The sequence below is a fragment of the Coregonus clupeaformis genome, chromosome 21 (genome assembly GCF_020615455.1).
Source record: "Coregonus clupeaformis isolate EN_2021a chromosome 21, ASM2061545v1, whole genome shotgun sequence".
In the NCBI taxonomy this organism is placed as follows: domain Eukaryota; kingdom Metazoa; phylum Chordata; class Actinopteri; order Salmoniformes; family Salmonidae; genus Coregonus; species Coregonus clupeaformis.
The window spans coordinates 25,030,402-25,174,580 of record NC_059212.1 but is presented as its reverse complement, the minus strand read 5'-3'; the positions used below and the strand labels follow the sequence as shown (position 1 = coordinate 25,174,580).

Below are 144,179 nucleotides of genomic sequence, written 5' to 3'. Positions count from 1 at the left end.
ATTTTTAGATAAAACTATACTAAATAATTTATTAAAACACACTGTTTTGCAATGAAGGTCTACAGCAGCCTCAACAGCACTCTGTAGGGTAGCACCATGGTGTAGCCAGAGGACAGCTAGCTTCCGACCTCCTCTGAGTACATTGACTTCAATACAAAACCTAGGAGGCTCATGGTTCTCACCCCCTTCCATAGACTTACACAGTAATTATGACAACTTCAAGAGGACGTACTCCAACCTATCAGAGCTCTTGCAGCATGAACTGACATGTTGTCCACCCAATCAGAGGTTCAGAGAATGAATCTAGTACTGAAAACATAAGCTACAGCTAGCTAGCACTGCAGTGCATAAAATGTGGTGACTAGTTGACTCAATGAGAGAGAAAGACAATAGTTGAACAATTTTGAATAAATTAATTTCTTCCAAAATGAAGGATAGAGAGAGATTGTTTTTCACTTTCAGTTTCACTTACTTAGCTAATTTAGCCTACACAAACACCCTGCTCAAACAGAGGGATGCTATGTTAACTAGCTGACTATGACTATCCAACACAACACTGGAACTCTTCCAAGTCAAGGTAAGCTTTTGGTTTTACTAATTTATTGCCACCGGGGCCGGTGTAAGTGCTAAACTGCTTACTGACTGTACACTGTAACTACAGTGAGGGAAAAAAAGTATTTGATCCCCTGCTGATTTTTTACATTTGCCCACTGACAAAGAAATGATCAGTCATATCCCTCCACAGATTTTCTATGGGATTAAGGTCTGGAGACTGGCTAGGCCACTCCAGGACCTTAATGTGCTTCTTCTTGAGCCACTCCTTTGTTGCCTTGGCCGTGTGTTTTGGGTCATTGTCATGCTGGAATACCCATCCACAAACCATTTTCAATGCCCTGGCTGAGGGAAGGAGGTTCTCACCCAATATTTGACGGTACATGGCCCCGTCCATCGTCCCTTTGATGCAGTGAAGTTGTCCTGTCCCCTTAGCAGAAAAACACCCCCAAAGCATAATGTTTCCACCTCCATGTTTGACGGTGGGGATGGTGTTCTTGGGGTCATAGGCAGCATTCCTCCTCCTCAAACACGGCGAGTTGAGTTGATGCCAAAGAGCTCCATTTTGGTCTCATCTGACCACAACACTTTCACCCAGTTCTCCTCTGAATCATTCAGATGTTCATTGGCAAAATTCAGACGGGCATGTATATGTGCTTTCTTGAGCAGGGGGACCTTGCGGGCGCTGCAGGATTTCAGTCCTTCACGTCATAGTGTGTTACCAATTGTTTTCTTGGTGACTATGGTCCCAGCTGCCTTGAGATCATTGACAAGATCCTCCTGTGTAGTTCTGGGCTGATTCCTCACCGTTCTCATGATCATTGCAACTCCACGAGGTGAGATCTTGCACCTGCTGATTTTGTACGTTTGCCCACTGACAAAGACATGATCAGTCTATAATTTTAATGGTAAGTTTATTTGAACAGTGAGAAACAGAATAACAAAAAAATCCAGAAAAACGCATGTCAAAAATGTTTTTAATTGATTTGCATTTTAATGAGGGAAATAAGTATTTGACCCCTCTGCAAAACATGACTTAGTACTTGGTGGCAAAACCCATGTTGGCAATCACAGATGTCAGATGTTTCTTGTAGTTGGCCACCAGGTTTGCACACATCTCAGGAGGGATTTTGTCCCACTCCTCTTTGCAGATCTTCTCCAAGTCATTAAGGTTTCGAGGCTGACATTTGGCAACTCAAACCTTCAGACAGGCATGTATATGTGCTTTCTTAAGCAGGGGGACCTTGCGGGCGCTGCAGGATTTCAGTCCTTCACGGCGTAGTGTGTTACCAATTGTTTTCTTGGTGACTATGGTCCCAGCTGCCTTGAGATCATTGACAAGATCCTCCCGTGTAGTTCTGGGCTGATTCCTCACCGTTCTCATGATCATTGCAACTCCACAAGGTGAGATCTTGCATGGAGCCCCAGGCCGAGGGAGATTGACAGTGCTTTTGTGTTTTTTCCATTCACGAATATTCGCACCAACTGTTGTCACCTTCTCACCAAGCTGCTTCCCTGACCAATCTTGTCCCTGACATCCTTGGAGAGCTCTTTGGTCTTGGCCATGGTGGAGAGTTTGGAATCTGATTGATTGATTGCTTCTGTGGACAGGTGTCTTTTATACAGGTAACAAGCTGAGATTAGGAGCACTCCCTTTAAGAGTGTGCTCCTAATCTCAGCTCGTTACCTGTATAAAAGACACCTGGGAGCCAGAAATCTTTCTGATTGAGAGGGGGTCAAATACTTATTTCCCTCATTAAAATGCAAATCAATTTATAACATTTTTGACATGCGTTTTTCTGGATTTTTGTTGTTGTTATTCTGTCTCTCACTGTTCAAATAAACCTACCATTAAAATTATAGACTGATCATTTCTTTGTCAGTGGGCAAACGTACAAAATCAGCAGGGGATCAAATACTTTTTTCCCTCACTGTAAATAAAGGTAAAATAAAATTACACTTTTTACTTGTCCAAAAGCTCAAGTTACTTGTCCAACATTTTTACAAATGTCTGTAACACCATTTTTACATCATTGTATTATGCAAGGAACCACTTTACAAAATAAAATGTATTACTATCTTTTTTACCATAGAGAATCAGACAGAAATGTAGCCTACTCTCTCAAAATACAACACTGCCCCTTTAAGGCTCTCTTGGAGGATGATTGGCCACTCTTGGTAGCCTATAAAATATTGCAATAATTCAATTAGGCTACAACCAAATACTTTTTGTCTTTATAAAATAATTCCCTCCACGTCCCAAAATTAAGGGCGTCCCATCGTCCCTGTGTCACGCCCTGGCTCTGGGGACTCTTAGATGTTGAGCCAGGGTGTGGATTTTCTATGTTTAGTTTTCTGTGGTTTTTGTTCTAGATCGTTTATTTCTATGTTGGCCAGGGTGATTCCCAATCAGAGGCAGCTGTAGCTCGTTGTCTCTGATTGGGGACCATACATAAGCAGCCTGTTTTCACTAGTCATTTGTGGGATCTTGTTCCATTTGGTTTGGTGTGTATAACCTAGGACTTCACGTATCGTTTGGTTTGGTTTGTTGTTTTGTTTCGTGTGCAGTACGGTTAATAAAATGTACGCTTATCACGCTGCGCCTTGGTCAGAGTCTTCATGTAACTATCATGACAGAAGATCCCACCAAAGGAGGACCAAGCAGCGTGTCCAGGAACGGACAGCCTGGACTTAGGAGGAGATCCTGGACGGGAAGGGATCCTGGACTTGGGAAGAGATCCAGGCCGGAATGGATCGCCGTCCTTGGGAGGAGACTGTGGAGGCGCGCTACAGAGAGGACCAGCGGCAACGCAGAGGGTACCGGCCGAGGAGGAAGCCCAAGAGACAGCCCCAATATTTTTTTGGGGGGGGGCTAAAAGGGTGGTTGGCGGAGCCTAGAGTTAGAGCAGAGCCAACTCCCCGTACTCAGGCTAGGAAGCGTGAGACTGGGCAGGCTCTGTGTTATGCGGAGCCACGTACTGTGCCGCGAGTGTTCCGGCACAGTCCTGTACGTCCTGTGCTAGCACCACGCACATGTCGTGCTAAGGTGGGCATGCAGCCAGGACGGAGTGTGCCGGCTCAACGCTCGTGGCCTCCAGTACCCCTCCTCGGTCCCGGATATCCTGCGCCAGTGCCACGTGCTGTAGCGCCAGTACGAGTGCACAGCCCTGTACGTCCTGTGCTGATGCCTCACACATATTGTGTGGAGATAGGCATTCAGCCAGGACGGGTTGTGTCAGCTCTCCGCTCCAGACCTCCAGTCCGCCTCCACAGTCCGGCCCGGCCCGTTCCGGCTCCCCGCACCAAGCCAGTGGTGCGCGTCGACAGTCCGGCCCGGCCTGTTCCCTTCTCCCGCACCAAGCCTGTGGTGCGTGTTCCCAGTCCAGCCCGGCCTGTTCCTGTCCTCGCACCAAGCCAGTGGTGCGTGCGCCAGCCCGGTCCGGCCTGTTCCTGTCCCTCGCACCAAGCCAGTGGTGCGGCATCGTCAGCCGGTCCGGCCCATTCCTGCTCCCGCACCAAGCCAGTGGTGCGCGCCGTCATCCCCGGTCCGGCCGTTCTGCTCCCCGCACCAAGCCAGTGGTGCGCGTCGTCAGCCCGGTCCGGCCCGTTCCTGCTCCGAGGCGGAATGCCCACCCGGTCCCTACCCTCTTGTGTTTGTGTGGCGCGGTCGCAGTCCGCGCCTTTGGGGGGGGGTACTGTCACGCCCTGGCTCTGGGGACTCTTAGATGTTGAGCCAGGGTGTGGATTTTCTATGTTTAGTTTTCTGTGGTTTTTGTTCTAGATCGTTTATTTCTATGTTGGCCAGGGTGGTTCCCAATCAGAGGCAGCTGTAGCTCGTTGTCTCTGATTGGGGCCAATACTTAGGCAGCCTGTTTTCACTAGTCATTTGTGGGATCTTGTTCCGTTTGGTTTGGTGTGTATAACCTAGGACTTCACGTATCGTTTGGTTTGTTGTTTTGTTTCGTGTGCAGTACGGTTAATAAAATGTACGCTTATCATGCTGCGCCTTGGTCCGAGTCTTCATGTAACGATCGTGACACCCTGGGCCGACAAAAAATATGTCTACAGTTCAAAACAGAATCTAGGACAACAGATAGAAAATTCATACAACTACCGCACAATTCTTTTTTTCAAGCAATGAGTCTGATGCAACAGATCAGACCATTTAGCTTAAAATGTTGATTACATTTTATTTCTTCATATTATAAGCTCAACAATGCGCACATGGCTGTAGGCTACATGCAAATGTTTAAAAATGCAATTAGCGGGAAAACACCATTCTCAAAAGCGCACACAAGCAGTTTCATGTGACAGAGATGAAAATATCCATTATAAATTAAGAAAGAGGGGAGATCTAAACATGCATCAACTAGCATGGGTTAGGCCTACTAATATGACTAGGATTTATGCCTTTGGCTGCTGGACAATACAATTAAGTTGATTTGAAAACCAATAGAACATGATAAAAATGTTGGTTTCAATGGCATATTAAGTGTAAAATAATTCCCTCAACATTTCTATGGTCGTATTTTGGCTAAGCTAGGCTACTTTGAAACAAGGTAAGACATGCTTCATAAAATTACATAAAACGTCCAGGTTTTAAATTATGAAGTTTATGGTTAAATAGTTTCAAAATGCTGACCTCCTCCGCTCAGATTCAAGGTGGCTGATGTGCGGTGCACAACAGGCACTGTCCTTCACTCTCTGGTCTAAGTTCCTCTGCGTACATTTCACTGACAAACTGAAATGATCCACCCACACAGACAGTGTGGTGAAGAAGGCGCAACAACGTCTCCTCAAACTCAGGAGGCTGAAGAAATTTGGCCAGTCACCTAAAAGCCCTCACAAACTTTTACAGATGCACAATTGAGAGCATCCTGTCCGACTGTATCACTGCCTGGTACGGCAACTGCAAAGCCCACGACCGCAGGGCTCTCCAGAGGGTGGTGCGGTCTGCCCAACGCATCACCGGGGGCAAACTACCTGCCCTCCAGGACACCTACAGCACCCGATGTCAAAGGAAGGCCAAAAAGATAATCAAGGACAACTACCACTCGAGCCACCCGAGCCACCCGAGCCATCAGACTGTTAAACAGCCATCACTAGCACAGAGAGGCTGCTGCCTACATACAGACTTGAAAATCACTGGCCACTTTAATAAATGGAACACTAGTCACTTTAATAATGCCACTTTAATGTTTACATATCTTGCATTACCCATCTCATATGCATATACTGTATTCTATACTATCTATTGCATATTAGACTATGCCACTCTGATAATGACATTGCTCATCCATATATTTATATATTCTTATTTCATTCCTTTACTTAGATTTGTGTGTTTTAGGTTTTTGTTGTAGAACTGTTAGATATTACTTGCTAGATATTGCTGCACTGTCAGAACTAGAAGCACAAGCATTTTGCTACACTCGCAATAACATCTGCTAACCATGTGTATGTGACCAAGAAATTTGATTTGATTTGATTTGACTGACGTTAGCCTATATTTATGTAATTAAAAGTCTCATTAAAGTTTAGCTACATTTTCAGGCGCCTCCCTCCTGTCAGCATCGGTTTGGACATGAGGCTGTAGCCAATATGCATATCACCTACACATGTAGGCTATTTTATTGATGTATATGAAAAATAGATTTGAATCGCCTATTAATCCAATTCTGATCTGAATAATTGTTTGATACTATGATTTTAGTGTGATCTTTTTTACTTGTCCATTCGGACAACTTAAATCTATATTCTTCTTGTCCGAATGTTTTTTTTTTACTTGTCCCAGACAAGAGGACAAGTGTTAATGTCGAGCCCTGCCTTAACAAATAGCTGCAGTCAGTTTTAGAATTGGTGGCTAGAAATAAGCTAGTCCCAAATATATCAATGTATTTGGGACAAATAATTAGCTAAACCCTGAACCTCATCTAAATCTAGTAATGAATAATGTGGCGATTGAAAAAGTTGAGGAGACTAAACGGTTTGGTGTAACCCTAGATTGTAAGCTGACATGGTCAAAACATATTGATTCCATGGTTGCTAAAATAGGGAGAGGTCTGTCTGTGATAAAGCAGCACGTCTGGCCCTTAAATGTACACGGAGGGCTAATATCAACAACATACATATCAATCTCTCCTGGCTCAAAGTAGAGGAGAGATTGACTGCATCACTACTGGTCTTTGTAAGAGGTATTGACGTGTTAATAGTACCGAACAGTCTGTTCAATCAGTTAACACACAGCTAAGACACTCATACCCCACATGGAACTCTTCCACCTCAGGTAACTCAAGCAAGCAGTAAAATCTGATTTTTCTTTAAACGGATAAAACAACACCTCACGGCACAACGCCTAGTGTGAAGAGACACACTCACACACGTTTGTTTTACTATCCTTGTGGGGACCAAACAATTGATTCCCATTCAAAATACTATTTTTCCTAACCCTTAACATAACCCTAACCTCAACCCTAATCCCAAACCCCTAACCCTAATTCTAAATGTCTCCACACTCATTTTCCTTATTTTACTATCCTTGTGAGGACTTCTGGTCCCCACAAAGATAACAAACCAAAAACACACGCACACTAACACACACACTAAAACGCACAATCTACATACACCCACACATTATTCTTAGTAATGTAGTATTGTAACATTGTAATAATTTAGCAATGTACATTTGTATAATGCACAATGTTTTGTTTGCTGTAATGTATTATCTCAGTTTTGACCACAGGAAGAGTAGCTGCTGCCTTGGCAACCGCTAATGGGGATCTTAATAAAATACTAAATATGCAAACACACACACATACATTAATAACTTGAATCAATAGACATATTGAACAGCACCTGAAAATGTCATGGCATTAAAAGCTGGTCTGCTGCCAATACACTTTGGCTAATGATCATTGTGTGACTGTGGTAATGTACAGAAACTCAAGTCCTTTTGTTCTCCCGATCGGCAATATCTCACCATCAAATGCCGACCGCATTATCTCCCGCAATAATTTTCTTCGGTCATCGTCAATGCCGTGTATATTTCCCCCCAAGCCGACACCGCAACGGCTCTCAAGGAACTACATTGGACTTTGTGCAAACTGGAAACCGCATATCCTGAGGCTGCATTTATTGTAGCTCGCAATTCAATGGCTCAGACACGAGACGTATGTGGCAGGGACTCCAGACAATCACGGATTATAAAGTGAAAGCCAGCCACGTCACGGGCACCAACGCCTCACTCCCGGACAACCTAACACATTCTTCACCCGCTTCGAGGAAAACAACATCGAGCCACCGACGCAGGCCCCTGCCTCTCACAAGGACTGTGTGCTCTCGTTCTCCGTGGCCGTGAGTATGTCACGTGAGTGAGTATGTCATTTAAGCGAGTTAACCTTCACAACGCTGCCAGCCCAGACGGCATCCCAAGCCGCGTCCTCAGAGCATGTGCAGACCAGCTGGCTGGAGTGTTTACGGACATATTCAATCTCTCCATATCCCAGTCTATTGTCCCTACTTGCTTCAAGATGTTCACCAGTGTTCCTTTACCCAAGAAAGCGAAGGTAACTGAACTAAATGACTATTGCCCCGTAGCACTCACTTATGTCATCATTATGTGCTTTGAGAGGCTAGTTAAGGATCATATCACCTCCACCTTACCTGACCGTAGATCCACTACAATTCCCATATCGCCCCAAAAGATCCACCGATGACACAATCGCCATAGCACTGCACACTGCCCTCTGCCCTATCCCAACTGGACAAGAGAAATACCTACAGTTGAAGTCAGAAGTTTACATACACTTAGGTTGGTATCATTAAAACTCGTGTTTCAACCACTCCACAAATTTCTTGTTAACAAACTATAGTTTTGGCAAGTCGGTTAGGACATCTACTTTGTGCATGACACAAGCAATTTTACCAACAATTGTTTACAGACAGATTTCACTTAAAATTCACTGTATCACAATTCCAGTGGGTCAGAGGTTTACATACACTAAGTTGACTGTGCCTTTAAACAGCTTGGAAAATTCCAGAAAATGATGTCATGGCTTTAGAAGCTTCTGATAGGCTAATTGACATAATTTGAGTCAATTGGAGGTGTACCTGTGGATGTATTTCAAGGCCTACCTTCAAACTCAGTGCCTCATTGCTTGACATCATGGGAAAATCTAACAAATCAGCCAAGACCTCAGAAGAAAAAGTGTAGACCTCCACAAGTCTGGTTCATCCTTGGGAGCAATTTCCAAATGCCTGAAGGTACCACGTTCATCTGTACAAACAATACTATGCAAGTATAAACTCCATGGGACCACGCAGCCGTCATACCGCTCAGGAAGGAGACACGTTCTGTCTCCTAGAGATGAACGTACTTTGGTGCGAAAAGTGCAATTCAATCCCAGAACAACAGCAAAGGACCTTGTGAAGATGCTGGAGGAAACAGGTACAAAAGTATCTATATCCACAGTAAAACGAGTCCTATATCGACATAACCTGAAAGGCCGCTCAGCAAGGAAGAAGCCACTGCTCCAAAACCGCCATAAAAAAGACAGACTACGGTTTGCAACTGCACATGGGGACAAAGATCGTACTTTTTGGAGAAATGTCCTCTGGTCTGATGAAACATAAATAGAACTGCTTGGCCATAATGACCATCGTTATATTTGGAGGAAAAAGGGGGTAGCTTGCAAGCCGAAGAACACCATCCCAACTGTGAAGTACGGGGGTGGCAGCATCAGTGGGGTGCTTTGTTGCAGGAGGGACTGGTGCACTTCACAAAATAGATGGATATATTGAAGCAACATCTCAAGACATCAGTCAGGAAGTTAAAGCTTGGTCGCAAATGGGTCTTCCAAATGGACAATGACCCCAAGCATACTTCCAAAGTTGTGGCAAAATGGCTTAAGGACAACAAAGTCAAGGTATTGGAGTGGCCATCACAAAGCCCTGACCTCAATCCTATAGAAAATGTGCGGGCAGAACTGAAAAAGTGTGTGCGAGCAAGGAGGCCTACAAACCTGACTCAGTTACACCAGCTTTGTCAGGAGGAATGGGCCAAAATTCACCCAACTTATTGTGGGAAGCTTGTGGAAGGCTACCCGAAACGTTTGACCCAAGTTAAACAATTTAAAGGCAATGCTACCAAATACTAATTGAGTGTATGTAAACTTCTGACTGGGAATGTGATGAAATAAATAAAAGCTGAAATAAATCATTCTCTCTACTATTATTCTGACATTTCACATTCTTAAAATAAAGTGGTGATCCTAACTGACCTACGATAGGGAATTTTTACTAGGATTAAATGTCAGGAAATGTGAAAAACTGAGTTTAAACGTATTTGGCTAAGGTGTATGTAAACTTCCGACTTCAACTGTATGTAAGAATGCTGTTCATCGACTACAGCTCATCCTTCAACACCATAGTGTCCTCCAAGCTCATCATTAAGCTTGGGGCCCTGGGTCTGAACCCCTCCCTGTGCAACTGGGTCCTGGACTTCCTGACGGGCCAGCCCCAAGTAGTGAAAGTAGGCAACAACACCTCCACCACGCTGATCCTCAACATGGGGGCCCAACAGAGGTGCATCCTCAGCCCCCTCCTGTACTCCCTGTTCACCAGTGACTGCGTGGCCACGCACGTCTGGAACTCAATCATCAAGTTTGCTGACGACACAACAGTGGTTGGCCTGATTACCAACAATGATTGGTATTTTTGGTATTTTATTAGGATCCCCATTAGCTGTTGCAAAAGCAGCAGCTACTCTTCCTGGGGTCCACACAAAACATGAAACATGACATAATACAGAACATTAATAGACAAGAACAGCTCAAGGACAGAACTACATACATAAAAAAAGGCACACGTAGCCTACATATCAATACATACACACAAACTATATAGGTCAAATAGGGGAGAGGCGTGGTGCAGTGAGGTGTTGCTTTATCCATTTTTTGAAACCAGGTTTGCTGTTTATTTGAGCAATATGAGATGGAACGTGCTTCTACATCTGCATTGCTTGCTGTTTGGGGTTTTAGGCTGGGTTCCTGTATAGCACTTTGTGACATCTGCTGATGTAAAAAGGGCTATACAAATACATTTGATTGATTCAACAGACTTCCATGCAATAATGGCTCTATATAATACTGTACGCTTTCTTGAATTTGTTCTTGATTTGGGGACTGTGAAAAGACCCCTGGTGGCATGTCTGGTGGGGTAAGTGTGTGTGTCAGAGCTGTGTGTAAATTGACTATGCAAATAATTTGGGATTTTCAACACATTAATGTTTCTTATAAAAATAAGTGATGCAGTCATTCTCTCCTCAACTCTTAGCCAAGAGAGACTGGCATGCATAGTATTTATATCAGCCCTCTTATTACAATGAAGAGCAAGACGTGCCACTCTGTTCTGGGCAGCAGCAGCTTAACTAGGTCTTTCCTTGCAGCACTCGACCGGACAATAATCAAGATAAGACAAAACTAGAGCCTGCAGAACTTGCTTTTTGGAGTGTGGTGTCAAAAAAGCAGAGCATCTCTTTATTACGGACAGACCTCTCCCCATCTTTACAACCATTGAATCTATATGTTTTGATCATGACAATTTACAATCTAAGGTAATGCCAAGTAATTTAGTCTCCTCAACTTGTTCAAGAGCCACACCATTCATTACCAGATTCAGCTGAGGTCTAGAACTTAAGGAATTATTTGTACCAAATACAATGCTCTTAGTTTTACAGATGTTCAGGACCAGTTTATTACTGGCCACCCATTCCAAAACAGACTGCAACTCTTTGTTAAGGGTTTCAGTGACTTCATTAGCTGTGGTTGCTGATGCATATATGGTTGATTCATCAGCATACATGGACACACATGCTTTGTTTAATGCCAGTGGCGGGTCATTGGTAAAAATAGAAAAGAGTAGAGAGCCTAGAGAGCTGCCCTGTGGTACACCACACTTTACATGTTTAACATTAGAGAAGGTTCCATTAAAGAAAATCCTTTGAGTTCTATTAGATAGATAGCTCTGAATCCACGATATGACAGAGGTTGAAAAGCCATAACACATATGTTTTTTCAAGAACAGTTTATGATCAATAATATTAAAGGCTGCACTGAAATCTAACAGTACAGCTCCCACAATCTTCGTAGAATCAATTTCTTTCAACCAATCATCAGTCATTTGTGTCAGTGCAGTACATGTTGAGTGCCCTTCTCTGCTGAAAGTCTGTTGTTAATTTGTTTACAGAGAAATAGCATTGTATTTGGTCAAACACCATTTTTTCCAACAGTTTGCTAAGAGCTGGCAGCAAGATTATAGGTCTGCTGTTAGAACCAGTAAAGGCCACTTTATCACTCTTGGGTAGCGGAATTACTTTGGTGTCCCTCCAGCCCTGAAGACAAAGACTTTCCTCTAGGCTCAGATTAAAGATATGACAGATAGGAGTGGCTATAGACTCAGCTACCATCCTTAGTAGCTTTCCATCTAAGTTGTCAGTGCCAGGAGGTTTGTCATTACTGATCGATAACAATACTTTTTCCACCTCTCCCACACTAACTTTACAAAATTCAAATTTGCAATGCTTTTCTTTCATTATTTGTTGTTTTATGCATGAATACGATGGCTCACTGTTCGTTGTTGCCTTTTCCTGCCTAAGTTTCCCCACTTTGCCAAAGAAGTAATCATTAAAATAATTGGAAACATCAAATGGTTTCATGATGAATAAGCCATCTGATTTCATTTAAAGTACTCCAAAGTTTTTCCCATCATTCTTTCTATCATTGATCTTGGCTTCATAATACAGTTTCTTCTTCCTTTTGTTGAGTTTAGTCACATATTATCTCAATTTGCAGTAAGTCAGCCAGTCAGATGTGCAGCCAGACTTATTAGCCACTCATTTTACCCCATCTCTTTCAACCATACAGTTTTTCAATTCCTCATCAATCCATGGAGCCTTAACAGTTCTAACAGTCTTGACAGGTGCATGTTTATCAATAATTGGAAGAAGCAATTTCATAAATTCATAAAGTAAAGTGTCTGGATGCTCCTTATTAATCACATCAGACCAACAAATGTTTTTAACATCATCCACATAAGAGTCACAGCAAAATCTATTGTATGATCTCTTATACACTATTTTGGGCTCCCGAGTGGCGCAGCGGTCTAAGGCACTGCATCTCAGTGCTTGAGGCGTCACTACAGACCCCTGGTTCAATTCTAGGCTGTATCACAACCGGCCGTGATTGGGAGTCCCATAGGGCAGAGCACAATTGGCCCAGCGTCGTCCTGGTTTGGCTGGCGTAGGCCGTCATTGCAAAGAATAATTTGTTCTTAACTGACTTGCCTAGTTAAATAAAGGTTAAATAAAATTTAAAAATGTAGGCCCAGCTTTTGAAACTTTGGCTTTCCTGGATATAGCCACTATATTGTGATCATCCAATGTGATGCAGACTGCTTACAGGGAGGAGGTGAGAGTCCTGGCGTAGTGGTGCCAGGAAAAATAACCTCTCCCTCAACGTCAACAAAAGGAAGAAGCTGATCGTGGACTAAAGGAGACAGCAGAGAGAACACGCCCACATCCACATTGACCGGCCGCAGTGGAGAGGGTCAAAAGCTTCAACCTCAGGAGGCTGAAGAAATTTGGCTTGGCCCCTAAGACCCGGCAATTGCACCGTCCGCAACCGCAGGGCACTTTAGAGGGTGGTGCGGTCAGACCAACGCATCACCGGGGACACACTGCCTGCCCTCCAGGACATCTACAGCACCCGATCACAGGAAGGCCAAGCAGATCATCAAGGACCTCAGCCACCCGAGCCACGGCCTGTTCACCCCGCTACCATCTAGAAGGCGGAGATAGTACAGGTGCATCAAAGCTGGAACCGAGAAACATGGTCCAAACACACCAAGACTGTCGTGAAGAGGGCACAACAAAGCCTATTCCCCCTCAGGAGACTGAAACGATTTGGCATGGGTCCTCAGATCCTAAAAAAAATATACAGCTGCACCATCGAGAGCATCCTGACTGGTTGCATCACCGCCTGGTATGGCAACTGCTCGGCCTCCGACCGCAAGGCACTACAAAGGGTAGTGCGTACGGCCCAGTACATCACTGGGGCCAAGCTTCCTGCCATCCAGGACCTCTATACCAGGCGGTGTCAGAGGAAGGCCCTCAAAATTGTCAAAGACTCCAGCCACCCGAGTCATAGACTGTTCTCTCTGCTACTGCACGGCAAGCGGTACCGGAGCGCCAAGTCTAGGTCCAAAAGGCTTTTCAACAGCTTCTACCCCCAAGTCATAAGACTCCTGAACAGCTAATCATGACTACCCAGACTATTTGCACCCCCACCCCATCTTTTTTACGCTGCTGCTACTCTGTTCATTATTTATGCATAGTCACTTTAACTCTACCCACATGTACATATTACCTCAACTAGCCAGTGCCCCCGCACATTGACTCTGCACCGGTACCCCCTGTATATAGCCTCCCTACTGTTATTTTATTTTACTTCTGCTCTTTTTTTCTCAACACTTTTTTGTTGTTGTTGTTTTATTTTACTTTTTTATTAAGAAATAAATGCATTGTTGGTTAAGGGCTGTAAGTAAGCATTTCACAGTAATGTCTACACCTGTTGTATTCGGCGCATGTGGCAAATACAATTTTATTTTATTTTATTTAATCCCAGTCATGTGAAATCCATAGATTAGAGCCTAATGAATTTATTTAAATTTACTGATTTTCTTATATGAACTGTAACTCAGTAAAATCGTTCAAATTGTTGCATTTTGAATTAATATTTTTGTTTAGTATACATAGAGTCAGTGAACACTAGTCATTTTAATAATGTTTACAAACAGTTTTACCCACTTTTTATGTATATACTGTGTTCCAGTCATGGCTCATCCTACATAACTACTGCTGTACACACCTTTCTATTCATATACTGTCAATACTGTCTCTATACACCATTATATGTATACTGAACAAAAATATAAACTCAACATGCAACAATTTCAAAGATTTTACTGAGTTACAGTTCATATAAGGAAATCTGTCAATTGAAATAATTTAATTAGGCCGTAAATGTATGGATTTCACATAACTGGGATTACAGATATGAATCTGTTGGTCACAGATACCTTTAAAAAATGGGCCTCACAATGGCCCTCAGGACCTCGTCACGGTATCTCTGTGCATTCAAATTGCCATCAATAAAATGCAATTGTGTTCATTGTCCGTAGCTTATGCCTGCCCATACCATAACCCCACCACCACCATTGGGCACTCAGTGTTAACATCAGCAAACAACTCGCCCACAAGATGCCATACACGTGGTCTGTGGTTGTGAGGCCAGTTGGACGTACTGCCAAATTCTCTAAAACGACATTGGAGGCGGCTTATGGTAGAGAAACATCTGAGGCATTGTGTTGTGTGACAAAACTGCACATTTTAGAGTGGCCTTTTCTTGTCCCCAGCACAAGGTGCACCTGTGTAATGATCATGCTGTTTAATCAGCTTCTTGATATGCCACATCTGTCAGGTGAATGGATTATCTTGGTAAAGGATAAATGCTCACTAACAGGGATGTAAACAAATTTGTGCACAAAATTCAGAGAGAAATATGCTTTTTGTGTGTATGGAAAATTTCGGGGATCTTTTATTTCAGCTCATGACATGGGACCAACACTTTACATGTTGCGTTTATATTTTTGTTCAATGTATATATATATATATATATATATATATATATATATATTTATATTGCGGTCTGACATTGCTCATTCTGATATTTCTTCAGTAAAAAATCTGGATCATGTGTGTATTTTCTATTTTTTATTATTGCTAGGTATTACTGCACTGTTGGAGCTAGAAACACAAGCATTTCACTGCACTTGCGATAACATTGCAAATCTGTGTAAGCGACCAATAAACTTTGATTTGATTTCACCTGTGTGTTAGTATGTATCCATGGTGATGACGGAGTGTGTAAACAACACACACTCCTCAACTCCAGAACTCATATGTTGACATGGGTTGTGTTCAAAATAGCACCCTATTCCATATATAGTGCACTATTTTTGACCAGTGCCTATAGGGCTCTCGTCAAAAGTAGTGCACTATATAGGAATAGGGTGCAATTTGGGTCGCAGCTATGGCATTTTGCTGAGTGTCCAGTCCCCATTCGCCTGGCCACTGATACAGGGTAAGCTATGTTTCAACAACCTCATGGATAAGGTTATGGTCTGGGCTAGGGTAATCTGATCATTCACACTCAATCATCACACACACACATACACACATACACACAAACACGCACACACACACACAAACACCTGTAGTATAATCCTAGAAGCACAGTCAAGCAGAGTCTAGTCAACCCTACCAGAGTTAATGGTAAACAAGGAAACAAGCAGAGTAACAAGAGGTGATTGGACAGTAATCACTGATGGACTGACATGACCCTCCTGGAACCAGCACACTCTCACAGATACACACAGAGGCCTGTTCTATAAGTGTCTGGTCAATCTGCTCCAGCCTGGCTCAGCCAATAAAAGGCTTGAGATTAGTCCAGATCTGATTGGCTGGAGCACTCTAACGGTCAGGCTGGTCCTCTTGTCTACCAAAGCCCCTTTGGGTCTAATCTGGTCCGGCTCAGACTCAGACTAGACTGGGGCTAAACCCCATTCCCTCTAGTCCCAACACTCACTATCAATTAGAATATTATGTACGGATCCTGACCGCTCCTGACCCCCCCGGTTTTAGTGTGACCTGTCTGTGTGTGTGTAAGTACCTGACCCCTAGCCTCCTGACCTCTGACCCCTAGTTAGTGTGACCTGTCTCTGCGGGATTTAGGTGACCTGTCTGACTGATGTTAAAGGTGAAGATTGGAGAATAACCTAAGTGATGTTCAATCTACTAACTTAGTGGAGGCCAGGAGTGTATTTACTAGCCAGAAACGAGGGAAAGACTTCACTACAGGGTAGAGCTGGGTGATATGGACAAAAATCCATACATAAATTGCCTCAATTGATGCGATAATGATAAATAGAACAATACATTTATAACATTAATGTGCACCACAGTTTATTTATTATCCTTTAAACTATTAATACTAGTTTGATGGTTGTAGCCAACAATTGTCCATTTAACAATCACCCATATTATCAAACTTATTTCAATTCAAACTTCACATTTCTCTAGTATAGGCTACTTATCGTATTAAACGCTATCAGCAAAATGCCTGCGATAACTGATCGCTATGCTCTGTCAATACTTTTCAGTTTATAGTCCCAGCTCTACTACAGGGGTAAAGAACTTCACTAGGGGGTTAAGTTGGCCTGGCCAGTCCTCCTCATCTGACCAGAACATTCAGGCTGGCTTGGCAGTGAGAGAGGTTTAGCTATCTGATGTTAAAGGTAAAAGTGGTGTCAGAAGGGAGGAGGCCAGGAGGAGCGAGTTGTTCACTACCCATAAACAGGAGAAAAAGTTGTGAAACGGTTTCGTTCCGTTCTGTGTCAATGGGATGTGACTCTGCATTAGTTGTCATGGGGTCACACTTGTGACAAGTCCCCACCCATACATGACATGACACAGTAGGCTGTTGGGGCTAACAAAAGACACAACCGCCAAACAAAACACACACACACACTCACATCTGCCTACGCGTGGGCCTGTCAAATCTTTGGCTGAGCCTCGATCGTTAGTCGGTGTGACATGAACAATGAGTCAAGAGAGAGTGAGAAAGTGTGTGTGTGGGGGGGGGGGGGGGGTAGGACGCCTTCAAGAGCTGAAACTGGATGATGGAGATGATGAGAGAGTGGGTGACAATGTTATCTATTCTGATACAGTAGGGTCATAGGTACACAACACACAAGTATCTTCGATCAGTCTGAAACACACACATATACGCACACACCAATTAGAAAGGGAAGAATGTCACCATCCCAAGCATGTCTCCGCTCCACCGTCATGTCATAATAGTGACTTCCTATGATATTTAAAACTCCTGAGTGGCGCAGTGGTCTAAGGCACTGCATCGCAGTGCTAACTGTGCCACTAGAGATCCTGGTTCAAATCCAGGCTCTGTCGCAGCCGGCCGCGACCGGGAGACTCATGGGCGGCGCACAATTGGCCCAGGGTAGGGGAGGGAATGGCCGGCAGGGATGTAGCTCAGTTGATAGAGCATGGCATTTGCAACGCCAGGGTTGTGGGTTCGATTCCCACGGGGGGCCAGTATAAAAAAATATGTATTCACTAACTGTAAGTCGCTCTGGATAAGAGCGTCTGCTAAATGACTAAAATGTAAAACAGCTTGCTAGCAGTCGCTCCCCTACTTGACTTTCTCCACAGCAACACACGCCAAATCTCCACGCAGCACGCCAACGGGACAAGTTGTCCTTAGATGGCCCTGGGAACCAAGGCAACTGACATCATCATCATCATCATAGCTTCTATTGTTGTTCCATAGTCGATTAAGTCTATTTCTGTCGAGACATGAGCAGTTGAGCACCTGACCTTGCTTCAGAAGGCTCCAGACATGAAGTAAGCAGGAAGTTATGTTCATAATGACAAATTAATCCATCCGCTAGAATATTGTACTGAGGCCTTTATTATGTCTTAATTTGATCATCTCACTGTGCCAAATTGTTCATATTCAAGGCTGGAATTAAGGAAAAATAGGAGCTAATGTCATTATAGGATTTATACTAGTCCAGTCTAGTCTAATCTATACTATTTGAACATACAAAGAGGTTGTAGAAAGGAAGAAAAAAAGAACACTTAAAGCTTCCATCCATGGGAGAAAAATATATGGGATTAAAGTGTTTTAATGTTTGTGATCTATTATTCATCAGGTCTCCTCTGACTCCCAGGCCCTAGTTCAGTTTGGGTCAATCTGTTTGGGTGGAGATTAATAGAGGGCTCCCTGGCGCCCCTTCAGGCTCATATGTGCAACTACAGCTCTCCTGGGGTCAGGTAGTTTAAAGGAAAGAGGGATACCAGTTGCACAACTGAATGCATTCAACCGAAATGTGTCTTCCGCATTTAACCCAACCCCTCTGATTCAGAGAGATGCAGGGGGCTGCCTTAATTGACGTCATCGGTGCCTGGGGAGCAGTTGTTGTTCGGGGTTAACTGCCTTGCTCAAGGGCAGAACAGCAGATTTCTTCACTTTGCCGGCTCAGGGATTTGATCCAGTGACCTTTTAGTTACTGGCCCAATGCTCTAAACCGTTAGGCTACCTGCCACCCCATACTGGCATAGCAGATCCACCCACAGCCCCCACCCCCCAGAGCTTGCCTAGAAAGGAATTTCACTGTACTTGTGCATGTGACATTAAACTTGAAACTGGACTTGAAACTTGATATGAAAACATCATAATTACAGGAAATTAGCTTTAAAACTGCTCAATTTTATCTCAGCCTCATGGCAAAATGTGTAGAATAGCATGAGATTAGCTATAAAACTGCACATTTCTCTCAGCCTCATGGCAAAACTCTCTCAGCCCTCGCAAAACTGTGCTACGCCACTGAATGTGCAGGGATAGATTTTAAAGGCATTTTCCCCGACGTTCGCAGAGATCACATTCACTGTAAATGCCATGCATGTTGGCTCAAGCAGAAAGCACCTCTCTCTTGACACAATTTACCCCAGGTATGGGGTAAATTGAGCATAGGGACAGGGTAAGTTGAGCAGCCTTGGGGTAAGTGGGTGATGATGTCCTGTGACAGTGGGTGATGGTGCTGGTAGGTCAAAGTTTAATTCATGGAATGGGGGTATGGTATATTGTATATCTTAAATGTATGCCTACATTCAGACGTAGAGCTCTCTGTTCAATATCACTTACCCTTCTTGACCAGTTGTCTGGGACAGGAATGCTGTGCCAATTCGTAGGCAAGTTCTCTGCATTTGAGGCTACTAAGCCCATGAAACTGGTCTGTGAGATTCTTGATATGTTTAGCAAGCTCAGACTTCATGTCATCAGATAAGACCTTGTGTGCCACTGCTACTCTATCTTTATCATACATGTTCATTTTCTTTATTGTCAATGTACCTCTTCAGTGTCATTCAGTCTACTTTTTCATCCCTTGCTGCTGCTCAAATTGACTTCTTCCCTTCTCTCACTTCCTTGGCTGCTCTCAAGAACCTCAAGGGTGGCTAGACCCCTGCTTGTTTTACTTTGTATACACAGGCATGATGATGTCTGCTCTGTAACAATACAAATGCACTATCTTGAGTTCATATGCATGACACATTGCAAAAATTATTGGCATAGTATGCCATTGGTTCAACTTACCCCAAGGCAAACATTTTGACTATATTAGTCCACACAGCTACAACGATGAATTTTCATGCTAGGTTTAGGACCTCATATTGTAGCTTATACAGACCCCAACTGATATATAAAACTATATACTTTGCTTTAGATATAAGCACCATGAAACCAAGAACACAATAAATTCAATTAACTTTGTGAAAATCAGTTTTTTGGACCTAACTTGCTTACCACTTTTTCCACATGGTTTCTTCCATCGGACTCCATGAAATGATGAACTCTTCCTAAATATTTGGTCACATGATTAATTTTGTGTATGGTTTCCTAGAAACAAGCGGTGGCTCAACTTGACCCACTCTCCAGTACTTGAATATATCATGCATGCATATTTCCATAAAGGAGTCAAGCGACCACTGGTATCCGAACAACAATCATATAAAACCAAACTGGCCAGCATAATGCCTATGCACGCAGTACATTGTCTTGTAAAACAAATTGTACGGTACACAAATTCCTGCAGCACCAAAAACATTCAGAACCGCTCGCCAGCAGACTTTGCGGGATAGCGTTGGAGGTTTAGAGAGAAAAATCTGTCCGTTTAGGAAATTTCAAATGACATTGCAATTACCAGTCACCCCAATCGGAGAGGACAAGGCAGGGGGGGCTGGACCGGAGCTGGCCCGGGGCTTGGCCTCGTTTGGCCCAGTAAAAGCCCCTCTGGCAGCCGAACTAACCCCTCTGGCAGACCTGCCAACCATCCATCTACTGCTGCCCTCAGAGAGAGAAAGCCAAGCAGGCAGACAGCGGACAGACTTCCGCCCATAAACTACAGCAGGCCTGAGGCTCAGACTAGGGCCTGTGTGCAGTGTACGCTATACCAGGGGTCACATTAGCTTTCAGAAATATGCATTTTCAGAATCTGCATTTTAAACCATTTCACCTGCATTTTATATTGAAAGTCAACATAGTCCCGTGTAGCACAGTTGGTAGAGCATGGCATTTGCAACGCCAGAGTTGTGGGTTCGGTTCCCACGGGGGGCCAGTATGAAAAAATATATGTATGCACTCACTAACTGTAAGTCTCTCTGGATAAGAGTGTCTAAATGACCAACAAAAAAAAAACAGTGGTGTACTTATTTTAATATAGTGATAAGGGGCGTGCAACTACTATTTGTATTTGTATTTATTAAGGATCGCCATTAGCTGCTGCCAAGGTAGCAGATACTCTTCCTGGGGTCCAGCAACATTACATGACATTACATTTCATAACACTTTACCCAATACATTTAGTGTGTTCCCTCAGGCCACTACTCCACTATCACATATTTACAATACAACATCCATGTGTACGTGTGTGTAGAGTGCGTGTCATATCATGCGTATGTGTGTCTCTGCCTGTGTGTGTGTCTCTTCACAGTCCCTGCTGTTCCATAAGGTGTATTTTTATCTGTTTTTTGTATCTGATTCTACTGCTTGCATCAGTTATCTGATGTGGAATAGAATTCCATGTTGTCATGGCTCTATGTAGCACTGTGCGCCTCCCATAGTCTGTTCTTGACTTGGGGATTGTGAAGAGACCTCTGGTGGCATGTCTTGTGGGGTATGCATGGGTGTCCGAGCTGTGTGCTAATAGTTTAAACAGACACCTCGGTGCATTCAGCATGTCAACACTTCTTACAAAAACAAGTAGTGATGAAGTCAATCGCTCCTGTACCTTGAGCCATGAGAGATTTACATGCATATTATTAATGTTAGCTCTCCGTGTACATTTAAGGGCCAGCCGTGCTGCCCTGTTCTGAGCCAATTGTAATTCCTCTTTGTGGCACCTGACTACACGACTGAACAATAGTCCAGGTGCGACAAAACTAGAGCCTGTAAGACCTGCCTTGTTGATAGTGTTGTTAAAAAGGCTGAGCAGAGCTTTAATATGGACAGACTTCTCCCCATCTTAGCTACTGTTGTATCAACATGTTTTGACCATGACAGTATACAATCCAGGGTTAATCCAAGCAGTTTAGTCACCTCAACTTGCTCAATTTCCACATTATTTATTACAAGATTTAGTTGAGGTTTAGGGTTTAGTGAATGATTTGTCCCAAATACAATGCTTTTAGTTTTTGAAATATTTAGGACTAACTTATTCCTTGGCACCCATTCTGAAACTGCAGCTCTTTGTTAAGTGTTGCAGTGATTTCACTCGCTGTAGTAGCTGACGTGATAGTGTTGAGTCATCCGCATACATAGACACACTGGCTTTACTCAAGGCTATTGGCATGTCAATAGTAAAGATTTAAAAAAGTAAGGGGCCTAGACTGCTGCCCTGGGGAATTCCTGATTCTACCAGGATTATGTTGGAGAGGCTTCCATTAAAGAACACCCTCTATAATTTTTCTTCACCAAAAATACATTAGTGCAACACATTTGGCAACAGAAGTTGACAACAGAAGTGCAATGCTATTTGGCTAGCAGCCACACACAGCTAAGTAAATTAGCTTACGATGAAAAAGCAAGGTATTTTTTGCCATCATATTTCTCATGTTTATCATAGAAAGAATGTAGCGAGCTACATTTCCTAACGTTTTGCTTAAGGTTATTCTTACATTTTAACTTGCTACCGGAGAACAACTACACAGGAGGAAAGTACCTGAGAAAAGTAGACTGAACAGATCAGTCAGAGCGCTGTCTGGTGATCCAACGACAAGGGCAAAGATATTTCATCCGAGTGGAGAAGTGCAACTGAAGTGCAAAATTTGATGCGGTGAAGTTGTCCTGTCCCCTTAGCAGAAAAACACCCCCAAAGCATAATGTTTCCACCTTCATGTTTGACGGGGGGGATGGTAGCATTCCTTCTCCTCCAAACACGGCGAGTTGAGTTGATGCCAAAGAGCTCGATTTTGGTCTCATCTGACCACAACACTTTCACCCAGTTCTCCTCTGAATCCTTCAGATGTTCATTGGCAAACTTCAGACAGGCATGTATATGCGCTTTCTTGAGCAGGGGGACCTTGCGGGCGCTGCAGGATTTTAGTCCTTCACGGCGTAGTGTGTTACCAATTGTTTTCTTGGTGACTATGGTCCCAGCTGCCTTCAAATAAACCTACCATTAAAATGATAGACTGATCATTTCTTTGTCAGTGGGCAAACGTACAAAATCAGCAGGGGATCAAATACTTTTTTCCCTCACTGTATCTTGTTGTTATTAGTCCCATCCTTCAACTTCATTCAACACCACCCATCTATCTCTTAACACCATCCACATTGGATTTCTATTTGCCATATATTTTTCAACTGTACTGTGATGTTTTACAAAAGTTCTGAACCTTTCTATTCTCATTGTTTCTACAGATTGTAAATTGAAAATAAACATCTTTGCTAAAAGTATTATTATATTATTGATCGATTGACTATGACTTTTCAGATCACCCAGTAGTGCTATGTGCAGGGTAAATATTGCAATCCTTTAGCCATTCCTGGACCTGTGTCCAAAAACAAGCTACAAATGGACAGTACCAAAACAAATGATCTAATGATTCTGTCTCTTCGCAGCAAAATCTGCAGAGCTGGGAAGATTGTATCCCCCATATAAATAACATTCTATTGGTAGCAAGAATTTTATATAATAATTTTAATTGAAAAATTCTAAGTTTTGAATCCGGTGTCGTTTTGCGTATCAGTTCATAAACACTATGCCATGGAATCGGTACGTCAAAAATCTCTTCCCAACTATTTTGCAATCTATATGGGACGGCTGTCAATCCTTTGGTCTTTAAATGAAACTTTTTTATTTATCACAATTTTCTTTAACCAATTATGTTCTTTAATGCAAGGCCGACAGACAAGTTCCTTCTTTTTCCCCCTTCCACTTTCCTCTTTCATTTTTGCGGTAATGCTGCAATTATTTGGTTGTAATTTTGGGTAAAGCAGACATTTCCATATGTTTTTGTTAGCTGCATGTGCCGAGCAGAATTTACAATAAAAGCATTTTCAATCGAACGCTGCTGGCACCCGCCCACCCGACTAGAATCACCACTCTTGACGGGTCTGACCTAGAGTATGTGGACAACTACAAATACCTAGGTGTCTGGTTAGACTGTAAACTCTCCTTCCAGACTCACATAAAGAATCTCCAATCCAAAGTTAAATCTAGAATCGGCTTCCTATTTCGCAACAAAGCCTCCTTCACTCATGCTGCCAAACATGCCCTCGTAAAACTGACTATCCTACCGATCCTTGACTTCGGCGATGTCATTTACAAAATAGCCTCCAACACTCTACTCAGCAAATTGGATGTATTCTATCACAGTGCCATCCGTTTTGTCTCCAAAGCCCCATACGCCACCCACCACTGTGACCTGTACGCTCTTGTTGGCTGGTCCTCACTACATGTTCGTCGTCAAACCCACTGGCTCCAGGCCATCTATAAATCACTGCTAGGCAAATCCCCCGCCTTATCTTAGCTCATTGGTCACCATAGCAGCACCCACCCGTAGTCTGCGCTCCAGCAGGTATATCTCACTGGTCATTCCCAAAGCCAACACCTCCTTTGGCCGCCATTCCTTCCAGTTCTCTGCTGCCAATGACTGGAACGAATTGCAAAAATCTCTGAAGCTGGAGACTCTTATCTCCCTCACTAACTTTAAGCATCAGTTGTCAGAGCACCTTACCGATCACTGCACCTGTACACAGCCCATCTGAAATTAGCCCACCCAACTACCTCATCCCTATATTGTTATTTATTTTTGCTCTTTTGCACCCCAGTATCTCTATTTGCACATAATCTCTTGCACATCTAGCATTCCAGTGTTAATACTATTGTAATTATTTTGCACTATAGCCTATTTATTGCCTTACCTCCATAACTTTCTACATTTGCACACACTGTATATATATTTTCTGTTGTATTTTTGACTTTATGTTTTTTACCCCATATGTAACTCTGTGTTGTTTTTATCGCACTGCTTTGCTTTATCTTGGCCAGGTCGCAGTTGTAAATGAGAACTTGTTCTCAACTGGCTTACCTGGTTAAATAAAGGTGAAATTTAAAAATTTAAAAAAAAAAAAAAATTTAACAAAACGCAGCAAGATATTTTTTCTGCGTTTTATCTTTCCTTTTCTGCATGAAAAGCACAGAATCCTGCGTTCATGCAACCCCTGCTATACTTTCCCTAGTCTCCATGCTCCCACTGCCTCTTCACAATACAGCTAACTGCCAACACTACCTACCCACCATCCATTCCACAGCTACTCTCTACCCTCCCTACTCACTCCACCACCCAGCTCCTGCCAACTCTCTACCCTCCCTAGTCTACCTCTCCACAACCCAGCTACTGCCAAAACCACTGCAGGGAAAATAAGATAGCTGTGCCCTCTTGACCAATCAGAAACTAGCCAGAGCTAGAGCCAGCAACAGTGGCCCAAGAGGATTGGAATAAAAACATTTCAATGAATTCCTCAACAACTATATTTTTGTACAAATAACTAGCAAAACAACTAAAACTGTTTGGTTTTCAACTGTTTATGCTGGTGTCAAATAAGGACAAGTTCAACTGTATGTCAGCAAAGAGCTGCATTCACAGGCCTTATCCAAGTACTATAAAGTGTCTTCCTCTGTTCCATTTCCTTTCTTGTGGTTTAGGACATTGAAGTTTTGGGCAAATTGGTTTACAAACGGAAAGAGTTCCTCTATCTCTAACCTGGTTAAAATCCCTTACCTGTCCCACTATCACTCTATTCCCTAAAAGGCCTTCCCATCCCATCCCACTTTTCCCCTCTCCTTACCCTGGAAGGCGGTGGCGTGGCCGGAGATAAGGTACTTCAGCTCGAAGCTGTAGGAGCGGACGCTCTGGAGGGTCTCTCGTCTCACCGCCGCCTGGTAGCTCTCCTCCATCTTGCGGGTGCAGCAGGACGGGCCCTGGTGCTTACACACCAACAGGTCCACATCTGATGGGACAGAGGGATGTGGACAGGGTTTATATTTGATTGATTTTATTTTGGTGTCATACACTGCCTAGCCCGTATGGGCTTATAACACGTTATTTATTTAAGTACGTGTGTACAAAATACAAAACAAAATTACATTTAAATTAAATGCATAATTAATAATTATAACAAAGTACAGCTATCAATTATCTTGTCACATTACAATACAAACAATACACTTATCCTTCTCCCCCAGGCTTTAAAAAGAAATTGAGCAATATCGAAATCCTTTCTGAAAAATAATTCTAGCCTGTGTTCATCATGTAGCCAGAACACTTCAGGGTGAGCATTTTACTGCAGTGGGCTAAACAGGGTCACACAGTGTTTCTTAGGTAGTCTTAAACAAATCTACAGTGAGGGAAAAAAGTATTTGATCCCCTGCTGATTTTGTACATTTGCCCACTGACAAAGACATGATCAGTCTATAATTTTAATGGTAGGTTTATTTGAACAGTGAGAGACAGAATAACAAAACAAAAATCAAGAAAAACGCATGTCAAAAATGTTATAAATTGATTTGCATTTTAATGAGGGAAATAAGTATTTGACCCCTCTGAAAAACATGACTTAGTACTTGGTGGCAAAACCCTTGTTGGCAATCACAAAGGTCAGATGTTTCTTGTAGTTGGCCACCAGGTTTGCACACATCTCAGGAGGGATTTGTACCACTCCTCTTTGCAGATCTTCTCCAAGTCATTAAGGTTTCGAGGCAGACGTTTGGCAACTTGAACCTTCAGCTCCCTCCACAGATTTTCTATGGGATTAAGGTCTGGAGACTGGCTAGGCCACTCCAGGACCTTAATGTGCTTCTTATTGAGCCACTCCTTTGTTGCCTTGGCTGTGTGTTTTGGGTCATGCTGGAATACCCATCCACGACCCATTTTCAATGCCCTGGCTGAGGGAAGGAGGTTCTCACCCAAGATTTGACGGTACATGGCCACGTCCATCGTCCCTTTGATGCAGTGACGTTGTCCTGTCCCCTTAGCAGAAAAACACCCCCAAAGCATAATGTTTCCACCTCCATGTTTGACGGTGGGGATGATGTTCTTGGGGTCATAGGCAGCATTCCTCCTCCTCCAAACATAGCGAGTTGAGTTGATGCCAAAGAGCTCCATTTTGGTCTCATCTGACCACAACACTTTCACCCAGTTCTCCTCTGAATCATCCAGATGTTCATTGGCAAACTTCAGACAGGCATGTATATGTGCTTTCTTGAGCAGGGGGACCGTGCGGGCGCTGCAGGATTTCAGTCCTTCACGGCGTAGTGTGTTACCAATTGTTTTCTTGGTGACTATGGTCCCAGCTGCTTTGATATCATTGACAAGATCCTCCCATGTAGTTCTGGGCTGATTCCTCACCGTTCTCATGATCATTGCAACTCCACGAGGTGAGATCTTGCATGCAGCCCCAGGCCGAGGGAGATTGACAGTTATTTTGTGTTTCTTCCATTTGCGAATAATGGCACCAACTGTTGTCACCTTCTCACCAAGCTGCTTGGCGATGGTCTTGTAGCCCATTCCAGCCTTGTGTAGGTCTACAATCTTGTCCCTGACATCCTTGGAGAGCTCTTTGGTCTTGGCCATGGTGGAGAGTTTGGAATCTGATTGATTGATTGCTTCTGTGGACAGGTGTCTTTTATACAGGTAACAAGCTGAGATTAGGAGCACTCCCTTTAAGAGTGTGCTCCTAATCTCAGCTCGTTACCTGTATAAAAGACACCTGGGAGTCAGAAATCTTTCTGATTGAGAGGGGGTCAAATACTTATTTCCCTCATTAAAATGCAAATCAATTTATAACATTTTTGACATGCGTTTTTCTGGATTTTTTTGTTGTTATTCTGTCTCTCACTGTTCAAATAAACCTACCATTAAAATGATAGACTGATAATTTCTTTGTCAGTGGGCAAACGTACAAAATCAGCAGGGGATCAAATACTTTTTTCCCTCACTGTACTTAGAAACAAAAGTACACATCTCACACACATGGTCATGGGCTTAAAAAAAGAAGACACCTGTACGATGTCAGATAAATGTATTCAATTTTGAGTTTACATCCCAATATTACACTATATACATCAAAGAAGACTGAACTATAACAAAACCATTCGACATATAAAGACCAGATCTTCTGCAGGTTTTTAAAAAATGTTTATTAATTATGAAATTATGAAAAATATTAATAACATTCCACCCATGAGGCCACCATAGGGCAATTTGTTAATTGGACTGCATGAAAGCTTTTACAAAACAGAACATGTCTCAGATCTCAGATTTGATTTGATTTGATCACCATATAGAGCAGTGTTTCCCAACTCTGGTCCTACACCTGATTCTACTTGTCAACTAATCATCAAGCCCTTGACAAGTTGAATCAGGTGTTTTTGTCTGGGGCTACAACAGAAACGTGTGCAGTTGGGGGTACTGGAGGACTGGACTACAGTGGGGAAAAAAGTATTTAGTCAGCCACCAATTGTGCAAGTTCTACCACTTAAAAAGATGAGAGAGGCCTGTAATTTTCATCATAGGTACACGTCAACTATGACAGACAAATTGAGGAAAAAAAATCCAGGAAATCACATTGTAGGATTTTTAATGAATTTATTTGCAAATTATGGTGGAAAATAAGTATTTGGTCACCTACAAACAAGCAAGATTTCTGGCTCTCACAGACCTGTAACTTCTTCTTTAAGAGGCTTCTCTGACCTCCACTCGTTACCTGTATTAATGGCACCTGTTTGAACTTGTTATCAGTATAAAAGACACCTGTCCACAACCTCAAACAGTCACACTCCAAACTCCACTATGGCCAAGACCAAAGAGCTGTCAAAGGACACCAGAAACAAAATTGTAGACCTGCACCAGGCTGGGAAGACTGAATCTGCAATAGGTAAGCAGCTTGGTTTGAAGAAATCAACTGTGGGAGCAATTATTAGGAAATGGAAGACATACAAGACCACTGATAATCTCCCTCGATCTGGGGCTCCACGCAAGATCTCACCCCGTGGGGTCAAAATTATCACAAGAACGGTGAGGAAAAATCCCAGAACCACACGGGGGGACCTAATGAATGACCTGCAGAGAGCTGGGACCAAAGTAACAAAGCCTACCATCAGTAACACACTACGCCGCCAGGGACTCAAATCCTGCAGTGCAAGACGTGTCCCCCTGCTTAAGCCAGTACATGTCCAGGCCCGTCTGAAGTTTGCTAGAGTGCATTTGGATGATCCAGAAGAGGTTTGGGAGAATGTCATATGGTCAGATGAAACCAAAATAGAACTTTTTGGTAAAAACTCAACTCGTCGTGTTTGGAGGACAAAGAATGCTGAGTTGCATCCAAAGAACACCATACCTACTGTGAAGCATGGGGGTGGAAACATCATGCTTTGGGGCTGTTTTTTCTGCAAAGGGACCAGGACGACTGATCCGTGTAAAGGAAAGAATGAATGGGGCCATATATCGTGAGATTTTGAGTGAAAACCTCCTTCCATCAGCAAGGGCATTGAAGATGAAACGTGGCTAGGTCTTTCAGCATGACAATGATCCCAAACACACCGCCCGGGCAACGAAGGAGTGGCTTCGTAAGAAGCATTTCAAGGTCCTGGAGTGGCCTAGCCAGTCTCCAGATCTCAACCCCATAGAAAGTCTTTGGAGGGAGTTGAAAGTCTGTGTTGCCCAGCGACAGCCCCAAAACATCACTGCTCTAGAGGAGATCTGCATGGAGGAATGGGCCAAAATACCAGCAACAGTGTGTGAAAACCTTGTGAAGACTTACAGAAAACGTTTGACCTGTGTCATTGCCAACAAAGGGTATATAACAAAGTATTGAGAAACTTTTTATTATTGACCAAATACTTATTTTCCACCATAATTTGCAAATAAATTCATTAAAAATCCTACAATGTGATTTTCTGGATTTTTTTTTCTCATTTTGTCTGTCATAGTTGACGTGTACCTATGATGAAAATTACAGGCCTCTCTCATCTTTTTAAGTGGGAGAACTTGCACAATTGGTGGCTGACTAAATACTTTTTTTCCCCACTGTATATGGTGAAATGGGTATAACGCTACAAGCTTGGCACACCTGTATTTGGGGAGTTTCTCCCATTCTTCTCTGCAGATCCTCTCAAGCTCTGTCAGGTTGGATGGGGAGTGTCGCTGCACAGCTATTTTCAGGTCTCTCCAGAGATGTCCGATTGGGTTCAAGTCCGGGCTCTGGCTGGGCCACTCAAGGACATTCAGAGACTTGTCCCGAAGCCACTCCTGCGTTGTCTTGGCTGTGTGCTTAGGGTCGTTGTCCTGTTGGAAGGTGAACCTTCGCCCCAGTCTGAGGTCCTGTGCATTCTGGAGCAGGTTTTCATCAAGGATCTCTCTGTACTTTGCTCCGTTCATCTTTGCCTCAATCCTGACTAGTTTCCCAGTCCCTGCCACCACCATGAATGACCATAGGGATGGTGCCAGGTTTCCTCCAGACGTGACGCTTGGCATTCAGGCCAAAGAGTTCAATCTTGGTTTCATCAGACTAGAGAATCTTGTTTCTCATGGTCTGAGAGTCGTTAAGGTGCCTTTTGGCAAACTCCAAGCGGGCTGTCATGTGCCTTTTACTGAGGAGTGGCTTCCGTCTGGCCACTCTACCATAAAGGCCTTATTGGTGGAGTGCTGCAGAGATGGTTGTCCTTCTGGAAGGTTTTCCCATCTCCACAGAGGAACTCTGTCAGAGTGACCATCAGGTTCTTGGTCACCTCCCTGACCAAGGCCCCTCTCCCCCGATTGCTCAGTTTGGCCGGGCGGCCAGCTCTAGGAAGAGTCTTGATGGTTCCAAACGTCTTCCATTTAAGAATGATGGAGGCCACTGTATTCTTGCAGACCAATGCTGCAGACATTTTTTGGTACTCTTCCCCAGATCTGTGCCTCGACACAATACTGTCTCGGAGCTCTGCGGACAATTCCTTTGACCTCATGGCTTGGTTTTTGCTCTGACATGCACTGTCAACTGTGGGACCTTATATAGACATGTGTGTGCCTTTCCAAATCATGTCCAATCAATTGAATTTACCACAGGTGGACTCCAATCAAGTTGTAGAAACATCTCAAGGATGGTCAATGGAAACAGGATGCACCTGAGCTCAATTTCAAGTCTCATAGCAAAGGGTCTGAATACTTATGTAAATAAGGTATTTATGTTTTTTATTTATTTGTAAAAAGTTATAAAAACCTATACTCGCTTTGTCATTATGGGGTATTGATGAGGGGATTTTTTTTTTTTAAGTAACAAAATGTGGAAAAAGGGAAGGGGTCTGAATACTTTCCGAATGCACTGTACAACCTGAGCATAGAAAAAGAGGAGAGAACGAGAGAAAGTATATAAGATTATGTAGGATTTCATACATGCTTAGCTTACCATTAAAAATACAAGCTCTGCTTGGAGTATGAATGGTATTGGTGAATGTGTTAGCACATATAGCCTATGCAAGCACACGCACACACACACACACTATGTGAGTCACATTGGGACTTTTACATCACTCTATAAACTGGACTCGTACTAGCCATAATATCTTGGCCCATAATAAACCACATAAAGGTTAATGATCTAATACGATCTAATATGAACCTAAGTGAGGCTCAATCTGGCACCATGACATCAACACAGTTCCCACATTAGTCAGTCCACCCTGTCGTGACACGCAGCCTGACACCCTCCTCTACCCCTCTCATACTGTCAGTTACATATATAAACACGGCCATGACATCACCGAGGCTGGCCACAATTAGCAGAGCGTGTAATATTTTAAACTCTCCCAATCCGCCGGTTCCCATCTTCGCTGCCCCTTACCCCCTCGTCCCCCTTGCTGTCCCCCACCACCCTCGTCCATTCCAGCCGGGTGCTCATAAGGTTGTGCCCTGATATGATAAGTCATCAAGGGGAGTGGGGGGCAGGTGGTGTAACCGGACCCCGAAAGCATGGGCCTATACGCCAGGCCTAGAGCTTCCCCAGTCCAAATCCACCCTGAAACACAATAGGGTTGCACTCGTCTCATTCCCTCTATTGCTCATTTGTTTGACATGCCCCTAATGCCGCATGGCTGTCACTTAATTACCCAGAGGGAGAGAGAGTCCACTGAGCCCCCATCTGTTCCAATCCCTAAGGAATGGAGTCACGACTGGACTGAGCTCCACACGTCTCTCCCTCTACAGTGAGGGAAAAAAGCATTTGATCCCCTGCTGATTTTGTACATTTGCCCACTGACAAATAAATAATCAGTCTATAATTTTAATGGTAGGTTTATTTGAACAGTGAGAGACAGAATAACAACAAAGAAATCCAGAAAAACGCATGTCAAAAATGTTATAAATTGATTTGCATTTTAATGAGGGAAATAAGTATTTGACCCCCTCTCAATCAGAAAGATTTCTGGCTCCCAGGTGTCTTTTATACAGGTAACAAGCTGAGATTAGGAGCACACTCTTAAAGGGAGTGCTCCTAATCTCAGCTTGTTACCTGTATAAAAGACACCTGTCCACAGAAGCAATCAATCAATCAGATTCCAAACTCTCCACCATGGCCAAGACCAAAGAGCTCTCCAAGGATGTCAGGGACAAGATTGTAGACCTACACAAGGCTGGAATTGGCTACAAGACCATCGCCAAGCAGCTTGGTGAAAAGGTGACAACAGTAGGTGTGATTATTCGCAAATGGAAGAAACACAAAATAACTGTCAATCTCCCTCGGCCTGGGGCTCCATGCAAGATCTCACCTCGTGGAGTTGCAATGATCATGAGAACGGTGAGGAATCAGCCCAGAACTACACGGGAGGATCTTGTCAATGATCTCAAGGCAGCTGGGACGATGGACGGGGCCATGTACTGTCAAATCTTGGGTGAGAACCTCCTTCCCTCAGCCAGGGCAATGAAAATGGGTCGTGGATGGGTATTCCAGCATGACAATGACCCAAAACACACGGCCAAGGCAACAAAAGAGTGGCTCAAGAAGAAGCACATTAAGGTCCTGGAGTGGCCTAGCCAGTCTCCAGACCTTAATCCCATAGAAAATCTGTGGAGGGAGCTGAAGGTTCGAGTTGCCAAACGTCAGCCTCGAAACCTTAATGACTTGGAGAAGATCTGCAAAGAGGAGTGGGACAAAATCCCTCCTGAGATGTGTGCAAACCTGGTGGCCAACTACAAGAAATGTCTGACCTCTGTGATTGCCAACAAGGGTTTTGCAACCAAGTACAAAGTCATGTTTTGCAGAGGGGTCAAATACTTATTTCCCTCATTAAAATGCAAATTAATTTATAACATTTTTGATATATATTTTTTGTTGTTATTCTGTCTCTCACTGTTCAAATAAACCTACCATTAAAATTATAGACTGGTCATGTCTTTGTCAGTGGGCAAACATACAAAATCAGCAGGGGATCAAATACTTTTTTCCCTCACTTTATCTGTCTGACGGTCTCCCTCCTTTTTTCTGTCCCAGAACTCACTTCCTTCTTCTGTCTGGTTCTTTCTTTCCTCCTGTTCTCTGTGTCTATTTCCTTCCTCCTGTTCTCTTTCTCAGACTCCCTCTCTCCCTTTATCTGTTGTCTCTGTCTGTCTCCAAGCCCTTGTTCTTGGCTCCAAGCCCTATTTATGTGTTGCTGACCCTCTATCCCAGACCTCTCACACTCTCTGTTCCTGACCCCATCTCTCATTCTGTCTCTTTCCCAGAACCCTTCACCATGCTCTTCTCTCTATGCCCCTGACCCTTTCTCTCCTGGCTGGCTCACCACTCTGTTTATCTCCAATATGAAACTAATATCCAGGCCAGGGACTCACAGTGGAATCCAGCTTGGCCTCCCAGTCCTTCATGACTAGCGACGGGGGAGAAAGAGATACCCATAAAGATTTTGGCAGCCACAGCCACAGCCACCAACCACCGCTATCAGGACAGGTCAACGGTGTCAGGAATATTCCAGAACATTGATTAGAACCAAGTTCTTATGCATGTTGTCCACATGGTGGGTAGATTGCTGTGATGGACTTTATTGAACCCTGATGAGAAGAACCAGTGTTTTCATGCTTGTGGGGTGAAGTAACAAACTGATTGTTGCAACTCTTTTATTATTGGACAGGTCTTACAATTCACAAAGAGTCCAACGTCAAAGGGAACTGAACAATAGCAAGTGATTCACAGCCTATTGAAGTTACCTTTGCTAATCCTCCCTTTGTGTAAATGTAATATCTGAGACATACTGTAGTACGAACAAAAGTTTGAAAACGCTGTAATCTCACTGGGACTAGAGTCTAGGATGTTGAGTCTAAGATATAGTCAGTTACTATGATACATTTCCTGTCAACAAAATATTTCCTTTCAACAAAAGCATTCATGGTACATTTTTTAATGGTAACCGCCATTGTAGCTCATGGTCTCGATATGGCTTAAGTTCCTTATAGGGCAGAACTCCTGCCCCTTATACAACAATGCTTTAGTCTCTTGCAGGGCATACCTCCAGTCCCTTAGCACTAATGTAATTTGATTCAGACCCAAGAGAGTTGGTGGGGCAAGGCCCAACTATAGGTCCTGGTGGTAAATTAGCGATCAGTGTGTGCGCCGCTCCGCTCGTTCTGCCTGGCCAGACATTCACACACACAGTTCAGAGTGCCGAGTCAGACTGATGTCAAGTCGGCCCTTTAATTCCCTAATCGGCCTCAGGTGACAAATACCTCCGGACCAATTGGCCATATTACAGTTTTTCTCCATTGGTTTGGCTCATTTCTTGAAACAGAAATTACATTCTCAAAACTCTAAGATCATTTGGCAAAACAGTCTTACAGTTCAGCACAACACTATAGCTCACTTGCAAAGAGCATCCTTATCTGTCCTAAAACTGTTCACTCATGCTTCAAAACTAAATTCCTTTCCCATATAAGGAGTCAGTGCCACGAAAATCGGCAAAGATCCTTCTCAATTGCTTTGGCTCATTTCTTGAAACAGACCGGACGTTCTCAACACTCTTGGTGCTTTAGCCAAAATAACGTGGATGGTTGGCACAACACCATGGTTCACCTGCAAAAGCTCATACCTCTCCCAAAACAGTTCACGCATGTGTCAAAACTAAATTTCCTTCTCATTTAAACAGTCAGTGCCCCCAAAATGCTTCGTCCCTTTGGCATTGTGTAGCACTGCAAGTCAAAATGTTTAGATGTTTTGTCACTATGGCAGAGGACCATTGAAATATCCCTCATGTCCACCTTTCAGTCTTAGCCCAGTCCTTCATTGACAATGGTTACTGTACTGTTTTTTGTCTAGCTAACAGAATACAATTGTGTATAAACTGAAAAAAATAAATAGGATTTTAGGGTAAGAGTAGCCTCCAAGGTTTGACATCACACATTGCACTCATACTGCCAGGAAATTGTAACCATTATCATTCACACACATAAAGTAACTTCCATACATCAGAGTAAAAAGAAAATGTATACAGCATAATATACTGTAATATAAACACACAAACAAAAAACAATGAAAATTATATGCAGCCTACAGTGCTGTAAATAAAGAGCTGGAGTTTCACAACTAACAGTTCTTCACTGGTCGCTGTCCTCACCCTCCTGGCCATCCACACGCTGCTGTCTGTCTGGCACACAGATTCTCGAAATCCACATCACAGCGTATATTCTCCCTTGCGATGCAACGAGGGAAAACGGCGTGCATGTCGCAACCATCCCCTACACTGATCTCCTGTAATATCCTCACACGCAGCGTCCATTGCATGGAGCAGGGACCTCTGATCTTGAGCCCGATGCTCATACACTCTCCACCTCCAAGCGGAAAAATACTCCTCAATAGGATTGAGGAAAGGAGAGTAAGGTGGTAGGAACACCATGACCATCCTTGGATGAGTAGTGAACCAGGCCCTGATGAGCCGGGCCACGGTGGAAATTCACATTGTCCCATACAATGACATATTGTGGTAGGTGAGGCCCCTACGAGACCGCTCTCATTTTCAGGGATCAAATCAACATGAAGGCGGTCCAAGAAGATGAGGAGCTTCTGTGTATTGTATGGGCCAAGACTGGGGATGAGAGTGGCCACACCATTCTCGATATGGCAGCACACATAGTTATATTGCCCCCTCGCTGGCCTGGGACATCCACCATGGCCCGGTGGCCAATAGCCACGTCTTCGCCCCTTGGCCAGGTTGAAGCCAGCTTCATCCACAAACACGAGGATGTGATGGGTCTCGTTTCCTTCCAATGCCATTATTCTCTACAATAGCGTAAAAAAAGAAAACATCAAATCAGTCATACAGAAAAGTCACACACTACAGTTACAGACAATTACATAGGAATGTTCTATGTTCTCCACAAGTTCAATATACTACTGGCCACTACTCCAGTGGTTCCAAACCTGGGGTACATGTACCCCTATGCAGGAGGTACTACAGGGGGTATTTGACAGAAAGGGGAGGGGGAAATCATCAATGACTAGACTTACTGAAAATGTTACAGTAAAACCCACAGTATTAGATAGATTTACATGGGAGGCACTAATTGCAGCTCTTTGACCCCTTTTCTTATTGTATGTTATATTCTTCAAAATAAGGATTATAATGATAATTGCATCATACAGTAAGCTGCAGTTTTTAAGCGAAATGTTGAAGTCAGATAAATCAAATACTTCCATACCTGGATTACCTGGATACACAAATCAGGTAAAGTGGGTACTGAAGCCAAAAAAGTTTGGGAACCACTGCTTAATTGTAAAAATGTTATAATGATGGACAACCAGTAACTGACTTACATGTACATACTGGTACCGCAGCTCTTTCACTCTATCAGAGTTCCTCTCAAATGGTACCCTGTAAATTTGCTTCATTGTCATCTGATGCTTCTTCAATATCCGGTCTATTGTGGAGATGCTTATGAGTTGACATTTTGGAATATGGCATTGTCTTGTAGGATTAGCCGCGGATCTGTCTCAATGTGATGGCATTATTTGCCATCACCATGTTACAGATCTCTTGTTCTTGTTGTTCATTGAGAAGTTTTCCTCTGCCACCTGTGCAAGGTTGTCGTCCAATCCTAGATATAGAAGTCAAAGGACAACACTCCATTCGTAATGTATACCTTATGTATTCCTTACAGAATGAGTTACCTATGTAATTGTATTGTTGTTTTACTTACAGTAACTTTACCACAATTCTAATGCATCACTGCACAGTGACTGGAATACTACTGTAAACTGTATCATCAATACTGTAGAAAATAAACTATTCCATAGTTTATTTTCTCCAATGTTTTTCTTGTCATTTTTAGTATCATAACATCCCATTGAGGTAAGATATTACTGTAGGCCTATCACACACACACACTAAATGAATAGGTAAATATGTAAATAAATATATTTCTTGCTCTATGCACAGTGTCCTGACCTATACAACATATAATTCCATCATTGACTGACTACATACCTGTTTTCCCTGCGAAAGGTTTGGATGATGGAGGAGACTGTGAAGCCAACATTAGGCTGCACTCGGCGACTTGCCTCCGCCATTGTGAGGCCATGGTTGATGACATGGTCTATAATTGTGGCCCCCGAATTTCATCCGGGACAGCATGGTGTCTTCGTGCTCTCGGCCTCTTCCCCCTATTCCACCACCACGCACCCTTACTCCTCCTCCTCCTCTTCTTCTTCTTCCTCTTCCTCGAGCAGGCAGTTGCCCTTGTTCATTTACTTGGCCAGGTGCCTCCATGTTCAGAAATTGTACTGGTCCTGCATGGTCAAGCTCTTTACATACATGTTTGGCAGCATTCACAGTCATGGACAGCACCTGTCAGGTAACTAAACATACTGTTTGATTGGTCATCTGAGATGTGTGAAACTCCTCCTTCGTTAGTCAAGTTCTAGTTTCACCTGACTGTCAATTGCTGTAATAAATTTATCAAATGTTCCAAGGGATTCATATATGGTATTCATGGTATTATGTTCTTGACTAATTTTGACAATTGGACAGACTATTGTGCATGTGATGACTTATACAATGAAATGACGCGTGACACGTTTTTGGAGCGAACAACCATTAGACTGAGAATCAACAATCAGTTTAGATCAACAAGATCTATTCACTTGGAAATTGTGCTAAATGTAGGCTACCTGTACTTAATCATTTGCAAAGATGTACTGAGACATTGAGACATGTACTTAGACATTTGCAATTTGATGAAATGAATGAGAAATTCAATTCTGTTGTGAACAATTGCCAAGTGGTTTGGAGGTTTGTCCATGTAGTTTTGAGAATGTAATTTCTGTTTCAAGAAATGAGCCAAACCAATGGAGAAAAACTGTAAGCCACCGCTCCATTCACGAAGTCTCGACTTGCTGGTCATAATTACTTCCGCCATGTCTCAGTGCACAAGTCAAAACCCCTGCGGGTAAAAACGGGAGAAAGTCTTGATGGTAGAAAAGTGCCCTTGGTAAGCAGCCAGCCATCCTTAAAAAACATCCCAGGCAAAATTTGCTTGCATCACACATCTAGTCAATAAGGAGTGGAAATTTAGTTTTGAGTGGAAATTTAGTTTTGATTTGGATAGGTTGCTGGCGGGGAGGCTGGCGATTTCCTGACACTTCTGTTTGGATAGGTTTTTCAGAGAACAGGAATAGCTTTGTGGGAAAGCAGGTAATTAATGCAGGAGTTTAGTCCTCAACATATTGCTGCCTCTCTCTCTACTAGACTCTTCCACCTCAGGAAGCGCTGTCCTTTGAAGTCGTCCCATCCAGTGAACCTGCAGGATATTTACTCTGTATTGATTTGCTGTGATTGGGTGGGACAGTGTTGAAAGAAAACACGGCTCAAAAGGGGCTCTGCCGCATACCTGCATTTTTGGACGGCCCTGAATCGCTTCTGGAATGTCAGGCTTTTCCAGGCATTCGAGCTGGCAGTGCCCACAGTGACTGGCGCAGGGGTCCAGAGCCAGAGGCCAGAGGCCAGATTCAGGTGGCTGGGCAGGCTTGGACGTGGTTCAGACGGGTTGGGGCCGGGGGCACTTGGGGCTTGGTAGACTGTTGGGTTGTTGGATGTGGGGCGCTAGGGGTCTAGTGAGACGGGTTCTTCTGTGGTCGCGGAAATCCAGTGTAGTCTGTTGTGACTACTTATTTACTATCAACATCAAGTAGTAAAGATCTACCTAATTACTACTGGAAACACTGTTTTCCTACTGAACACTACAAACTCTACTTGTGTATCCTGAGTAGTGCATAAACTACACATTCACTAAACAATCCCTACAAGTCTCTACATATTCACTACTGCACTAAAGGTTTTGTGCAGTAATTCAGTAGTATTTTTTCATGAGGGTTAGGTGCCTTACTACTGGCCTTACTCTCCCAGATGACCTGCTAGGCTCTACTGCTGACACCTTCATTCTGTCATAACGCCCCTGAGGTGCAAAGGAGCATAAGCAACGAAAGATCACTTCAACCCCAGCCTTTCCATCAAATCCAGCTGTTACGACTATGGTTATGACAAGGCGCTTATAACAATGACACAAAAGCAAATCTACCTGGTAGTCGTTGCCTGCTTGGTGTTATGAAACAAGCTAAACAAAGGAAACTAATGGGCCAGTTCACACTGCAGAACAGACACCCAATAAGGTAGGAGGCTGGGTGGCCTGAGCGCACCACCTCGGCAACACCGGAATGGAAACGCAACGCACCCTAATCACCTCCAGCGCACCTCATCATCTCATCACCACCCCTATTTAGCCCTGGACTGTTCTGGATGATGTTGTGTGTGATTGTTAAGCTTCGTGTCGTGTACTCGATCTTTGTTATTTCTCTTTGTCATTGTTTAAGTAAACCTTGACCTTGTTTATTCCTGCGTCTGCGTCCTGCCTCTTCGTATACTCAGTACTCGTCACACCCTACATATTGGTCTTGACGAGAAGAAAAAAAACTGTCAGGGAAGGTTCTCTTCTGCACTATTCCACCAATCCACCAATCCAGTAAATGTAGGGGATGAGTTAAGATGTAGTGTTGCCTTGTTAACGTCCAAAAGCGGAAGTCACCCCACAGACTCTCTCCATTTCCCCTAAAAACCAGAACATCCGATTTTTGGGGACTCTGCAGAGGCTAGTATCCAATAAACATCCACCAGACGGGTGCGACTTAGACTGAAATCCAATAAGAGATCCTGAGTCTAGCCCGACTCAAGACACATTAACCAGATTCAGAATGGTGGGACAGGGATTGGACTGGGAACATTAGAAGGGCTGAGGGCAGTTCTGCAACAGACCTGCTGAGGACATACCAAACTTACTTTGTCAAGAAGACCACAGACAGTGAACGGACAATATTGCTTTTGACCAAACTACGCTGTAAAGTTGTATCTACTACAGTATGTGGGATGGTAATGAGTGGCATTGGAGATCCTTTCATTGAACATTTTTCAAGTGCTTTCTGTATCTCCAACTCGATCTCTTGGCAGTTTGTTTGTTGTGTTTTCTTCCTACAGCCACACAAGTCCTCTTTTATGAAAGATAAAGCTGTTGAGTGTTTTCTGGAATCATTATTGAGCAGGTGGTCATGAAGTTGGTGTACAGAAAAGCATACCAAAGAAGACTCTTAGGCTTTATATTGAGTATAGAGGAGATTGGGGTGGAGGGTGTGTGTGTGTGCACAATGTGTATGCTCCATCTGTGAGAAGGCCTATTTGAAAAAGCCTTAAAATAACTGCAGCCAATCAAAGGGCATCATTAGCTTTGAGCCGCTGCCAGATGCTTTGATGCTGTAACCAGGCAAAGATGTGGCAACATGTGATAACATGATGCGTTCCCATCCTATTCCCATACCATAAACACATGACATGACCCGTCTTTGTGTTGGGAAAACAACAATGACTTCCGATGGCTCAGTTGATAGGAACACGGGTGCTTGCAGCAACAGAGTTGTGGGTTTGAGACCTACATGGTACCACATATACTGAATGTAAACTGTAAGTTGTATTATCATAACTGATAATAAAAATTCAACGGTCTGTGTGTTGTGATCTGAGCAGCCTTGCTAGACTGCAGAGTTTCATTATTTGAGCCACACAGAGATGTGGCTGCCAACTGTAGCACGTGTGTGTTTATGAATGGAGCAGCTCCACGCCTGCCCTCTAATTGATTTATCTCCAAAGCGCTAGATCAGCAAGCCCTCGTAATATCGATATGGAGCGCTTGGCAGGCGTGTTTAGGGTCATTAAATATTTTGTGGATGAAGAGCAGGTGGGTGGCGGGCGGGTTGAATAAAGCATAAACAATGCATACAAAAATCATAAATGTCTCATTCTTGTGCAATTCATACCTTTAGGCTACATTTAGGTTTTTCTTTCATTATTTCTATCTGGCATTAGTACGTAGCCTAAGCCTAAGCTTTAGGGCCTTACTGTAGCGCGCCAAATACACACCAATTGCCAAACGCTTTTGGGAACTTGGGCAGAAAAGGTTAAGGTCAATCCACTGAGGCAAAAATGACAATGTCGGAGTTTAATTCAATAAGAGAAAACCTGCAAAATGGAGAGTTGAAAATAAATAGAAGGGAGGGCCAGAACAGTAGCCTAATGTTTGGGAAAGATTTGGTGAAGTGGTAAAAGAGGATGATAGCAGTGCCGGCTATGTTATGTGTGATGATTGTGAGGCGCTATACACATTTGACAGTCACAAGATGGGGAATTCAAAATGGCACGTCAAGGGAACTGTAGGCTACTGTTCAGATGGGTTAAATGGAATAGTAGTCTGAAATCTGGACACTGACTCTAGGTATGTAACCTCTCACATAGCCTAATATAGTATTAACTCCTGCCGAATTAATCATTTCTTGCAGTAAAATGATACACCAAATGTACATTTTGATTCGGGAACAGGAGTGGAGAAATAGGATTTCTTTCTTTCAGCACCTTGAGAGAATGAATGCGTGGTTAGGGACCGTCTGTAAAGGTGCTATCTTTATCAGCATCATAAAAGCTGATAGTATTTCAACCACATTAAATATGCATCCAAGCCGACCTGAAATCTTGCCAGAAACATGTTGGGTAGTTTTCACAGCTTATAATTTCCTTAAAGATGATGTAATTTGGAAGTTATTGCATTTTCTCTTTGGTCCCTAAACGTCTTTGCTGCACGAGAGAAGCAGAGATGAAAGAGAAAAACCTTAATGATGTCAACTAAACTGAAGCATTCATTCTATTGATTTATTACAATATTCTGGTGAGCAAGGGTTTATTTAGTATTCTAGGACAACAGGTAATGACAGAAGAGAAGCTGCATGTATCTAATTGTATTAAAGTTGACTAACAAATAGCCTACCAAAATGTCGGTCATTATAAGCAGAAACATAGGCCTATCTAAAAAGGCCTGTAAAAAAAAAACTGTACAGCACATTTTCCATTTTTGTGGGTTAGGGTCGGGTGCAGGCCTCAGATTTTCACGTATAGTCGGGAGGTTTCAGAAGGATTAATAGCAATTGGGACGGGTACGAGTGAACAAACAAGCTGGCCCGCGCATCACTACCCCGTATCCAATTGGCTGGCTCTAAAGTTCCCCGCAGCCACACTCCTACGGCGCTTGATGAGAAATCAGTTCACCACACATGAATGAAACGCTGCACTGTAAACCTAAAGCAAACACAGAATTATTTTTAAAAAGCGAAGGTTTCGGCACTTACAATATCAAGCGTTGCTATGCTTGGCGTTTGATCTGAGAATCGGAGTTGTACACACACACACCCTCGTATTCTCACCCCCCATCCCCTGGTCAGCACTTTGAAGAGGGAACGGGCCTGACCCAAAGCAACCTCTTCCGGACCACTCCAAATAAAAATCAACAAACAAGAGTTTAGAGCAAATATGGTTGTGTTGAATTAGCTGGGTATAGTGGGGTTGAGGGCGAGATGGAGGAAATGAGTGAGAGAGATAGAAAAATAGAGGGTGAGCAACTAGATGGAAAACTAAAGGAGAAAGTGAAAGACGAAAGAGATAGAGCACTCAATTTAAGTGGACAGTGAGACCTAGAGGCCTTCGTGGAAACCCAGACCAGTAGACTTTCCTTCTCTACAGTCCAGTATGGATGGGAACACAGCAACAAATGCAAGTCATTCCAACCTTAGGCCTCTGCTCTCACTTTGTCCCCAATCACAAACACACATATCGGTCCAAACCTCATTCTATCCTCTAGGCCTGTCAGCTGCTGTCATATACCCTGCCTGCTGCACTTTTACTGTATGCTTGTCATGCAGTGGCTCAAATGCTTCCATTCAGACTGGTGACATCTTCACAAGGCCCTGTCCCCCTGCGTTGTCTCACAAGGGGCTTACAACCAGCTACCGTTCTGCCTGGAACTGACATGCACCGTCCGTTGCCTGGGACGACGCCTCCGCCACCAAAACAAACATATTGAGTGGTTTGGATGCAACTCTAGGTATGTTCGATGGGAGGCTATCTGTTGCTCTTCTCCCTGTTACAGCATGCTGAGTCAGACAGCATGAAGCGGCAGTGGCCTCTACCCCTGGATGTGGCGCAGAGCGAGACACAGCCCGCCAGTGGCTGTGGTTTGTGTCCACATCGGTATTAGATGTCACATGAATCTGAGTCATCTCTGGAAGCAGCTAGTCCTCTGCTCCGTTTCAAAGGACACACAAGGGTTTCTCGGAGAGGGCAAGCCCGGGATCAAACCTCTTTTTACGTCCACAATGTTCTTATTAAATTTAAATAGTAATCAATCCGGGCGTAGAAACACAGAACAGTCAGGATTTCTCAAGACGGCTAACATTATTTCTGTTTCCCAAACTTTCCAAAGGCCTTAGAGAAATGTAGACGTTACCGCAGATATTTGAAAGATGGAATAGCTAATACGAATAGAATAAAGAGAAGAGAGGCTCAGTTGGCCTTGGTGATGATAACTGCCTTGTCTTCTAAACATTCCTTTGTGTTATTTTCACATGTGAAGGCATGAAGAATGAGAAGGAAAGAGAGACAAATGTTACCACACACATCACGAAGAGAAACAGAACCACAGGGAAGAGAAGAGAGAGGAGTGTAGTTAGCCCTGGTGATGATACAGATGTATGATCTTAATTCGACCAGTATTGTCGCAGCAAAATAACCCTGTAGCAACAGGATTTGAACGTTCAGTCCATAAAGTTGCATGATCTGAGGTTAGGCTATTAGTTGGCCAAAATTAGGCTACATAAAAAGTGCAATCCTGTTAATATACTGAACAAAACTATAAACGCAACATGTAAAGTGTTGGTCCCATGTTTCATGAGTTGAAATAAAAGATCCCAGAAATTGTCCATATGCACAAAAAGCTTATTTAGCTAAAATTTTGTGCACAAATTTGTTCACATCCCTGTTAGTGAGCAATTCTCCTTTGCTAAGATAATCCATCCACCTGACATGTGTGGCATATCAGGAAGCTGATTAAACAGAATGATCATTACATAGGTGCACCTTGTGCTGGGGACAATAAAAGGCCACTCTAAAACGTGCAGTTTTTGTAACAAAACACAATGCCACAGATGTCTCAAGTTTTGAGGGAGCGTGCAATTGGCATGTTGACTGCAGGAATGTCCAACAGAGCTGTTACCAGAGAATTAAATGTTCATTTCTCTACAATGTCGTTTTAGAGAATTTGGCAGTGCGTCTAACCGGCCTCACAACCACAGACCACGTGTAACCACGCCAGCCCAGGACCACATCTGGCTTCTTCACCTGATTTCCTTCTATGAACTGTAATTCAATAAAAATAAAAATAAAATTGAATGTTGTGTTTATATTTTGGTTCAGTATTTATCCAACCGTGTGTTAGTGCAGGCTTTCAGTAAATGTATGTAAATCATGAAGATCATCTGCATTTCCTTCATCAAATTAAGATCCTATAGATATAGGATCTTAATTTGATGAAGGAAATGCAGATGATCTTCATGATTTACATACATCTGTAAGTGCCTTGTTTCTCTTCTAGGCATCACCAGGGCTAACTACACTCCTGTCGCTCTTCTCTTCCCTGTGGTTCTGTTTCTCTTTGTGATATGTGTGGTAACATTTTCTGGATATATCCTAGAAGATCCGATCCAGCTATTAAACAGCTTTTCCCGCTGGAGGCAGACCTACCGGCCCCGGGAGTCATCTCTGATCCTGGGAGTATAGCAACAGCCAGCAGCCGACCAGTGGCACCCTTCTCCACGGCTCAGCCGGTCGCTGGCCAAAGGAAGCAGGGTGTTGGGACCTCCTCCACCTCCCTGGGGATTCCGACGCCATCCGATGCTACTGGTGCATGTGTTGTGAGTCAGGCTGGCATGGATCGAAGCACACCTTCTCCCCCCTGACTGAGGTAGTCCCGTTCTGTTTCCCCTCTTCCTTCCCCATCGGATTCCATCACGACCACCGCCATCATGGGCAGCTCGATGGTGGGAGACTTTGGCCTGCCTATGGCCTGCGGGCCGACCAAGGTCGACTGTCAACCAGGCGCCCGTGTACAAGAAATCAACTTCCTCCTGCCTACAGTTCTAGCCAACTACTCTAGTATTGGCACCATTGTCACGCACTTTGGCTTTAACGTTCAGTCCATAAAGTTGCTTGATCTGAGGTTAGGCTATTAGCTGGCCAAAATTAGGCTACATGAAAAGTGCAATACTGTTAATATACTGAACAAAACTATAAACACTACTGGTGACTGTGCTGTGTGTCAGGGTGGCACAACTTCTCCCCGCTGCCTGAGGTAGTCCCGTTCTGTTCCTCCTCTTCTTTCCCCATCGGATTCCATCCCGGCCAACGTCATCAGGCGCCCGTGTCCAAGAAATCAACTCCCTCCTGCCCACAGTTCTAGTCAACTACTCTAGTATTGGCACCATCATCACTCACGTTGGCTTTAACGTAATTCGCTTTAGGCAATCTGAGGAACTGAAGAAGGACTACAACACTCTCTTGAACACCCTTGTTGGCACAGGGAAGAGAATAATCTTCTCTGGCCCCCTGCTGCGCTATAGAAAGGGTTTGGAACATAACAGCCGCGTCACTGCACTAAACGAGTTCCTGAAGAAACTTTGCAAAGAAAGGAATGTCTCCTTTTGTGACAATTTTGACTTGCTGTGGTAGCAACCAACACTCTTTAAAAGAGACGGGATTCACCCTAACCGCAGGGTTTCCAGGATTATCCCCATCAACATAGCGGCCTGCTTAAGAGACTGACGGTCTGGTTTTGGTAGCGCTCTAGTCCTCCCTGACATAATAAGCAACAGAGGACATGTATATCGTATTATATCCCAGAGAAATATAAGTGCAGTCAATGTAAGTAACCAAATCTATGTTCCTTTAAAAGTACCATTGGCTCAAATATAAATGTCACTGACATGTCTACCTCGGATCAGCCTTTCAGAATAGCACTAATAACAAACAAGAAACCCAGAAAATGAACAAAATTGCCCTTATTAACATATGTAGCCTGAGAAACAAGGTTCATGAAATTTACAATTTACTAACATCAGAAAATATATATATTCTGGCCATCTCTGAAACACACTTAGATAATTCCTTTGATGATGCAGTAGTAGCTATACATGGTAATAGAATATACAGGAAAGCTAGAAATGCAAATTGAGGCGGTGTTGCTATGTTTGTACAGAGTTATATTCCAGTTAGGATCTCATGTCAGATAATGTAGAAGTAATATGGCTACAGGTTCACCTGCCTCACCTAAAGCTTATTCTCATAGAAAGTTGCTATAGACCACTGAGTGCTAAAAGTCAGTATTTGGACTATATGTGTGAAATGCTCGAAAATGTATGTGATATCAACAGAGAGGCATATTTTTTGGGTGACCTAAATATTGACTGGTTGTCATCAAGCTGTCCACTCAAAAATAAGCTTCAAGCTGTAACCGATGCCTGCAATCTAGTTCAGGTTATTAGTCAACCTACCAGGGTATTTACAAACAGAACATGAACTAAGTCATCCACGGGTATTGATCACATCTTTACTAATGCTGCAGAAATGTGCTCTAAAGCAGTATCCACACCCAGCAGATGTAGTGATCATAATATAATAGCCATATCTAGGAAAACCAAAGTTCCAAAGACTGGACCTAAATCTGTGTATAAGCGATCATACAAGAGGTGTGTAATGACGCCGCACTTTAAGCATTTATGAAAATGCTTCTTCCGGTTACTGATAGGCATGCAGCCATCAAGAAACGGACTGTTAGAACTGCCAAATCCCCATGGATAGATGATGAATTGAAAAACTGTATGGCTGAGAGGGATGAGGCAAAGAGAATAGCAAATAAGTCTGAGAACACAGCAGACTGGCAAACATACACGTAACTAAACTAAACAAAAAGAAGAAAATATACTATGGAACAAAGATAAATTATATAAAGAATGATAGTAAAAAGCTCTGGAGTACTTTAAATGACATTATAGGCAAAAAAAGCAAACTCGGCTCCATTTTTCATTGAGGCAGATGGCTTGTTCATAACAAAACCCTTTGATATTGCCAACCACTTAAATAACATTTCTGTTGACAAGATTAGCCTGTTACCAGTGCTTAGCTAACTTTTGGGAAAAAATGTGTTTGAACAAATACAAAGTTATTTTACATAAAACTAATTAACTACAGACTTTCAGCATGCTTATAGGAAAGGGCACTCAACATGCTCAGCACTGACACAAATGACTGATGATTGGCTGAAATAAATTGATAGTAAGAAGATTGTGGGAGCTGTTTTGTTAGAGTTCAATTCAGCTTTTGAATGTCACTGATCACAACCTATTGCTGAAAAAAACATAGGTGTTATGGATTTGCATCCTCTGCCTATTCATGGATTGAGAGTTACCTATCTAATAGAACACAGAGGGTTTTCTTTAATGGAAGCCTCTAATTCAAATTCGTTTGAGTGTGGGTTACCGCAGGGCAGCCGGCTTGGACCATTATTGTTTTGTTTTTACTAATGACCTTCCACTGACCTTGAATAAAGCCTATGTGTCTATGTACACTGATGACTCAACAGCATACACGTCAGCTATGACAGTAAAGTAAATAACTGACAAACTCAACATAGAGCTCCAGTCAGTTTCAGAATGGGTAACTAGCAATAGGCTGGTGCTAAATATCTCAAAAATGAAAAGCATTGTTTTTTGGGAAAAATCACTCGCTCAACGATAACCTAATTTACATCTATTATTGATTAATGTGGCGATTGAGCAAGTTGAAGAGACTAAACTGCTGGGCGTCATGGTCAAAACATATAGACTCAATGGTTGCTATAATGGGAAGAGGTCTGTCCATGATAAGGTGTTGCTCTGCTTTCTTGACATCTCAGTCGACCAGACAGGTCCTACAGGCCCTAGTTTTGTCGCACCTGGACTACTGCCCAATTGTGTGGTCATGTGCTGCAAAGAGGGACATAGGTAAATTGCAGTTGGTCAAGAACAGAGAAGCACATATTGCACTTAAATGTACACAGAGGGCGATGTCAACAACATGCATGTCAATCTCTCCTGGCTCAAAGTTGAGGAGACATTGACTGCATCACTATTGGTCTTTGTGCGAGGTGTTGAAGGTACCGAACTGTCTGTTCAAGCAGTTGGCACACAGTTCAGACACTCATCGGTACAACACAACACAGTCCCCAGTCCAGAACAGAAGCTGGGAAATGCACAGTGTTAAATAGAGCCATGACTACATGGAACTCTCTGCCACCCCAGGTAACTCAAGCTAGCAATAAAAACAGATAGAAAAACAGATAAAATAACACCTTAAGGCACAACGGAGACTATGAAGAGACATCTCCTGTTTCTGAAGTGTGAGACAGAGGCAGGAGATTATGTAGTGTTATGTATATTATTTATTGTGTTTTGTTTCCTGTTTGGACCCCCAGGATCCCCAATTGGCAGCGGCTAATTGGGGATCCCATAAATAATACACCAGCTCTCCCCAGGGAATGAGTTTTGAATCAAATCAACATAGCTGCTGGAAGCCCAAACCACAGTATTCACCACTTGCTCCTTAAAGGGATACTTCGGAATTTTGGCCACAGAGTCAAATGAACTTGTGGATACCCTTATTATATCTGCATGCAGTTTGCAGGAAGTTGCTAACTAGCGTCAGCGCAATGACTGGAAGTCATAGTTAGCATTGGCTCACAAAACTACCTCTAACTTCCTTCATACTGGACACAGAGACATAAAAAAAAAGTATCAACAAGTTAATCGGACTCTGGGGAAGTAGATAAAGGGCTTCATTGCCAAAATCCCGAAGTATCCCTTTATGAGCTCCAGATAGTTTATGCCTCAAAAAACAGATCTAGGATCAGGTTTCCTAATCTCAGTCATTATATGCTAACCAAGAAAGCTGACCGTGGACCTGTGGTGTAGCCAAACCTCCATAAGACGATAATGGCCTACTGCTACTGTCGGCCTAATGTTCCATAAAGGTATGAAGACATACGGTAGATGATGTCCACAAGCCTATCATGTATCAGCCTCAAACTTGCACTCAACTTCGCTTCCAATTATCTGTTTCGTATTTCTTCTGAATAGGTCCAAAAGTATCAGATCTCAGCATCATGCAGGCATGAAATTACTAAGGGAAATCTGACTTCTGAGGAAAACATCAGTAACCCTGCTTCTAGAGGTTCTAGTCCAGCGTTTCCCAAACTCGGTCCCGGGGACCCCAAGGGGTACATGTTTTGTTTATTGCCCTAGCACTACACAGCTGATTCAAATAATCAAAGCTTGATGTTGAGATTATTATTTGAATCAGCTGTGTAGTGCTAGGGCAAAAATCCAAACGTGCACCCCTTGGGGTCCCCAGGACAGAGTTTGGGAAAATCTGTCTAGTCTATGAGAAACTCTCTCCTCCCTCTGGTTTTCTCCAGCTCAAAGCTTGGGCTTCAGAAGCCACATGCTGAGCGCTCTGACAAGGAAATTAGCGAAATGATTAATTAATTTCTCAAGGCAGAATGCTTGCTTGGTAAGCAGCTGGTTGGGCCTGTGAAATAATGTAATATTTTAAGATTCTATAGTGATTTATTCAATATTCATGTTGAATTGATACAGGGATGCTTGGCTGTGAGATCAAAACATTATAATTAAAACAATTATGACATCATTATGTAGCTGTTAGCCCTTCAGGGCTGAGTCATATGCCAGAACCTTGGTGGTGTCTGTCAATTAGTATTCCTTTACACAGGCTCTCAGCATGACTCCTCTCAACCACGTGCGCTCTTGACAGGAGCATGCCAAATGAATGACAATTTCGACTGTGAATCTATATTTCACGAGCTCCTTTTCCATACCTATGTGCATTTTCTTGATCGAAAGTGTTCACAAATTAGCTGTATTAGCCTTCTAACATGTGTAACATTTCTCATTTACCTACAGAATTATAATTTCAATATGCTAAACGTACAAGAACAACACCATTTAGAGGTGGATAGGCTACATTGAACCAACTACTGGAAAGCAATGCAATATAAATGCTTTTCTATTTGAGTGCAAAACTATCAGTCGGCATGTTCTCGCTGCAAAGTGCAGAGCTAAATGTAAACGTAACCTGTCACTGTTGACCCGCGGGAAATGCACACACTTACCTGTCCCAGGTGTCTCCGGTACCCACTTCAGCGGACCGATCTGTCGCACCTGGAAAGCGGTCTTCACCTCATGACAGCTGTACGCGCCAACATCCTCTATTTTCAACAGAAACAGAACAGCCAGCCAAATCCAGCAGAAGTTTACACGTGGGCATATTCCTCGGGACATTGTCGCATCACAATCCAGGTATCCGAAGGTTAGTGTAAATTTGATGATTTCACGGCAGGTTAAAACAAATGTACGACACAAATAAAATGTAGCGGTTGATACGATTAAACGTCCATGACACGAGGTCTGCATCGGGTTCTCACATTATTGGTTTTAATGCATAAAGGCCCTTCCACACTGAGTTTATAGGATCTTGTCTTGAGGGGAGAGACGGTTTTGTAGTAGACTAAGGTTTGTAGACGTCCCACACTCAACCCGCGCTGTTCGACTGCGTGCATGCTTCTCTCCCCCAAGCCATGCGCGCGTTCACTATCCCCCTGTCGCTCTTCCCCCACCCTCTCTGATCAATTAAGGGGTGTTCTATATGAATAAATAATATCTCATTTTCAGTTTGGGGTATTTAATTGAATCAAAGATTATATGTAGGCTATATTTCAAGTTTCACGTTTTAATGTCACATGCACACAGTGAAATGCCTTTCTTGCAAGCTCTAACACAAACAATGCAGTAATCAATAACATTGTAATACTAAACATAACATATGGCTTCATGGTGAGGTACATATGGATTGTGCGTTGATATAAAACGATATCCAGTGTTCCCATATGGTCTAGACTAGAGTCTCATTGGTGGGTCACTGATGATTCCTTTTAGGTCATGATGAAATTGTATTAATTTATTAGGCCTGGGAAATGCATAGCCTACTCTTTATATCTGTCACACCCACAACAAAACAACATCAAATCAAATTGTATTCGTCACGTACACCGTTTACGGCAGGTATAATAGGTTCAGCGAAATGCTTGTGCGCTAGCTCCCTCAACATTGCAGTACACTAATCAATAATCAGAGTCAAATAAAATAAAATAAAAAAGAACAAGTAGAAGAGATAGGTAGGTAGGTAGGCCTAGTATGCTCAATAGCCTGATATGTACATAATACCCACTGGGCACACACCGGTTGAATCGACATTGTTTCCACATCATTTCAATAAAATTAGGTTAAACCAACGTGGAATAGACGTGCAATTGACGTCTGTGCCCAGTGGGTAGGATATTTATATTTGGTATTTGGCCAATATACCATGGCTAAGGGCTGTTCTTATGCACGACACTGTGCCTGGATACAGAGTGCCTGGATACAGCCGTTAGCCATGGTATATTGGCCATATACCACAAACCCCCGAGGTCCCTTGATGCTTTTATAAACTGGTTACCAACGTAATTAGAACAGTAAGAAGTCATTTTTGGGCATACCGGTGGTATATGGTCTGATACACCATGTCTTTCAGCCACTCAGCATTCAGGGCTCGAACCACCCAGTTTATAAAACAGTATAGATAATGACATCCTATTTAACCCAATAAAGTGCATGTTTGATCAATTCAAAATATACATCTTTAATGGAATTTAAAGTGTCACTTGACTTTGACAATCTGACATATCAGGCTCTTTATAAAACAACTTTCATTAAACATTTTAAACAATTATGTATTGTTCAAATAGGCATATATGGTCTTAGGAATCAAATTCCAGATGACTAAATAATATTTTGGTGAATGGAGACACTAAAAACTTACCCAAACACGCAGCTGCAAATGGCTATTTTGCCTGTGATGAAGGAAAAATCTAACTTTCTGACTACCATGCTGAAGCAAATACAGGATTGTTTAGTGTACTTCACTGCCCTCTTCTGGTGAAATAGCAAAAGCACACAGGACACAATATATTTGTATCCTATGAATTAGGATAATTCACACAAATTACTAAATTACTTATTTTCTACATTCTACTGTTTCCTGGTTATAAAATGCTTAAATTAGTGGTTGTGGTAGTCAGTGGTTGCGTAAACAAACACAAAAGGCAAAGGGTGTATTGCAGTCTCTCCTTTCTCATTGCTTTGAATGTAAGGAAGGAATTTTTGCAATTTAGTGGACTATCCCTTTAGACCAGGGCTCGACAACTTTTTTAGCCACCAAGAACATCTGTAACACCATGTGCCAAAAAGGTGACTTAAAATTGTGTTGTATGATGCAAGGACCCACTTCACAAAATAACCTTAATTATTATCACTGGTATTGACAATGGAAGGCTGTTGGTCTCTGATACCATGTATTATATCTCCTGCCATTGTGGCCTTGAGCAATGCACTTAACCCCCCACAAAGTAAAATACTGCACTGATAGGCTACTGATTAAAACATGTGTCACGTCTCCTCCCGTTGCTTCCCTCCAGCGCTCTGATTCGCCAGTCTACTGAGCCACCGGTCTGAGTGCACCACCTCGGCAACACTGGAATTGAAACCCAACGCACCTGCACCTCAAAATCTCATCACCACCTCTATATAGACCTGGACTGTTCAGTGTTGTGTGTGATTGTTAGTGTCATGTCGTGTACTCGCGCTTTGATGTGCTCTTGCTCAGTGTTAAGTAAACGTTGATTTCTGCGTCCTGCCTCTTCGTATCCTCAGTACTCGTCACAGCATGTGATCCGTCAACCCTCCATCTGGAGAGCTACTGGGTGTGCAGGCTTTTCATCCAACCCTGCTCAAACACCAGAGTCAGCTTATCAATGTCCTGTTGAGCAGCTGATGTTTTACAATGTGGTGTGTTCAAGCAGGGATGGAGCCAAAGCCTGCACACCCATTAGCTCTCCTGGACTCTCCAGGAGGAGGGTTGGCCACCGTGCAACACTACAATTACAACCAAATACGTTTTTATGTCTTTATAAAAAAATAATTCCCTCATTCAATGAACTAAGATGTTTACAAATTTGTAAGGTTAAAATCTTCAGTGTTCAGGAGTTACTTGTCAATTAGGCTATTCTAATCATATTTTTTTACTTTGTCAGAATTACATGGCCAGTATTGAATAGAGGAGAATCCTAGCTAATTTCGACCACTTGGTTTTACAATCGGAGTATGCAGCACTGGTTTCATCAACTGCGCACCCATATCAACTGTGTGTTGGCCATTTGCGGTTAAAAGTTATTTTAGGACATCGGACATGACATGAATGCATGCTAATAGCTAAATAGTTAACTAGCGAGATAACGCTGCCAAACTACACAATATGATTGGAATTGGCTATCTAGTTAGTCTGTTGTTTATCATTATTTGACCTGCTGAGCATCTCATGACTGCATGATTGAAAGACCGCTAGTGCCTGTCAATACAGTCCTACAATAATTATACTCTGATGCGCTCTGAAGAGATTGGACAGTGAGCAAAACATCATATCCGGAGGACACTTTGATCCAATTATGATTGGAGAAGCCTAATTGTTTGACATTGTGATTATTGCGTGAAATCTATAACCTGATTGTCCAACATTTTGTTTTACTTGACCCAAGCAAGCAGACAAGCGGTAATGTCACGCCCTGCTTTAGACAAAAAAAACATGGACAGTAAATAAAATTCAAACCAGCTAAGATGTAAACTCAGCAAAAAAAGAAATGTCCTCTCACTGTCAACTGCGTTTATTTTCAGCAAACTTAACATGTAAATATTTGTATGAACATAACAAGATTCAACAACTGAGATTAACTGAACAAGTTCCACAGACATGTGACTAACAGAAATTGAATAATGTGTCCCTGAACAAAGGGGGGGTTAAAACCAAAAGTAACAGTCAGTATCTGGTGTGGCCACCAGCTGCATTAAGTACTGCAGTGCATCTCCTCCTCATGGACTGCACCAGATTTGCCAGTTCTTGCTGTGAGATGTTACCCCACACTTCCTCCAAGGCACCTGCAAGTTCCCTGACATTTCTGGGGGGAATGGCCCTAGCCCTCACCCTCCGATCCAACAGGTCCCAGACGTGCTCAATGGGATTGAGATCCGGGCTCTTCGCTGGCCATGGCAGAACACTGACATTCCTGTCTTGCAGGAAATCACGCACAGAATGAGCAATATGGCTGGTGGCATTGTCATGCTGGAGGGTCATGTCAGGATGAGCCTGCAGGAAGGGTACCACATGAGGGAAGAGGATGTCTTCCCTGTAACGCACAGAGTTGAGATTGCCTGCAATGACAACAAGCTCAGTCCGATGATGCTGTGATACACCGCCCCAGACCATGAAGGACCCTCCACCTCCAAATTGATCCCGCTCCAGAGTACAGGCCTCGGTGTAACGCTCATTCCTTCGACAATAAACACGAATCCAAACATCACAACTGGTGAGACAAAACTGTGACTCGTCAGTGAAGAGCACTTTTTGCTAGGCCTGTCTGGTCCAGCGACGGTGGGTTTGTGCCCATAGGCGACGTTGTTGCCGGTGATGTCTGGTGAGGACCTGCCTTACAACAGGCCTACAAGCCCTCAGTCCAGCCTCTCTCAGCATATTGCGGACAGTCTGAGCACTGATGGAGGGATTGTGCGTTCCTGGTGTAACTCGGGCAGTTGTTGTTGCCATCCTGTACCTGTCCCGCAGGTGTGATGTTCGGATGTACCGATCCAGTGCAGGTGTTGTTACATGTGGTCTGCCACTGCGAGGACGATCAGCTGTCCGTCCTGTCTCCCTGTAGCGCTGTCTTAGGTGTCTCACAGTACGGACATTGCAATTTATTGCCCTGGCCACATCTGCAGTCCTCATGCCTCCTTGCAGCATGCCTAAGGCACGTTCACGCAGATGAGCAGGGACCCTGGGCATCTTTCTTTTGGTGTTTTTCAGAGTCAGTAGAAAGGCCTCTTTAGTGTCCTAAGTTTTCATAACTGCGACCTTAATTGCCTACCGTCTGTAAGCTGTTAGTGTCTTAACGACTGTTCCACAGGTGCATGTTCATGAATTGTTTATGGTTCATTGAACAAGCATGGGAAACAGTGTTTAAACCCTTTACAATGAGGATCTGTGAAGTTATTTGGATTTGTACAAATTATCTTTGAAAGAAAGGGTCCTGAAAAAGGGACATTTCTTTTTTTGCTGAGTTTAGATGCTTTGAGGTAAACATGCAAAACATAAACTTCTTAGCAGTGGCAATAGAGCTGTTTAACTCAGGGGTTCTCAAACTGGGGTGCGGAGGTACTGCAGGGGGTCGGTGGCAAAATCTCTAAATATTTATTAAAACAACAAAATGAAATTTCATTTTATTTTCATTAAATATTTAACGAATTTTGGCTCTGTGGAATAAGTTTAGAGTGTGTAATACAATATAATACAATGTTCTTAATCCTGGGCAACATGGACATGGGATGCTCACAAGGATATTGATATTATGGCTGGGCGATATGGCCTAAACATATCTCGATTTTCTCAAACTAATGGGCGGTTCACGATATAAACTGAGTGTAGAAGACATTAGGAACACCTTCCTAAGTTGAGTTGCACCCCCTTTTGCCCTCAGAACAGCCTCAATTCGCCAGGGCATGGACTCTACAATGTGATGAAAGCGTTCCACAGGGATGCTGGCCCATGTTGACTCCAATGTTTCCCACAGTTGTGTCAAGTTGTCTGGATGTCCTTTGGGTGGTGGACCATTCTTGATGCACATGGGAAGCTGTTGAGCGTGAAAAACCCAGCAGCGTTGCAGTTCTTGACACACTCAAACCAATGTGCCTGGAACCTACTACCATTCCCCGTTCAAAGGCACCACCATGTCTCAATTGTCTCAAGGCTTCAAAATAAATCTTTAACCTGTCTCCTCCCTTTCATCTACACTGATTGAAGTGGATTAAACAAGTGGTCCTCTGTAGCTCAATTGGTAGAGTATGGTGCTTGTAACCCCAGGGTAGTGGGTTCGATCCCCGTGACCACCCATACGTAAAAATGTATGCACACATGACTGTAAGTCGCTTTGGATAAAAGCGTCTGCTAAATGGCATATTATAATAAGGGATCATAGCTTTCACCTGGTCAGTCTACATCATGGAAATAGCAGGTGTTCCTAATATTTTGTATACTCAGTGTCTATCTCGAATAAACTCTGTTGTACAATTAAAGGTAAAATACACTGCATTTCAAACAGTCAGCAATAATCTAATGAATTCAGGGCTTGTGAAATTATACCTAGGCTAAATATACACTCAGTGGCTAGTTTACAAAAATCACGTGAGTCACGTGGCCGTGGCTTGCTATATAAAGCAGGCAGACAGGCATTGATGCAATCTGTTACTGTTCGATTGAACGTTAGAATGGGCGAAACCAATGACCTAACAACTTGGAGCGTGGTATGATCATCAGTGCCAGGTGCGTCGGTTCCAATATCTCAGAAACGTCCGGACTCCTGGGCTTTTCACGCACAATAGTGTATAAGGTTTACTAAGAATGGTGCGACAAACAAAAAACATGCAGTCAGCGGCAGTCCTGTGGGTGAAAACAGCTCGTTGGTGAGAGGTAGAAGGAGAATGGCAAGAATCGTGCAAGTTAACGGGCGGGCACAAACAGGCAAATAACGGCGCAGTACAACAGTGGTGTGCAGAATAGCATCTCGGAACGCACAACTCGTCGGTCCTTGTCACGGATGGGCTATTGCAGCAGACGACCACACCGGGTTCCACTCCTATCAGCTAAAAACAAGAAGAAGCAGCTCCAGTGGGCACACGATCACCAACACTGGACAATTGAGGAGTGGAAAAACATTGCCTGGTCCAACGAATCCCGGTTCCTGTTGCGTCATGCTGATGGCAGAGTTAGGATTTGGCATCCATGGCCCTTTCCTGCCTTTTGTCAACGGTACAAACTGGTGGTGGTGGTGTAAGGGTGTGGGGAATGTTTTCCTGGCACACGTTAGGTTCCTTGATACCAATTGAGCAACATTTCCATGCCCCGACGAATTCAGATGGGTGTACCTAAAAAAACTGGCCACTGAGTGTAAGCCTTCCACAACCATAAGAACCACTAATAATTTAGTTATTTTATCAAAATAGTTTGACCTGCTTTTTTTGGTTGCAATAATCACTGATCTGGCGTTCAAGTCCATCTATGAAAATGCCCTTTTCCGTTACAAATTTAACCAGAACCATGTATAATGCACATTCATTAATAATAAAAATAACAACTTCTTGTAGCAGGCATTATAGAAAATTAACACGGGTCTCATAAACAATCTCTCAAGCACAAGTCCACGTGCTAGTGAGTAGTAGCCAGCTAATATTTATATTTAAAGTCTAGTCAACTTGGATCTATTTGTTAGCTAACAAGGTAGAACATTTGAATTGTTATGAATACACCCTTCTGTCCATCTCCACTTTGTTTAGATGTTGAAATCAAGTGGCCTTTCTCAGAATGAGAACGAGTTGCCAATTCCTTATATAATAGTTTGTTATGTTCATTGCACATTTTTAAAACACAGACAAGACTACTAGTATAACTGTCTGTGGCTAAAATGCTGCTAGCTGTATGTGGTAACGCGATGCCGAGCGCGACAGAAACTGAGCATTCATTTTCTAGAATCAATGTTCATTAGCACTCCCGTTTTAGTAGGGTCTGCTCTTCACGCAATTTGAGTGGATGAGATATAAAAAAGGTATCTTTAGAAAGGTTATAGGTGCTACACATAGGATTTTTGTGAATTTTTGCATTGTAATTTCAGAAAATGTCCATAATATTTCTGGCACTTACACTGGATTGATAGTGTTTCAGTGTTGTGATTGGCTGGGATATTCGCCATACATACCCTCCGGAGCGGCATCTGTTGTCAAAATGGAAAAGCTGTTCTGACTTTGTGGCTGTGTTATCTAGTAAAAATCGCTCTGTCATTTCCTGGTTTGAAAAAACTATACACCGTTCGCTCGATTTCAGTTTATGTGAGAAAACAAGCACTGAATAGTATAGGGAATCATTGTACCATCTAAATCGCAGTGAAATGTATTTTCAATGACAATAAATATCGTTTTTACAGCTGTTTTGAAGATGGTGGACCAAAACCGAAAGTAAAAAGCGCAAGGTCGTGAGTTCGACTTTTTTAATATTTGCAATTTACTATAATTTAATGAATCTTGCACCAGATTTATTACTATGGAAAAAATATTGTGTCAGAATATATCGTCTTTACAGCTGTTTGAAACTGGTGGACCAAAACCGAAAGTAAAAGGCACAACTGGGGGCAAAAAAAAGCCTGCCCCCTGTGAGGATCGAACTCACGACCTTCAGATTATGAGACTGACGCGCTACCTACTGCGCTAAGGAGGCACGTATTTTATAAGGAAGGGGCTTTACCTTATGAACACTTTATATAAAAAAAATAAAAAGTTATAATAGTAAAAAATATATATATGTATATATATATTTAAAAAATAATCCTTAATAGGTGTGCGTTAGTGGTACCCCCGCCCTTTGTCAGAGGATTACACCGCATGGATGAAACAGAATTCAGGGCTAGAGAAAGAAAAAGATCGAACAGAACAAAGTAACATAGAGTAAAAACCACATGTATAGAATCAAAATTCCAAATTTTATTCTAAAAAAAAAATCAGCTGCGTTGGCCGGGAATCGAACCCGGGTCAACTGCTTGGAAGGCAGCTATGCTCACCACTATACCACCAACGCTTACGTGACATTATAACTGGAGTAGTATCAGAACGTAACTTGAGTGGTCTGTGTTTAAAAGTGAAGGTGAAAACTAAACTGGAGTGGTCCGTGTTTGAAGTGAAAGTAATTATATGTCTAAAATGTTACATTAAGAGATATATTCCAAAGGGTGATTCAAACCAAGAAAATATATTTGCGTTGGCCGGGAATCGAACCCGGGTCAACTGCTTGGAAGGCAGCTATGCTCACCACTATACCACCAACGCTTAACTCAAAGACGTTTTGAGTGGTCTGTGTTTAAAAGTGAAAGTGAAAGAACGTTTTTGTTTTACTTTATTAGATCTGTTTATTTTTTATGTTGGCCTAAATAATATTTGTATTGTAACAAACACTGCGTTATAGCATCTCTACAATGTACCATTAGCCAATTGAAGTGTTTGAATTTTCCAGTATGGAAAATGTATACACTCACTAATTGTAAGTCGCTCTGGATAAGAGCGTCTGCTAAATGACTAAAATGTAAATGTAATATGGTTTGTCCTGTGTATATAAATTAGAATACAATTCAGGCAGACAATACAAACACAATTTTGCCTACATTTTACACTAGCATGGGCTAAAGAGACAATTGGTAAAACTCTTGCCCCCTGTGAGGATCGAACTCACGACCTTCAGATTATGAGACTGACGCGCTACCTACTGCGCTAAGGAGGCATCTGTGTAAACGTATAATTACAACAATGAAGAATATTCCTACTCGGAGATTTGAACATCATGCAAATACAGACCTTAAGTTGGACATCAAAACAATCATCAGAACTAACAGTCTATGATCCTTGTGATAAAGAATACATCAACCCCTAGCACTGTCCCTGTAATAATTTGCAAGTAAGCATTTCGTTGGACGGTGTATGGACTGAAAGGGTGTGTGACTTCAACTTTGCCTATGAACAAGCCATGCGTCATGAAGGCACCATAATACAATAGTGCTCTAATTCGCACAGGTGGAGATCTATAGGGGAGGTATGTTCCAAACGAACAACAACATCACAAAATGTCTTCATAATACACAACATGATCAAAAGTATGTGGAACCTGCTCAGCGAACATCTCATTCCAAAATGATGGGCATTAATGCATTGGGGCAGGAATCGTTCTCCTGGCATCCGCCAAACCCAGATTTGTCCATAGGACAGCCAGATGGTGAAGTGGGATTCATCACTCCAGAGAACGCGTTTCCACTGCTTTGCACCACTCCAGCCAACGCTTGGCGTTGCGCATGGTGATTTTAGGCTTGTGTGAGGCTGCTCGGCCATGGAAACCCATTCCATGAAGCTCCCGACGAACAGTTATTGTGCTGACGTTGCTTACAAAGGCAGTCTGGAACTCGGTAGTGGGTGTTGCAACCAGAGGACACATTATTTTTTTGTGCTACACAGTGCTCTCAGTGCATAACCACAAAAGTGTTAGGGGTTATGTTCATTTAGAGATTGGGAACGTAGTATTGCTCCTCATGCAAGAGCTTAAAAATCCTGCCCACCATAAGGATCGAACTCACAACCTTCAGATTATGAGACTGACTCACTGCCTACTATGCTGAGGTTTATATCAGACTAGAAAATACTGATTTTGAAAGAGCACTTCTCATTGGTCAATTAAATATCAAATGCAAATTGAATTGGTCATCCAAAACAATCATAAAAACTGACAGTCTATGGGCCTTGTGATAAAGGTTCAATTTCCAACAGGACAACGACCCTAAGCACACAGCCAAGACAACGCAGGAGTGGCTTCGGGACAAGTCTCTGAATGTCCTTGAGTGGCCCAGCCAGAGCCCGGACTTGAACCCGATCAAACATCTCTGGAGAGACCTGAAAATAGCTGTGCAGCGACGCTCCCCATCCAACCTGACAGAGCTTGAGAGGATCTGCAGAAAAGAATGGGAGAAACTCCCCAAAAACAGGTGTGCCAAGCTGGTAGCGTCATACCCAAGAAGACTTGAGGCTGTAATCGCTGCCAAAGGTGCTTCTTGGCTGTGTGCTTAAAGAACTCTCCAGGAAGAAGAAGAAAGGTGGGGGTGTATGCTTCATGATTAACTACTCATGGTGTGATAGTGATAACGTACAGCAACTCAAGTCCTTTTGTTCACCCGACCTAGAATACCTCACAGTCAAATTCCGACCGTATTACCTCCCAAGAGAATTGTCTTCGGTTATTGTCACAGCTGTGTATATTCCCCTCAAGCCGATACCACGACAGCCCTCAAGGAACTACACTGGACTTTATGCAAACTGGAAACTGTGGGGGAAATTACCAAATTAATCATGTTATCCCGTGTTTTACTACTTAGAGAATTGACTCGTTATATGCTAGTGTTTTTTTCTAACCTATAATATAATAATATGCCATTTAGCAGACGCTTTTATCCAAAGCGACTTACAGTCATGCGTGCATACATTTTTGTGTATGGGTGGTCCCGGGGATCAAACCCACTACCTTAGCGTTACAAGCGCCGTGCTCTACCAGCTGAGCTACAGAGGACCACAACCTGATACAAACTTGTGTTTGTGTGACTTAGTCACAAAACTGGGCGTATAGCTAAGATCTGTTTGGGTGCGACCGCAGCATGTGACACATCCCATGTTTTTACTATCTGCAGGAAGTCAGCTGTATGGAAACTTGCAGAAAGGAGCACATTATAGTGTGAGCTGAGACAAATGCAGCTAGACGGATGAGCCCTCGTGCTATAAACCTTGGGCTATCTTAATCTGCACAGACAAACTAATCGCCTTTTACACACCATGTTCCGCCCCTGTTTTCACACATCTGCTAAACTGCCACATAGACAAAAGAGGTTGTACTTTCTATAAAATCTGAGAGACAACTCTGTTCATTGGGCTCTTAACTCTGCACCATTGAGTGATTGTTAACCGCTCCATTTTTGCTAATCTTATAATAAAGTTGTTGTTTGAAGAATCTACAGTCTCTTTTCATTAGAATTTCCACGACAAAACCACATATCCTGAGGCCGCATTTGTTGTAGCTGTGGATTTTAACAAAGCAAATTTGAGGAAAACGCTACCGAAGTTCTATCAACACATTGACTGTAGTACTCGCTTAGGGAAAACACTAGATCACTGCTACTCGCCTTTTCGAGATGCCTACAAGGCCTTCCCCTGCCCTCCCTTTGGCAAATCAGATCACGACTCCATTTTGCTTCTCCCTTCCTATATGCAGAAACTCAAACAGGAAGTACTCGTGCTAAGGTCTATTCAACGCTGGTCTGACCAATCGGAATCCATGGTTCAAGATTGTTTTTAATGACGCGGACTGGGATATGTTCCGGGGAGCCTCTGAGAATAACATTGATGCTTACACGGACACGGTGACTGAGTTCATCAGGAAGATGTTGTTCCCACGGTGACTATTAAAACCTACCCAAACCAGAAACGGTGGATAGATGGCAGCATTCGCACAAAACTGAAAGCGTGAACCACCGCATTTAACCATGGCAAGGTGACTGGGAATATGGTTGAATACAAACTGTGTAGTTATTCCCTCCGTAAGGCAATCAAACAGGCAAATGTCAGTACAGAGACAAAGTGGAGTTGCAATTCAACGGCTCAGACACAAGACGTATGTGGCAGGGTCTACAGACAATCACGGATTACAAAGGGAAAACCAGCCACGTCGTGGACACCGACGTCTTCCTCCCAGAAAAGCGAAACACCTTCTTCGCCCACTTTGAGGATAACACAGTGTCACCGACGCAGCCCATTCCCAAGGACTGTGGGCTCTCATTCTCCGTGGCCAACGTGAGTAAGACATTTAAGCATGTTAACCCTCGCAAGGCTGCCGGCCCAGACGGCATCCCTAGCCGCGTCCTCAGAGCATCCGCAGACCAGCTGGCTGGAGTGTTCACGGACATATTCAATCTCTCCATATCTCAGTCTGCTCTCCCCACTTGCTTCAAGATGAGCAAAGGTAACTGAACTAAATGACTATCGCCCCGTAGCACTCACATCTGTCATCATTAAGCGCTTTGAGAGGCTAGTTAAGGATCATATCACCTCTACCTTACCTGACACCCTAGACCCACTTCAATTTGCTTACCGCTCCAATAGATCCACAGATGATGCAAACACCATTGAACTGCAAACTGCCCCACCTGGACAAGAGGAATACCTACATCTACGATCTTCAGCCATGTGATGTTGGTGTTTTCCTTGCGTTTCTCCAGGTCTGTTGCGAAAGTAAGCTAGAATCTTACCACGTAGGTAGGGTCATCATCCAAGCTCTCCATCACCTGAAGGAGATGGCACAAAGCAGCCAACACCACTGAGCAGGAAATGTACTTCTCTACTCCCAGAAGTTCAGTCAAGTACCTGCAGTGGAAGATAATTCAACATCACTTCAGTCAATTGTGAGAGACTTGTTATACACAGACACATTCCCTGACTCACACATACTCTCTCTCTCTCTCTCTCTCTCTCTCTCTCTCTCTCTCTCTCTCTCTCTCTCTCTCTCTCTCTCTCTCTCTCTCTCTCTCTCTCTCTCTCTCTCTCACACACACACTTTATACATTCTCTCACATATACACATTCGTACTATAACACTAATAGTGTTATAAAGAAGATTACCTGCAGGGCTCCTGTAGTGCCTCCAGCTTCTACAATCAATCCAGTTCAGCTGTGGTTGGCATGGTGATGTTATTTTTCTGTTGGGCCAGGGCATCTCTCAGTGGTTGTTGGTATCTGTGGACACGCTTTACCACTTCCAGAGTGGAATTCCATCTTGTTGTGACATCTTGTGCGAGTGACTCCTTCTTTTTCCCATTTGCAACTTGCTGTTGTCCTAGCTTGGTGGGCTGTTAGAAATGGCCTCCCCCAAAAATCTGCATTTAGCTAGGGCATTGTCGAACCCACTGTTCTGTAGGGACACTGTGATGGACCTTGGAAGACTGTGTGCGGTGCAGGACAGGTGTTCATAAGGCAGATGTCTCGCAGCTGCAATCATGTTCCGTGCACTGTCTGTGCAAAGTGTGGTAACATTGTTTTCAATGTTCCACTGCTTTGCTACATCCATGAAGTGCTTCTCTTCTGTCTTCTTTACGGCCAGAGACGGTGAATAAAGTTTCCAGTTTTGACAGTTTTGATGTCTTCACTGTTATTCTACAATGTAGAAAATAGTAAAAATAAAGAAAAACCCTGGAATGAGTAGGTGTGCCTAAACTTTTGACTGGTACTGTACTTCGGTGATAAACAAATTCAACCTTGCAGTAAATGCAAATTACTTTGGTTTTATCCACAGAACCGTCTGGGAGGGATTTGAAATTTAATTTGCCATTTAAAAAAACCTCTTACTAGCATTCACCATCATTCAGTCATACAAATAGCTAGCTAGTAAAGTGGTTGTCAAACTAGTGCATCGGCTGCCGGGGCTTGAAATTGAACTATGTATTAATGAGGTCCAAAAGATTAACGGCATAAAAAATGTAAAGCATTAACACGTTAACTTTGACAGCCCTAATTTTCAGACACCAGGGGTCGCATTAGCTTTCAGAAATCTGCATTTTCAAAACGCAGACCATCAAAATAATCTGTGTATTATTTAAATTTTTTGGTTCAATAGGGGCGTGCAACTATAGATTTTCTTCACAACACATTTGGTAGAAATACATTACCACAACACATTTGGTATAAATATTTTTAATCAGATGACAACAGAAGTGAAATGTTATTTGGCTATTTTCAAATTAGTGGATTCAGCTATTTTAGCCACACCCGTTGCTGACAGCTGTATAAAATCGAGCACACAGCCATGCAATCTCCATAGACAAACATTGGCAGTAGAATGGCCTTACTGAAGAGGTCAGTGACTTTCAACGTGGCACCGTCATAGGATGCCACCATTCCAACAAGTCAGTTTGTCAAATTTCTGCCCTGCTAAAGCTGCCCTGGTCAACTGTAATTGCTGTTATTGTGAAGTGGAATTGTCTAGGAGCAACAACAGCTCAGCCGCGAAGTGATAGGCCACACAAGCTTACAGAACGGGATTGCCGAGTGCTGAAGTGCGTAGCGCGTAAAAATCGTCTGTCCGCGGTTGCAACACTCACTACCCCTTAGTTCCAGTGAAAGGACATCTTAATGCTACAGCATACAATGACATTCTAGACGATTCTGTGCTTCCAACTTCGTGGCAACAGTTTGGGGAAGGGAAATCTTAATGCTACAGCATACAATGACGTTCTAGACTATTCTGTGCTTCCAACTTTGTGGCAACAGTTTGGGGAAGGCCCTTTCCTGTTTCAGCATGACAATTCCCCCGTGCAAAAAGCGAGGTCCATACAGAAATGGTTTGTCGAGATCGGTGTGGAAAAATTTGACTGGCCTGCACAGAGCCCTGACCTCAACCCCATCGAAGACCTTTGTGATGAATTGGAACGCCGACTGCGAGCCAGGCCTAATCGCCCAACATCAGTGCCCGACCTCACGAATGCTCTTGTGGCTGAATGGAGGCAAGTCCCTGCAGCAACGTTCCAACATCTAGTGGAAAGCCTTCCCAGAAGAGTGGAGGCTGTTATAGCAGCAACGGGGGGTCCAACTCCATATTAATGCCCATGATTTTGGAATGAGATGTTTGACGAGCAGGTGTCCACATACTTTTGGTCATGTAATGTATTTCATCCGAATGGAAAAGTGCAGCTAAAGTACAAAATTAGTCCTTTTACATTCATGATTTGATGCAAACCATGACTGAAGCGACTAACACATAGCCTGGACATCATTTGTGTAAATCTTTGTTTGTTTTATGGTGTCTGTAACTCCCCATCAATTATTGTAACCTATTTTGTAGCTGCCTAAAATGCAGTAAAAAAAAATAACATTACTGCTTAGACTGCCTGTCTGCACCCAACGGTGTCCCAGGTCTAAATCAGTCCTTGATTAGATGAGAAGAATGAAAAAAAAGCAGTGGAACTGGCTTCAGATATTCTAATTGAAACAATAAATTATTGCAAATATCACTTAGAAGGACAACTTGAAAATGTTTGCTTTTAACATTTAATGGCACATACACATTGGCATATGGTACCAAATGCACTAAAGCCTCAACCCGTAATCTATGAAAAGAAAAGGCTCTGGCCAGTACGGGTATCGAACCCGCGACCTTCGCGTTATTAGCACGACGCTCTAACCAACTGAGCTAACCGGCCATATGTGCCGTAAGAAAACAGTTATGTCTTTGAGCCTGGTCAGCAGACATAGGTAAGTGCCATGATTAATTTTTCAATTTTTACGCAATAGGCATTCGATCCTCGTGAGCCCATTGCACGGCATACATGGCTGCCGATTACATTCAGCAACCTCGCTCATTGCTAACACTTCAATCTGATAGTGCTGGGCGATTTTTATGAGGAGTTAATTAAGTACACAGCCAAGACAACGCAGGAGTGGCTTCGGGACACGTCTCTGAATTTTCGTGAGTGGCCAAGCCAGCGTCTGGACTTGAAGATAGCTGTGCAGCGACGCTCTCCATCCAACCTGACAGAGCTTGAGAGGATCTGCAGAGAAGAGTGGGAGAAACTCCCAAATACAGGTGTGCCAAGCTTGTAGCGTCATACCCAAAAAGGCTCGAGGCTGTAATCGCTGCCAAAGATGCTTAAACAAAGTACTGAGTAAAGGGTCTGAATACTTATGTGATATTTCCGTTTTTATTTTGTAATACATTTGCAAACATTTATAACTTGTTTTTGCTTTGTCATTATGGGGTATAGTGTGTAGATTGATGAGAGGGGGAAAAAACAATTTAATCCTTTTTAGAATAAGGCTGTAATGTAACAAAATGTTAGTCTATTCCTAGAAAACATTGAACCGCTGTAGTTTACAACAATTATAGTTTCTGAGGTGGAAGTTGGGAGAGTTATATTTGGGTGTTTCAGTGAAACGTAAGTGAGGGAGGCCCCGCTCTCTCGCTTTCCCAGATGTTTAGTTCATTTCATTCCGATCTCCTTTGCATTATTGTAGCCATTTTCTGTAGCCTGTCAACTATGTGTCTGTCTATCCCTGTTCTCTCCTCTCCGTACAGGCTATACAAACGCCTCACACCGCGTGGCTGCTGCCACTCTAACCTGGTGGTCCCTGCACACACGACCCACGTGGAGTTCCAGGTCTCCGGCAGCCTGTGGAACTGCCGTTCTGTGGCCAACAAGGCAGAGTTAATCTCAGCCTATGCTACCCTCCAGTCCCTCGACTTCTTGGCGCTGACGGAAACATGGATTACCACAGAAAACACTGCTACTCCTACTGCTCTCTCCTCATCTGACCATGTGTTCTCGTATACCCTGAGAGCATCTGGTCAGCGGGGTGGTGGCACAGGAATCTTCATCTCTCCCAAGTGGACATTCTCTCTTTCTCCCCTGACCCATCTGTCTATCTCCTCATTTGAATTCCATGCTGTCACAGTCACTAGCCCATTCAAGCTTAACATCCTTATCATTTATCGCCCTCCAGGTTCCCTTGGAGAGTTCATCAATGAGCTTGACGCCTTGATAAGTTCCTTTCCTGAGGATGGCTCACCCCTCACAGTTCTGGGTGACTAACCTCCCTACGTCTACCTTTGACTCATTTCTCTCTGCCTCCTTCTTTCCACTCCTCTCCTCTTTTGACCTCACCCTCTCACCGTCCCCTCCTACTCACAAGGCAGGCAATACGCTTGACCTCTTCTTTACTAGATGCTGTTCTTCTACTAATCTCACTGCAACTCCCCTCCAAGTCTCTGACAACTACTTTGTATCGTTTTCTCTCTCGCTCTCCTCCAACACTACTCACTCTGCCCCTACTCAGATGGTAATGGGCCGTCGCAACCTTCGCTCTCTCTCTCCCGCTACTCTCTCCTCTTCCATCCTATCATCTCTTCCCTCTGCTCAATCCTTCTCCCTCCAATCTCCTGATTCTGCCTCCTCAACCCTCCTCTCCTCCCTTTCTGCATCCTTTGACTCTCTATGTCCCCTATCCTCCCGGCCGGCTCGGTCCTCCCCTCCTGCTCCGTGGCTTGACGACTCATTGCGAGCTCACAGATCAGGGCTCCGGGCAGCCGAGCGGAAATAGAGGAAAACTAGACTCCCTGCGGACCTGGCATCTTTTCACTCCCTCCTCTCTACATTTTCTTCCTCTGTTTCTGCTGCTAAAGCCACTTTCTACCACTCTAAATTCCAAGCATCTGGCTCTAACCCTAGGAAGCTCTTTGCCACCTTCTCCTCCCTGCTGAATCCTCCTCCTCCTCCCCCTCCCTCCTCCCTCTCTGTGGATGACTTCGTCAACCATTTTGAAAAGAAGGTTGATGACATCCGATCCTCGTTTGTTAAGTCAAATGACACCACTGGTCCTGCTCACACTGCCCTACCCTATGCTTTGACTTCTTTCTCCCCTCTCTCTCCAGATGAAATCTTGCGACTTGTGACGGCCGGCCGCCCAACAACCTGCCCGCTTGACCCTATCCCCTCCTCTCTTCTCCAGACCATTTCCGGAGACCTTCTCCCTTACCTCACCTCGCTCATCAACTCATCCTTGACCGCTGGCTATGTCCCTTCCGTCTTCAAGAGAGCGAGAGTTGCACCCCTTCTCAAAAAACCTACACTCGATCCCTCCGATGTCAACAACTACAGACCAGTATCCCTTCTTTCTTTTCTCTCCAAAACTCTTGAGCGTGCCGTCTTTAGCCAACTCTCTTGCTATCTGTCTCAGAATGACCTTCTTGATCCAAACCAGTCAGGTTTCAAGACTGGTCATTTAACTGAGACTGCTCTTCTCTGTGTCACGGAGGCTCTCCGCACTGCTAAAGCTTTCTCCTCTGCTCTCGTCCTTCTAGACCGTCCTTCTAGACCTATCTGCTGCCTTTGATACTGTGAACCATCAGATCCTCCTCTCCACCCTCTCCGAGTTGGGCATCTCTGGCGCGGCTCACTCTTGGATTGCGTCCTACCTGACAGGTCGCTCCTACCAGGTGGCGTGGTGAGAATCTGTCTCCGCACCACGTGCTTTCACCACTGGTGTCCCCCAGTGCTCAGTTCTAGGCCCTCTCCTATTCTCGCTATACACCAAGTCACTTGGCTCTGTCATATCCTCACATGGCCTCTCCTATCATTGCTACGCAGACGACACACAATTAATCTTCTCCTTTCCCCCTTCTGATAAACAGCTGGCGAATCGCATCTCTGCATGTCTGGCAGACATATCAGTGTGGATGACGGATCACCACCTCAAGCTGAACCTCGGCAAGACGGAGCTGCTCTACCTCCCGGGGAAGGACTGCCCGTTCCATGATCTCGCCATCACGGTTGACAACTCCGTTGTGTCCTCCTCCCAGAGTGCAAAGAGCCTTGGCGTGACCCTGGACAACACCCTGTCGTTCTCCGCTAACATCAAGGCAGTGACCCGATCCTGTAGGTTCATGCTCTACAACATTTGCAGAGTATGACCCTGCCTTACACAGGAAGCGGCACAGGTCCTAATCCAGGCACTTCTCATCTCCCGTCTGGATTACTGCACCTCGCTGTTGGCTGGGCTTCCTGCCTGTGCCATTAAACCCCTACAACTCATCCAGAACGCCGCAGCCCATCTGTTGTTCAACCTTCCCAAGTTCTCTCACGTCACCCCGCTCCTCCGCACACTCCACTGGCTTCCAGTTGAAGCTTGCATCTGCTACAAGACCATGGTGCTTGCCTACAGAGCTGTAAGGGGAACGGCACCTCCGTACCTTCAGGCTCTGATCAGTCCCTACACCCAAACGAGGGCATTGCGTTCATCCACCTCTGGCCTGCTGGCTCCCCTACCTCTGCGGAAGCACAGTTCCCGCTCAGCCCAGTCAAAACTGTTCGCTGCTCTGGCACCCCAATGGTGGAACAAGCTCCCTCATGACGCCAGGACAGCGGAGTCACTCACCACCTTCCGGAGACACTTGAAACCCCACCTCTTTAAGGAATAGCTGGGATAGGATAAAGTAATCCTTCTACCCCACTTACCCCCCAAAAAAAATAAATGGTAAAGTGGTTGTCCCACTGGCTATCATAAGGTGAATGCACCAATTTGTAAGTCGCTCTGGATAAGAGCGTCTGCTAAATGACGAAAATGTAAATGTAATGTGGAAAAGGTCAAGGGGTCTGAATACTTTCCGAATTCACTGTTCAGAGACGGATCAGAGAGGAAGAGGCAAAGCGAGAGCCAAAATCTGTCCAAAATAAGCCAAATGCGTTTTCTATGGGCTTATTTTGGTCCGAAACCTTCCCACTTTAGGGCATAGATATGAGAATCTCGTCATTGTATACAGGTCTATGGATGGATACACTTTTACGCCTGCTACGTTAGGTTAGATACACAGAGAATGCATAGACCACATGAGAGAGTAATGTACACAACACAATGACAAGAGGGACAGAGACAGTTTGTGAAAGTATACCTTATCTACTTTGTATAACTAGTCAAATGATTTCGTCAGACAGCTCTGCAGCATACTTAGGCATGCTAGCTAAATAGGTTGACTGAAGACAGTACAGTATTGGGAGCACATAATGTTAGATGGCCTGGCATTTAGTATTTTAAACAATGAAGGAAACCGAAATCAAAAACCGTGATTATCTTTTTATAATTGAACCGAAACCGAACCGACCTCAAAAAGCACTAATCACTCAGCACTACAATCTGTAATGAGTGGGACATTGCAGTTGCTCCAAGCAAATTATAACATAATATTGCTGGAGCAAACAGTCAATATTCCCTTCTCGTTTGTAGTCTGCCACCACTCTCTGTTTAGCGACACCAAACTGTGACACGCTAGACATGCACATTGGACGTAGTCAAATACCTGAAAGGCCATCCTGTAATTTCAGACTTCGTGGCGCAACGGTAGCGCGTCTGACTCCAGATCAGAAGGTTGCGTGTTCAAATCACGTCGGGGTCAAACCTTTTACTCTGTGATAATTGAAAAACTAAAATTAGACATTAAATCAAAAACAGTTGCCACATGGCTCCAAGCGTTGCAGAAAAACTAGAATCAGTGAGTATGTTGTGAACTAAAATTAGGCTTACTGGTTTAACATCATATCTAACTTATTCAAAATGTAAGCCCCAGACAAACGTAAGCAAACAACATGCCATTGCCAGGACAATATTTGAACATTTAACAACCTCATGTTTGTTTCTGCTTGCACCTGTGTGTAATTGGTGTGTAATCTGTTTACAAAGGATCTAAAACAATATGAACATCGACTAATTTCTGCCGTATTCTATCTGAAATATTGTTACATGTTTAGGCTAAAATGATAACTGAAAGAGTGTACACTTTTTAAAAAAGAGGGCTCGTCCGGGATTTGAACCCGGGACCTCTCGCACCCTAAGCGAGAATCATACCCCTAGACCAACGAGCCAAGCTACAAACTACAGGAATTATGTGAGTTTCCCCGTGCTACCGCATGGCGCACTGACTAGCGTTCTTCTGATTACCTCGGCCCGTTTTCCGATAGAGATTAAATTTAGGCCTACAATACAACTATTGAGGTGATTTATTCTAATGCTTACCTTATAATTATGCACTAAATCAAGACTTGACACATAATTGCACACATGTAGGCTACACATCATTAAATATATTGAGGCAAAAATAACAGACAGTAGCATACAAATAGCTGGGCTAAATAAAACTCAATTGAATTAACAAGAAATTAATTTCAGTATCATTTCAATATATGTAGCCTGCTGTATTTATCTTTTCCTACTGTCATCTCGGTTTTTATTTGAAGCATCTTATATCCTTCGCTTGTTAGTACCAATTACAAAGACATAGGTACTTTTTATTTGTAGTCACATTCGTTCTCAAATTATTGGCGGTCATAGAATTTTGTGCTTAGCTGAGATATTGTGTGTATAAAGTGACCCGATACGGCAGAAAAGCATCTAAAGACGCACTTAGCTGTTCTACGAGTGGTTTGAGGCAGTTGTTAAATAATGAGCCTTTTCAAGTGCATATTTAGGAGCAAAGATGGTTTTGGGAACAGTTAGGAGATTTAACGATACTCCTACGAAGGTTCTAATGATGAACATAGCCTTAAAGGCCCTTTCTCACCAAGTCCGTCATTTTCGGACGAAAACAATTCTAACCATAACATGTTGTTTATGACGCCGTTCACACCAACTGCCGTAATCCGTCAATTATTTATTCGGAGCAGGCTCCATTTTTGCATCTTTTCGCATGCAAGAATAAGATGTTGACCGATATAAATTGTTATCTGAGACACAGGTCCGGTCCTGGCTGTTCTGAGACAAAATAATTGCTGCCCCAACAAGAATAGTCCCAGTAAGCAAAATGACGTTGAAAAGACGTCTAGAATAAGTATTATTCCAGACGTTGGTTAGGTTCAATTTAGGTTCTGAATGAAAGGTGAAAATACGTATTTTCTAGACGTTGGAAATACGTATTTTCCAGACGTTGAAATCAGGTTCATTTTCGGTTCTGAATGAAAGCTGAAAAGACGTCATTTATAGGTTTATGTTTGGGCCAAATCAAGGCTGGTCCAGACCGGTCCAAAATCGAACGTCCATGGAAATCAAGGCTGGTCCGGGGTGTAGCCTTTGTAAAACAGGCTGTTGCATTGGCTTTATTAGTCCCAATTCCTGTGACTAATACATTTGGCTATTTACAGTGAGGGAAAAAAGTAATTGATCCCCTGTTGATTTTGTACGTTTGCCCACTGACAAAGACATGATCAGTCTATAATTTTAATGGTAGGTTTATTTGAACAGTGAGAGACAGAATAACAACAACAAAATCCAGAAAAACGCATGTAAAAAATGTTATGAAATGATTTGCATTTTAATGAGGGAAATAAGTATTTGACCCCCTCTCAATCAGAAAGTCCATCACCAAGCAGCTTGGTGAGAAGGTGACAACAGTTGGTGCGATTATTCGCAAATGGAAGGAACACAAAATAACTGTCATCTCCCTCGGCCTGGGGCTCCATGCAAGATCTCACCTTGTGGAGTTGCAATGATCATGAGAACGGTGAGGAATCAGCCGAGAACTACACGGGGGGATCTTGTCAATGATCTCAAGGCAGCTGGGACCATAGTCACCAATAAAATAATTGGTAACACACTATGCCGTGAAGGACTGAAATCCTGCAGCGCCCGCAAGGTCCCCCTGCTCAAGAAAGCACATATACAGGGCCGTCTGAAGTTTGCCAATGAACGTCTGAATGATTCAGAGGAGAACTGGGTGAAAGTGTTGTGGTCAGATGAGACCAAAATGGAGCTCTTTGGCATCAACTCAACTCGCCGTATTTGGAGGAGGAGGAATGGTGCCTATGACCCCAAGAACACCATCCTCACCGTCAAACATGGAGGTGGAAACATTATGCTTTGGGGGTGTTTTTCTGCTAAGGGGACATGACAACTTCACCGCATCAAAGGGACGATGGACGGGGCCATGTACCGTCAAATCTTGGGTGAGAACCTCCTTCCCTCAGCCAAGGCATTGAAAATGGGTCGTGGATGGGTATTCCAGCATGACAATGACCCAAAACACACGGCCAAGGCAACAAAGGAGTGGCTCAAGAAGAAGCACATTAAGGTCCTGGAGTGGCCTAGCCAGTCCCATAGAAAATCTGTGGAAGGAGCTGAAGGTTTGAGTTGCCAAATGTCAGCCTCGAAACCTTAATGACTTGGAGAAGATCTGCAAAGAGGAGTGGAACAAAATCCCTCCTGAGATGTGTGCAAACCTGGTGGCCAATTACAAGAAATGTCTGACCTCTGTGATTGCCAACAAGGGTTTTGCCACCAAGTACTAAGTCATGTTTTGCAGAGGGGTCAAATAATTATTTGCCAAATTTAAAATGCAAATCAATTTATAACATTTTTGACATGCGTTTTTCTGGATTTTTTTGTTGTTATGCTGTCTCTCACTGTTCAAATAAACCTACCTTTAAAATTATAGACTGATCATGTTTTTGTCAGTGGGCAAATGTACAAAATCAGCAGGGGATCAAATACTTTTTCCCCTCACTGTAAGCTCTAAATATCAGCTACCCAACTTCATCAGGAGGAGTTATCCTGAGCATATTTGCAATGTGTCTACACAGCGGGAAATGACGAAGTATTTTCTTTTTCTCTATGATCAGCTCATAAAAAAAATTATGGACACAAAATTGATACCACTGATCGTGATCATTTAGCCCACGGGATAAAACTCCTGGACAGCAGTTGTGAGTAGGCTGATTGTCCATTCCATATTGTCCATTTTAATTTGACCTGTCCTGTTTTTTGGATATGTTGTTAGTTATTAACATGTCAGCGCATTTTATATTTGATTGGGTGCCTTTTAGGTTAGGCTATTTGATCAGAGAAACCTGCATGATGTAAAACGTTTCCATCTCATTACATTGTCATAGATTTTATCTCCAACCTGTAGGCTACACAAAAGGCCACATACAGTTGAAGTCGGAAGTTTACATACACCTTAGCCAAATACATTTAAACTCAGTTTTTCACAATTCCTGACATTTAATCCTAGTAAAAATTCCTTGTCTTAGGTCAGTTAGGATCACCACTTTATTTTAAGAATGTGAAATGTCAGAATAATAGTAGAGAGAATGATTTATTTCAGCTTTTATTTCATTCATCACATTCTCAGTGGGTCAGACGTTTACATACACTCAATTAGTATTTGGTAGCATTGCCTTTAAATTGTTTAACTTGGGTCAAACGTTTCGGGTAGCCTTCCACAAGCTTCCCACAATAAGTTGGGTGAATTTTGGCCCATTCCTCCTGACAGAGCTGGTGTAACTGAGTCAGGTTTGTAGGCCTCCTTGCTCGCACACGTTTTTTCAGTTCTGCCCACACATTTTCTATAGGATTGAGGTCAGGGCTTGTGATGGCCACTCCAGTACCTTGACTTTGTTGTCCTTAAGCCATTTTGCCACAACTTTGGAAGTATGCTTGGGGTCATTGTCCATTTGGAAGACCCATTTGCGACCAAGCTTTAACTTCCTGACTGATGTCTTGAGATGTTGCTTCAATATATCCACATAATTTTCCTTCCTCATGATGCCATCTATTTTGTGAAGTGCACCAGTCCCTCCTGCAGCAAAGCACCCCCACAGCATGATGCTGCCACCCCCGTGCTCCACGGTTGGGATGGTGTTCTTCGGCTTGCAAGCAACCCCATTTTTCCTCCAAACATAACGATGGTCATTATGGCCAAACAGTTCTATTTTTGTTTCATCAGACCAGAGGATATTTCTCCAAAAAGTGTGATCTTTGTCCCCATGTGCAGTTGCAAAACGTAGCTTGGCTTTTTTAATGGCTGTTTTGGAGCAGTGACTTCTTCCTTGCTGAGTGGCCTTTCAGGTTATGTTGATATAGGACTCGTTTTACTGTGGATATAGACACTTTTGTACCTGTTTCCTCCAGCATCTTCACAAGGTCCTTTGCGGTTGTTCTGGGATTGATTTGCACTTTTCGCACCAAAGTACGTTCATCTCCAGGAGACAGAACGCATCTCCTTCCTGACGTCTGCGTGGTCCCATGATGTTTATACTTGCATACTATTGTTTGTATAGATGAACATGGTACCTTTAGGCGTTTGGAAATTGCTCCCAAGGATGAACCAGACTTGTGGAGGTCTACACATTGTTTTCTGAGGTCTTGGCTGATTTCTTTTTATTTTCCCATGATGTCAAGCAAAGAGGCACTGAGTTTGAAGGTAGGCCTTGAAATGCATCCACAGGTACACCTCCAATTTACTCAAATTATGTCAATTAGCTTTTCAGAAGCTTCTAAAGCCATGACATCATTTTCTGGAATTTTCCAAGCTGTTTAAAGGCACCGTCAACTTAGTGTATGTAAACTTCTGACCCATTGGAATTGTGATACAGTGAAATAATCTGTCTGTAAACAATTGTTGGAAAAATTACTTGTGTCATATGTCCTAACCGACTTGCCAAAACTATAGTTTGTTAACAAGAAATTTGTGGAGTGGTTGAAAAACAAGTTTTAATGACTCCAACCTAAGTGGATGTAAACTTCCGACTTCAACTGTACTATTTCTACCATAGGCTATATCTGCTACATGACTTATGTTAGATTCTATTTTTGACGGAATGTTGGTGGAGAGCCGCAGTTCATGCGTCTCTCCAACAGCACCCTGGAGAGGCACGCTGGGAATGGACAAGATCAATATTTGACGTCCCTGTCTTTGACAAATTGGCCACTTTTTATCACAGGGCGGCGTCAGCGCTCACCTAAAATGCCCATATGCCACTGGTTGAGAGAAATTGTCATTGTTTTTGGGCTGAATTATGTGAGGTTTTATGTGTTGTTGGAGGTGCGTCTTGGTCAGTTTAGCTCAGAAAATACAGCCCTTGTCAATCTGCTGCCATAGGCGGCTGCTTAATCCTGCTGTCACGTTCTTTGTGTAAATGGATCGGACCAAGGTGCAGCGTGGTATGCTTACATAGTCGTTTATTTTAATAAACACCGACAAAATAACAAAATCCAACATAACGTGACGTTCAAGAGGCTAAACATCAAACAAGCCAAACAGAAACAAGATCCCACAACTAAGGTAGGCAACATGGCTGCCTAAGTATGATCCCCAATCAGAGACAACGACCGACAGCTGCCTCTGATTGGGAACCACACCTGGCCAACATAGAACTATATAAATTAGATTTCACACCCTGACCAACCCAACTAGAGATCTCAATGTCAGGGCGTGACACCTGCCTAATGAGCGGGCCGGACCTGCACTGACAGGCAGCGCACTGCCACTGACAGATCTGTGGGTTCCTTGTATGAATAAATGAATTAATACATTTACATTACATTTTACAGACGCTCTTATCCAGAGCGACTTACAGGAGCAATTAGGGTTAAGTGCCTTGCTCAAGGGCACATCGACAGATTTTTCACCTAGTCAGCTTGGGGATTAGAACCAGCGACCTTTCGGTTACTGGCACAACGCTCTTAACCAATACATTTCCCTCTGCCTGTTTTTTAAGTTTGCAATGCATCAGTGCAGCAATGTAGGCCTATTAATTTAGCCAATGTCATCACATCACACCTATACATTGCTCTCGCCTGTCACGATCGTCGGGAACAGATGAGGACCAAGGCGCAGCGTTGTAGGCAAACATACTCTTTATTTAGCTATTATACGACAAAATAAACAAACGATAACGTGACAGTTCACGGTCTAACACAAACCAACTAGAAACAAGATCCCACAACTAATGTGGGAAAACAGCCTCTATAAGTATGGCTCCCAATCAGAGACAACCAGCCACAGCTGACACTCGTTGCCTCTGATTGGGAACCACTCTGGCCAACACAGAAATATAATACATAGATCTACACACCCTGGCTCAACATAACAGTGTCCCCAGAGCCAGGGCGTGACAGTACCCCCCCCTAAAGGCGCGGACTCCGACCGCGTCACCCAAATACCACAGGGGAGGGACTGGGTGGGCACTCCGCCTAGGTGGCGGATCCGGCTCCGGGCCGGATCCCCGCTCCCTCTCCAACCCCCCAAAGTACCCCTGGTCCGGTCTGACCCCGCTGGCCGGAGCTGGACTGCACACTGGTGGAGCGGATTGCTCTAGCTCCGGCGTGAAGCATCTGATCGGTGCCGGACCAGGCACTGGTGGAACAGGCACGGGACGTGCCGGACTGACGACGCACACCACTGGCTTGGTGTGGGGAACAGGCACGGGCCGTGCCGGACTGACGCCGCACACCACTGGCTTGGTGTGGGGAGCAGGAGCGGGCCGGACCGGGCTGGCGACGCGCCCCATTGGCTTGGTGCGGGTAGCAGGAGCGGGCCGGACCGGGCTGGCGACGCGCACCATTGGCTTGGTGCGGGGAGCAGGAAAGGGCCGGACCGGGCTGGCGACGCACACCATTGGCTTGGTGCGGGGAGCAGGAAAGGGCCGGACCGGACTGGCGACGCGCACCATTGACCTGGTGCGGAGAGCAGGAACAGAACGGGCCGGGCTGGCAACGCGCACCATTGGCCTGGTGCGGGGAGCAGGAACAGGACGGGCCGGGCTGGCGACGTGCACCATAGGCTTGGTGCGGGGAGCAGGAACAGGCCGGGCCGGGCTGGCGACGCGCACCATAGGCTCGGTGCGGGGAGCAGGAACAGGCCGGGCCGGGCTGACGACACGCACCACAGGCTCGATGCGAGGATCAGGAACGGGCCGGACCGGACTGGTAACACACCCCAGTACCTCTCGCCGTGCCTCCACACTTTCCTTCCCCTTCAACACCAGTGGCCCCCGTAACCTGGCGGCCTCCTCTGTCAACCCGCTGGACCGCTCTATCGCGGCCTCCTGCTGCCCCGACGTCCACGTCGTGAGCCCTTCCCTAAAAAAATTCTGGGTGTCTCTCCTCCCCGTGGACCAGGCCTCCCTAGTTCTCGCCAGACTCTCACCCCACTGCTCCAAAGTCCAACCACTCTGCTCTTCCCTTGGCTTGGCCCAGTCGAGACTCTTAATCCATTGCTCCATAGACCAGCCTCTCTGCTCTTCACTTGGCTGGGCCCAGTCGAGACTCCTACTCCACTGATCCCAGGTCCATCCTCTCTCCTCTTCACGCTGCTTGGTCCTGTCTTGGTGGGATCTTCTGTCACGATCGTCGGGAACAGATGAGGACCAAGGCGCAGCGTTGTAGGCAAACATACTCTTTATTTAGCTATTATACGACAAAATAAACAAACGATAACGTGACAGTTCACAGTCTAACACAAACCAACTAGAAACAAGATCCCACAACTAATGTGGGAAAACAGCCTCTATAAGTATGGCTCCCAATCAGAGACAACCAGCCACAGCTGACACTCGTTGCCTCTGATTGGGAACCACTCTGGCCAACACAGAAATATAATACATAGATCTACACACCCTGGCTCAACATAACAGTGTCCCCAGAGCCAGGGCGTGACATCGCCATTCAAACTTTCCCACCAGTTCATTACGAACTCTGTAACCTATTTTAGGCATTCAGCATGCAAGAGGATCGAGCAACGCTTCTCTCCTCGAATAGGCCTAGGTCTATTAGTTTTTAAAAAATTGCTCAAAGTAAGTTTTAACTATATTGCTGTTCATTGTCTATATATAAGCTACTTGAATTGCGCAAGAATGGAACAGTGAAGAAGACAGAGAAATGTGTAAGTTAGAAGTTAATTAATATATGAATGCATCATTCATATAGCCTATATATTAGGCTATATATTATATGCCTGCTAAACTGAATCTAGGCGACAACCTAACAAAAATAAACAAAAATATAGGCAACCCTAAAAGACTGGGAGAAAACAATATCCGCCAGAGTTTACCCTTATCAATAAGTGGTTGCAGATTTAGATAAAGCACTCAAATACAAACGTATTGTCAACATAACCACCCATTGCTTCACTAAAATGTATCAATGCTGATCATTAGGCTATATACAGGTTGCTTGCATGTGTTTCTATTTTCTAATCGTTGTCAATTTCATCTTCATATCCTATATCACAGCTGTCTCCATCTCCCCCTTAAAACTTTCCTCTTCAATTTACATGAAAGGCTACATTGATTAAGCATGTATCCTATAATGTAGACTAGGGCCCTGACTGTTTCTGCATTGCTCTTGGACTTGAACAAATTATGAACCTTGCCTTTACATGCTAACATAGCTATCTACTGATAATCTATTCATTGTCACACCCATGGAATAGAGAAGGTAACTGTTTTCTTGGTGATCAATGTTATGTTGACCAGCGAAAAATAACATAATCAGCCCTATCCAGGCAGGTAGTACTAGTGAGGTACTGGAGCCCACTAAATAGAACCAGGAATAGCTGCTGGCAGCAAACATGATTATACATTAATTAGTTTGTAAATGCAAAAATTAAATGTTCCCAATTGCAATGTCACGTTAAAACACTGTTTTTGAGCAGGGCTCTCATAATATGCCATGGTCTGGAATCGCTAGCCTTAGGCTGGAGACCGTGTAGAAAGCCAGCACATGGCAGTGGACATCCCCAGGCATCAGACAGAGGCACCATAACTTTTCACCAAGTAAATTAGGCTATGTTTTTAGCATTGCCACATAGTATACTCTTTGGTATTACACTAAAGATATATGTAACGTTAGCTAACTAGGTTGCTAGCTATGCTTTGGTTAAAGCCAGCCCATCGGATCCTTTGTTGTTTTCACACATGCAGTTAGCAACGTTAGCTAGCAGAGTTAGCTTGCTAGCTAACTATCTAGTTAGCTTGCTTGCTAGCTAAGCTTCCTATCCATGAAACGTGCAAAACTGTTCTATCGTTGAAGTACATGAGGTACTGTGATATGTACAGTACCAGTCAAAAGTTTGGACAAACCTACTCATTCAAGGGTTTTTCTTTATTTTTACTATTTTTTACGTTGTAGAATAATAGCGAAGACATCAAAACTATGAAATAACACATATGGTATCATGTAGTAACCCAAAAAGTGTTAAACAAATCAAAATATATTTGAGATTTGAGATTCTTCAAATAGCCACCCTTTGCCTTGATGACAGCTTTGCACACTCTTGGCATTCTCTCAACCAGCTTCACCTGGAATGCTTTTCCAACGGTCTTAAAGGAGTTCCCACATATGCTGAGCACTTGTTGGCTGCCTTTCCTTCACTTTGCCGTCCGACTGATCCCAAACCATCTCAATTGGGTTGAGGTCGGGGGATTGTGGAGGCCAGGTCATCTGATGCAGCACTCCATCACTCTCCTTCTTCGTAAAATAGCCCTTACACAGCCTGGAGGTGTGTTGGGTCATTGTCCTGTTGAAAAACAAATTATAGTGGGACTAAGCCCAAACCAGATGGGATGGCGTATCGCTGCAGAATGCTGTGGTAGCCATGCTGGTTAAGTGTGCCTTGAATTCTAAATAAATGACAGACAGCGTCACCAGCACAGCATCCCCACACCATAACACCTCCTCCTCCTCCTCCTCAATGCTTTACGCTGGGAACTACACATGAGAAGATCATTTGTTCACCCACACCGCGTCTCACAAAGACACAGCGGTTTGAACCAAAAATCTACAATTTGGACTCCAGACCCAAGCAGGTCTCTTCTTTTTATTGGTGTCCTTTAGTAGTGGTTTCTTTGCAGGAAATCGACCATGACGGCCTGATTCACACAGTCCCCTCTGAACAGTTGATGTTGAGATGTGTCTGTTACTTGAACTCTGTGAAGCATTTATTTGGGCTGCAATTTCTGAGCCTGGTAACTCTAATGAACTTATCCTCTGCAGCTGAGGTAACTCTGGGTCTTCCTTTCCTGTGGCGGTCCTCATGAGAGCCAGTTTCATCGAGAGAAAGTAAATAAAAGTTTGAAATGTTAGATGACTGACCTTCATGTCTTAAAGTAATGATGGACTGTCGTTTCTCTTTGCTTATTTGAGCTGTTCTTGCCATAATATGGACTTGGTCTTTTACCAAATAGAGCTATCTTCTGTATACCCCCCTATCTTGTCACAACACAACTGATTGGCTCAAACCCATTAAGAAGGAAATAAATTCCACAAATTAACTTTTAAGAAGGCACACCTGTTAATTGAAATGCATTTCAGGTGACTACTTCATGAAGCTGGTTGGGAGAATGCCAAGAGTGTGCAAATCTGTAATCAAGGCAACAGGTGGCTATTTGAAGAATCTGAAATATAAAATATATTTTGATTTGTTTAACACGTTTTTGGTTACAACATGATTCCATATGTGTTATTTCATAGTTTTGATGTCTTCACTATTATTCTACAATGTAAAGAATAGTAAAAAATAAAGAAAAACCCTTGAATGAGTAGGTGTGTCCAAACTTTTGACTGGCAGTGTATATGTGTTGTTATATAGCTATGTTGTCAACATTAACTTAATATTTGTGTTGAATTATTGGATTCCTTACCGTCCGATAATAACCGCTGGCCTCGTATCGGTCTCATTGAGGTGTATAAAAAATAAAGTTGATCTCAAGTGTCGTCAGCGCATGCAAATTACGCATGCAGTTATGTCTCAACTCACTTTCGTTTCTTATATTGACCACTAGATGTCTCTGTGGCACCACTATCTTTGATAGCTAGGTCTAAAATGTTACATAACATAAGAAAAACGATACTATTTTTGTCATTTTCGCATTGTAGCCCATCACCAATCATAAATATTTTACTTTTCATTTAAGTTTTGGTTCACAAGATCAAGATAGGGTAAAGTTAAACCAAAACAGGTATTTCATCTGTAAATGTAATGCATAATGTAGTTGATAACGTTATGTACAGCTAACTGCCAAAATAAAGGAAACAACAACATTAAGTGTCTTAACAGGGCGTTGGGCCAGAACAGCTTCAAGGCACCTACAAAGATCACAGTTTTGAAACTGCAGTAAAAGTGCAGTAACTGCTGTTGACTGTGGTATTTTGGATGCAGTGATTGCATAATAACTGCAGTGTACTGCAGTTGAACTGCAGTTTCACTGCACTGTAACTGCAGTTTCACTGCACTGTAACTGCAGTTACACTGCAAAATAACTGCAGTAAAACAACTTGTGTTATTTTGGACACAGTATTTGCAGCAACTCTAACTGTACTGCAGTATTCCTGCACTCTGACTGCAATCTTTTTTTTCGTAGGGGCATAGATTCAACAAGTGTCTGACATTCTATTGAAGGGATGTGAAGTCATTCTTCCACGAGAAATTCTATTATTTGGTGTTTTGTTGATGGTGGTGGAAAATGCTGTCTCAGGCGCTGCTCTACAATCTCCCATAAGTGTTCAGTTGGGTTGAGATCTGGTGACTGAGATGGCCATGGCATATGGTTTACATAATTTTCATGCTCATCAAACAATTCAGTGACTACTTGTGCCCTGTGGATGGGGCCATTAATGGGGGCATAGCCATTGTAGCCAAAATAATGGCCTGCCCAGCATTTTTATACATGATGACCCTAACCATGATGGGATGTTAATTTCATAATTAACTCAGGAACCACACCTGTGTGGAAGCACCTGCTTTCAATACACTTTGTATTCCGTCATTAATTCAACTGTTTATATTATTTTGGTACTGGCAGTTACCTGCATGTATTTGTGTATGTATGCATGCATGCATGCTGTTTACAATGATGTATGTAATCAGATGTGAAGGTGGTAGCTAATTCTTCTTCTTCTACAACATTTGGTCAGAATAAGGCCAAAATAACGTATTCTTATGCCATACTAGTCTAACATTACACGTACAGAAATCATGCAGATGATTTCAGTACGATTTGTACTTTGCAAAATATGCCAGTCAGCAAAACTTATTGGCAAACGCATACGGGTCTTTATCGGGATATGTGTTGTCGTCACCCATTCTCAGCCATCTTGTTGAAACGGAGAGAGCCACACAACTCGAATACAAACCCTGTGCTGTCAGTAAAAGCAGAGGTAAGACAGCGAAGACAAAATGCACAGTTTTGCTATAAAATAAAGCTAAACTATCGAAACAAGCATTCACGATGCTAAAGAGCCCAGTTTAAGCGATTTGAACGCGTTTATGAGTGTTGTTGTACCAGCATGTTTGCTTGGCCTTGAGGCTTGGGACTAAAGTATGTGGGAGCACCGCATTGGATCGGAGCGAGGTGGGAGGTATTTCAGCGTTGTGGCAGAAGGCTCGTAGGCCGCACGGAGGTTTGGGGGTTAAGGATTAACTTGTCAGCCCATTACTTCTGTGCGATTTTGTGACAGTATGCCTTTTTGATTGTTTTCCTTAAGATACATTTAGCATTTTCGTAGAAATTACTGAGCATCAATGATCGATTGTTGCTAAAAGCTTTGTAAATCAAAGTTTGCTAACTGGTAACAGTAGTTACGCTAAATAGTTAGCTACCTAGCAAACTAACCTCGCTAACCTTATCGATATAGCTAGCTATTGTACCTACCAGTTAGCTAACTGTCTTATAATGTTTGAACCAGGTATCATTATTGATGGTTAAATACAGTAGCTACAACGTCAATGATTCTGCAAACTGTTTGATTAACTAGCTGTCATGCCGTTACTTAGCTAGTATGTTACTACCTTATTAAGCTAGTTTAGCTGTCGTTAGTTTGCCAACCAACTTGGCAGCACAGGTGCCACATTGGCTAGCTAACTAGTTACTGGTAGTTGGTCTTTAAATGTTAACTATCAGGTTAGCTACACTGTGTATTAACATTAGCTAATAGCTAGTTAACAGCAGTATTGCTAGTTAGCATTTAGCTAAATTCACGTATGGGAACGTGCGTGGGTCAGTCGGATTAGCAAGCTAATTATGGTCAGCCAAGTGGGAAATTAGCTAGCTACTGTAGCTCATGTGTTTGAAAAGATATGACGGCGCGTTATACAACTTTATGTAAGTAACTAGTAAAGTTTATTGTTAGCCAGGTACCTAATTTGCGAAAATTCCTTGTCTTATAACAACGTTATACAAAATTGATCAGACATAGACATACATATAAACTCATTTGAGCTTGATAGTTAGGCTTATTCTAAGCCTAGTACATTGTCGGCATTATCCATTTTAACTAAAAGTCCAATAGTATTGTCTACTTGAAATGTGTAGGTTGAAACTTGAATATTTTCCTTACAGTTCCATTTGTTCAGCTGCAATTTGTTCCAAGTCACAACCTGAAGTTACAGGCTACAGTACTGATAGTGACATACTGTATGTTGTAATCTAATACATCATTCGTGACGGGTGTTTTGGTGTAGGATATAAACGTTATTTTTTACAAGAGTTGGCAGCTTGATCTTTTTTTTGTCACAATAAATAATACATCAAATTCGAATGTTGATTGGTTGTAGTCCACACGTGGCTTGCAACAGGCGAAAAGTCCACCCTCTGCATGTTTCCTGTTTATCCTATAGATAGCTGGCGAGACCGATTGCATTTTGAACATCCATTTAGGTAGCTGACTAAACGCCACAGTGAAGGAAGTTTCTGATTAACTCCATCAACGGAGTGGCGCAGAGACCAGGCTTTGTGGAAACCAGATCAGACAACATTGACTGAACCAAGGTCAATATAAAAAAGAAAACAAATAAATTATGAAAGCTTACCTTGTACCTATGTTTGTCCCCTGTAGATGTTCCTTTGTTTGCTGTATTTAATACCTTTTCAATAAACATTTTATTATAGGGATACTTCGGGATTTTGGCAATGAGGCACTTTATCTACTTACCCAGAGTCAGATGAACTCTCGGATACCATTTTTATGTCTGCGTGCAGTTTGAAGGAAGTTGCTAACTAGCGTTAAAGGAATGACTGGAGGTCTATGGGTATCTGCTAGCATTGAATCTGGGGAAGTAGATAAAGGGCCTCATTGGCAAAATCCTGAAGTATCCCTTTAACGTTTATTGAAAAAGTATGGATTTCATCAAACTAGAGAGGACAAACAAACTGTAGGTACAAGGTAAGCATTTCATAGTTAACATATTTTGAAGTGTTGATTTTGAGCGAATCGGAGCTGAATTCCACAAAGCCTGGTCTCTGCTCCACTCCATTGGTGGAGTTAATCAGAAACTTCCTTTACCATGGAGTTTAGTCAGCTAACCTTTAGGCTGACCTAGGGTCATTATCTAACTGGTCTGTGAACTTAAACTAGGTAGCCTGCATACAGCACACAATAACTTGTTTGTTATTATGGGAATTTGCATGCAAACATCCAAGTTTATTGTAGTGTTTCCAGAATAAAGCCTGTCAGTGCAGGGAAGGGGCGACACTGTTGTCAATTATAGGTGTCTGAGGAGCCTCTTTGCTAACTGGGAAACTTCCCAAAATAGCTTCAGTCAATTGAAATTGTACCCCTTGTGTAAGGGAGGGATGGGGCTATCCTCAGGAATGAGCTGGAATACCATCAACTCACTGCAAGATCCAATAGGCCTACATCTAAAGCATTAATAGCTTAGGAAATTAATGGGCTGATGCAATATTTGTTACACCATCTAATTATTTTTTTAACCATTATTTGGGTCTGTAATCTTTGACGACAAGAAATTGATATATGATTTTCAGTTGCATCAGCAGATCGATTACTGAAAACATTTCCAATAAAAAATATTCAACCTAAAGTTTGGTGTTTGTTGTATTAGGCTAATAATTTTGTCCCTTTCCTCCCCATAGAAGTTCTAGGAAGAATGGCAGAAACTCAGACACTCAACTTCGGACCAGAATGGTTAGTATAGCCTCATGTTAATGATTTATTCTTGCGCTGAAATGTTGTATTAGGTTGATTAACAGGGATCTGGGTTGTTAGCTGGTTTTTCTTTTGATACCTGGTGCCTCACATTTTGAGGCCTGCCAGTTGTCCTCTAAACTTCACTTTTGTCTTTCTCCTTCTGTCCCTATTCCCCCACTGCGTTTTCCCCAGGCTCCGGGCCCTGTCTGGGGGTGGCCATGGGGGTGGTAGCAGCAGTAGCGTTGCCACCTCACCACCTCTCTCGCCTGCATTGCCAAAGTATAAACTTGCGGACTACCGCTACGGGAGAGAAGAAATGCTAGCACTTTATGTAAAGGATAGGGAGGTGAGGCAAATGCATTCTGATGTGTTCTAAAAGGATACAGAAATACATGATTGGCATGTAAATAAAGTGACTTGTATCAGCAGGTTGTAAATGGTGTGAAATTTAGATGTATCCTTTTGTGGAGTAATATTTGTTTCTATTCAAATATATAATGCCCTTTTCCTGTAATTTGTGTATTAAAACCTGACATTGCAATGGCTCATACTCTTTTTTTTCTTTATCCTTATCAGATCCCTGTAGATCTACATGATAAGGATTTTCTGCCAATTTTACAAGAGGAGCCCCTGCCACCACTGGCACTTGTAGCTTTTACAGAGGAAGAGCAGGTTGGTGCTTTCACTGTTCCTATAGGAGGCCATGCTAAAATGAATATGCAAAATTATAACTACACCTTTCTCAGTGTTTTTACCCATTTTGTTTCTAACCTAATAAGTATAATTGTTGGTCGTAGACATGTCTTTTTAAAGTCCTGTCAGCCTCCCTCTCTCTCTTTCTTCATCCCCCTCTTTTTCCCTCGATCTCCCCCCACAGAGAAATTTCTCCATGTCTGTAAACAGTGCAGCGGTGCTCAGGCTGATGGGAAGAGGAGTGGGTCCAGTGGGGCCAGGGGCACCGAGGGGTCGAAGTACTTCACGGGGCAGAGGTGAGGTGGAGCGCCTTATTGTGTCAATGTGTGCATCCCAATAGTCTAACGTGACTTACTCTGCTTGTCTCCTCATCTGAAAACAGTGGTATGGAGGAGGCAAAGCATACTTAAAGTTGCTTTCAACTGTTAAGCTATTTCAGTCAGTGCTGATTTAAGGAGAGGAGAGGAACCCACTTTAGATTATATTGATTATTGAGACCCACCCCTAAGAATGTTAACAATCTTGTGCCAGCTGCACAGAAGGGAATTAACAGTAGCACTTTGTTTCTATGCTTGATTATGCCTCTGTCAGTAGAAGCTATCACAGCTGGCTGAATTCATCATCACCAGCTAGCGCCAACATTAAAGTGTAGTGTGTGTGTGTTTGAATCCTTCTCGAGTGTAATGTGATTTGTGGATTCAAATAAAGTATTTAAAATGTGTATCTGGCAGGACGGGGTAGAGGAGACGGAGGGTTTTACCAAAGAAGTTTTGATGACGTGGAGGGAGGCTTTGGCCGCGGAGGCAGGGAGATGCACCGCTCCCAGAGCTGGGAGGAGAGGTAATGGACTACCCTCACTGGAGACACGAGCGTGTAACTGGAATTTTCACACACATACACTTTGACTTCAATGTATGATTTATGCAAATGTTGAGTGGGCGCATCTTAAGCTGGGTTCCAAGCTAGTGGAATGAGAATGGTCTAGACCACGGCTTTCCAACCCTGTTCCAGGAGATCTACCGTCCTGTAGGCTTTCACTCCAACCCTAATCTAGCCCACTTGATTCTAATAGTTAGCTGGTTGATACACTGAATCAGGTTAGTTACAGTGGGGAAAAATAGTATTTAGTCAGCCACCAATTGTGCAAGTTCTCCCACATAAAAAGATGAGAGGCCTGTCATTTTCATCAAAGGTACACGTCAACTATGACAGACAAAATGAGATTTTTTTCCCCAGAAAATCACATTGTAGGATTTTTTAATGAATTTATTTGCAAATTATGGTGGAAAATAAGTATTTGGTCAATAACAAAAGTTTCTCAATACTTTTATATACCCTTTGTTGGCAATGACACAGGTCAAACGTTTTCTGTAAGTCTTCACAAGGTTTTCACACACTGTTGCTGGTATTTTGGCCCATTACTCCATTCAGATCTCTAGAGCAGTGATGTTTTGGGGCTGTCGCTGGGCAACACGGACTTTCAACTCCCTCCAAAGATTTTCTATGGGGTTGAGATCTGGAGGCTGGCTAGGCCACTCCAGGACCTTGAAATGCTTCTTACGAAGCCACTCCTTCGTTGCCCGGGCGGTGTGTTTGGGATCATTGTCATGTTTCATCTTCAATGCCCTTGCTGATGGAAGGAGGTTTTCACTCAAAATCTCACGATACATGGCCCCATTCATTCTTTCCTTTACACGGATCAGTCGTCCTGGTCCCTTTGCAGAAAAACAGCCCCAAGGCATGATGTTTCCACCCCCATGCTTCACAGTAGGTATGGTGTTCTTTGGATGCAACTCAGCCGCCTTTGTCCTCCAAACACGACGAGTTGAGTTTTTACCAAAAAGTTATATTTTGGTTTCATCTGACCATATGACATTCTCCCAATCCTCTTCTGGATCATCCAAATGCACTCTAGCAAACTTCAGACGGGCCTGGACATGTACTGGCTTAAGCAGGGCACTGCAGGATTTGAGTCCCTGGCGGCGTAGTGTGTTACTGATGGTAGGCTTTGTTACTTTGGTCCCAGCTCTCTGCAGGTCATTCACTAGGTCCCCCCGTGTGGTTCTGGGATTTTTGTTCACCGTTCTTGTGATCATTTTGACCCCACGGGGTGAGATCTTGCGTGGAGCCCCAGATCGAGGGAGATTATCAGTGGTCTTGTATGTCTTCCATTTCCTAATAATTGCTCCCACAGTTGATTTCTTCAAACCAAGCTGCTTACCTATTGCAGATTCAGTCTTCCCAGCCTGGTGCAGGTCAACATTTTGTTTCTGGTGTCTTTTGACAGCTCTTTGGTCTTGGCCATAGTGGAGTTTGGAGTGTGACTGTTTGAGGTTGTGGACAGGTGTCTTTTATACTGATAACAAGTTCAAACAGGTGCTATTAATACAGGTAACGAGTGGAGGACAGAGGAGCCTCTTAAAGAAGAAGTTACAGGTCTGTGAGAGCCAGAAATCTTGCTTGTTTGTAGGTGACCAAATACTAATTTGCAAATAAATTCATAAAAAATCCTACAATGTGATTTTCTGGAAAAAAAATTCTCAATTTGTCTGTCATAGTTGACGTGTACCTATGATGAAAATTACAGGCCTCTCTCATCTTTTTAAGTGGGAGAACTTGCACAATTGGTGGCTGACTAAATACTTTTTTCCCCCACTGTACAACAGGAGGGTAGCTCTCAAGGAACAGGGTTGAAGAGGCCTGGTCTAAACCCATTTGTTTTATGAGGTTTACATATTGTCATGTTGATTTATATCTGTCTGTTTTTAACTGCGTCATCCTTTTTGTCTTTTTTCCAAGTCATGCTGAGTCTATTTTCTCCCCATCTAGGGGAGACAGAAGGTTTGAAAAGCCAGGTCGAAAAGAGTCAGGTTTGTGTCAATACTTTCTAATCAAATAGTCAATGCAGTTAGAATGTAATGTACTTAAATGCCAGTTACAGCATTTGCAGGTAATGTAATCATTTATTTTTCTCTGTCGCTCCTCTGTTCCATTGACTTGGCAGACGTTGCTCCTGCCCACTTCCCGATGAATCATAGTAAGTTTGCCCTCCACGCCCTTGCACTTATACACGTCCCTTTCTTGTCAAGGGGAACTAGATGCTGTTTCTCCAAAGAATATATATTTTCTATGCTAAAACTGAGTGTAAAAGTGTACTTCACAAGGGCCTAACTGTAACGCTGTACACTACTTAATCAGGCAACAATACAGCTCTGCAAATGTTTAGACATCTCACCACTTATTTATTGAAATCAAGGACAGTATCAGGCTAAAATATGATCTATTTCTCATGTAGTGCTACATATGTATGTACAAAAATAATGTTGAACTTGATGTTCCCCCTTTTGATAAAATAAAGTTATTCAATTGTTTCCCCTCCTCTCCAGTCCGTGCTAACTACGAGGAGGTTGGGACCGGCATGGGGGGCCTGCCTGTGAGGAAGCACGATTTTACACGATCGGAGAGTGAGAACTGGCGTACGTCCCGCGACGAAGTGAATGGTGAGGACGGTGACGAGGGGGGCTGGCGCCTGGCGGGTGCCCCACGACGGGACAGCGACCGGTGGTGCCCCCCGAGTCCAGGTGCGCCCTGTAGTGATCCTACACTGCTGCCACCACATTGTCCTTTGGATGGGTGTGCGGGTGGTGGTTTTAATTGCAGGCCTAACTCGCTACAGGTTGATTTTAAAAAGGCAGTCTTATCCTGAACTCTTAAATCACAATGGACACCTCAAATCATACTACAGTCCTGTAATCTAGCTTGTCAATATATGTCTCTTGGTTAGGCCACCTAAATGAGAATAGGTTTTCAACAGGGAGTACTGGAATCCATTCGGACACACGATAACATCACAAAAAAAGGCATCACATCTAAAGTGGTGGACTTCAATGTGAGAGAATGGCTGGGGTAAAGCTGAGTGACAGGGTCTCTAAACCGCTCCTCTCCTCAGACGGGCTGCGGTCGGCAGGGCGGCGAGAGGCGCACCCGGGGGAGCAGCCACGGCAGCGCCGGTTCCCGTTCGACGCCAGAGAGGACGAGCGTGGCTACAGGCGTCCCAGGTCGGGCAGCGGCAGCCTGGAGGAGGATGGTGGTAGCCTGCCAGAGTGGTGCCTGGAGGACGCTGAGGAGGAGACGGGCACCTTCGATTCCTCCGGAGCCTTCCTCTCGCTCAAGGTCCGAGTGAGTGTAAAATCCATATAGTCAAACGAACATCACTTGTTAAAAGGGATACTTCGGGATTTTGGCAATGAGGCCCTTTATCTACTTCCACAGCATCAGATGAACTTTTGGATACCATTTTTATGTTTCTGTGTCCAGTATGAAGAAAGTTAGAGGTAGTTTTGCGAGCCAATGCTAACTAGCGTTAGCACAATGACTTGAAGTCTTTGGGTATCTGCACAATGACTTGAAGTCTTTGGGTATCTGCACAATGACTTGAAGTCTTTTGGTATCTGCACAATGACTTGACGTCTTTGGGTATCTGCTAGCAGATAACCATATACTTCCAGTCATCGCGCTAACGCTAATTAGCAACTTCCTTCAAACCACACGCAGACATAATAAATGGTATCCATGAGTTAATCTGACTCCTGGGAAGTAGATAAAGTGCCTCATTGCCAAAATCCCAAAGTATCCCTTTAATGGGTGCTGGGCCAAATAAAGGTTGAAGAAATTAAGTAGGACCTGCACACATTATCGAGGTCTATCGAGTAGATATGCAATGATTATTGGTTTTCCCCAATGGGCAATTTGTTTGCCGCTATTACAAGAGATATGGCATCGGAGCCCTGTGACATGGAACTCTGTGAATGCAAGGCTGCTATGAGAAGGAGATATGGAGACTTTCATGACAATTCGTGTATATATTTCTCATCCACAGAAAGCTCCCAAGGAGCCCATCCTGGAGGAGGCAGAGCTGGACTTCAGACCCCTGGAGGAGTGTGATGAGGGCCTGGAGGAGGACAGACAGCCCCGGGAGACCAAAGACTCAGACGGAGAGGCAAGGAGAGAGCCCGACAGAAAACAGGGTGAGTTAAGAGGGGTTGAAACTATGTCCGGCATACTGTATTTTTGCTCCCAATAGTATGTATGTGGAGATTAACATAAATTAATGTATCTTGTCTTGGTTTTTTCCCAGATGTGGGGAGAGGGGTAGAGGAGGCGCCGCCTGCTCCCTCGACTCCAGAGCCCCAGCCACCCGCCCCTCTGCTGCCCCCCAGCCAGCCCGACAGAGCAGAGGAGCCTGAGAGGCCACTTGAGCGGCCCCCAGCCCCCGAACACAGGCCAGAGGCCAACAAAGTCCCCCTGCACGTCCCCATGTCGATGCCCATGTCCAACACAATGCTGGAGTCCCTCCCCATCCCCCACACTGCAGCACACACTCTCACAGGTAAGCTTACACAAAAGCAGGGGATGAGTACAGTCAAATCTGCCACATTTGTTTCTTCTTAAGGCTGTTTGATGACATATTGTAAAGTAAATGACAATGGTATTTCCCCCTGTAACCTTGTGCTTCAATTATACAAACTCAGGATTGCATGTAGTTTGAGATTGTCACCTGCACATAGAATCTAGAAGTTCCACCTCCATCTGTGACAGACTAACCCCACGCCCTCTGTCCTGTCCAGTGTCTCCAGTGTCGGCCCCGTCGTCCACCATCCAGATGCAGCAGAAGCCCCTGGACGTGCCCGTGGCTATGCCGGCCACGCTGCCCTTCAGCGCCAGCCTCATGGCCCAGAGCACATCTATCATGGCCCCTAACATTATGGCCCCCAGCACGCCCATTGGAAGGCCCACGGTCATGCCGCCACACCACACCATGGATGAAGATGAGAGACTGAAGCACTTTGAACAGGTAAGAAGACAGTAGGCAGGTTTCCATTGACCCAGGTTTATTCAACAAAAGCAGTGTCGCAAGAAAAATCATTGTGACATTTGTAATGGACATGGCAGACGTAGGAGACATTTTCAAAAGATCAAATACATTTTTATCCATTAGATGGGCGGATTTTTCTTTTGTCTAAGTTTATTGCGACAAATGATGGAAATTCAAATAAATTATGATTGCGAATAATTCTGAAAGTAAGCGGGGCACGTGATGTTATCACGTAACTTTAAAGCTCCACTCCTCATTTAATTATAAAAGCCTATTGCTTGCAAAATCCATTCATTAAACTATAAAAATGTTTACTTGTAAGACAAGGATTGTCTTGACTTTAAAGAATGCCTGAATCGCTTTACATTGCAATTTGAAGTTTCATCATCAAATAGTTTGAGATCTCTACTATGAGTGCAAGTTACACTATGGCACGGACTGTGGCCATAATAAGGCACGTGAGAATTATTAGAATACAGTATGGCAAATATGAGTCAATTCTTGCATTCAACCCTTGCTGGCTTTTGCAGGCTACTTGAGACATGAAACAGATGAGTGGGCAGGGCATATAGGCTGTCGCCACTTTATTAATAAACAATTAGTCTATATGGATAATGGAAACACTTTACCACTTCATTTTTATTCGAAATTCAATTTTTTAGCATATATATATATTTTTTTAGTTGTGACTTCATTACGTCCAGCTGTTTTGATCGACATGACAGATCAATGGAAACTCACTTTGGCAGGCAATTGTCACATCTACTTTCTATCCGAACTTTCTAAATGTCAACAAAAAAAATCACTGACAAGTTCATGGAAACCTAGCTTATGACGGTTTCTGGTAGAAGTTAGTTGGTTGCAGAGCTGCATGTTGAGCAGGGTAGGGAAAGTTACCAAGCTGGTTTTGGTGAAAATGAATTTGGACCATCTCTGGACATGAAAGTGCAGTGTGGGTTCACTTCTGAAACACGTCAAGAATATGGAGAGGATGTTAATTGAATTGTAATGAAATCAAACGCCTTATTGCCATTCTGTATCTCTCTCTGGGATAAGCTGAGATAGTGGTGTTTGTTTTGTGATACTGTATACATTCATGACGCTCTACAGGACTTGACAAACTTCTTTAGCCACTGTTACAGCCCACAAAGGGTCTGTAACACCATGGGCCAAAAAGGTGACTGAAAATAGTTTTGTACGATGCAAGGAAACCACGGCTGGTCTCTGATCCCATGTACAATCTCCTGCTGTTGTGCCCTTAAGCAAGGAGCTTTACCCCACAAAGTAAAGTAACTGCACTGTTAGGCTACTGTATAAAACATTTGGTGAACCCATCTGGAGAGCTACTGGGTGTACAGGCTTTGGATCCAGCCCTGCTCAAACACCAGAGTCAGCTTATCAAGGTCATGTTGAGCAGGTGATTTTTTTACAATGTGGTGTGTTAGAGCGGGGAACAAACAAAAGCCTGCACACCCAGTAGCTCTCCAGGAGGATGTAAACATTACATTTACCAACCAAATACTTTTTGTCTTTATTTCAAAGATTTTACCAAGTTACAGTTCATATAAGGAAATCTGTCAGTTTAAATAAATAAATGAGGCCCTAATCTATGGATTTCACATGACTGCGAATACAGATATGCATCTGTTGGTCACAGATAGCTTAAAAAAGGTAGAGGTGTAGATCAGAAAACCAGTCAGTATCTGGTGTGACCACCATTTGCCTCATGCAGCATGACACCTCCTTCGCATAAACTTTAAAGTTTTAATGTCACATGCACAAAAACCCAACAATGCAATGCTAGAAAAAAAAACATGAGGAATAAGAAATAGAAGAAAACTAAGTCAGTTCCAATACCATATTTACAGTGCATTCGGAAAGTATTTAGACCCCTTCACTTTTTCCACATTTTGTTACGTTACAGCCTTATTGTAAAATTGATTAAATTATTTTTTCTCTCATCAATCTACACACGCTACCCCATAATGACAAAGTGAAAACAACAGGTTTTTAGACATTTTTGCAAATGTATTACAAATAAACAGAAACCATATTTACATAAGTATTCAGACCCTTTGCTATGAGACTCGAAATTGAGCTCCGGTGCATCCTGTTTCCGTTGATCATCCTTGATGTTTCTACAACTTGATTGGAGTCCACCTGTGGTAAATTCAATTGATTGGACATGATTTGGAAAGGCACACACGTGTCTATATAAGGTCCCACGGATGACAGTGCATGTCAGAGCAAAAACCAAGCCATGAGGTGGAAGGAATTGTCCGTAGAGCCCTGAGACGACAGGATTGTGTCGAGGCACAGATCTGGGGAAGGGTACCAAAACATTTCTGCAGCATTGAAGGTCCCCAAGAACGCAGTGGCCCCTATCATTCTTAAATGGAGGAAGTTTGGAACCACCAAGACTCTTCCTAGAGCTGGCCGTCGGCCAAACTGAGCAATCGGGGGAGAAGGGCCTTGGTCAGGGAGGTGACCAAGAACCCGATGGTCACTCTGACAGAGCTCCAGAGTTATTCTGTGGAGATGGGAGAACCTTCCAGAAGGACAACCATCTCTGCAGCACTCCACCAATCAGGCCTTTATGGTAGAGTGGCCAGACGGAAGCCACTCCTCGGTAAAAGGCACATGACAGCCCGCTTGGAGTTTGTCAAAAGGCACCTAAAGGACTCTGACCATGAGAAACAAGATTCTCTGGACTGATGAAACCAAGATTGAACTCTTTGGCCTGAATGCCAAGCGTCACATCTGAAGGAAACCAGGCACCTGGCCAAAACCTGTGCGAGGTTTCCTCCAGACGGGCTGTCATGTGCATTTTACTGAGGAGTGGCTTCCGTCTGGCCACTACCATAAATGCCTGATTGGTGGAGTGCTGCAGAGATGGAGGCCACTGTGTTCTTGGGGACCTTCAATGCTGCAGAAATGTTTTCGTACCCTTCCCCAGATCTGTGCCTCGACACAATCCTGTCTTGGAGCTCGACGGACCATTCCTTCAACCTCATGGCTTGGTTGTTGCTCTGACATGCACTGTCAACTGTGGGACCTTATATAGACAGGTTTGTGCCTTTCCATATCATGTTCAATCAATTGAATTTACCACAGGTGGACTCCAATCAAGTTGTAGAAACATCTCAAGGCTGATCAATGGAAACAGGATGCACCTGAGCTCAATTTTGAGTCTCATAGCAAAGGGTCTGAATACTTATGTAAATAAGGTATTTCCGTTTTTGATATAAATAAATAAAAAAGTTTATGCTTTGTCATTATGGGGTATTGTTTGTAGATTGATGAAGGGGAAAAAGCAATTTAATCAATTTTAGAATAAGGCTGTAACGTAACAATGTGGAAAAAGTCAAGGGGTCTGAATACTTTCCGAATGGATTGTACAATAAAGGTGTCTACATTCACCCCCATGTCTTTCTCACTCTTCCTGTTTTCCCTCTCTCCTTGTGAAGGAGGCAGAGAAGATGGTGGCGTATCTACAGGACAGTGACGACCGGCTGGCTGCCAAGAGCTCAGTACACAAACCAGCTGGCCTGCCGCTCACACACGAGGCTGCTCTGAAGTGGTTTTATAAAGACCCCCAGGGAGAGATGCAGGGTAAGACAGAGGGAGAGAGTGAGGGGAGGGGGGAGGCTTCTTTGAATGAAAATCTGCATACTCTGCAACCAGTATCATTTCAACTAGTCACCACTGCTAGAGAGAGACTGGCTTCTTTATCTATTATCAATGGCACGGACTGCTCAGAGTGCATACACCTGTATTTCCTGGTCTAAAGTCAATTATTAATCTTTGATTAGAAGTGGTTGTACAGCCCCGGAGTAGAATATCCTTTCAAATAGTCAGACTCAGAACCACTTTCATTTCTAAAAATAGTTTTTAAATGGATAAATGTAAAAGTGTCATTGTCAAATCTAATCATCTCCCCCTCTCCAGGTCCATTCAGTAACCCGGAGATGACGGAATGGTTCCAGGCAGGCTACTTCACCATGACCCTGCTGGTGAAGAGAGGCTGTGACGAGGTCTTCCAACCCCTGGGGGAGATCATCAAAATGTGGGGCAGGGTCCCCTTCGCCTCCGGACCAGCACCGCCACCCTTACTGGTGACCATCACTACTTTTAAATATTGTCAAATAATCTTGATATGGGCAATTCAAAATTATTCAGACACTCCCTGGACCACCTTAATTTCTCATTGTCAAGACAGAGCAAGTTTGTGTTGGCCGCTGGCACGTTCAGAAGGAAAATGTTGTGAATGTTACCATTATTTATTCTGCAAGTCAGAGAGGCATGTTAGCTGTACATAATTTATTGCGTTCCTCAACGTTGTGCATGTTGAACGCATCCAAGGTGGGCTTCCGTTTGCCTATCCCATGTCTAACTTGCTGTCTGTGTTCACAGGGTGACGCTGGGGACCAGGAGCGTCTGAAACTGCAGCAGGAGCTGACGGCCCTCAACCTGTACCAGCTGCAGCAGCTGCAGTACCAGTACCTGTTGAGGCAGCAGTACGCCCAGGCCCTGGCCCAGCAGAAAGCCCAGGCACTAAACTCAGCACCACACCAGCAGCAGCAGCAACAGCAACAGCAGATAAACCTGCTCCTCCAGCAATACCAGGCCCTCAAGATGAGGTCAGCGGAACACACGTAAGTGTACCCACGCACACACACCTCTACTGCAATACCAGGCCCTCAAGATGAGGTCAGTGGAACATACTGTACGTAAGCACACACACCGACAGTAATACCGGTGTCCGAGAATATGTCAGGCACACATTAACACAGAGTAGGGTGACGTTTTCCCTAGACACTGATCTTGGGTCAGTTGAGCATTTTCCCCACTAATGGTTAAGTTTAGGATTGGGGGAGAGGAAACTGATCCTAGATCTGTACTTAGGGGAAACTTCACCCTGGAGAACCCTCACACACACAGCAATACCAAGCCCTCAAGATGACGTCACACATACAGATAATGCAATGTCGATCATGTCTATGTTGTTAATGTAATTTGTTTCTGTGTTTGTCTCCCTGTGTAGAACATCTGAGAGTCTCTTACCTCCTGTGACGCGGTCCATGTCTGTACCAGACTCCCAGGGTTCTGTGTGGGAAATGCAGAACCCCTCCTCTCAGGCCTCTTGCACACCAAACATCCAGCAACCTGCCCCCAGTGGTACGTCTCAACCCAGAACACAAATACTTGCACAGAATTTGTTTTGGCTAAAGTTTTATAGCAAATAGACCTTTTGATAGTTTGAGTATCTGAACCTCTAAACAGGACGTTCTTCAATTTACAAAAATAAGAGAAGCCTCAAAATCGTATGATCTATAATGACCATCCGGCCTGACTGACTGTCTGTTTTGTGTGTCCTTTGCAGCGTGGGAGGGCAGCAGTGTGTGGGATCTGCCCATAGACTCCATGGCCCAGGCCCCCACCATAGAACAGATGCAACAGCTGGAGAAGAACAAGGCTGCTAAGGTAAGAGCACCATATTGTCTATACTTATGCAATCCTTAGTCCTAGATGATGTAGATGTAGGGCTCAATGTGGGGAATTGGGACATTTTAAACCCTTTAAAGCTAGACTAGATTCAGCACTGCATCTATTGAGATGAGAGCGATGCAAGACTTTGCTCTCACACTGTCACACAGAATATCTGCGTATGTGCACGGGTGTGCTTCACGCTGCTACAACGTGGTAACTACCGGACCAAAACAGCGGTGAAGTTTGGCCTCGCGCTTCAATGCTCTTAGTTGTTGCGGAAATCGGTCCGATATCGCTGAGTCTACCTTTTTAGAACAAGTATTAAGTATTAAAAACAATGTGATTTGCTTTTTAAAGGTCTCTCCTCCTCATCAACTGGAGCTGGAGCGGCGTGAGGCGGAGCTGAGAGCCAAGAGGGAGGAGGAGGAGGAGGAGGAGGAGGAGAGGAAAAGACTGGAGGAAGCGTTACGGGCCCGACAGGAGGAGGAACGCAAACGCGTGGAGGACGAGCTAGCACGTCATAAACAGGTTAGAGGGGGTGGTCATCAGACTGTTGCCTGCTGAAATAAGACGGTCATAATACCACTCTTTAGAGAAGTTAGTATGAAATGTTATGAATTTCAGCTGCACCTCACCTAGTCTTTGTTGATTTTCAATACATGTTTGCCTAGAGAGTTGCAAGTTTGACCCAGTAGCCAGTCTATTCCTAGGAAGAGGCCTTGATTTCTGTTTAATGCAATTCATTTGATTGATTGATTTTACTATCCACAGGAGGAGGAGTTGAGGAGGCAGCGGGAGCAGGAGGAGGCACAGCGCAGACAGATGGAGGAAGAGGAGCGGCAGGCACAGGAGGAGGCCCTCCGCAGACTGGAGGAAAGAAGGCGGGAGGAGGAGGAAGAGCGGAAGCAAAGGGAAGAGTTCCTCCGTAAACAGGTACTGGGCTTAACATTAGGCTATAACTAGCAATGCAAATGGCTTTCTGAGATACGAATAATATTACTACACAGAGCATACATGTAACGTTAGCTAGCGAGCCAGGAAGCTAATGTTCGCTATCTAGCTAGCTAACTACGTTTTAACTTGCAATGAAAACAACTTTCTGACAAAATTAGAAACTTATAATATCTGAAAATGTAGCTAGACTCTTACCCATATGCATGGATGAATGCTTCACAGAAGCGTGTCTTTTTCATTTGGTTTGTAGCTAGCTACAGCTTGTTTGGCCCATTGTGTCAAGCCACTCTGGTTCACACTGACCGTGTGCAGAAAGTAGTCCATCACAACTTTTTCCCAATTGATCTATGTTGATAACGCAATGTTGAGAGCAGTAGCAACACTTTTGCAGTTCTCCATGGCTAACATATCTTTCAAAAAAGCTGCGGTAGCAAGGATTATCTATACAGACTGAGCAGCTCATGTTATTGACAGAAGCATGCTACATGACCGACCAATCAGAACTCATCTCTCGGCTTGTCCAGCCCATCCATTTTCTCAGCCAATCATGGCTAGCGGGAAGGTTCCTGTCTTTTTCCGTGGCTAAACCAACTAGGCTCGTAATTTAACAATTGTATTCGTATTTACAGATGGCATACACGTTTGTTATTAAGGCACATTAAAGTTCACGTTACTGAAGACATTTCTGGCCAAAAATGCATTTAGACAAATAAATAAATAAAGTTTAAAATGCCTTTCCTGTGAAGTAGTGACCTGTGACATACAGTACGCCTAGCTTCTTGAAATGGGTATGTTAAAATAATTGTTACATAATTTATTTTATGTTGATTCATTTTGGAGTAGAATGTACATTTTAAAAAGTCACCAGAACTGAGCTTCTCAGTCCTTCTACATAAAAATTATCCCAGGGGAGGAACCAGGACTCCCTAAGAAATGGGACTGGAATTGGCTAGATTCGCAGTTTAATGCATCTACAAAATTATCCTCTTTCCCTAAAAGCATGATGGTCATGACATTTTTACATGAAAGGAGAGATCGACTTAAGTTTCAGTCATGGGATTTTTTTTTGCTTTAAGATTATATGGACAGGGGTGACCTGAACCTAGATGAGTACTCCTACTCTCAGATGCTTTGTGAATACGGGCCCAGAGCTGCTGTGAGTAATGCTAAAAGGCATGTTGCTACGTAGTGTTAATACTAAAGTTGACCCTATTCAAACAACCACGTTGTTTCTCCCCAGGAGGAGGAGCGCCGGAAGCAGGAGGAGCTGGAGGCCCTGAGGAGGCGCGAGGAGGAGAAGCGGCTGGAGGAGGAGGAGGCCGCGGTGGCATTGGCACGGCAACAGCAGGAGGAGGCGAAGAGGAGGGAGCAGGAGGCGGTGAGGCAGCAGGAGCTAGCCAGACAGAGGCAGCAGCTGCAGGAGGCGCTCCGCCGACTACAGCAGCAACAGCAGCAGCAACAGCTAGCCCAGATGAAGGTGACTAATATTATAACACTAACACAACACTAAAGACACCTAACACTACACTACAGCAACAGCTAGCCCAGATAAGAGTAACATACTTAGTATGCACACACATCTACCACTACACTAGCCCAGATGAAGGTATGACTACCTTTATAAACTACACACCATATATAACTACCAAAGTAACATTGAAGTCAGAACATCACTGAATACTGTATTTTAAGGTGCCTGTAATTTAGCATGGAAATGTACTGGTTACCTGACTACCCTCGCTCCTTTTCCCTGTCCCGTAGCTGCCGTCGTCCTCTAAGTGGGGCCAGCAGTCAGCAGTCACGGCAGCAGCCATCTCCCAGTCCCAGAACGCCCTGTCGCTCGCTGAGATCCAGAAAGTGGAGGAGGAGAGGGAACGACAAGCACGAGAGGAGGTGTGAACATAGGGGCTGAATTCGTAGACGGATACAGAGGCTACCAATCTGGACAATGCACAACAGCATTTTGGATACCATAATAACATTTCACCATATATCAACTATTGTTTAAAAAGGCTCTAAACTGTTAAAAATCCTTCTCAACCTTTATAAGGAACTCAGTATATCTCACTCCCCCCCCCCCCCATGCAGCAGCGGCGCCAGCTAGCAGAGCACCTGAAGCTCCAGCAGCAGCAGGCCCTGCAGGAGTCCCTGCAGCCCCAGGCCAAGCTCTCTGGTTGGGGCAGCGTGGCCAAGCAGCCGGCCACCACCAAGTCCCTGCTGGAGATCCAGAGGGAGGAGGCCCAGCAGGTGAAGCAGAGGAAGGAGCAGGGGGGTGGGGGCCAGCAGCCCAGTCACCCCACCGTCACCCAGCAGAACCGCGCCCAGAACAGAGCTGTGAGTCACTCGTTGGTTCGTTCATTCATTTTTTAAATCGTCTGCATTCATTCTGGTTTGGTCGTCCATATCATGTATTTGACTGTGCTGATAGTGTTGTCTAAAACGGTGTTTCTCAAACCTTTCTTTGAGGACCCCCAGATGTTTCAAAGATTTTTGGTAGTCCTGAACTAGCATACCTGATTCGTCTAATGAAGGGCTTGATGATTAGTTGACAAGCTGATTCAGGTGTTCTAGGTCTGGAATAAATCAAATACATTGAACGTCTGGTGGCCCCAGGAGAAGAGGTTGGGCAAACAGTGCTCTAAATGAAAGACGACTGTTGGAATAATTCTTCCCTTCATTCTTTGACGTAATGACAGTTATGTTTATTAGGATCCCCATTAGCTACTGCACATGCAGCAGCTACTCTTCCTGGGGTCCACATAAAACATATAAATACATGACAAACACAGTAATAGACAAGAACAACATAAGCTATTACATTTACATTCAAAATAAAATAAATTATAAAATTAAAATAAGCTATATATAGGAAAGACAACGACAATACTATTTACAAACTATTCATATATACATATTCTTATATACAGTACAGTTAAATTAGATCTTTAGATAGGCTCTGTGATACAATGTTTTTTAAAGCTAAACTTGCTTTTTGCCTGAGTAACCTCTAGTAGCAGAGCATTCCACGATGACATGGCTCTATACATAACTGGTCTGACAAGGTTGGATCTATCTCCCTCTTCCCCCAGGCCACTGCTCTGAGTTCCTCAGTGTGGGGCTCGGTGGCCACCAGCAGCGTGGGAGGCGGGGCTCCTAACTGGGGCGGGGAAAGTAGCAGCATCTGGGGCGACAGCACCAACTCCAACATGGGCTTCTGGGACGAGGCGGCCCAGCCCCCGCCACAGGCCCCACCCCCCGCCAGGAAGCCCAGCGCTCAGAAGAACAACAAGGCAAACGCCAACCTCAGGTACAACCTCAGGACAGTTTTACAGCTTGCACCTGCTTGTCTATTTTGGCTGCTAGACTGGAAAGGTTGTGGTCAGGACAATTCTCTACCACATGGCTGTTATTTACATTTGAGTTAGGGGAGAATCTTCCACTCAGTCCAATGTTTTGTTAGTCATACATTGATGTCAATAACAATGGGAGACTAAGTGAAAATTCGACTTACAGATGCAACCAAATTTTTGGCACCCTTGTATGATTTACTTTTTCTTTTTAAATAAGTTGAAAACTTTTTTTTGGGAGGGGGTCTGTTTTCTCATATCAAAATCATTGACTGAGCACAGATTGCCTCCCTGCACATGCTAGAAGTTGGTCGTATTTAACAGAATTTGACTAAAGTGTGACTTTGTCCTCATGTTTCTTGGCTATTTACATCGTTTTTGTTCACACCCTAGGTTATTTTTCAATATCAGTTTGTGTTTGATGCAAGAGCTAGCCAAGAGATTCTCCACCGTTACCACAGCACCTCCCGCCCTTAAAGGGGCAGCTGAAAATTTATCTCACATAAGTGACTCATATTTGATGGTATACTATGCCTGATTGAGCATGGAACACTCCAAAAACCTTTTATTCATGAACTCTTAGTCATTTCTAAACGTTAAAACACTTTAATTGTGCTCATGTACTCCTTGTAAAAATGTAGCATAGAGACCTGTATAATAGTGTTTATTTACATTAGTTATTGTATTTTAAAGTGAAACTGACAGCGTTTTAACTACTTTGCAGATATGAAACAAACTGACAATCATATCCGTCAACAATATCAAATTCCTAGTTGATGCTACAAAACCAACTTTATGAGAGGTTTAAAAAAGAAGTTATATTTGACTCAACATTCCATGATTTGGAGTAAGGCATTGTTGGCAGAATAGATGGATGCAGTTCAATACATGATTAACATAATTCACCAAAACATTTCTTGGTAGTGCAACAAATATTGCTATCATGTTGTAAATCATGTTTGCTGTTTCAGTTTCACTAACCACGTTTCCATCCACATGGTTGGAACCAAAAAACCGATTATTCTGTTCCACTTTCCGACCAGCAAAAGGAAGTTCTGAACCGGTGTATATCGTCCCCTTCTGTTCCTTTTTTACCCCCCTAGAGTCGATGTCCGTGCCCCCGCGGAAATCTAATTGGCATAATATAAAAACCTGTCAGTTTAAGCTAGAGATATCAGATATTTTTTGCATTGGATGCATCTCAATTCATGTCTCATCTGCGGTGAAAGGTGACAAAGCTAGAGCGGTGTTTGTCAGACCATGGACATACCGAAAATCGGTCTTCTCACAAAATTATCTGTAGCATCCAAACGGTTTGGCCTACAAACTATTATGACTCCCCTATGGAAAGATAACTCTCATGAACACGATGGTGTTCTCCGTTTTTTTGTTCTACGACCCCCACAAGCGTCAGTACAGCCAGCCAATCTCCCAACTTCTGTCTGTAGTGTCCGAACAGTTTGGGCTACACACTAATATGACCCCTCTGTGGAAAGGTGAGACTCTCACGAACACGTGAGGCCTTGCTCACAGTCAGCTTTCCAATTCATCCCAAAGGGGTTTCGATGGGGTTGAGGTCAGGGCTCTGTGCAGGCCAGTCAAGTTCTTCCACACCAATCTCGAATAACCATTTCTGTATGGACCTCACTTTGTGAACAGGGGCATTGTAATGCTGAAATAGGAAAGGGCCTTCCCCAAACTGTTGCCACAAAGTTGGAAACACAGAATCATCTAGAATGTCATTGTATTCTGTAGCATTAAGATTTCCCTTCACTGGAACTAAGGGGCCTAACCAAACCATGAAAAACAGCCCCAGACCATTATTCCTCCTCCACCAAACTTTACAGTTGGCATTATGCATTCGGGCAGGTAGTGTTCTCCTGGCATCCGCTAAACCCAGATTTGTCCGTCGGACTACCAGATGGTAAAGCGTGATTCATCTCTCCAGAGAACGCGTTTCCACTACTCCAGAGTCCAATGGCGGCGAGGTTTACACCACTCCAGCCAACGCTTGGCATTGCGCATTGTGATCTTAGGCTTGTGTGCGGCTGCTCGGCCATGGAAACCCATTTCATGAAGCTCCAATGAACAGTTCCTGTGCTGACGTTGCTTCCAGAGGCGGTTTGGAACTCGAGGACAGATGATTTTTACGTCCTTCAGCACTCAGCAGTCCCGTTCTGTGAGCTTGTGTGGCCTACCACTTCGCGGCTGAGCCATTGTTGCTTCTAGATGTTTCCACTTCACAATAACAACACTTAGAGTTGACCGGGGCAGCTCTAGCAGGGCAGAAATTTGACAAACTGACTTTTTGGAAAGGTGGCATCCTTTGACGGTGCCACGTTGAAAGTCACTGAGCTCTTCAGTAAGGCCATTCTACTGGCAATGTTTGTCTATGGAGATTGCATGGCTGTGTGCTCGATTTTATACACTTATCAGCAACGGGTGTGGCTGAAATAGCCCTATCCACTCATTTGAAGGAGTGTCCACATACTTTTGTGTGTGTGTATATGTATATAGTATATTAGAGATGTGAGACCGGATTTGTGTTTTACTTGTCTTTATGCACCTCTATAGAACAACTTGTCAGATGCAGGTGCATTGAAGACTGATGTATTCCTGTCTGGAGAGACTAAGATTATTATGCATGTCATGATAAACCTTCAATCCAGACCAAGGAGCCCTACTCCCCCCTACCACAGGACACTATTTTGAAATATGTGTATTATGTACTTGTTATTCTCTGAAAATAAGCAAATATTCTTGCACTTCATATGGACTTTCTACACGTTTCACCTTTTTGGGCCCTTACCAGTTTGCATCCCTGAATATGATGGATCACTGATAATAGGATGATGGTTTAAAAGGAATTCTTTAAAGTTTTGGAGTCACTGTATCTAATTGTGTGTATGTGTGGTAACTGTGAGCAGCAGTAGGGCCAATAAGAAGGTGGAGGAGGAGGAGAAGCTGCTGAAGTTGTTCCAGGGGGTTAATAAGAGCCAGCAGGATGGCTTCATGCAGTGGTGTGAGCAGACCCTGCACACCCTCAACACCGCCAACAACCTGGATGGTGAGTATATAACATACACACACCGCCCACAACCTAGGTGCGTCCTTAATGGTACCCCCTATTCCTTAGGGGCCCTGGTCAAAAATAGTGCACCATATAGGGAAAGGGTGCCAATTCAGACGCACCCTAAAGATACCTTGAACCTAAAGTAACCTTGACTGTGATCCCATCTTTAAAACTCACCCGGCCCTCTTCCTCTAGTCCCGACATTTGCGTCTTTCCTGAAGGAGGTGGACAGTCCGTACGAGGTGCACGACTACGTGCGCGCCTACTTGGGGGACACGTCTGAGGCCAAGGAGTTTGCCAAGCACTTCCTGGAACGCCGTGCCAAGCAGAAGGTCAACCAACAGAAAGAGCCCCAGGTCCCACAGAACCAGCAGCCGACTCTCAAGCAACGACCGCAACAGCAGGTGAGAGAAACATGGCACAACAGGTCATTGGAGAACTGGGGTGTAGCTATTTATTAGTAACCAAACGAGACAAAAAGGGTGAAGGAACTTCCTGATTTTGTCCAAAAGAAACTTGTTTGTTGCAAACTGTTTTCCGTTGCAAAACCTTTTGCTACGATGTGCACTAATGAATACTCCCCTGGTTTGGAGTTATGTTGTTGTCTATAGTTGTATAATAATTGATTGGTCTTATATAGCGCTTTTCCAGACACCCAAAGCACTTTAAATAGTAGGGGGAAGCTCACCTCATCCACCACCAATAGTTGAACTAGCTAGTAGTGTTGTCACGATGGTAACATTTGATTAATGATACGATAGAAGGCCAAGTAACGCAATACCTCGGGGGGAACATTTCAGATTGGCCTGGCGTCCTTTTCGCCCCGTCCCCTGACACTTGTTCATGTTTTCTAAATGTTATGCACATGTGCTACACAAAAAACCTGTCACTGATATTCACACTTACTCAATACAACACATATTACATTTTACTTCACACTGTTCACTGTATAATAGAATACTGCATAGAATGACTAATTTGCTCATATTTGCAAAGGCCTACCTGTGATTTGGCCGGATGAACAAAAATATAAATGCAACATGCAACAATTTCAATTATTTTACAGTTCATTTAAGGAAATCAGTCAATTGGGGAGCCAGGCCCAGCCAATCAGAATGAGTTTTTCCCCACAAAAGGGCTATATTACGGACAGAAATACTCCTCAGTTTCATCAGCTGTCCGGGTGGCTGGTCTCAGACGATCCCGCAGGTGAAGAAGCCGGATGTGGAGGTCCTGGGCTGGCGTGATTACTCGTGGTCTATGGTTGTGAGGCCGGTTGTACGTACTGCCAAATTCTCTAAAATGACGTTGGAGGCGGCTTATGGTAGAGAAATTAACATTAAATTATCTGCCAACAACTCTGGTGGTCATTCCTGCAGTCAGCATGCCAATTGCACGCTCCCTCAACTTGAGACATCTGTGGCATTGTGTTGTGTGACAAAACTGCACATTTTAGAGTGGCCTTTCATTGTTCCCAGCACAAGGTGCACCTGTGTAATGAGCATGCTGTTTAATCAGCTTCTTGATGTGCCACACCTGTCAGGTGGCTGGATTATCTTGGCAAAGGAGAAATGCTCAATAACAGGGATGTAAACAATTTTGTGCACCAAATTTGAGCGAGATAAGCTTTTTGTGCGTATGGAAAATTTCTGGGATCTTTTATTTCAGCTCATGAAACATGGAACCAACACTTTACGTGTTGCGTTTTATATTTTTGTTCATAATGATCTGAATGTTATTGTGGCAGTAAGGAGAAAACACTGCATGAAACCTTTACTCTGTAGTTAACACACACACTCTCTCACACTCTGTCTCCCTCATAAACACACACACACCACTCTCTCTCCCACAAACACATACACACTGCTCCCAACTTTAAAAACGTTAGGCACCAAACAGAATTTAAGGAGCACCAGCAAGAGAATGATAGTTTGACAGTTGTGGTCCTCTGTAGCTCAGCTGGTAGAGCACGGCGCTTGTAACGCCAAGGTAGTGGGTTTGATCCCCGGGACCACCCATACACAAATGTATGCACGCATGACTAAGTCACTTTGGATAAAAGCGTCTGCTAAATGGCTTATTATTATTATTATTATAGTTTAATCTTCCTTTAGGCCTACATGAATCCTACCTTGCTTAGACCTAATGTCCAGTTACCAGGTTGTTAGCTGGCTAGGTAACATGACTGAATAACATTGTTTGATATCAGACCTATAATTAGAGAACCGGGATTAGTTTACAACGGCCCGCGACATGGTTTGTGAAATTATAAAAAATATGCGCTATTGCACAGGTAGAAAAAAAGGTAGCTCTGGTAATAAGTCATATTTTTTGAACCGCTAGAGACAAACTGTTGTTTTTGTTTGAAAGTTGCAAAGCTGTTTTTCCTCTCTGGCACTGCTGCGTGACAGCAAACTTGCAAAGCCTATCAGACTGGCCTGTGCTCTTGGTTATGCCAGGTATGAAATGATATACAATGTATCAACTTTGTTCGTGCTGCTCCAATGTATCAAATGTACAAATGTAACAACAGAAGACTGATCAGGGTCTCCATCCCCCCTCGCCATCATGGCTAAATTATATTTAAAAATCTGATGGAGGAATAGATGCGGACGGAGAAAAGCAGGTGAGTAAGGGCTGGAAGGGGATGCGGCTGGCGGATTACAGCTACCACACGTGATATGCACATGAAAGTGAAGTGGACATTATTGGACCGGCGCATACAAGAGACTAGTATTTCTGTTTACGTATTGTTTTACAGAATTTATCAACAAAACTGACTTCATAAACATTTTATAACAGCCGCCCATGGGTTCTTGAGATCGGTATGGCCGAAAAATGTGGTAGTATCATATGAAACGGTAATACAGTATTCTAAAATGTTGGTATCATGACGTTTTGGTACTGGTATACTGTGCAACACTACTAGCTAGTCACGGTCAGATGGTACTAGAATTTTACAGATGTTTCTGCTTTTCCATGTTGTCCTGATCACATCCCTGGGTCTTCATGAGCAGTTTAAATGTTGAGTCAGGTGTGTTGGTTCTAGGCTGGATCATAAGTTCTCCCATAACAAGGTTGGTCACTGCCAACTGTTTTAGGGCTTTCAAAATGTTACCTTGGTCCCCCAGTTAGAGAGACCTATAGAGAACTGAGATAAAGGCAGCTGGACCGTAATATGTGAGAAATCAATACCATGCTACCAATGTTAGTCGTTATCTGACCCCTCATTTCCCAGTGTGACTCCATTTCCCAGGATTCAGTGTGGAGCGGGACGGGCTCTCAGTCTCTGTACCAGTCGAACCACACCAGCCTCCAGCAGCAGTCACGTTTCGAGACAGTCACCTCAGGGAAGAAGAAGAAAAAGCAGAAGATGGTCCGGGCAGACCCCAGCCTGCTAGGTGAGGACAAATACAATTATGCATTAAGAGTATGACAATCATTTGTTATTTTATCACCTTTATTCCTATATCACCACTTGTAATTGATACAGCCTTACCTGGCAACTCAGAGCATTTCTTATCAACTGATGCTGTATTTAAAGAATAAAATAAAAATACCTATTTGACATTGAATCTAACTGAACTCTTCCTGTTCTCACCACTCCCCAGGTTTTTCTGTGAATGCGGCATCTGAGAGGTTTAACATGGGCGAGATAGAGACGGTGGAGGACTTTTAAAGGGACTGCTTTGCTGCCAATCCCACTGACTATATCCGTTTTGAACAGCTGTCATTTTACCCGCCCCCTCTCCCCGTCCCTTTTACTTTTATTTTTTGAAACTGCATCCTCTTTCTGTTCTGTTGAAGTTAATTTAATGTTTGTCATTGGAAGCTGGGGATGCTTTCCAGTGCCAAAGGACCCCCAAAAAAACATCCCTAATGAGTATTTTGCCCTATGGGAGAGCGGGAGAAGGTTAACGAAGCAGCCAGACAATCAAACGGAACATGCAAGCAATGAAACATTGACCAAAAAAATCTATCAATTTAATTCTGACTTCTCCCGGAGAAGAGAGCAGAGCTAAGGGGATGAGGAGGATATGGATGTCTCTCCCTGTCTATGGTCAGCTGTTCAGTTCCCTCCTAGTCTCTGGTGTCTGAAAGTACCCAAAAGAGAGACCATTTCCTGATGCAATCATCTCCCCATGGAATTTTTTTACGCATGGACTAAAGAGCGGGAATGCGGGGGGATTTTCAGGAAAAAAAATAGCATTTATAACCTTTATTTTGTGTTTTATTTATTGAAAGTTTTTCCTCCCCCCTCCATTTTGTTTAATTTTCTCTCCTCCCTCCCTCCCTGTTTTCTTCAAGTTGTTTGTGGATGATGATTGCATTGTAGGAGCTAAGGATGTGTGCCCACTGATGTCCTGTTTTAAGGACATGTTCGAAAGTTCCAAGTAGTTATCCATTTCTTGTAAAATACTAGGCTGTTTTAAAGAATAAACTTTCAATTCTGCATCTGTATTATAATATATGGAAATGATGAACTACTGAAGTCATACTTTTTTATTGCAGTATGAAATAAAACAGTCTCTTGTGTGGGCTGTTCACGCCTGTCTTTGTATGAATGACTTCAAAAGAAAGTGAAAGTGTATCGTTTTGCCTTCTTGCCTGCACAATGTTTGTACTCCCAACCCACTATAATGCTGATGCACTATAGACACTTTTTACTTAGTTTTTATCCTGTGTAAGAGAGTCTAAAGTTGTATGCAAGAGTTGTGTATTTATCTCATCCCAGTCACTGAGTTCCAATACTACTCTATAACCCGCCTCTGAAGCGAAGCTCAAAGCTTCTCACAACCTACAGCTATCTCCAAGTGGCAAGCTGACCCACATAACCTCTTACCAGTACCACATAAAATACTACCCCCAATGCAAACTTTTGTTAAAAAATACCCGAGTCTGTATCGGTGATGTCTACCAACTGGAAATCATGGGACGATGGACTGAGAGGCCTGGGAAGGTTTTGGGATGGCCAGTCTTCCACTCCAAGTATAAGTTTCCCATAGGCAGATCTAGGATCAGCGTACCCTGCCCCATTCCTAACCATAACTGTTCAGGTGAAAACTGTTGATCTAACCTTAATCAGCACCTACGGGCAATTCCTTGTTTGTCTGAGGAGTATGAAGTGGGTGGACCCTCATAAGAGGTGTTGACAAAGTCTTCACTGTCCAGACACTTCTGTCTCCATACACAGTCCCTCCTCTCCCTCTTTCACCTCTCTTCCCCCTTTTCCTTCGCTCCAGCCCTCACTAGCCCATGCTTCAGGAGCTCTGGAGACTCCCAATCCAGTCATCCTCCTCACAAACACAGGAAACATCATGGCCAACTGCAGCAGCGTCTCCAGACTTTTCCTCCTGGCCCTCCTCTGCCTCTGGGTAGCCACCCTCCACTCAGGTAAGTTTCCTGCCGGACGGGGTGTCTCCTGGTTGTCCTTGTATTAGTCATGGGAAGGAGTGTAAAATATAATACATACATCTATTTGGTCTTCACATGTTGAATATCCCAAGTGTGAATGCATAAAAAAAAAGTCCACACAATTATAAGTGTATTTATTACAATGTTATGAGAATTTATAATGTTTAGACATTGCCTTATTTAGACCTCACTGTAAGAGGACAAGGGAGTGGATTGATTGAAGGGGCAATGGGAGAACAGTGTTTTGGTTGTTTAGTCTTTTGTAGAGATGTGGATTAGAAATGACAGCGGGTGTGCTTGTGAAAAACACTCAAGATTTGCCACCAGAAATGCAGGGGTTGTTGATGAAGTCAGTTGTTCGGAAGTTGAAGGCAGAAAATATGCTCTCTGCTTTTTCTTTTGCTCCAACAAACACATCAAGTAGTCTATTATGTGCAATTTCAGTGACGTTCAAATTTTATTCAAATCGAATACATTATTTCTGTGGACAAATAATCAGAGTATTGGGGAAATATGGTCATATTTAGCTGAGCTCAGGGTGTGTACGTATCATTTCCCCCCCACTATTGACCTAGAGGCCTGGTTGCGAGAGCCCTTGCACTCTAAATGATGCAGTTGTTTGAGCAAAGGGACGTTTGGAGACAAAGCTAGTCTTTGACCAACACGGTGACTCACTTGCTTTCATAATGCCTCATGTTTAGAAATAGTTAAATATGAGCGGAGCTTACCCCAAAGTTAAGCTCACCGTTGACATTTAAATTACTTGCACTGATGAAATGGTTGAAAATGACACCAATACTTGGAATTTAATGTCTCTTTTACTAACTGTGTAAGAGTCGTTTAAAAAAAAACAAGAACCCCTTTGAACCATCTTTGTTTGTGCGTGTGGTTTACTGCAGCTCAAGACACAGAATCAGCAGATTCGCTGGAAGTCTCACCTTCTCGTTTTTTTTCTCGTTCTATTTCCCCTTGTTTGTGTCTTTCAATCTTTCTCTCTCCCTCCATTTCTCTCTAGCTCTATATTTCTCTCTCTAGCTCTATATCCCTCCATTTCTCCCTCTAGCTCTATAATCCCTCCATTTCTTTCTCTATTTTTCTTTCTAGTTCTCTCTCTGTTTACCGCTTCCTCTCTCCGTTTACTACTCTCTTTCTCCTTTCGTTTCTGTCTCCTACTCACACCTATGTGATAAGCCTAAGGAGAGGCATGGGAAAAGAGGGGATTCCACAAAGCCGGGGATTGTGAGGGCCTTGGGAACGCAGAACAGCAGCACTAAAGCCCTAGGGGTCAGGGCAAGGGTTAAAGCCACAGCATGCCACGAGAAACATGGCACTTTTTCCTCCAAACAATGACCTGTACACAACTGTCAGTAGGCAGTGAGGTGGAACAATGACAGCAGTGAGCTTTAGACATCAATGTCATGTCGGAGAGTCTAACGCTAGAATGATAGTTACACACCTAAGCATTTTTAGGATGAGCTGGTTGGTTTGATAAAGTCTTTCTCGAAACAATGACCTGTACAACACTGTTTCTTGGCATGCCCTGGGACAATGTACTGTAGGTTTTTGTGACCGGGCTGAGCTTTTGACATCAATATCATGTGGGAGAATGTAGCGCTAGGATGGCGTTGTCTAACGCTAGAATGATAGTTACACACCTGTAGCATCGTAGGATGAGTTGGTTGGTTTGATAAAGAAAGGTTTTGTAGACAAGTGTTGAGGTGTTACTGAACTCGCAGTTTCTTAGTTGATCTACGTTTACATGATCATGATGTTCAGTTTAACATTTAACTTGGAACTGCATTGTCTCTTTAAAACTGCACTTCCGTTTATGATTTGTTCTTTTGGTGATTTAGTATTTCCTGTGCCAATGATATGTCTGTGGTCTCACAAGCATAAGATTCTGTAAGCACCACCACAATCCGCACCCCACAAGATCAGCAAATCTCCGAGATGACTCATATGAGTGACGTGAATGACGACTACATGTTGTTTTGGACCCACTAATTTCCTCTGACTGCTGTCATGGCTGGAACACAAGCTGCTTACTAAACTGTTTCCACCAAATCTTCCTTACCTCATTTTATTTCCTCTTTACGACTCCTGACTTATCTAGCTCGTTCATCTCTTAGTGGTCACCTAAGAAAAGTAAACGAGGAAAGAACAGTTTTAACAGTATTTGGACCCAAACAAAAGTACTCCTACGTTCCGCTTCCAGAGACCCAAGCCCTCATCTCTTAGTGGTCACTGAAGGGAAGTAGATTAGAACAGAAAGCTGTTTAGAATTATTTGGACGCAGCCATAGTACACTGCCTCTGTACTAACCTCCCATAGACCCCTCATCTCTTTGTTTCAGCTTGTATTAGTCGTATGTATGGTATACACCGTCCAATGAAATGCTTACTTGCAGGTTCCTTCTCCACAATGCAACAATAAGAAATAATAAAAGATAAGAATACGAACATAAAGTAAATGGCTCAGTAGAATAGAATACATTTTAGCATAAGTATAATACAGGAAGGCACAATTTACAGTCCGATATTTAGACTAAAAATAATTGATTTATAGTCCAGTGATCACTGAAGTAAAGTACACAATAAAAGGAAGGTGTTTTACAGTAATGGGACCCAGCCATAGTATACCCTCCTTGCCAATTTGTGGCCTTTACCAGCCTACAGGTTGTGATGAGAGCTCTGGTATAAATTCTGAACCTCACAAACACACAGGATATTTGTAGCTATCGCCCTGTGTTTTGTCAGATGGGGTGTGGAGGAAGGAGGAGCAGACCCCCACCTGGGAGGCAGTCAAAGGGGTGAGGCGAGGGCACGGGCACAGGCGATGCCCCTTTTGGAGGTGGGCACAGCCGCAGGACCAGATTGCCCGGGTGGTGTGGCGTTCACATACACCCGTTTGCAATCTCTGTCATCTCTCAGGGGCGTGTGAAATCCTGACTGGACTGGAGAGGTCAAAGCCACCAACGTCTGTTTTTAGTGTCTGAGAGCAGCCTTCTCCTACTGTCTGTGGTCCGTTGACATGTCTAGGTCAAACTACAGTAGCTGACAGGGACAAGAGGCACATAAGACTGAGATGGCAAGTTCCATCATGGGATTTCAGTGAGGTAGACTTTAGATGTGACGCAGATTAGCTGTGTAGGTTAGTGGAGTTTGGACCTGTTCCTCTGGGTGAATGAGACATGGAGGTATGCCCTAGCTTAACTGCAAAACCGTGGAAATGCCCACATAATGTCAGAGTGACAGAGAGCCTATGGGCTTCCTTACCGCATACTAGATGTGATACTCATGTTCGTGTCTTGTCACAGATTGGTCGTGTGTAGACCCAGGTAGAAGGATTTGGTAGTCTGGTATTACCTGAAACCAGTAGCGAGAACACCTTTGGAAACTGCGTCATGAGAATAGATATAGCTCAGTGTCAATCTGTGTAAATGGAAGACGGAGATGATTCAGCTAGCCAACGGTAGCGCTGCGGTCAAACCTGGGAGCCATTACTGGAAATTACGGAGAAGCAAATTTATCCTACCCTCCTTGATGAGGCGAACAAACACCAACGGAAAAAACATCACAGTGCTTTTTTTCTCCCCGTATTTATTAAACCAAGCTGTCCAAGGAGGCAAAACCTTTTCACACACACAGACTATTTGATAAACAACCTTGTTTTTGACGTCCAGTGCCCGGCCATTCTAGGGGCTGGGGCTACTGTAGGTTTGGGGCTGGCCGGCCGTTAACGGTTGGAGCCTGCCTCTACTGCAGCCCTGCAGCCGCCCTCCCTGACCGCACAAGCAGCCTTTTGTGCCCCTGGCTGAAGGCCTCATTGATGGCAGGGCTGGCAGCGGCCCAGGGCTCCGTACCTGCAGCTAACCCCTGCACAGGAAGGCACACGCTAACAGAAGAGTCAACACACTGCAGTAGAAATACTCAGAAATACTCACCCCGCCTATACCCCGCCTGGGTAAAGGCCGCAGTACACAGGCCATCACTAAACTCTGAAAATCTCACAACCAAGTATTCCCACTCACCATTTGATCATCTTGAAAATACACATAACCAAACGTATCACTTCATAAAGATTGTCGGGGTATAGCCGGAGTACACACGCCATCACCAACAGGGTTATCTATCACTGAGTTTGTGTGTGGTGTTGGAATTATGAGTCGTAGTGATGGGCCACAATGGACAAGTCTTTGGACATTATACTGTTTTTATCTTTGCTAGTTGGAATTTATTTGTTCTTATGAGGGAGACGATCTTTTGAAGTGATATGTTTGGTTATGTGTATTTCCATGATGATCAAATAGAACGTGGTAGCTATGGTGAGTGGGAATGCTTGGTTGTGAGATTTTTCAGTAAGGTTATGAAGTTGGCTTTATAGCTGGAAGGTAAATATGTCTGTAAATAACCTGGGTGTAAATATGTATGGTTATGTTGGTATGCGAAGCGTAAGCGTGGGTAGGTTGAGTTGGTGAGTGGGTGGTGTGTGTGTGTGTGTGTGTGTGTGTGTGTGTGTGCATGCATACATCCGTTTGTGGACATGTTGTTTTTCTTTGAAGATTGGGATCGAATGTTCGCCTTTTATTTAGAATTTTTAAAAAGGCAAGGTCGCTCAGCTGTGCACTTAAAACAAAAGCCATCGGGGACACAGTGTTTCTCAGATCATTGGAGCGAATCATCATGTTGCAGTTTAGTCAATTCAATTGGCCTTATCCAGAATCCACTCTTAGTTACATTTACATTTACGTTTTACATATTTAGCAGACGCTCTTATCCAGAGCGACTTACAGGAGCAATTAGGGTTAAGTGCCTTGCTTAAGGGCACATCGACAGATTTTTCACCTAGTCGGCTCGGGGATTAGAACCAGCGACCTTTCTAGTTCTCTTGATCCTTCCCTTCTACTGAGGTAGTGAGAGAGGGAGAGCTTTTTAAGAGATCTGGATCATGTTTCCAAGGCTACTATGTTGTGAAAAGTCGCGTAGCACCTCCATGCTAGGACCTGTGGAATGTGGGTGAAAGATGCAGGAGAGACAGAGGAGAGAGGGGAGATGGAGATGGAGAGAAGAGCGAGGTATGTGGAGGAGTTGCGTGAGCACACAGTGGAGGCTACCTGTACTGTGTACAGATGGTGCTGATCGCCTACAAAGACATCCTTTCAGGCCCTGGTCTGAGGCTGCTAGCAGAGCAGCACAGAAAAGCTATTCAAATCAAATCAAATGGTATTTGTCACGTGCCGAATACAACAGGTGTAGACCTTACAGTGAAATGATTACTTACAAGCCCTTAACCAACAATGCAGTTTTAAGAAAAATAAGTGTTAAGTAAACATTAGATAAGTAAAAAATAAAAGCAATAAAATAACAGTAGCGAGGCTATATACAGGGGGTACCGGTACAGAGCCAATGTGCGGGGGCACCGGTTAGTCGACGTAATATGTACATGTAGGTAGAGTTAAAGTGACTATGCATAGATAATAAACAGAGTAGCAGCAGCGTAAAAGAGGGGGTGGGGGGGACAATGCAAATTAGTCCGGGGAGCCATTTGATTAGCTGTTCAGGAGTCTTATGGCTTGGGGGTAGAAGCTGTTAAGAAGCCTTTTGGACCTAGACTTGGCGATCCGGTACCGCTTGCCATGCGGTAGCAGAGAGAACAGTCTATGACTAGGGTGGCTGGAGTCTTTGACAATTTTTAGGACCTTCCTCTGACACGCCTGGTATAGAGGTCCTGGATGGCAGGAAGCTTGGCCCCAGTGATGTACTGGGCCGTACGCACTACCCTCTGTAGTGCCTTGCAGTCGTAGGCCGAGCAGTTGCCATACCAGGCGGTGATGCAACCAGTCAGGATGCTCTCGATGGTGCAGCTGTAGAACCTTTTGAGGATCTGAGGACCCATGCCAAATCTTTTCAGTCTCCTGAGGGGGAATAGGCTTTGTCGTGCCCTCTTTACGACTGTCTTGGTGTGTTTGGACCATGATAGTTTGTTGGTTATGTGGACACCAAGGAACTTGAAGGTCTCAACCTGCTCCACTACAGGCCCGGCGATGAGAATGGGGGCGTGCTCGGTCCATCTTTTCCTGTAGTCCACAATCATCTCCTTTGTCTTGATCACGTTGAGGGAGAGGTTGTTATCCTGGCACCACACGGCCAGGTCTCTGACCTCCTCCCTATAGGCTGTGATCAGGCCTACCACCATTGTGTCGTCGGCAAACTCAATGATGGTGTTGGAGTCGTGCTTGGCCGTGCAGTCATGGGTGAACAGGGAGTACGGGAGGGGACTGAGCACGCACCCCTGAGGGGCCCCCGTGTTTGTTGAGGATCAGCGTGGCAGATGTGTTGTTACCTACCGTTACCACCTGGGGGCGGCGCGTCAGGAAGTCCAGGATCCAGTTGCAGAGGGAGGTGTTTAGTCCCAGGGTCCTTAGCTTAGTGATGAGCTTTGAGGGCACTATGGTGTTGAACACTGAGCTGTAGTCAATGAATAGCATTCTCACGTAGGTGTTCCTTTTGTCCAGGTGGGAAAGGGCAGTGTGGAGTACAATAGAGATTGCGTCATCGGTGGATCTGTTGGGGCGGTATGCAAATTGGAGTGGTTCTAGGGTTTCTGGGATGATGGTGTTGATGTGAGCCATGACCAGCCTTTCAAAGCACTTCATGGCTACAGACGTCAGTGCTATGGGTCTGTAGTCATTTAGGCAGGTTACCTTAGTGTTCTTGGGCACAGGGACTATGGTGGTCTGCTTGAAACATGTTGGTATTACAGACTCAGTCAGGGACAGGTTGAAAATGTCAGTGAAGACACTTGCCAGTTGGTCAGCGCATGCTCGGAGTACACGTCCTGGTAATCTATCTGGCCCTGCGGCCTTGTGATTGTTGACCTGTTTAAAGGTCTTGCTCACATCGGCTACAGAGAGCATGATTACACAGTCGTCCAGAACAGCTGATGCTCTCATGCATGCTTCAGTGTTGCTTTCCTCGAAGCGAGCATAGAAGTGATTTAGCTCCTCTGGTAGGCTCGTGTCACTGGGCTGCTCGCGGCTGTGCTTCCCTTTGTAGTCTGTAATAGTTTGCAAGCCCTGCCACATCCGACAAGCGTCGGAGCTGGTGTAGTACGATTCAATCTTAGTCCTGTATTGACGCTTTGCCTGTTTGATGGTTCGTCGGAGGGCATAGCAGGATTTCTTATAAGCGTCCGGGTTAGAGTCCCGCTCCTTAAAAGCGGTAGCTCTACCCTTTAGCTCAGTGCGGATGTTGCCTGTAATCCATGGCTTCTGGTTGGAGTATGTACGTACGGTCACTGTGGGGACGACGTCATCAATGCATTTATTGATGAAGCCAGTGACTGATGTGGTGTACTCCTCAAAGCCATCGGAATCTCTGAACATATTCCAGTCTGTGCTAGCAAAACAGTCCTGTGGCTTAGCATCTGCGTCATCTGACCACTTCTGCGTCATCTGAGTCACTGGTGCTTCCTGCTTTAGTTTTTTCTTGTAAGCAGGAATCAGGAGGATAGAATTATGGTCAGATTTGCCAAATGGAGGGTGTGGGAGATCTTTGTACGCGTCTCTGTGTGTGGAGTAAAGGTAGTCTAGCGTTATCTTCCCTCTGGTTGCACATTTAACATGCTGGTAGAAATGAGGTAAATGGATTTAAGTTTCCCTGCATTAGTCCCCGGCCACTAGGAGGGCCACCTCTGGACGAGCGTTTTCCTGTTTGCTAATGGCCTTATACAGCTCGTTGAGTGTGGCCTTAGTACCAGCATCTGTTTGTGGTGGTAAATAGACAGCTACGAAAAATATAGATGAAAACAATCTTGGTAAATAGTGTGGTCTACAGCTTATCATGAGATACTCTACTTCAGGTGAGCAAAAGCTCGAGACTTCCTTAATATTCTATTTCGTTCCACCAATTCTGTGCCTTTTGACAAGTAAAAATTTTAATATTCTGTCATAAATAGCACATGTTCAACTTCATAAAAAACATGTTTCCCCATTTCAATAGGTTAAATAAAACAATTACTATAGTAAGTGCCCTATTAAGTGTCAAATAAAGTAACAGGGTTGATGATTTTTTTCTTAAATCCCCATGTGACCGTGGGAATGGAAGCTTGTTGTGTGTAACAAGGAGTGGCAAATGAATGCAAGCTTCACAAAACAAATTAAATTGTTAACATTCCTAGCCTGTCTATCTATGGGTAACAGGGTTGACATGTTTTTCTCGCCCCGCTCAGTCTTCCACCACAAAACACCAGAAAATTGCCAAAAAGAGTAGAACCAGCTCACCTGCTTTTACTCTATGATTTGATTATTAGATATTCAATGTTTCTTTTGAAAAAAAAATATTTTAAAAGGAATAGTTTCACCATATTAAAACGCGAGTTCAGTTCACATAACAGGGTTGGCTTTAAAATGACCTTAAAATGAATCCCTAATCACATAAAATAAATCAAAATCTTTGTCAAAGCAACATTAACTAGGGCTTTACAATGATGGTGACACTTGGAGACATTTTGGGATTAAGTTTGTGAAAATCTTCCTAGAAGTGACAGGGTTGACGGAGGGACTTGTCAAAATACAGATTTATTGAATTATCCGTGATCTATATTAATGGTACTTAATTTAAAATCATAGGCTTTAAATTTAAATATTGATGCACAATTTCTACTTAAAATATCAAAGAGACGCAAAAGGCACTCTTTTCGTGGAATGAACCACTAGCTTAGCAGCTTTCCACTGCAGTATCAAAGACTGGGGCTAAAAGTAGATTATCAGACACTCAAGAAGAAGGTCTGATTTCATTATTACTGAAATAGGATACAAGTGGAAAATATAAAGATCCAGTCCATTCAAAAAATTGGAGGCCCCTTACACTTCAGTGTTGTGATGCAAAAATTCTAGCAAAATGTATAGCGCATAGAATAAAAAAGGTATTGTCGGATATTATTCATTCTAATCAGACAGGTTTTTTACATGGGCAGCAGGTAGCTTAGTGGTTAAGAGCGTTGTGCCAGTAACCGAAAGGTCGCTGGTTCTAATCCCCGAGCCGACTAGGTGAAAAATCTGTCGATGTGCCCTTGAGTAAGGCACTTAACGCTAATTGCTCCTGTAAGTCGCTCTGGATAAGAGCATCTGCTAAATGACTAAAATGTTAAATGTAAGATACATTGGAGATAATATAAGGCAAGTCCTGGAAACAATAGAACACTATGGAAAATCTGGGAAACCAGGCCTGCTATTCATAGCAGACTTCGAAAAGGCATTTGATAAAGTACGACTGGGGTTTATATATAAATGCCTGGAGCATTTCAATTTTGGAGAATATCTTATAAAATGGGTCAAAATCATGTATAGTAACCCTAGGTGTAAAATATTTCTCAGAAAGTTTTAAACTGTCGAGGAGTGAAACAAGGTTGTCCACTATCGGTATATCTATATATAATGGCCATCGAGATGTTAGCTATTAAAATCAGATTCCAACAATAATATCAAGGGATTAGAAATCCAGGGCTTAAAAACAAAGGTGTCATTGTACGCTGATGATTCATGTGTTCTTTTAAATCCACAACTAGGATCCCTCCACAGCCTCATAGAGGATCTAGATACATTTTCTAACCTCTCTGGATTACAACCAAATTATGACAAATGTACTATATTACATATAGGATCACTAAAAAATACAATTTTTACATTACCATGTAGTTTACCAATAAAATGGTCTGATGGTGATGTGGATATACTCGGAATACATATCCCAAAGGAAATAAATGATCTCACTCCAATACATTTTAATAGAAAGTTAGCAAAAATAGATAAGATCTTGCTACCATGGAAAGGTAAATACCTGTCAATTTGTGGAAAAATCACCCTGATGAACTCTTTAGTATTATCCCAGTTTACCTATTTGCTTATGGTCTTACCTACGCCTAGCGAACAGTTTTTCTTTTTAATTATATGAAAAAAATATATTCCATTTTCTTTGGAATGGCAAGCCAGACAAAATTAAACGGGCCTATTTATATAATGAATATGAATTCAGAGGACAGAAATTATTAAATATGAAAGCATTAGACCTATCACTAAAAGCTTCAGTCATACAAAAGTTATACTTAAATCCGAACTGGTTCTCTAGCAAATTAGAAAGATTGTCTCACCCAATGTTCAAGAATGGCCTTTTTCCCTTTATTCAGATTACAACCTCTCACTTTCAGTTATTTGAAATGGAAATCATCTCCAAAATATCACTATTTCTTAAACAAGCCATATAAAGTTGGTTGCAACAAATATTGTGGACCATATGTCCCCTGTAGCTCAGTTGGTAGAGCATGGTGCTTGCAACGCCAGGGTTGTGGGTTCGTTTCCCACGGGGGGCCATGAAAATGTATGCAGTCACTAACTGTAAGTCGCTCTGGATAAGAGTGTCCGCTAAATGACTCAAATGTAAATGTAAAATGTGGTTAAACTCAAATATGCTATTTTTTTTTGGGACAAAATGTTTAAAAAATGTATAATCTTCGTAAATGATATCATCGGTAGGACTGGTGGAGTTATGTCACACATGCAGCTAACAAAAACATATGGAAATATCTGCTCTACCCAAAATTACAACCAAATAAGTGCAGCCTTACCGCAAAAATGGAAGAGGAAAGTGGAAGGGGGAGAAAGTAAGGAACTTGTCTGTCGGCCTTGCATTAAAGAACATAATTGGTTAAAGAAAACTGTGATAAATAAAAAAGTATACCAGTTTCATTTAAGGACCAAATGATTGACAGCCGTCCCATATAGATTGCAAAATAGTTGGGAAGAGATTTTTGACGTACCGATCCCATGGCATAGTGTTTATGAACTGATACGCAAAACGACACCTGATTCAAAACTTAGAATCTTTCTATTTTAATTATTATATAAAATTCTTGCTACCAATAGAATGTTATTTATATGGGGGATACAATCTTCCCAGCTCTGCAGATTTTGCTGGGAAGAGACAGAATCATTAGATCATTTGTTTTGGTACTGTCCATTTTGTAGCTTGTTTTTGGACACAGGTCCAGGAATGGCTAAAGGATTGCAATATTTACCTGGAGCTAACCTTGCAGATAGCATTACTGGGTGATCTGAAAAGTCATAATCAATCGATCAATAATATAATAATACTTTTAGCAAAAAAATTTATTTTCAATTTACAACCTGTAGAAACAATGAGAATAGAAAGGTTCAGAACTTTTGTAAAACATCACAGTACAGTTGAAAAATATATGGCAAATAGAAATCCAATATGGATGGTGTTAAGAGATAGATGGGTGGTGTTGAATGGGGTTGAAGGATGGGACTAATAACAACTAACAACAACTAATAACAAGATAACTAATAATGTAAGCATACTGTGCCCATAATAAGTATATAGGTTGTAGGTTGGGAGCTTTTGTGAAAGAGCACAGTTAGAAAGATATGGCATATAGAAGCAAACCGGATGGACATCATGAAAATGATCGGAGAGGTTGAGAGTAGAAGAAGTTCAGGAGAAAAAACAAACAAAATATAATTATTGTAAAATTGACTGTCTTTCACAAATGGAAGAAACACAAAAGAAGTGTCAATCTCCCTCGGCCTGGGGCTCCATGCAAGATCTCACCTCGTGGAGTTGCAATGATCATGAGAACGGTGAGGAATCAGCCCAGAACTACACGGGAGGATCTTGTCAATGATCTCAAGGCAGCTGGGACCATAGTCACCAAGAAAACAATTGGTAACACACTACGCTGTGAAGGACTGAAATCCTGCAGCGCCCGCAAGGTCCCCCTGCTCAAGAAAGCACATATACAGGCCCATCTGAAGTTTGCCAATGAACATCTGAATGATTCAGAGGAGAACTGGGTGAAAGTTTTGTGGTCAGATGAGACCAAAATGGAGCTCTTTGGCATCAACTCAACTCGCCGTGTTTGGAGGAGGAGGAATGCTGCCTATGACCCCAAGAACACCATCCACACCGTCAAACATGGAGGTGGAAACATTATGCTTTGGGGGTGTTTTTCTGCTAAGGGGACAGGACAACTTCACCGCATCAAAGGGACGATGGACGGGGCCATGTACCGTCAAATCTTGGGTGAGAACCTCCTTCCCTCAGCCAGGGCATTGAAAATGGGTCGTGGATGGGTATTCCAGCATGACAATGACCTAAAACACACGGCCAAGGCAACAAAGGAGTGGCTCAAGAAGGAGCACATTAAGGTCCTGGAGTGGCCTAGCCAGTCTCCAGACCTTAATCCCATAGAAAATCTGCTGAAGGTTCGAGTTGCCAAACGTCAGCCTCGAAACCTTAATGACTTGGAGAAGATCTGCAAAGAGGAGTGGGACAAAATCCCTCCTGAGATGTGTGCAAACCTGGTGGCCAACTACAAGAAACGTCTGACCTCTGTGATTGCCAACAAGGGTTTTGCCACCAAGTACTAAGTCATGTTTTGCAGAGGGGTCAAATACGTATTTCCCTCATTAAAATGCAAATCAATTTATAACATTTTTGACATGCGTTTTTCTGGATTTTTTTGTTGTTATTCTGTCTCTCACTGTTCAAATAAACCTACCATTAAAAGTATAGACTGATCATGTCTTTGTCAGTGGGCAAACGTACAAAATCAGCAGGGGATTAAATGCTTTTTTCCCTCATTTTTCCCTCACTGTGTGTATGTGTGTATGTATATGTATGTATATATGTGTGTGTGTGTGTGTGTGTGTATATATATAAAACATGGGGGATTGGAAGTGATGTAGACAATTACATTGATGGAAGTTACAATCTATCTGCAATATTAAGCTGATCTACCCCCTAAAAAAAAAAAAAAGACTAGTGCTAACGTAGCTCTGTCAGTACTCTATTTTACGTTCACAGCTCTGTCTCTCACTGACTCTCTGTTAGAGGAACATACATACATTAGCAGCCGCCTCACCAGCAAAACTACTCCTTAGACAAAAAACAAAGTGTAATATAAAATTTCATTTTCAGTTCACACTTTTGCCTCAGGGTTGGTTTTATCTAGTTAATAGTATCTGAACAGCTGAAACTGAAAGTGTAGGGAGTTGCAGGTATGACTGAGCTTGTTGAGTTATACTTTGTTTAACCAGGTAGTCCCATTTTCCAAGGGAGACCTGTACTGTAAAAGTAATGTTTTCCATACTTTTGCACTAAAAATATGTACAAAATGCTACATTTAAACAGTTATAGACTCTTAACTATTTGAACAAGCCCAAATTGTAAACACACACACACTGTTGCACTGTTGTTGTTCACAGAGACCGTGGCAGACCCCGCACCCACTTTACAAGGGGACAACCAGGACATGCTGTCCGGAGAGGGGGCATATGACATCACCACCAAAGACCCCTTCCAGGATATGACGGAGAGAGTGTTCACCTTAGAGTACGAGGACACCACCCACTCACAGGCCATGGACGAGGAGGAAAGTGAGACGAGCACTTCATGTTTTTCTGAACATTTCCCATAACCAGTTAAATTAATATAGAAATGTTATTAATATCAAGAATTTGGGTTATACCCAGAGGATTTAGAAAATAATATATTCTGCAAATATTTGCATGGTAAGAGCCATTGGACAAAGCACACTGGTGGGGTTATTTGTGTCTATCAGTTCATCCACACCACAACCCCTTTACATGTAATGAATTGGTAATAAACCTTACAATTGTAAAGTGTATTGAGACTGTGATGATGCACTTTAAATCAAATGTAACTTTGATTTGACAATCCTACTTTGTACACTAGTGTCAGGTTGGTGGCCTAACCTCTGACCTGTGCTCGTTGTGTGTACTCTGTGTGCCCCTGTATCCAGATGTCCTGGGCCCTGGCGCCATCACAGCCATTGTCATCGCAGTCGTCCTGGGGACTTCAGTCCTCCTCGCCCTCATCATCATCACACTCAGGAAGTTTACTGCTTCCTAGAGCCACTTCCTCTTCCTCTCTCGCTCTCTCTTGCTCTCATTGTCACTTCCATTCATCTATCTTTATTGTTTTTCCCATTCTCTCTACATTCCGTTTCCCTTATACACACACATATTGTGAAAGTGAAACCCTCTACAACCCTGGACAACCCCTGGATGCTATAATGGTATGTGGCAGGTCCCTTTGGCCTTGAAGAGCAACTGACAATGAAATTCCTTCAGACTCTAGCTACTGTAATCATGCTGTTCTTCTTAGCACACGTCCACTATTACATTGTCAATTGGAGACTAAGTGAAAATGTACCTTAAGTGGAAGTTAGGATTTGCACATAAGAGGATATTAGAGACTGGCAGGTTCTTCCAGTGTAAAGTCAGAGCTTTAATATGATTTAATAGTGAAAATTAAAATCCCTTTATTTACTTTATTTGTAATGATCTGTAGTTTATAATTGTGTGTCCAAATGTTTTGTCGAGCTTTGTGATTTGTTTTTGTTGATCTTTGTAGAAGTATTTTTTTTCTGACGGTTATGTTGTATGTTGATGTATCCTGTCTATGTGTTGGTCTTTGTGCATGAAAGGGTGTGATGAGTGTGTCTTTGTGAAGATGTATCCACCATGTTCATTACGTTGCAGTATTACGGAGTTATTTTGAATGATCATATCTCATGAGAGAATAATTTTCCCGATGCCCACAATGTGCTACCATTTGTTGCCAAATAGGTTTTATAAAAGAAACGTTTGCCATTTTCCACTGGAACAAACATATTGATAGTGACCCAAAAATATAACATTTTAAAGATAAATGCTGGCATCAATAAATAAACATAAACAGGGTACTTTGTGTGTTTTTACCTGCAAAGCAAATATTAACCTTGGGTATAAAACGACAGCATGACTGTTGTGTGTTTGTGTATGGGTGTGTGTGTGTGTGTGTGTGATATGATTTTGGGGGGTTGGATGGGATGCATTGTATAATATTTAGATATTCTATATCAGAAGACAACTATTTTCTGTATTACTCTTGCGTTTTACCAATCAACTAATGCTTTTGTAAAACAATAAATATTCTTTAAGGTAATATCACCTGTTTGAACTATGTTTTATATTGTATAAATCAATAAATCACTTCCTACAACCAAAAATTAGTTAGTCTTGTCAATTATTTAAAATGTATATGGGTAATATACTGGTACAGTAAGTTTATCTGTAAGGCAGAATAGAGGGCTTCAATGATCCAATACATAATACAAACAAGTAGTGTTATTGTATCGGATTGATACAATAGCTACTGAAGAGTGGAAGTCACTCACTCACTCACAGGTGCTGGATATGCTAGTCAGCAGCACATGTTTGGCGCTTAGCGAAACTGGAACAAATGAGTCATGGGAACACAATTTTAAAAAACATTCCATCATGGTTCCAGATTAGAACTGGAAAATACCCATATCTTCAGAAACATGGAAATATAATCTATTTATATGATCAGGACACTGACGGAGGTCAAAGGTTAGAATGGCACACCAGGCAAGTGGTTGATCCTCAAAAGGAAAAGAAAGGAAATGGTAATGGAATATTCACTGTCAATCAATGCTATAGTCGAGCAGTGGAACAGTCACAACATTCCACTAGGGGGAGTAAAAGCTAGTCTATTTCACTGTAAAACGTTGGGCGCTTTCTCAAAGTTGTCATGAGGAAGTTGACATGGTGCAGTATGTTTTATTTAGCTGATCACCTGTAGTAGAATACTGTCCAGGAACATTCAACATTATTGGAGAATAATGTTGATGAAATTGTTCATTTTTGACCATCAATTCTCTTTTCTAATCTTTTCATGAAAGAGTGTGGTTTACAATATCATCAGTGAACATGAGATTAATAGCTTTGTATAACATATAAAATGATGATAATTAGTCTTCAATCCCTTTGAGGAGAGCGATGACAACCTTGATTCAACATTGTTTCAACGCCTCCAATCTGAAACCAGGAAACTCTCAATTACTGTACATAAAATCTGACTGCTGTCACTCAATCTTGGGCCCTTTCACAGAAATCAAGTCTGTTGAGTAATCAAAGTGTCTCAGACTTTATTTCAACATAATCTTCATAAGAAAGCACTTCAAGAATGGCGTGACCAAGAGTTTTTTTCACAACAATAAACTATACATTTGAATTCAACATTAGAAACACTGTAAAAAGCACCTCATTGACAGCAGGATGATACTATGTTCTCAAGTGGTTGTTACATTGATACATTGATTGTTGTGATCTGTTATTTCTTTGTATTTCTTAAGGATGTCACAGACTTCACCCCATTTTCTGCTGCATAGAGCCGCTATCTAGCTACTGTAGACTAACGTGGATGTCGCACATAGGAAGTGGTCAAATAAAACAGAACTATGAAACTACTGTGTCTGGCACAGAGAGTCAGACAGACTGATAGACAGACGCACCAGCAGAATGGCATCTATAAGGTAAGGATTCACTTATACTGTATTCTGTTTCATCATTACAACAGAATTGACACAAAGTTTTGGATTTTATTATTTTATTTTTTACATTTTAGTCATTTAGCAGATGCTCTTATCCAGAGCGACTTACAGTTAGTGAGTGCATACATTTTTCATACTTTATCTACAACAATGTAGTAAACAAAACCAGAAGTCATATTTAACTCCTTTAAAGCGTACCCCATTTAAATTGAACAGTCAGAATTGTGTAAACATTTTTCAAACCTTTATTTTACCTGTTTACTTTCATTGAGAGCTCTTTACAAGAGAGATCCAGCCAAAATAGCATTTCTGTTTGGAATACTCTGGCTGTTTGGCGAGCAGATGGGTAGTGAAGAGGTTAAGGATTCTCACACTGTCAGGCACTGCTTCTGCACGTGAGGAGGGTACAGATACTGTGCCCACACAAGAAAGGGAAGGTGGTTTTGCATAATGACGTGTGTGTACGAGCGAGCATGTGGGTGATTCACTTGCCAGTCAAATGATATATGGGGTACATATGGACAAACTTGCTAAATATTACGGTAGTGGAAAAATGATTGTGAGGAAAAAAGTTAAACAATTATGAGATTCAATTATGCATAATTCATCCACAATCAAAATACCATAATTCCTTTTAGATGTCTTTCCCTTTAGATTTTTGTAAATCAAAGGGCCTATTGAATTTGTTTACCACATACAGTATGCCTTCACTAACTACAGTTGAAGTCGGAAGTTTACATACACTAAGGTTGGAGTCATTAAAACTCGTTTTTCAACCACTCCACAAATTTCTTGTTAACAAACTATAGTTTTGGCAAGTTGGTTAGGACATCTACTTTGTGCATGACACAAGTAATTTTTCCAACAATTGTTTACAGACAGATTATTTCACTTAGAATTCACTGTATCACAATTCCAGTGGGTCAGAAGTTTACATACACTAAGTTGACTGTGCCTTTAAACAGCTTGGAAAATTCCAGAAAATGATGTCATGGCTTTAGAAGCTTCTGATAGGCTAATTGACATAATTTTAGTCAATTGGAGGTGTACCTGTGGATGTATTTCAAGGCCTACCTTCAAACCCAGTGCCTCTTTGCTTGACCTCATGGGAAAATCAAAGAAAATCAGCCAAGACCTCAGAAAAAAATTGTAGACCTCCATAAATCTGGTTAATCCTTGGGAGCAATTTCCAAACTCCTGAATGTACCACGTTCATCTGTACAAACAATAGTACACAAGTATAAACACCATGGGACCACGCAGCCGTCAGGAAGGAGATGCGTTCTGTCTCCTAGAGATGAACGTACTTTGGTGCGACAAGTGCAAATCAGTCCCAGAACAACAGCAAAGGACCTTGTGAAGATGCTGGAGGAAACAGGTACAAAATTATCTATATCCACAGTAAAACGAGTCCTATATTGACATAACCTGAAAGGCCGCTCAGCAAGGAAGAAGCCACTGCTCCAAAACCGCCATAAAAAAGCCAGACTATGGTTTGCAACTGCACATGGGGACAAAGATCGTACTTTTTGGAGAAATGTCCTCTGGTCTGATGAAACAACAATAGAACTGTTTGGCCATAATGACCATCGTTATGTTTGGAGGAAAAAGGGGGTTGCTTGCAAGTCGAAGAACACCATCCCAACCGTGAAGCACGGGGGTGGCAGCATCATGCTGTGGAGGTGCTTTGCTGCAGGAGGGACTTGTGCACTTCACAAAATAGATGGCATCATGAGGAAGGAAAATTATGTGGATATATTGAAGCAACATTTCAAGACATCAGTCAGGTAGTTAAAGATTGGTCGCAAATGGGTCTTCCAAATGGACAATGACCCCAAGCATACTTCCAAAGTTGTGGCAAAATGGCTTAAGGACAACAAAGTCAAGGTATTGGAGTGGCCATTACAAAGCCCTGACCACAATCCTATAGAACATTTGTGGGCAGAACTGAAAAAGCGTGTGCGAGTAAGGAGGCCTAAAAACCTGACTCAGTTACACCAGCTCTGTCAGGAGGAATGGGCCGAAATTCACACAACTTATTGTGGGAAGCTTGTGGAAGGCTACCCGAAACATTTGACCTAAGTCAGGGGTGTCAAACTCATTTTAGCTCAGGGGCCACATGGAGGAAAATCTATTCCCAAGTGGGCCGGACCGGAAAAATCATGGTATATATAACTTAAAAACAACAACTTCAGATTGTTTTCTTTGTTTTAATACGATCAACATACAACATAAAGCTGGAGCCTGAGGACAGTGTGTCCAAAATAGTACAAGCACAACATCACTATTAATCATAAAACACGTCAAGTTTATTTGAAAATTGTAAAGAAAAAGAACACACAAACACACACTGCCTCAGTGATTAACAGAACTGTTTCACAGATCACAGAACTATATCAGGGTGTCATTTCTCAGGCAGAAATGTAGATACAAATAATGAAATCCTGTTCCCCAAACAAGTGCAAGAACCACAGAGTCAAGAATAGGTTAAATATACAAATAAAATAAAATCAATTAAAAACAATAGCACATCAACATAAAAACATATAAACATAAAGCTGGAGCCTGAGGACAGTGTCCAAAAGCACAACATCACTATTAATCATAAAACACCTCAAGTTATTTGAATGTTCTGAGGACAAAGAACACACAAACACACAATGCCTCAGTGATTCACAGAAGTATTTCACAGATCACAGAACTATATCAGGGTGTCATTTCTCAGGCAGAAATGTAGATACAAATAATGAAATCCTGTTCCCCAAACAAGTGCAAGAACCACATAGTCAAGAATAGGTTAAATATACAAATAAAATAAAATCAATTAAAAACAATAGCACATCAACATAAAAACATATAAACATAAATCTGAAAGCGTTGCTCAAACTCCCGTAACAGTCCCGTTATTTTATCTTTGAACCGCTTCATGTCTGCCACATGTTGGGTCGCGCACACATTTTTCAGACAGGGGAAGTGAGCTGCATCACCACCGGCAAGTTGCGTCTCCCACAATGACAGCTTCAACTTGAAAGAACGTATGCTGTCATAATACTGCGTGACAACTTTGTTGCGCCCTTGCAGCTGTTTGTTCAAGTTATTCAGGTGCTCTGTAACATCCACCATAAATGCAAGGTCCTGCATCCATTCTGCGGAATGAAATTCTAACACTGGTTTGCCCTTTTCTTCCATGAACTGTTCAATTTCTTCTCGTAAATCAAAGAAACGCCTCAGCACAGCACCTCGGCTTAACCATCTTACCTCAGTGTGGTATGGCAGGCCATAGATGTGGTCTTTCTCTCTGAGAAGGCTGGCAAACTGACGGTGATTCAGGCTTCTGGATCGGATGAAATTAACAGTTTGGATGACCACCTTCATGACGTTATCCATCTTTAATGACTTGCAACACAAAGCCTCCTGGTGCAAAATACAGTGAAAAGTCAAAAATCACGTCCTCCATTTGCAGATTGCACTTTCTCTCTGAACTTTGTCACAACGCCTGCTTTTTTCCCGATCATTGAGGGCGCACCATCTGTAGCCAGGCTGACAGCGCGGGACCAGTCCACTCCGACCCTGTCCAGCGCGCCGACGAGTGCGGTAAAAATATCAGCTGCTGTCGTTGTATCTGTCATCGGCACCAACTCCACGAACTCCTCGGTGACGGTCAATGTGTCATCAACTCCGCGGATGAAAATGGCCACTTGTGCAACATCTGTAATGTCCGTGCTTTCATCAATTGCAACCGAAAACGCAATGAATGACTTTACTTTTTGCTTCAACTGGCTGTCCAAATCCACTGAAAGATCGGAAATCCTGTCTGCAACTGTGTTTCTTGTCAGGCTGATATTTGCAAAAGCCTGCCGCTTTTCAGGGCACACAATCTCCGCTGCCTTCATCATGCATGTTTTTTAAAATTCACCCTCACTAAATGGTTTTGAAGCCACTGCGATTTCATTAGCAATGAGGTAGCTAGCTTTCACTGCAGCGTCACTGATGTCTCGGCTGTGAGTAAACACAGACTGCTGTTTCTTCAGACCCGCCAACAGTTCATTCACCTTCTCTCATCTCCGCTGTCCTTGAAAGTTGTCATATTTGTCGGCATGAAGACTCACATAGTGGCGACGAAGGTTATATTCTTTCAGCACTGCAACATGCTGTGAACACACCAAACATACAGCTTTCCCATTCAATTCCGTTAATAAATAGAAGGATGACAATTTTTCTTGGAACACTCTGCACTCTGCGTCCACTTTTCTCTTTTTTGACAGAGACATATTGGGGCAATGAGGGTGCCAAAGCACATAATGTTAAAAGTAGAAGCCGTAATAAATATCGCGGGCAAAACAAAGTAGCTCATTGGCTGCACGTGCTTGACCTACTTGCTCTGCCCCGGTATAAACAGTTTGCTTGCTTAACACAATTGCAATTGTGCCATCCAGTGGACGCAATTGGAACAGCAGTTTATTTTATTGAAAAATTGCAGCGCATTATTATTCAATATTTTTTTTTTGTATATATATATTTTTTAATCATCTCGCGGGCCGGATTAAACCCCTTTGCGGGCCTGATCCGGCCCGCGGGCCGGACGTTTGACACCCCTGACCTAAGTTAAACAATTGAAAGGCAATGCTACCAAATACTAATTGAGTGTATGTAAAATTCTGACCCACTGGGAATGTGATGAAAGCAATAAAAGCTGAAATAAATAATTCTCCCTACTATTATTCTGACATTTCACATTCTTAAAATAAAGTGGTGATCCTAACTGACCTAAGACAGGGAATTTTTACTAGGATTAAATGTCAGGAATTGTGAAAAACTGAGTTTAAATGTATTTGGCTAAGGTGTATGTAAACTTCCGACTTCAACTGTAAATAAAGCACCAACCAGTTTCTCCCTTTGACCCCTCAGCAACACCATGACAACCAACTGCTCCTTCGACGAGGTGGACCACCTGATGACATCACTGGAGCTCGCCATCTACATGCCCATCTTCGTGTTTGGCCTTGTCCTCAACATCCTCGCCCTGGTTGTCTTCTGCATCTTCCTCCGCAAGTGGAGTGAGTCCACCATCTACATGACCAATCTGGCCCTCATGGACCTCCTTCTCCTCCTCTTGCTCCCCTTCAAGATGCACGCCACCAACCACCAATGGGCGGCCCACCACCGCTTCCTCTGCTCCTTCCTGGAGAGCCTGTACTTCGTGGGGATGTACGGCAGCATCTACACCATCGCCTGCATAGCTGTGGACCGCTGGGTGGCAATACGCCACCCCTTCCGTGCCAAGCAGCTCCGTTCCCCCCGGGCCGCTCTGGGGACCTGCATCCTGGTCTGGGTGGTGGTGCTAGGGGGCATCTCCCCCATCTATGGGTTCCGCAAGGCGGAGGATGTGTCCTTCCACTGCTTCCACAGCTTCTCAGAGAAGGGCTGGAGCCCAAAGGTGATCGGCTGCCTGTTGAGCTTCGGGTTCGTGGGGCCGGCCCTGGTGCTGGTAGTGTGTTCAGCCCAAACCATCCGGACGTTGAGGCAGTCGGGCCAGGAGAGCCCTAAGAGCAGAGCCTGCGTGAAGATCATCTACAGCAGTCTCTGTGCCTTCCTGGTCCCCTTCACGCCCAGCCACCTGGGCATCCTGCTGCAGTTCCTGGTGTGTTCATAATAAAGCTAGAGATGCCATAAACACTTTCTTAAGGTTATCTTTTGTGCAAATATTTGTCTGGGGGCATCTTCATCCTTTGGCTCTGGTCTGTTATTGCTAAGACCCAGAGTTTTTCCTGGCCATGTGACCTGACCTGACAGGCATAACCTCTATCTAATCCTCTATGTCCTCCCAGGTGCATCGAGGCCTGATCGAGGACTGCTTGGCCAAGACGAGGATCAGCCTTTTCTTGCAGGTGGCCATGAGTCTGGCCAACATCACGTGCTGTCTGGACGCTCTGTGTTACTACTTCATCGCTAGGGAGGTGAGGAGCTCCAAGCAGACCTTCACCTTCAGGAGGTCCAGGTCCATCAGCCAGAAGAGAGCCACCACCAGCACCTCAGAGCTCTGACGAGACCCATGGAGGAACAAACACTGAGCCAAACTGGTTGAAATGACGTTTTAACCATTTTTGCCCACTGGGAAGTTACTGGCTTTTCTGACTAGGTTTGTGAGATATTCTGCCACAGTTGGAGTACAAGGGATGTTGACTAGGAAGAAGGAGTATTTATTATTGAAAACCTAGGCAACAAGATATGTTGAAGGACAACAAGGTACTGTAGGTTGAATAGGAGAAGTCAGTTTGCTTACAGTAGGCATTCATGAGGTCGATGAGTCATACAGTATGTGGGCTAAGACATACAGTCAGGTCCAAAAGTATTGGATCCCTTGATAAAGATGATTAAAAAAGACTGTATAAAATAAATGATACAAATACTGAGCTATATTGTATGCTCAATTAAAAAATATATTATTTTATGCTAATACCATTTCTCAGAGAAAGAGATTTTGTTTAACAAGTAATTAAACAAAAATCTCTAAAAGATAGGGATCCTCTGTTTTTAATCCTCCAGCACTCTCCCTTTGCAAGGATAATGACACTGAGCCTTTTTCTAAAATGTTTTATGAGATTGGAGAACACATTGGGAGGGATGTTTGACCATTCATACAGAATCTTTCCAGATCCTTGATCTCCTTCGTCTGCGCTTATGGACTACCCTCTTCAATTCAAACCACAGGTTTTCAATGGGGTTCGAGTTCGGAGACTGAGATGGCCATTGCAAAATGTAGATTTTGTGGTCAGTTAACCATTTCTTTGTGGATTTTGATGTGTGCTTGGGGTTATTGTTTTCCTGGAAGATCCACTTGTGGCCAAGTGTCAGCCTCCTAGCAGTGGCAACCAGGTTTTGGGCTAAAATGTCCTGGTAATTGGTAAAGTTCATGATGCCATTGACTTTATTAACAAAGGTCCCAGGACCAGTGGAAGCAAAGTAGCCCCATAACATCAAAGATCCACCACCATATTTTACAGAAGGGATGAGGTATTTTCTGCATATGCATTGATCTTTCGAAGGCCAACCCCACCAGTGGTGTGCGTGGCCAAATACCTCTATTTTCATGTCATCTGACTATAGTTTGCAAAATGGCATTGGCACTTAGATTGGAACCGGTGCTATGGTCATATGACATATTTTATTTTATACAGTCTTTTTTGCTAATCTTTATCAAGGGATCCAATAATTTTGGGCTCTACTATATGTTGGCTAAGACAGCACGCCACTGGTTTCAATTGCCGTCATACGGATAAAATCCCATTTATGCTGAATGTTACTGTGGAGTTACGATAAAACACATGTACATCAACTATATATTATGTTCTATATTGAATATTGTATATTATAATTGTATTACATTATTATATGATCATAGTTTTGTTCATTTCTGTGATTAAGGTAAAAAATAGTATATTTAAAATATGTATGTACTGTATAGGGTTGATAGGATTAGGATTGCAAAAGATATGTGGCTCAGGAGAATTGTAATGGAATTAACCCCAACCCTGCTAAATTATATAAAAAGCCTGTGCATTATTGTTTTAGCTGCATTAATTGACGCTCTTGTGATAATTAATGACTGCTTTGTTAGAAAACAGTCCAAACAGGAGTACACATTATTAAAGCTGTTTCTATTCATATTACAGCAACCTTCAAACATATGTTACTGACTGCTAAAATAAGTTTTGTTCTGTCATTAGATTAAATAATTTTGTATTTTATTCCAATAATGTAAACAATGTAATTTTTCATGTTTTCTTAAAGCGGTTGTTCAAAACAATCCTTATCAGCACGTTACATGAACCTTTAACTGGTGTTTTGAAGCTGATAGGAGGATGAACAGAAATGTAGACTGATGTCTGGCTGAACTCTCAGGATCTTGATTTAGTCTGGGTTTGATGGAAAGTCCGTTTAAACCTTCATGCTGAAAAAAGAGAACACAAATGGAACACAGTGGTAAAGACTTCTGAATAAACTCCTGATCCATTTCCCTTTGAGGCCCGACTAGGTTGGCTACATGAGCCTCTACAATGACTCACTTTCCTGTGGCTTACTTTACACAGAATCAGAATCTCAGTAATAACCATATTTACCCCACAGACCCATACAGTATATGGGACTTCTACTAAAGCTCATTATAGGTCTCATGTAGAACATGAAGAAAAGGTCTCATACAGTGGGGAAAAAAAGTATTTAGTCAGCCACCAATTGTGCAAGTTCTCCCACTTAAAAAGATGAGAGAGGCCTGTAATTTTCATCATAGGTACACGTCAACTATGACAGACAAATTGAGAAAAAAAAATCCAGAAAATCACATTGTAGGATTTGTAATGAATTTATTTGCAAATTATGGTGGAAAATAAGTATTTGGTCACCTACAAACAAGCAAGATTTCTGGCTCTCACAGACCTGTAACTTCTTCTTTAAGAGGCTCCTCTGTCCTCCACTCGTTACCTGTATTAATGGCACCTGTTTGAACTTGTTATCAGTATAAAAGACACCTGTCCACAATCTCAAACAGTCACACTCCAAACTCCACTATGGCCAAGACCAAAGAGCTGTCAAAGGACACCCGAAACAAAATTGTAGACCTGCACCAGGCTGGGAAGACTGAATCTGCAATAGGTAAGCAGCTTGGTTTGAAGAAATCAACTGTGGGAGCAATTATTAGGAAATGGAAGACATACAAGACCACTGATAATCTCCCTCGGTCTGGGGCTCCACGCAAGATCTCACCCCGTGGGGTCAAAATGATCACAAGAACGGTGAGCAAAAATCCCAGAACCACACGGGGGGACCTAGTGAATGACCTGCAGAGAGCTGGGACCAAAGTAACAAAGCCTACCATCAGTAACACACTACGCCGCCAGGGACTCAAATCCTGCAGTGCAAGACGTGTCCCCCTGCTTAAGCCAGTACATGTCCAGGCCCATCTGAAGTTTGCTAGAGTGCATTTGGATGATCCAGAAGAGGATTGGGAGAATGTCATATGGTCAGATGAAACCAAACTATAACTTTTTGGTAAAAACTCAACTCGTCGTGTTTGGAGGACAAAGAATGCTGAGTTGCATCCAAAGAACACCATACCTACTGTGAAGCATGGGGGTGGAAACATCATGCTTTGGGGCTGTTTTTCTGCAAAGGGACCAGGACGACTGATCCGTGTAAAGGAAAGAATGAATGGGGCCATGTATCGTGAGATTTTGAGTGAAAACCTCCTTCCATCAGCAAGGGCATTGAAGATGAAACGTGGCTGGGTCTTTCAGCATGACAATGATCCCAAACACACCGCCCAGGCAACGAAGGAGTGGCTTCGTAAGAAGCATTTCAAGGTCCTGGAGTGGCCTAGCCAGTCTCCAGATCTCAACCCCATAGAAAATCTTTGGAGGGAGTTGAAAGTCCGTGTTGCCCAGCGACAGCCCCAAAACATCACTGCTCTAGAGGAGATCTGCATGGAGGAATGGGCCAAAATACCAGCAACAGTGTGTGAAAACCTTGTGAAGACTTACAGAAAACGTTTGACCTGTGTCATTGCCAACAAAGGGTATATAACAAAGTATTGAGAAACTTTTGTTATTGACCAAATACTTATTTTCCACCATAATTTGCAAATAAATTCATTAAAAATCCTACAATGTGATTTTCTGGATTTTTTTTCCTCATTTTGTCTGTCATAGTTGACGTGTCCCTATGATGAAAATTACAGGCCTCTCTCATCTTTTTAAGTGGGAGAACTTGCACAATTGGTGGCTGACTAAATACTTTTTTTCCCCACTGTACATGACCAGATAAACTTTTAGCAGTTTGCACCAGGTACAAACTTTGCACCTGTTTTTTCAGTAAGGGATTTAACACCTAAAACAAGACTAAAACATTTCGCTTTCTTAACCTTTCTGTAATTGTCTTATTCTTTCTCTTAAACCTTAAGAGTCTATTGACGCACCCGTGCATCAATCTAAGTAACATATTACAAAAATCCCCTTCACCATCAGTCAGTTTAAAGGTATAGTTCACTTTTCTGAAATGCACGAAAATTAACCATAACTTTAACTATGTTTTTGTTCTGTCCTTAAAGCTGCAATATATCACTTTTTGGGCGACCGGTCCAAATTCACATAGAAATATGAGTTATAGATATGTCATTCTCATTGAAAGCAAGTCTAAGAAGCGGTAGATCTGTTCTATGTGAACTATTTCTATGCCTCCCATTCTTAAGTTCGTTTTTTGCGTCTTTTACTTTCGGTTTTGTACACCAGCTTCAAACAGCTGAAAGTAAAATATTTTTGGTTATGGAAAATATATTTCACAGCGGTTTAGATGGAACAATGATTCTTTACTCTATACTTTCTTGTTTTGTCACATAAACTGAAATTAGGCGAACTATTAGAATTATAGCAACCAGGAAATGACGGAGCAATTTCTGCATAGTGCACCTTTAATGTTGAATTAATTCAATTTTGAAAACACAGGTGCAAAGCAGGTGCAAATGCTTAGCTAAGACAATCTGGCCCACGGTCTTTAAGAATGAATGGCATTATACAGAGGGATTCTTCTTTCATCTAGCTTTTGAAAGGGGATGTTTGTGAGCAAATTGTACCTCCATAATGATGAGCAATGTCCTTTAACTGCTTGAATGGTTGTTGTGTATGCCACTTCAAGGTTGTGATAATTTTTGCATTCTGCATTTCTCTTTCCTCAACCTTGGTATAACAATGCCACCCGGTGGCAGGGGTTGTGATTGCAGCAGAATGAACCGAAGCCATGATTTCAGAGCATGAATGTTTACATGCTACAGGCTTTTGAGCAACTCTGTGCACGTTTATTTGAATGAGGGGATTTAACAAAATCATTAAGGAATACTTTCTGTCTGTTTCCTACGGAGCCCAACAGGTGAAATTGACTGAGATCTTTTTTTAAACAAGCACATGAATTATAAAACAAGCTCAAAAATGATAAAACATGCTCCCAAATTACTAAAACGTGTGCATGAATTGATATAAAACATGCTCATGATTTATAAAACGAGCTCACGAATGATAAAACATGCTCACAAATTACTAAAACCTGTGCATGAATAGATATAAAACGTGTTCATGATTTATAAAATGAGCTCACGAATTGTGAAACGTCCTCAAGAAGCTAGGGAGACAATCTCAACCACCACCACCCATTCCCGAATCCCGACCAACAGGAACACACACAGGACAACTGACACACAACACAGACACACAACATGCAAGTGCTGCTTTCCAAATTAAGAATGTGTCGTAGGCTATTACAATGAACTTTCCATCTAATGTTATCCATTGAAAAATGTAAGTCCCGAAAGCATTGCTCTACTAAGTTGAGCGTGGCAGTGGTGGCACCGTTCCATCCCTTCCCTGTTCCTTCAGTAATCAAGCTATATATCTTAGGCCTACTAGCTAGCTACAGTGCCTTGCAAAAGTATTCATCCCCCTTGGCGTTTTTCCTATTTTATTGCATTACAACCTGTAATTTAAATGGATTTTTATTTGGATTTCATGTCATGGACATACACAAAATAGTCCAAATTGGTGACGTGAAATGAAAAAAATAACTTGTTGAGAAGTGTTGTGTGCATATGTATTCACCCCATTTGCTATGAAGCCCTTAAATAAGATCTGGTGCAACCAATTACCTTCAGAAGTCACATAATTAGTTCAATAAAGTCCACCTGTGTGCAATCTAAGTGTCATATGATCTGTCACATGATCTCAGTATATATACACCTGTTCTGAAAGGCCCCAGAGTCTGCAACACCAAGCAAGGGGCACCACCAAACAAGCGGCAACATGAAGACCAATGAGCTCTCCAAACAGGTCAGGAACAAAGTTGTGGAGAAGTACAGATCAGGGTTGGGTTATAAAGAAATATCCGAAACTTTGAACATCCCACGGAGCACCATTAAATCCATTATTAAAAAATTGAAAGAATATGGCACCACAACAAACCTGCCAAGAGAGGGCCGCCCACCAAAACTCACGGACCAGGCAAGGAAGGCATTAATCAGAGAGGCAACAAAGAGACCAAAGATAACCCTGAAGGAGCTGCAAAGCTCCATAGCGGAGATTGGAGGATCTGTCCATAGGACCACTTTAAGCTGTACACTCCACAGAGCTGGGCTTTACAGAAGAGTGGCCAGAAAAAAAGCCATTGCTTAATGAAAAAAATAAGTAAACACGTTAGGTGTTCGCCAAGAGGCATGTGGGAGACTCCCCAAACATATGGAAGAAGGTACTCTGGTCAGATGAGACTAAAATTGAGCTTTTTGGCAATCAAGGAAAACGCTATGTCTGGTGCAAACCCAACTCCTCTCATCACCCCGAGAACACCATCCCCACAATGAAGCATGATGGTGGCAGCATCATGCTGTGGGGATGTTTTTCATTGGCAGGGACTGGGAAACTGGTCAGAATTGAAGGAATGATGGATGGTGGTAAATACAGGGAAATTCTTGAGGGAAACCTGTTTCAGTCTTCCAGAGATTTGAGACTGGGACAGAGGTTCACCTTCCAGCAGGACAAGGACCCTAAGCATACTGCTAAAGCAACACTTGAGTGGTTTAAGGGGAAATGTCTTGGAATTGCCTAGTCAAAGCTCAGACCTCAATCCAATTGAGAATCTGTGGTATGACTTAAAGATTGCTGTACACCAGTGGAACCCATCCAACTTGAAGGAGCTGGAGCAGTTTTGCCTTGAAGAATGGGCAAAAATCCCAGTGGCTAGATGTGCCAAGTTTATAGAGACATACCCTAAGAGACTTGCAGCTGTAATTGCTGCAACAGGTGGCTCTACAAAGTATTGACTTTGGGGGGTGAATAGTTATGCACGTTCAAGTTTTCTGTTTTTTTGTCTTAATTGTTGTTTGTTTCACAAGAAAAAATATTTTGCATCTTCAAAGTGGTAGGCAAGTTGTGTAAATCAAATGATACAAACCCCCAAAAAATCAATTTTAATTCCAGGTTGTAAGGCTACAAAATAGGAAAAATGCCAAGGTGGGTGAATATTTTCGCAAGCCACTGTACATGGCTTTGCTTTGTGATTGTGTCCATTGTGTGGCTCTCACTAACTCATTTGTGTTGTATCCACTCAATGGAGCGGCTGTGTGTGTGTGTGTGTGTGTGTGTGTGTGTGTGTGTGTGTGTCCTGTTCCCGCAAACTTTACATTATGTTCAGCCAGGCATTCAGACTAAGATGCTCCTCGATTGTCCATTTATTAAATAACAAACACTCAACATATACATTGTCAGACACCTGAACTCAACCATCTTCATGCTGTCCTCTATTGATGTGAACATGTTCTTTATTGAAGCTGGGTTGTGTTCATTAGAGCACAAACCATACCAAACCTGTTGCAACGCCGAAAAACAAAACAAGCATTTGATATTGCACAAGTTGTGATAGTATTCTACCTCCCGGTTTCACTGGGTTTTCTTTTGTGTTGTGCCTTATGAACATTACCCTGTCCTTTATTGACTTATTCTCTGTCAAATCAAACCTAAATCAAATCAAATGTTGTTGGTCGCATACACATGTTTAGTAGATGTTATTGCGGGTGTATCGAAATGCTTGTGTTCCTAGTTCCAACAGTGCAGTAATATTTAACAAGACACACAAATCTAAAAGTAATAGAATGGAATTAAGAAATATATAAATACTAGGGTGAGCAATGTCGGAGTCCGGAGTATAAAAAAAAATATATATATATATATATATATATATATATATATATATATATATATATATATATATATATACACTGTGGATATATACACTGCTCAAAAAAATAAAGGGAACACTAAAATAACACATCCTAGATCTGAATGAACGAAATAATCTTATTAAATACTTTTTTCTTTACTTAGTTGAATGTGCTGACAACAAAATCACACAAAAAGTATCAATGGAAATCAAATGTATCAACCCATGGAGGTCTGGATTTGGAGTCACCCTCAAAATTAAAGTGGAAAACCACACTACAGGCTGATCCAACTTTGATGTAATGTCCTTAAAACAAGTCAAAATGAGGCTCAGTAGTGTGTGTGGCCTCCACGTGCCTGTATGACCTCCCTACAACGCCTGGGCATGCTCCTGATGAGGTGGCGGATGGTCTCCTGAGGGATCTCCTCCCAGACCTGGACTAAAGCATCCGCCAACTCCTGGACAGTCTGTGGTGCAACGTGGCATTGGTGGATGGAGCGAGACATGATGTCCCAGATGTGCTCAATTGGATTCAGGTCTGGGGAACGGGCTGGCCAGTCCATAGCATCAATGCCTTCCTCTTGCAGGAACTGCTGACACACTCCAGCCACATGAGGTCTAGCATTGTCTTGCATTAGGAGGAACCCAGGGCCAACCGCACCAGCATATGGTCTCACAAGGGGTCTGAGGATCTAATCTCGGTACCTAATGGCAGTCAGGCTACCTCTGGCGAGCACATGGAGGGCTGTGCGGCTCCCCAAAGAAATGCCACCCCACACCATGACTGACCCACCGCCAAACCGGTCATGCTGGAGGATGTTGCAGGCAGCAGAACGTTCTCCACGGCGTCTCCAGACTCTGTCACGTCTGTCACGTGCTCAGTGTGAACCTGCTTTCATCTGTGAAGAGCACAGGGCGCCAGTGGTGAATTTGCCAATCTTGGTGTTCTCTGGCAAATGCCAAATGTCCTGCACGGTGTTGGGCTGTAAGCATAACCCCCACCTGTGGACGTCGGGCCCTCATACCACCCTCATGGAGTCTGTTTCTGACCGTTTCAGCAGACACATGCACATTTGTGGCCTGCTGGAGGTCATTTTGCAGGGCTCTGGCAGTACTCCTCCTGCTCCTCCTTGCACAAAGGCGTAGGTAGCAGTCCTGCTGCTGGGTTGTTGCCCTCCTACGGCCTCCTCCACATCTCCTGATGTACTGGCCTGTCTCCTAGTAGCGCCTCCATGCTCTGGACACTACGCTGACAGACACAGCAGACCTTCTTGCCACAGCTCGCATTGATGTGCCATCCTGGATGAGCTGCACTACCTGAGCCACTTGTGTGGGTTGTAGACTCCGTCTCATGCTAGCACTAGAGTGAAAGCACCGCCAGCATTCAAAAGTGACCAAAACATCAGCCAGGAAGCATAGGAACTGAGAAGTGGTCTGTGGTCACCACCTGCAAAACCAGTCCTTTATTGGGGGTGTCTTGCTAATTGCCTATAATTTCCACCTGTTGTCCATTCCATTTGCACAACAGCATGTGACATTTATTGTCAATCAGTGTTGCTTCCTAAGTGGACAGTTTGATTTCACAGAAGTGTGATTGAGTTACATTGTGTTGTTTAAGTGTTCCCTTAATTTTTTTGAGCAGTGTATATATATACAGTGGGGGCATCAATGATCATGAGGAAGGTGAGGGATCAGCCCAGAACTACACGGCAGGACCTGGTCAATGACCTGAAGAGAGCTGGGGCCACAGTCTCAAAGAAAACCATTAGTAACACACTACGCCGTCATGGATTAAAATCCTGCAGCGCACGCAAGGTCCCCCTGCTCAAGCCAGCGCATGTCCAGGCCCATCTGAAGTTTGCCAATGACCATCTGGATGATCCAGAGGAGGAATGGGAGAAGGTGATGTGGTCTGATGAGACAAAAATAGAGCTTTTTGGTCTAAACTCCACTCGCCGTGTTTGGAGGAAGAAGAAGGATGAGTACAACCCCAAGAACACCATCCTAACTGTGAAGCATGGAGGTGGAAACATCATTCTTTGGGGATGCTTTTCTGCAAAGGGGACAGGACGACTGCATCGTATTGAGGGGAGGATGGATGGGGCCATGTATCGCGAGATCTTGGCCAACAACCTCCTTCCCTCAGTAAGAGCATTGAAGATGGGTCGTGGCTGTGTCTTCCAGCATGACAACGACCCGAAAACACACAGCCAGGGAAACTAAGGAGTGGCTCCGTAAGAAGCATCTCAAGGTCCTGGAGTGGCCTAGCCAGTCTCCAGACCTGAACCCAATAGAACATCTTTGGAGGGAGCTGAAAGTCCGTATTGCCCAGCGACAGCCCCGAAACCTGAAGGATCTGGAGAAGGTCTGTATGGAGGAGTGGGCCAAAATCCCTGCTGCAGTGTGTGCAAACCTGGTCAAGACCTACAGGAAACGTATGATCTCTGTAATTGCCAACAAAGGTTTCTGTACCAAATATTAAGTTCTGCTTTTCTGATGTATCAAATAATTATGTCATGCAATAAAATGCAAATTAATTACTTAAAAATCATACAATGTGATTTTCTGGATTTTTGTTTTAGATTCCGTCTCACACAGTTGAAGTGTACCTATGATAAAAATTACAGACCTCTACATGCTTTGTAAGTAGGAAAACCTGCAAAATCGGCAGTGTATCAAATACTTCTCCCCACTGAATATATACAGTACCAGTCAAAAGTTTGGACACACCTACTCATTCAAGGGTTTTTCTTTATTTTTACTATTTTCTATATTGTAGAATAATAGTGAAGACATCAAAACTATGAAATAACACATATGGAATCATGTAGTAACCACAAAAGTGTTAAACAAAT

At 43.1% G+C, this 144,179-nt stretch overlaps 4 protein-coding genes and 7 non-coding genes across 21 annotated transcripts in view; 4 read left to right on the top strand and 7 right to left on the bottom strand.

Annotated features, from left to right (window-relative positions):
* Positions 1-50,840, bottom strand: part of LOC121535149 (glypican-5) — a 209,612-nt gene extending 158,772 nt beyond the window's left edge. For all 3 annotated transcript variants that reach the window (XM_041841917.2, XM_041841918.2, XM_041841919.2), the window contains exons 1-2: positions 50,405-50,840; positions 25,599-25,760 (exon numbers count right to left, since the gene is read on the bottom strand). In XM_041841917.2, the coding sequence (XP_041697851.2) occupies positions 25,599-25,760; positions 50,405-50,705 (463 nt within the window). In that variant the 5' untranslated portion in view covers positions 50,706-50,840. The remainder of the gene's footprint in view (positions 1-25,598; positions 25,761-50,404) is intronic.
* A 7,785-nt stretch (positions 50,841-58,625) lies between these two features.
* trnam-cau lies at positions 58,626-58,698 on the bottom strand. Its single transcript has one exon. It is a non-coding gene; the product is annotated as a tRNA-Met (tRNA).
* A 285-nt stretch (positions 58,699-58,983) lies between these two features.
* On the bottom strand, positions 58,984-59,055 carry trnag-ucc. The gene has a single exon. It is a non-coding gene; the product is annotated as a tRNA-Gly (tRNA).
* Positions 59,056-59,231: 176 nt separating this feature from the next.
* trnag-ucc lies at positions 59,232-59,303 on the bottom strand. Its single transcript has one exon. It is a non-coding gene; the product is annotated as a tRNA-Gly (tRNA).
* A 375-nt stretch (positions 59,304-59,678) lies between these two features.
* On the bottom strand, positions 59,679-59,751 carry trnam-cau. The gene has a single exon. It is a non-coding gene; the product is annotated as a tRNA-Met (tRNA).
* A 6,425-nt stretch (positions 59,752-66,176) lies between these two features.
* Positions 66,177-66,250, bottom strand: trnai-aau. Its single transcript has one exon. It is a non-coding gene; the product is annotated as a tRNA-Ile (tRNA).
* A 4,670-nt stretch (positions 66,251-70,920) lies between these two features.
* Positions 70,921-70,992, top strand: trnaw-cca. Its single transcript has one exon. It is a non-coding gene; the product is annotated as a tRNA-Trp (tRNA).
* Positions 70,993-71,386: 394 nt separating this feature from the next.
* On the bottom strand, positions 71,387-71,458 carry trnap-agg. The gene has a single exon. It is a non-coding gene; the product is annotated as a tRNA-Pro (tRNA).
* An 11,981-nt stretch (positions 71,459-83,439) lies between these two features.
* On the top strand, positions 83,440-109,905 carry LOC121535148 (GRB10-interacting GYF protein 2). Of its 9 annotated transcripts, none has more exons than XM_041841915.2 (28): positions 83,440-83,522; positions 86,237-86,288; positions 86,484-86,637; positions 86,868-86,963; positions 87,169-87,280; positions 87,716-87,824; positions 89,814-89,854; positions 89,989-90,021; positions 90,371-90,565; positions 90,934-91,157; positions 91,864-92,011; positions 92,122-92,373; positions 92,612-92,838; positions 96,327-96,471; positions 96,808-96,974; positions 97,273-97,514; positions 97,904-98,037; positions 98,243-98,343; positions 98,707-98,877; positions 99,121-99,282; positions 100,544-100,780; positions 101,065-101,196; positions 101,392-101,652; positions 102,393-102,610; positions 105,578-105,717; positions 105,919-106,127; positions 108,980-109,124; positions 109,335-109,905. In XM_041841915.2, the coding sequence occupies exons 2-28, from the start codon at positions 86,251-86,253 to the stop codon at positions 109,400-109,402; spliced, it is 4,161 nt and encodes a 1,386-aa protein (XP_041697849.2). In that variant the 5' UTR covers positions 83,440-83,522; positions 86,237-86,250; the 3' UTR covers positions 109,403-109,905. The 9 variants fall into 9 exon arrangements, with proteins under 9 accessions (XP_041697849.2, XP_041697848.2, XP_045062212.1 ...); XM_041841914.2 differs by having other exon boundaries at positions 90,934-91,163; positions 101,392-101,637; XM_045206277.1 differs by having other exon boundaries at positions 90,934-91,163; positions 101,392-101,637; positions 108,962-109,124.
* A 984-nt stretch (positions 109,906-110,889) lies between these two features.
* On the top strand, positions 110,890-126,220 carry LOC121534608 (protein SNORC). The gene is made up of 3 exons (XM_041841186.2): positions 110,890-111,117; positions 124,421-124,591; positions 124,978-126,220. Exons 1-3 carry the CDS (start codon positions 111,042-111,044, stop codon positions 125,085-125,087), a joined length of 357 nt encoding a protein of 118 aa, XP_041697120.1. The 5' UTR covers positions 110,890-111,041; the 3' UTR covers positions 125,088-126,220.
* A 1,309-nt stretch (positions 126,221-127,529) lies between these two features.
* On the top strand, positions 127,530-133,942 carry LOC121534607 (G-protein coupled receptor 55-like). Its single transcript, XM_041841185.1, has 3 exons — positions 127,530-127,557; positions 132,484-133,216; positions 133,404-133,942. The coding sequence occupies exons 1-3, from the start codon at positions 127,544-127,546 to the stop codon at positions 133,617-133,619; spliced, it is 963 nt and encodes a 320-aa protein (XP_041697119.1). The 5' UTR covers positions 127,530-127,543; the 3' UTR covers positions 133,620-133,942.
* Positions 133,943-144,179: the final 10,237 nt, after the last annotated feature.

What these genes read in the sequence shown, in the direction of transcription:
- LOC121534607 (XM_041841185.1), top strand. An exon ending in GCATCCTGCTGCAGTTCCTG is followed by an intron (nt 133,217 to 133,403) that starts GTGTGTTCATAA and finishes ATGTCCTCCCAG; the next exon opens with GTGCATCGAGGCCTGATCGA.
- LOC121535148 (XM_041841908.2), top strand. Translation starts at nt 86,251, where the DNA reads ATGGCAGAAACTCAGACACTCAACTTCGGACCAGAATG. An exon ending in CACCGCCAACAACCTGGATG is followed by an intron (nt 105,718 to 105,918) that starts GTGAGTATATAA and finishes CTCTTCCTCTAG; the next exon opens with TCCCGACATTTGCGTCTTTC. An exon ending in AGCAACGACCGCAACAGCAG is followed by an intron (nt 106,128 to 108,961) that starts GTGAGAGAAACA and finishes CTCATTTCCCAG; the next exon opens with TGTGACTCCATTTCCCAGGA.
- LOC121534608 (XM_041841186.2), top strand. Translation starts at nt 111,042, where the DNA reads ATGGCCAACTGCAGCAGCGTCTCCAGACTTTTCCTCCTGGCCCTCCTC. An exon ending in GGTAGCCACCCTCCACTCAG is followed by an intron (nt 111,118 to 124,420) that starts GTAAGTTTCCTG and finishes TGTTGTTCACAG; the next exon opens with AGACCGTGGCAGACCCCGCA. An exon ending in GGCCATGGACGAGGAGGAAA is followed by an intron (nt 124,592 to 124,977) that starts GTGAGACGAGCA and finishes CCCTGTATCCAG; the next exon opens with ATGTCCTGGGCCCTGGCGCC.